At 41.3% G+C, this 144,179-nt stretch overlaps 2 protein-coding genes across 2 annotated transcripts; one reads left to right on the forward strand and one right to left on the reverse strand.

Moving 5' to 3' along the window:
• The first annotated feature begins 60,289 nt into the window (after positions 1–60,289).
• On the forward strand, positions 60,290–81,015 carry TTC14 (tetratricopeptide repeat domain 14). The gene is made up of 12 exons (XM_032225329.1): positions 60,290–60,517; positions 63,036–63,160; positions 64,821–65,020; positions 67,056–67,140; positions 67,240–67,369; positions 69,690–69,842; positions 70,691–70,762; positions 72,498–72,617; positions 72,711–72,833; positions 74,314–74,431; positions 77,418–77,527; positions 79,558–81,015. The coding sequence occupies exons 1-12, from the start codon at positions 60,372–60,374 to the stop codon at positions 80,489–80,491; spliced, it is 2,316 nt and encodes a 771-aa protein (XP_032081220.1). The 5' UTR covers positions 60,290–60,371; the 3' UTR covers positions 80,492–81,015.
• A 1,392-nt stretch (positions 81,016–82,407) lies between these two features.
• Positions 82,408–110,487, reverse strand: CCDC39 (coiled-coil domain containing 39). The gene is made up of 20 exons (XM_032225327.1): positions 110,315–110,487; positions 107,398–107,517; positions 106,104–106,250; positions 104,789–104,947; positions 103,235–103,327; positions 103,007–103,135; positions 102,568–102,759; positions 102,050–102,153; positions 100,087–100,219; positions 98,839–99,033; positions 97,355–97,519; positions 95,407–95,544; positions 94,883–95,091; positions 92,076–92,196; positions 91,370–91,529; positions 89,539–89,645; positions 87,218–87,358; positions 86,868–87,047; positions 85,416–85,489; positions 82,408–82,695 (listed from the first exon to the last, which is right to left on the reverse strand). Exons 1-20 carry the CDS (start codon positions 110,474–110,476, stop codon positions 82,551–82,553), a joined length of 2,874 nt encoding a protein of 957 aa, XP_032081218.1. The 5' UTR covers positions 110,477–110,487; the 3' UTR covers positions 82,408–82,550.
• Positions 110,488–144,179: the final 33,692 nt, after the last annotated feature.

Consider the following 144,179-nt stretch of genomic DNA (forward strand, 5'->3'; position numbering starts at 1 on the left):
GCCCTGAGTCCTTGGGAGAAGGGCAGCATATAAATCTAATAAACCAAACCAAACCAAACCTATCCTTGAAAAGTGAAATTTTTTGAGAGGCAGCATATTATATTTCTCTAAAGAAGAAACATGTTTTTAAGGACAGAAAGCAACCCTCAAATCTTTCTTAATAGCCCAACCTGGACCAGGCCAGCCTATCTACAAGACAAAAGACCTTCAGCTCCAGGGTGATAGGATTAAGACATGACCTTCTAGGACATAATAGGATTATCTACCAGCAGAGCTCACTACATTGCACAATCTTCTAAGGACATTGCATCAATCAGCACACTTCAACCAAACTTGGCTCGGAGAAACATGACCCCATGTGGCCCCATGGGAGTTTGACAACAGCCAATAGAACACATGTACTTGCACAGGAACAGGAAGTTCAAGTGCAAAGCCTCTACTACTACTACTCTAACGTTATTTCACTATTTAACATTGCTTTCTTTTCTTCCTCTACTGGTGACAATCCTTCCCCCTTCAAATAATTACTTATTTTATCCTTCACTATGTCTTCCTGTTTATAAAGATTCTCAAAATATTTTTGCGTGATTCTCTTTTTCCCTTCTTCATTATTTTGTAGACTCCCCAATTCATTGTATAACTGCTGTATTATCCTTTATTCTTTTTCTTTTTTCAATTTATAAGGTAACCATCTAGCTTATTTGTTTGTTTGCATGTTCGAAGAAGTATTGTTTGATAAATTTTAGATTTCTTGCAATGTCATCTTGTTCTAATATGTTTACTTTATGTTTAGCTAAAGTCAATGTTTCTTTAGTTTGTTTGTTCCCTGATTCTTTTTGGAGTTGGTTTTCTAATTTCCCAATTTCTTCCTTTAGTATATTATCCTGTTTCCATTTCTCTTTATTTTTCTTTGCCATGTATACTATTGTTATCCCTCTTATGCATGATTTCATTGTATCCCATAGGTTGGATAGTGAAGTATGGTTTTTTTATTATTTTCTTTTAAAAACAGTGTCAATTATTTTGTGATATATATTCCTTCTCCTTTAAAATCTGGGGATTTAATGTTCATTTTCTCATCTTTTTTCTTTGGCCTCTCCATGTTATTTCCAGGGGGTTATGGCTGCCCACCTGTTTGGGGAAATCTCTATCTTCTCTATCCCTTTGCCTACTTCCTTGTTCATCCATATCATGTCAATCCTCGACCATGATTTATAGGGAGGGGAAACCCCTCGCTCTCAACTCCATGTGGTCAGCTGCGCCAGAGAACCATGTGCTTGGTGGTTCTGCTTCATCATTAAATCATCTTTCCAATCAGCTCATGTTTCCAGTGTCTTCCTCCTGGCTTGGAACTGAACCAGATGGATATTTCTTCCAACATAAGGGATTAGCCTTAACCATTTCCTCTGACCTTTAAAACCTCAAAGCCTGTGCAATGGCATCTCCCAGAATGCGCAGTAACACTTACATATATATTCAGACTACTTAAAGTGTGTCTATCTTAAATCCAAGAACAGTTGGACAAGTATTTGTAAAAAAAAAAAAAAAAAAAAGGCAAAACAGCTTTCCGTAGTCATGGAAACAGACAAATTCGTACTACAAAAGAAGAATGGGTAAAAAGAACTGAAGATGGAGGAGATATTTCTCAGAATTCTGAAGGGAATCTTCCATTCCACTTGAATGCTGCACAATTTTTAGTGCTTCAAATAGGTAGCATCTTCTGTATACATTCCTATAATACTCTTGGAAGCTCCAGTTAGCTTCCAGTTAGCTACTACCGTAGCAATCAGCCAGAAAGCAATTGTAGTAAATTATCTCTAAACAGACAGACCTATTTCTATTATACTTTCCCGTGTTCTTCCTTGCCTATATAATAGCATCTTCTCTGGACCAGAACAATACCGGATCGTTCAGAGATTGGATTTCAACAAAAATATGTTCCTTTCAGTTCTCAAAATAGGGGGGAAACTCTTGTGAGCAAACAGCTGAAATGAAGATTTGGAAATAATTTACTCCCCCACCCCCCACCAATCCCAAGCCATTCTGATGAGCATGAAACTAATAAACCACCCAATTCTCAAAAGTCCTTCCTTGCTTGCATTTAGGGGTACATTTTGTTCCTTATGTTTTCTTACCCATATGTTGATATCAGTGATGGGATTAATTTTTTTTTACTACCGATTCTGTGGGTGTGGCTTGGTGGGCGTGGCAGAGGAAGGATACTGTAAAATCTCCATTCCCTCCCCACTCCAGGGGAAGGTTACTGCAAAATCCCCATTTCCTCCCAATCAGCTGGGACTCAGGAGGCAGAGAATAGATGGGGGTGGGGCCAGTCAGAGGTGGTGTTTACTGGTTCTCCAAACTACTCAAAATTTCTGCCACCTGTTCTCCAGAACTGGTCAGAACCTGCTGAATACCACCTCTGGTTGATATGTTGCATCCTCAAGTTCCCTAATCATCTTTGTTGCTCTTCTCTGCACTTTTTCTAGAGTCTCCACATCTTTTTTACATCATGGAGACCAAAACTGGATGCAATATTCCAAGTGTAGCCTTACCAGTGGCATAAACACTTCATCTGATCTTGATTCTATCCCTCTGTTTATGCAGCCTAGAACTTCGCTGGCTTTTTTGGCAGCTGCTGCACACTGTTGGCTCCTATTTAAATGATTGTCCACTAGGACTCCAAGATCCCTCTCACAGTTACTACTATTGAGCAAGGTACCACCTATACTGTCTCTCTGCATTTTGTTTTTCTTACCTAAATGTAGAAGCTTACTTTTTGCACCATTGAATTTCATTTTGTTAGATGTTCAAGTCTGTCAAGATCCTTCTGTATCTTAAGCCTATCTTCCTTGCTTGCCGCTGTTGATAAGTGAATTGTTGTAATTGCAGTAACATATTTCGAACATGGCTTCTCCATTGACTTTGCTTGGCAGAAGCTCCCAATAGCAGATCACATGACCCACCCACCCCCAAAACACTGCAACCGTCATAAATATGAACCAATTGCCAAGCATCTGAATTTTGATTGTGTGATCAAGGAAACGCTGCAATCATCGTAAGTCTGAAAAATGGTCATAAATCATTTTTTCAGTGCTGTTGTAATTTTGAACGGTCACTAAATGAACCGTTGTAAGTCAAGGACTGCCTGTAGTATATTTAAATTCTGCCCTCCAACTCACCTTGCCTGGGCTCTAACTCATGGGTCCCCAACCTCTGCTCCATGGACCGATCCCGGGCAGTTGCATGCCAGCAACTGGGCCACAACGACAAGCAATAGCAATAGCAATAGCAGTTAGACTTATATACCGCTTCATAGGGCTTTCAGCCCTCTCTAAGCGGTTTACAGAGTCAGCATATTGCCCCCAACAATCCGGGTCCTCATTTTACCCACCTCGGAAGGATGGAAGGCTGAGTCAACCTTGAGCCGGTGAGATTTGAACAGCCGAACTGCAGAACTGCAGTCAGCTGAAGTAGCCTGCAGTGCTGCATTTAACCACTGCGCCACCTCAGCTCAAAGCCTCATCTGCAGGATATAGACAGCATGCAAAATCACACCCCCTCCTGTCCATGGAAAAAAAAAAAACACCGTGGAACCCAACCCTGGTGCCCAAAAAGGTTGGGGGCCACTAACTTGTATGTCACTCAAGACGTTTGCATCATTCTAGCCCTTTGCCAGTTTTTCAGTTGCAATGGATGGCTGTGAAAGTTGGACCATAAGAAAGGCTGAGCGCCAAAGAATTGAAGTCTTTGAACTCTGGTGCTGGAGAAGACACCTGCGAGTCCCTTGGACTGCAAGGCCATCAAACCGGTCAGTCCTAGAGGAGATCAACCCTGACTGCTCTTTAGAAGGCCAAATCCTGAAGATGAAACTCAAATACTTTGGCCACCTAATGAGAAGCAAGGACTCCCTGGAGAAGAGCCTCATGCTGGGAATGATGGAGGGCAAAAGAAGAAGGGGACGACAGAGAATGAGGTGGCTGGATGGAGTCACCGAAGCAGTTGGCGTGAGCTTAAATGGAGTCCAGAGGATGGTAGAGGACAGGAAGGCCTGGAGGAATGTTGTCCATGGGATCGCAATGAGTCAGACACGACTTTGCAACTAACAACAATAAGCTCATTGCTTAACAACCCCCTAATTGTAGAATGGATTTTTTGTAAATTTTCTAAATTTCTTTTTCCTGCCCTTAACTCATGCTATTGTATTCTTCTCATGCACAATCCATACCTGGGACAGGAAGCCTTTCTTAGCTATTATTATTATTATCGAAAGTGGTTTTTTTCCATCTTGTCCTCGCCCAATTTTTGCAATGGGCAAACTAATGCCTCATTGAATAATTTAACTCAGAGCTCTCATTCAAAGTCCAAATGACCAGGCTCAAATTATCCTACTTTAGACACATTATCTAAAGACTCAGCTCTCTGGAGGAGGCTCTAATGAAGGGAAAAGTGGAAGGAAAGAGGAGAAGAGAGCAGCCAGCAGCAGAGGAGAAGGACTCAATTATGGTAGTGATGGATGCAGCATTACTTGAAAAACTAGGCAGGTTTGGAACAAATCTGCGAGGTTGCTAAGAGTTGACAATGATTTGATGGCCCGCAATCATGATCTGGTACACTTCGCTGATTACCTGAATGCTGATGTGGTCAGAAATTAAGGCGGGGGATTGTAAGGCAATTACAAAAGTAACAGCAAGCGGGGTAGACAATAACAAGCAACAGATGACATGAGTTCTTGAGTGCATTTTCTTATAAGGGAGAGCTCAGTCCAGACCAGAAAAAGCTCAGGAAGCACAGAATCCAAGTCATTCAAAAATAAAGGTAAAGTCCAATCATCTCTGACTCTAGGGCAGTGTTTCTCAACCTTGGCCACTTGAAGATGTCCGGACGTCAACTCCCAGAATTCCCCAGCCAGCGAAATGCTGGCTGGGGAATTCTGGGAGTTGACATCCGGACATCTTCAAGTGGCCAAGGTTGAGAAACACTGCTCTATGGGGTAGTGTTCGTCTCCATATCTTAGCCTAGAGCCGTGATGGAGGTTTTAGGTTTAAGTTTATTAGATTTATATGCCGCCCTTCTCCCAAGGACTCAGGGCGGCGTACAACATTAAAAGAAACACATAATACAAAAGTTTAAAAAATTAAATAGAATATCCCAAACCCAATTAAAATTGACAATGACATTTTATTTTTAAAAAATCGAATTAAAATTAACAGTGATCAATAATTTGTTTTGTTTTGTTCAGGCCAGGCTGGCTTGCTGGAAAAGCCAACTTTTTAGGGCGCATCGGAAGGACCGGAGGTCGGGGATTATACGAAGCTCCGGGGGCAGCTCATTCCAGAGGGAAGGCGCTCCCACAGAGAAGGCTCTCCCCCTGGGGGTCACTAGCCGACACTGTCTGGCCGATGGCACCCTGAGGAGGCCAACTTTGTGGGATCGCACTGGATGATGGGAGGGTACCAGTGGCAGTAGGTGGTCTCGCAGGTACCCTGGGCCTAAGCCATGGAGGGTTTTAAAGGTCATAATTAGTACCTTGAATCGGAGAACCTATGACATGCATGCCACAGGTGGCACACAGAGCCATATCTACCGGCATGCTGGCCAGCTGATTTTCGGCCATCCAGAGAGCCGGGGGAGGCCATTTTCACCCTCCCCAGGCTTAAGGAAAGCCTCCAGAGTCTGGAGAGGGCTGGCCCATTGGTCCCGATTCTTGCCCTCCCCAGGCTGCTGAGGCTTTTCTGGAGCTTGGAGAGGGCAAAAATGGCTTCCTCCACCCTCCTGGAGAAAATACCAAGCTCAGCTTGGAAGCGAGCAGTGCGGCGCACGTGGGAGAGGGTTGTGCGCATGCATGCAGGGGGGCCTTTGCATTATGGGTACCAGCACACACATGCACGCTTGCATTTTTGGCACCCAACAACAAAAAGGTTAGCCATCACTGGCCTAGAGAGCCAGCGTTGTCCGAAGACTCTTCTGTGGCCATGTGGCCGGCATGACTATCTGCCGAGGGACGTGAAATGCTGTTACCTTCTCATTGAAGTGATACCTATTTATCTACTCACATCTATAGGTTTTTGAACTGCTAGGTGGGCAGGATCTGGAGCCAGTAACGGGAGCTCACCCCGTCACGCGGCGCTCAGGTCTCAAACCGGGGCTGTCAACCTTTCAGCTCACAAGCTCAGCATCTTCCACCGCTGAGTCATCCCACCCCTTTCATTCAAAGGTGCTCTGCTTCCATGAATCACTCACATTTTATCGAGGACTGTGGGGATACTTGCCTGCTTCCTCATGTCCTCCCCTATCAAGTTCGAAATCAATCTTGAAAACGGTCAAAGGCATTTCCTGGAATGATCTTACAACCGTACAATAGAAAATAGGAAATTTCAGGAAGGACTGCAAAGGAGGCATTTCTGCCCCCAAGTCCTACAAAAGTGCATTTGTGGAGGGGGGGAATACAAGTCTGTGCTCTTAACTAGATTGATTAATGATGTATGTCTGATTATTTTAATAAAAGGCAGAACTTGAACCAAACTGAGTGGAAATCTGCTTTGCAAAAATGGGCAAGGAATCAGATTTACGTCAAGGTGTACAACCTGACCCATAGTCCTCTGAGAAGTTTGCACTTGAGGAATTGTGGGTGGGTTTTAAACTAAATACCATAATTTTCAGAGTAAAACATATTCCCCCCCCCCTAAAAGAGGGTGAAAATTTGTGTGCGTCTTATACACCAAATGTAGCCCAAAACATGAGGCAGGGAGGAGGCGATGGTCTGTGGCAATCCCTGCAGCCTGGAACAGCTGATTGGGGGTATTCTGGGAGGCCGATCCTCCCGCCAATCAGCTGCTCATGCTGAATCAGGCTGCAATAATGTGCTGAAGCTGATCCGGCTGTTTGCTGTAAGGATTTGTAGCAGCAATCACATTCAGAAAGCACACACACTGATTCAGCAGGATTCAATAGCTTTTCTTTATATATAATATAACACATTAAGTAAATATATAATACCAAAAGCAGGTTTTCCAACGTGGTAGTTCAGCAGGGAAGTTTCACTTTCAGTTTCAGTTTCAGACATCAGCACCACATGCAGCTTTAGTACGGAACAAGCCACGCCCTGGCTCCTTGCTGTCTCCTTCCTTGTTGCCCACACAGCAAATACTGTTTGTTTCTAAACAGTCTTCAACTCTCTCACACACTGAAAGGATGCTAGCCAGATGAATACCATGGATGCTGGTAGGCAGAGTATTTTTTTTAAATTTTCCTCCCCCCAAAACTAAGGTGTGTCTTATACTCCGGTGCGTCTTATAGTCTGAAAAATATGGTAGTTTCAGAAGCCCCAAAGTTGCCCTTTCCAAAAGGCAAGTAAGTGGACTTCCTTGGTTTATTTTTTTCCTTTGAAAATGTTCTCATTCAAGAAGCTTCTTCAGTTCAACCAAGAAAGCCTGGTTGCCTTTTGCAAAAAGCATCTTTGGGACAACCATGACCTGGATGATTGAGAATTTCCACAGACGGGTAGTTTAAGAACAAAACACAGTAATAAAGTAATGTAGTTCATTAATCACCATTCAAATAATTTCCCTATTTCCAACACTACCAGGGGTTATGCTTTCTTTAAATTATGCCACAAATTCTTCCAAGCTCACCTTATGGGAATGGGGAGATGGCTAAAAACAGAGGTCTCTGGGTCTTTATTCATTCTGTGAGGAGCAGTGATTGCCCATTTTTCTGGACTAAACCACTTAGAGAGAACCATCAACCCATAATCAGGAAAGCATTAATTTTGACATTTGACTGCATTCAAATATCCCCAAAAATGTCTTGGAGTCATTATAATAAGAGCTAATTCATTATATTCTGAATATGCTTCCAAGTGCTATTTTTGGAGAGAGAAAGCTAAACTACATGGACTTTTGTTCTGGCCTTGCTGAATTTAGGCAATTTGTCAGTTTCATGAATATATTAACTCATAGCTCATTAAACAATGTCTCATTAAATTAAAATCCATTAAATCAACCATATGACGGTATAAAATTTTCATGTTGTAGGCACCGAAATAAGACTTCACTCCTGAGAATGATGTTTATTTATTTATTGGGTTTATAAGCCTGCTTTTTGTCTGAGAGCATAAGTCAGCAAACCCATATCCAACTATCCTGATGGCCAACCTCAATGACCTTCACTATTCAAGTAAAACCTCTATTGGATCTTCCCAGTCCAAGAGCAATACTTCAGAGGTGGGTTTCTACTGGTTCGGACCAGTTCGGCTGAACTGGTAGTAACTTGGTGGCCTGGGTTGCTGGAACCAGCAATGACCCAGGTCTGCCACGCCCCTGAACCAGTTCTTCTATGGTGCCGGCATCTTGCTTTTTGGTTCTGCGCATGCGCAGAACAATTTTCAGTGGAAAAATTTGTGGGTTTCCCCCCCCCCCCATTTTTTAAGGTTTTGCACATGCACAGACTTTTTTATTTGCAAATGCGTATGCGCACAAAATGTTTTGAGGCACCGAACCAGCAGCAATGCCAGCAGCAACTCACCCCTGCAATACTTTAAACACAGCATTAGTCAACTAGCAATAGTAATAGTACTTAGACTTATGTACTACTTCACAGTGCTTTTACAGTGCTCTCTAAGCGGTTTACAGAGTCAGCGAATTCAGTGGTAGGATTCAAATAATTTAAGAACCGGTTCGTCCCGGGGTCAGGTTGGCTGTCATGGGAAGTGTGGCCCATCCCCCTCTTTCAGCTCCGCCGCATATGCGGACAAGCCTCCTGCAATGGCCAAACTGACTCTGGGTGAATTGGTTGTTAAATTCCCCCCCTATCAAAGTGGATCCTTGGCGCTGCGCTGCAATGGAGAAACAGACAACGGAGGGGCTGACATGAGGGAAGGAGGAGGAGCAGGGAGAAGAAAGAGGGAAAGCAGCTTTCTCCTTCTTTTGCACTGGCCACTCCATGCCCATTTCTCCACTGTAGCACAGTGACAGTGCCCAGGATTCACTTTTACAGCAGGATGGGTGAGTAATTTAACAACTGGTTCACTCAAACCAGTATCAACCAGCTAAATCCTACCACTGAGCATATTGCCCCTAACAATATGGCTTGTCATTTCGCCAACCTCAGAAGGATGGAAGGCTGAGTCAACCTTAAGTCGGTCAGGATCGAACTGTAATAAATAAATATGTATGTATGTATGTATGTATGTATGTATGTATGTATATAATGTTGCATTTGTGCTGATAAATAAATAAAGGGAGACTAGTATAGATCTATTTCAAGCTATTTAGCTCTCATCAGCTAGCCATACCCTTGCTGGGATTCGAACCCCAGTAGTAACCCCAGGCTAGCTGATGAGAGCTAAATAGCTTGAAATAGATCTATACTAGTCTCCCTTTATTTATTTATCAGCACAAATACAACAAGGCAACAGTAAAAATATTGGGTTTCTGTCTGGATGGTCTCTTGTGACGAGCCGATGGAGAGAGAATGGAAGCAGTGAACTTCCTCCCATATTTGGGCATACCGGGGGTTGTAATTCTAAATATATATATAAAATCTCCTATTGAAAGGACAAATGTCTGGCAGTTGTTTTATTAATAACTTGTTTCTCTTATGTGTTTTTTCCTCCTCAATGAGACTGGTCTATCAGGGCAACCTGGTCTACCCAATAATGGTACAGAGCATACTGCTTCCACTTTCACCTTTCAGGCCCAGTCCAGGAGCCTTCGCAGGCAGTCCCTTTTCGCGACAAACTCTTTTTGTGGTTGAATTTATATTTACCGACAAGGAAATAAGGGAGACTAGTACAGATCTATTTCAAGCTATTTCCCTCTCATCAGCTAGCCATACCCTTCTGGGATTCGAACTCAGATACAAATAATCAAATACAAAAAAAAACAAAAATCTCCATGGTGTAAAAAAGATGTTGAGACTCTAGAAAGATGCAGAGACGAGCAACAAAGATGATTAGGGGACTAGATCAAATAAAGAAAGCTAAAACAAATAAAGAATAGTTGCTGGAACTGGGTATGTCTAGTTTGATGAAAAGAAGTGTATTCCCGCGCACATTCCTTCTACCAAACCGGTAGTGAAGTAAAGAAGATAGGTGTCATTCCTGGAGCATAGGCTTTCCAAGCAGATGGAAGACCTGCAAGAGTACAAGGCCAGGTGCCAGCACCTGGAGATGGTCAGCCAGTTCCAGGCCACGATGCAGTCCCTTTCCCCTGGAGTGTGGTGGGAATGGAAACTTTTCAGTATCCTTCCCCTGCTATGCCCACCAAGCCACACCACGCCCACCAAACCATGCCCAGGCAACCAGTAGTAAAAAAAAAATGAATCCCACCACTGCTTGGTTTCTAAGCTGACACTTTTACATCTTACTTAAAATAAAAATATTAAAAAGGAAGATTAAAAAACTGTATTAAAGCAGACGTAAAGTGAGATTTGGACATTAAGTGTGAAACCTACTGGGTCAGGCTGGACAGCCTCTTAGAGCACCTTTACTTCTATATTAAAAGCCACATGGGGCTTTTAATATAGGGCTGCCCCTGGAAAGTGTTTGGAGACTACAATTAGTCCAGAATGCAGCCGCGCGAGCGATATTGGGTGTACCGCGATACACCCACGATACACCCACGTTACACTTATCCTCCGCGAGCTGCACTGGCTCCCTATCGGTCTCCGAACGCAATTCAAGGTGCTGGTTATTACCTTTAAAGCCCTACATGGCCTAGGGCCTGGATACCTGCAAGACCGCCTATTGCCGCATACCTCCCAATGGCCAATAAGATCGCACAGGGTGGGCCTTCTCCAGGTGCTGTCAGCCAGAAAATGTCGGCTGGCGGCCCCCCGGGGGAGGGCCTTCTCTGTAGCCGCTCCGACCCTATGGAATGAACTACCCCCAGAGATCCGGACCCTCCCCACTCTCATGGCCTTCCAAGAGGCTATCAAAACCTGGCTATTCCGGCAGGCCTGGGGCTGTTGACCTCATGGCTGAGGTCCAGCCCCGACCAGATTGGGTGCATGATGTGATTTTAATTTGTTTCCTCTGTTTTTTTAATTCTTTTTAAAATTTACTCTCTGTAAGCCGCCCGGAGTCCTTCGGGATTGGGCGGCCTATAAGTCTATTAAATACAAATACAAATACAAATACATAGACAGAGTTGGAACTTGCAATAGAAACAGGAAACTGTGCCTAACCACAAGATGTCCCTATGTCAAAAAGCCTATGTTGAAAGCCTATGTCAAAAGTCCAAGGTTCAATTAAAGTTCGCTAATGACATGTATTCCATAAACAAAAGGAGAAGTAAGACCCCATCTCCTTATAAGGCTTTCTCCTCAAGGTAACCACTAAGAAATGTGTTAAGTATTTCCGTGTTGCAATGCTTTTGAGAATGTATAAGAATGCGTGCTTCGATAATGAAGGTTGTTCAGAACTTGCAATGCTAGCCATGGGCTAGCTTTCTGAACCTGGCTGCCAAATAAACTTTTCCTGTATCCTGAGAAATCTAAAGCCTGTCATTTTCTGCAACAGTGTCAATTATACAAAGTAAGAAAAAGGAAGGAAAAAGAAAGAAATTGATGAGAACTCTCAAAGTTCAAGAAAGGAAAAAAGTAAAAAAAAAATGGAAAAGAAAAAAAGATACAAAGAATTTAATAATTCTAAATTCTTGGACCTCCAACATCTCTCAGTTCTCTTGGAATTTGATTGGACAATCTGATAGAAAATGACTTCCATTTTGAAGTGGTTTTAGCCTGAATGTGATATTGATATTACTTGGAACGGGGATTAGATTACTGCCCATAAATAGAGATACTGTTATACTTAATTATTTCAAGAAAAATAGTCTATAAATAATTTCAGAAAAAAATCTGTAAATATTTTGTTTGGGGGAACAGCAAACGAAAAGCTATTCATTCCCATTATCATGAAAGAGAAGATTATAACATTTGAAAAATAATAATTTTGGAGATTAGTATTTCTTCCTCCGATTAATTATCTTGAAGAAAATGAAAAAAACGGGTGCTGTGTAGCCTACTACATTATCTGTCAGAATATTTCATAATACATTCATTCGAAGTTAATGAATTGTATAAAAACAAGCTGCCCAGCTCTGCCTCTGTTTTAACCCATTCCACTGAAGCAAGATTTGAAGCTATCATAATAATTTCAGTATTCAAAGTTACATGAAAAGAAGGGAGATGGTATCGTTTTAGCAATGTAGCCAAGGTAACATTCTGAAATATCCCCCAGAGAAGGTTTTAAGGCTTCGCAACTTTCCATTTGTCAACTCTGTTAGCCGAGCTAATTGTGTGCTGCAACAAGGAAATTATTTTTCCCTCTGCCTTAGAATTATCATGTTTTAACTTTTCAAAAGAACTCTTCTCATTTTACTTTGAAATAATCCATCTGGTGCTGATAAGGAATGATTCAGGATATTAAAATAGGGCACCCAGAGCTGAGCTACAAAAATGCAGATGGCAGATGGCAAAAAAAAAAAACCTAGTTAAAGAGTATATTCAGTTAACTTTCTCTTATGCAGAGGAGAGAGAGCTTCAGGACTGCGAAGTAAACAGCGTAAGATTGTGCCCGTTTAGTAACAAAAATGGCTTATAATATTGTTATTACTATTGCATAGTCTACTGTAGGGGTAACATGCAGTGGTGGGTTCCGGCCAGCACTACTGCCGGTTCGTTTGTGTGCATGCTTGATGTGCACTGCGCACACGCCTGTGCAGTGCAATTAAAAATTTTCTGTGCATGCGCAGAACTGAAAAACAAGATGGTGGAGCCAATGGCGTTGACCGAGGAACCAGTTCGGGGATATGGCAGGCCTGGGTCACTGCTGGTTCCAGCGACCCAGGCCGCTAATCCATTACCAGTTCGGCCAAACCAGTCTGAACCATTAGGAACCCACCACTGATAGCATGGCAGCTATGTTTGAGACCCGAGCATCACACAATGAGAGGAGCTCATGTTACTTGCTCTCGCTCCTGCCAACCTAGCAGTTTGAAAGCATGCAAATCATCATCAATATCATCATCATCCTCTTTTAATGATTCCATAATCCCTTGCAGGGTAGAGTCTGGGCAACTGAATGGAACCACGTGCTTATTGGCCAGATGCCCTTCCTCTCGCCAATACGGATTTTTTTTTTTTCAGCAGATATATTCCCAGAGAGAGAAATATCTGACTCTACCTGGGATTGAACTCACAGCCTCCTGATTGTGAGGTGAGAGCTCCACTAGTAGGCCACCACACCTCTCTTTGAAAGCGTGCAAATGCAAGTAGATAAATAGGTACCACTGCAGTGGGAAGGTAATAGTGATGTCTGTGACATCATGCTGGCCACATCACTGCGGAAATGTCTTCAGACAGCATTGGCTCAATGGCCTTGAAACAAAGAGGAACACTGCATCCTGCAGTCAGCAACGACTAGTTGAGTAAAATCCGCAGGAAAATCCTTCACCTTTCCTTATAGTCTACTGTAGATTGGGCCAAGGGTCACATATATAATTTGATTTCATTTGGATAGTTCACCTTTTTAGCACTAGCATTCTTACATATATCTAGGGATGTACAATATATGCTTGTATTTTGCCCGAGGCACCAATGGAACATCAGATGCTCTTTAGAAATTGGTGCGCACTGGTAGAAATCCATTAATCAGACAGCCCAAAGAGCAATTAATAATAGTTGTTTTCGTTCTTTCATCTTGCCATCCCAATTAGATACTGCTTCATTTTACAAATTTCCATTTCACTTAATTAAATTTATTCTTGGCTCAGAACATTGCTGAGTAGCCTTTCCTCTCTAAAAATAGTCCTAGATCATATTCAGGGCAGTTTTCTCTTTGGCCAGAAGTTGAGGGTGATGAATTGTTTAATACTCTCGAATGAGACTTTAAGGTGTGTGTGTGTGTGTGTGTGTGTGTGTGTGTGTGTGTGCATGCGCATGTATGTGCGTGTGTCTGTCTGTCTGTCTGTATACAGACACACCTATCTACAGTACATACATGTACAAATACAAATAATACAAATACAAATACAAAAAGAAATACAAATACAAATACAGTACATAAAATGTATTTATTTATTTATAGGGGGAAATGTCCCAACCAAAAGTAATTTCTAATGCATTTTCCCCCTTACTAGAGTGAGCCCCCTTGTGGAGTACTGTGAAGCCGTTACCCTGGCAACTCCACTGTGCTGTACAGGAGAAGCCATTTTACAGACATACAGTAGAAGCCATTTGAAGGCACAACAGGCTGTATCTTAACAGAACACAGGGGTGTTAGGGTTATCTTACCCCCACAGTAATTGTTTCCAGAGAGTAAGTCATCTGTGTACCAAATTTGGTTGAAATTGCTTGAGGTGCTCCAGAGTTACCGTATATACTCGAGTATAAGCCGAGTTTTTCAGCCCACTTTTTGGGCTGAAAAAAGCCGGCTCGGCTTATACTCGAGTCTACAACTGGATCCGGCAGTGCTGTTGCCTGTTGGAGGAGGAGGGGATTCCTTCCTGCAAGACCCCGTCCAGAAAAATGCGGGGAGCGGCATTTGTGGGAACTCCAGCCGCTGCCCACCCGTGGGGAGAGAGGGAAGAGCCCCGAGCGAGCCGCCTCGGTTTGGCAACCAAACCCATCCAGCCTTTTACCTCCCGTCCCCCCGCCCGCCCGCTCGCAGCCCCCTCCCCGGGCTGGCGCCAACTCCTCCCCGTGCCCGGCCTCCAGCCGAGGCAAGTCGGTGTCTCTTTAAGCTAGAGAGAGGAGGGGAGGGAAGGCAGGGACCAGCCGGCTGACAATGGGCCGGAGCGGCTGAGTTGGAGCAAATTCCGCGGCGGAGGCGGCGTCCCAGCTCCAGCGGCTCCGAGGCGAGCGGCTTGGCTCTTCCGCTGGGCGCTCGGAGATGAAGGCGCGCTGGCGCTGAGTTGAGCGGCGAGCTTGCCGAGCGCGCGGCTCCGGGAAGCCCCCCTTCTCCTCCCTGCTGGAAGCCGAGCGAGCCCCGCCGCCCACGGACTCCCGCGGCCGCCCCAGGGCTCCGGGAGGCAGGACCCGGAGGCAGCCCAGCCCTGCCGCCGCCCCGCGCCCTCCACCCGCTGCACGAGAGGGGACCCCGCTTTCCCCTTGCCGGATGCGTCCCTGGCGGAGCTGAGCCATGCGGCGGAGGCTCCCGCTCTGGTTCCGGAGCTTGCTGTGCCTCTGGCCGGTCCTGGTGGGACCCGCGGCAGGTAAGAGGCGCCGTCGAGCGCCTCGTACAATGATTTATGTATGAGGTTTAAGTGACTGAGACACACTCCTGGCTACGCAGCAATGTTATTTCTGACTTAGTATACAATGAAATCCCCCAAATCCTCCCCATTCCAGGGGAAGGATACTATGAAATCCCCCAAATCCTCCCCACTCCAGGGGTAGGATACTATGAAATCCCCCAAATCCTCCCCACTCCAGGGGTAGGATACTATGAAATCCACATTCCCTCCCCACTACAGGGGTAGGATACTATGAAATCCCCCAAATCCTCCCCACTCCAGGGGAAGGATACTATGAAATCCACATTTCCTCCCCACTCCAGGGGAAGGATACTATGAAATCCCCCAAATCCTCCCCACTCCAGGGGTAGGATACTATGAAATCCCCCAAATCCTCCCCACTCCAGGGGTAGGATACTATGAAATCCCCCAAATCCTCCCCACTCCAGGGGAAGGATACTATGAAATCCCCCAAATCCTCCCCACTCCAGGGGAAGGATACTATGAAATCCCCCAAATCCTCCCCACTCCAGGGGAAGGATACTATGAAATCCCCCAAATCCTCCCCACTCCAGGGGTAGGATACTATGAAATCCCCCAAATCCTCCCCACTCCAGGGGAAGGATACTATGAAATCCCCCAAATCCTCCCCACTCCAGGGGTAGGATACTATGAAATCCCCCAAATCCTCCCCACTCCAGGGGAAGGATACTATGAAATCCCCCAAATCCTCCCCACTCCAGGGGTAGGATACTATGAAATCCCCCAAATCCTCCCCACTCCAGGGGTAGGATACTATGAAATCCCCCAAATCCTCCCCACTCCAGGGGAAGGATACTATGAAATCCCCCAAATCCTCCCCACTCCAGGGGAAGGATACTATGAAATCCACATTTCCTCCCCACTCCAGGGGAAGGATACTATGAAATCCCCCAAATCCTCCCCACTCCAGGGATAGGATACTATGAAAGCCACATTCCCTCCCCACTACAGGGGTAGGATACTGCAAAATCCCCAATTCCTCCCCACTCCAGGGGAAGGATACTATGAAAGCCACATTCCCTCCCCACTCCAGGGGAGGAAATAAATATTCAAAAACATTATTGGTATCTATTTTTATTTTTGAAATTTACCGGTAGCTGCTGCATTTCCCACCCTAGGCTTATACTCGAGTCAATAACTTTTCCAGCTTTTTGGGGTAAAATTAGGTGCCTCGGCTTATATTCGGGTCGGCTTATACTCGAGTATATACGGTATGCTGATACACACACAAAAACATATACACACACATAATAAAATATAATATAATAATATTATATGTATGTATGTATGTATGTATGTATGTATGTATGTATGTATGTATAAAATTCTTCTCCAGTGGTCTGTTTAATTTATTTCTCATTGTGTGGCATATGGTTGGTTATTTGTGGAACTATCTCTTGTTCCTTTGCTCATCCTACCAGGTTCCTTAGGGTCCCTTCTAGGAACCAATGTCATTTAATGGGACCCAGGAGATGAACCTTTTCTGTTGCTGCACTAGTCCTTTGAAGTTGAGACACTAGAAAGAGGGCAGAGAAGAGCAACAAAGATGATTAGGGGACAGGAGGCTAAAACATATGAAGAACGGTTGCAGGAACTGGGCATGGATAGTTCTAGTGAAAAGAAGGACTTGGGGTGACATGATAGCAGTGTTCTGATATCTATTGAGCTACCACAAAGAAAAGGGGGTCAATCTATTCTCAAAAAAAAAAACCAACACATGAAGGCAGAACAAGAAGCAAAGGATGGAAAGTAATCAAGGAGGGAATCAACCCAGAAATAAGGAGAAATTTCCTGTCAATTACAACAATTAATCAGCTTGCCTTCCGAAGTTGTGGGTGCTCCATCAGTGGAGATTTTTAAGAAGAGATTGGACAACATGTTTCTGTAATGGTATAGTTCTGTGGTGCACACGGAGCCATTCCTCTTCTGAGTTTCTGGAGTGCATGCACGAATGATGATCAGTTGGCCTTTCTGTGTGCAGCAGTGCCAGAAACTGGAAGATTTGGTCTTCTGCGTGCCAGCCAGCTGATTGTTGTGTGTGCATGCATTGTTCCTCCTGGGACTCTTTGATGAGAAAATGGAGAAAAAATTACAATACATAATACTACATATATTAACCACAAGCAGAACACAGAATTGGAAACAAACAGATACTCTCCCAGACCCAATTATAAGAAGGAAAATCTATGAATGTGCAGAAATGAATAGATTGTCTATGGAAATGAAGGAGTGGGAAGAAACTGAGTAGATGGTGTTCCTGACTTGACAGTAAATGTAAAACATAAGGTACAAATGGTAAAAGTATAATATATAGAGTGTATTTAAATAAGCATATAACTTAGGATAATGATATAGAGATAGGATTTTTTGTAAATAAGATTGTTACGAAAGATATAGATACCTGTTGTGACTCAGCAGAAGTTTGCTGTGAGTTGAGTCGGGATGCAGGATTAACAATGCAGCTGGGGCTCGTTAGTGTCGTCTTTTTGAGATAAAAGGATGGATGGTGCCACGCCCTGGTTGCAGAAGTCAACGTTCATCATTCATCGGTCGTGGTTTGTTTGTGAGAGACACTTGGAGAAGTGATTTGCTTTCTGTAACCCTGATTCAAGGAGACACTTGGAGAAGTGAATTGCTTTGTAAGAGTTTTGTTTTTGCATTCTGTTATCTTCTTGCCAGAGACTTTATTTATGTTTATTTTTGGGCTCGCACCCAGCGTGAGTCGAGGCTGATAAAGTTCTTTCCTTTTAAGTCTGTCCGCCTGTCGTCTTTGAACGAGCGGAGAAGTGGGGTCAGAACAGATACCGACATGGAAAATCTGTTATAAGTGTAAATTTGTGTTTTTTGTTTTGTCTTTTAAATGTTAAAAAAATCAATAAATACTATTTAAAAAGAGAGAGAGAGAGAGAGATTCCCTCTCTCTGTTACTATGGATGTTATGTTCAAATCCTGACATTCAATACCAGTTCTGTAACTCATGACATTTCTCTCACATCCCCATAGCATTTAAGGTGTCATCTACTGAGATGCAACATTCTAAATGCAGGGTTCAATCATGACACTTTTTCTTTTGTTATCTGGTTTTCAGACTCCTTAGTGTGGTGACAGAACACAATATCAACTAACCCATCAATTAGAAGCTTTTAAAGGACAAAGAACACGGTGATACATGAACATCTAGCCTGACCTTTTGCTATCCATTCCCTCCATTAGGACTATTGGTATAATTTCAAAATTAGATTGAAAGGCAAAGATTGTAAGAGCTCCGAACGAATAGTAATTAAAATAATAAGGCTCCATAACCAAGTTTTTTTTTCTCTTTTTCCTTGAATCTCTAATTGACACTAGATGAAATGTTAGCAGCCACCCCATCTGCTTCTTAATATTTCAATGACATGAACTGCATATAAAAAGCCAAAGATTTCTGTGTGGGTTCATAACAAAAGTAAAATTCTCCAAAATCTCAGATGAGCAATCTTTTTTTAAAAGAAGATATCAAAAAGCATTGAGCAAGCTTCAGAGATCCCCAAAGCTTTTTTTAATTCATTTGAATGTTATAAAACAAGGGGTAGACTGAAGGGAATAAAATAAAAAGAAATAAAGCAGAATCTGGATTTACGGTTCCCTAGGTTGGTATCCACGGGCAGCTGTGTGCCTAGAATGAATTCATTTGGAAATTGGAAATTGCTAAGTTTACTTAGCTTAGTTTTAGTTTTCCCCAATGGTGGGATTCAAAAAAATTTACTACTGGTTCTGTGGGTGTGGCTTGGTAGGCGTGGCGTCTTCTGTAAAGAAGAGGCCACATTCCTATAATACTCTTGGAAGCTCCAGTTAATTACTACCGGAGGAATCAGCCAGAAAGCAATTATAGTAAATTATCTCTAAACAGAAAGACCTACCAGATTTTTTAGAGTATAAGATGCACCGGTGTATAAGATGCACCAGGGTTTGGAAGAAGCAAATTTAAAAAAAGTAGGTAGGTAGGTAGAGGGATAGAGAGGGAGAGAAAGAGAGAGAAATATAGTAGGTAGGTAGGGAGAGAAAGAGAAAGTAGGTAGATAGATAGAGGGATGGATAGATAGGTAGATAGATAGATAGATAGATAGATAGATAGATAGATAGATAGATAGAAATACTGTAGGTAGGTAGGGAGAGAGAGAGAAAGTAGGTAGATAGATAGAGGGATAGATAGATAGATAGATAGATAGATAGATAGATAGATAGATAGATAGATAGATAGATAGATAGATAGAAATACTGTAGGTAGGTAGGGAGAGAGTAGGTAGGTAGGTAGTTTCCAGGTGTATTTATCCATGTGCTGGAGAAGGAAATTGCTGACAAACCTTAAGACTTTGTTTCTGCTGGCACAGCACTTGATCAATGTAATTCTCATCAGTTAAAGAGCTTTCCAAAAGGGGGAAAAAGGTTTTTGCATTCTGCAAACCTCCCAAAAATGGCCCATTTGTCACAAAAATGCCCCCCCCCTTTTTAAAGCATAAATAACCTTTTGGGGGCTTGCAGAGTGCTCCAGGAGGGAGGGAACCGAGCAAAAAAGGGCCCAATTTTCATGAAAACGGACCCGTTTTTGGTGAAAAAAAAATTGCATGCATAGCCTTGTGGAGGCTTATAGAATGCTGCTGGGCGCTAGGGGGCAAAAAACGGTCCATTTTTCACTCATTTCTGCCCTCCCCAGCCCCCAGGAGCTCTCTGAAAGCCTCCATAAGGGTATGCATGGCCATTTTGGTGTAGGGGTGGGGCTTCAGGAGGCAAAAAATGCTGTATTCAGTGCATAAGACGCACCCAGATTTTCAGCCTCTTTTTTAAAGAGAAAAGGTCTATCTTATACTCCAAAAAATATGGTACTTCTATTATCCTTTCCTGTGTTCTTCCTTGCCTATATAATAGCATATTTTCTGAGCCAGAACAACACCGGAGATTGGATTTCAACAAAAATGTGTTGCTTTCCATTCTCAAAACAGGGGGGCAAACTTTTGTGAGCAAACAGCAGAAATGAAGACTTGGAAATAATTTACTTCCCCCCCACCCCAAAGCCATTCTGATGAGCATGAAGCAAAGTAAACCACCCGATTCTCAAAAGTCCTTGCATGCATTTAGGGGTACATTTTGTTCCTTATGTTTTCTGACCCACATGTTGATATCAGTGATGGGATTAACATTTTTTTACTACCGATTCTGTGGGCGTGGCTTGGTGGGCGTGGCTTGGCTTGGTGGGCATGGCAGGGGAAAGATACTGCAAAATCCCCATTTCCTCCCGATCATCCGGGACTCCAGAGGCAGAGAATAGATGGGGGCAGGGCCAGTCAGAGGTGGTATTTACTGGTTCTCCAAAGTACTCAACATTTCTGCTACCGGTTCTCCAGAACTGATCAGAATCTGCTGAATACCACCTCTGGTTTTCCCCATTAGCCTTCATGCCATGAAGCAGCCTCTCTCTAGGTTTTTTTTTACCTGTTCCACTAGGTCCAACCAAATGGGTATGCTATACATCCTCTCTATAAAAGATCATCTAATGCAATATTTTTCCAACTTGGCAAATTTTAAGCGTGCTGGCTAGGGAATTCTGGGAGTTGAAGTGCACACATCTTAAAGCTGACACGTTTGAAAATCATTGATCTAATGGGAGCTAAGAAGCAAGCTCCCTCTGTTCCTGAGTTCCTGGCTATATAAATTGATTTAATAAATCAATCAAATGGAACGCGAGACAAAGCTCATATATTCAAAAAGGCCCCTGGAGCTTATTTTAGGTATAAATGAGGTGGTTACTTTTGTATGGTCTAAAAAGAAATGCATTGCCCAGAATGACACAGATGCACATAAAGTTCATAAACGCTATTCGTAAGACTAAATGCATCTCTAAAAAGAACTCAAATAGCTTTCTAACAGTTTTTAAGAAGGATTTGGCCATTGTAAAGTCTGGGCCGCTTTGGGTCACTTATAAGCAGTGGTGGGATTCAGCTGGTTCACACCAGTTCAAATGAACCAGTTGTTAAATTATAACACACATCCACTATCAAAGTGAATCTTGGGTGCTGCGTTGCACTGCACTGCAATGGAGAAATGGGCAATTGAGTAGCTGGCACGAGGAGAGGAGAAGGCCACTTTCCCTCTTTCTTCTTCCTGTTCCTCCTCCTTCCCTCGTGTTGGCTTCTCCATTGCCTGTTTTTCCATTGCAGCACAATGCCCAGTATCCACTTTGATAGTAGTGGTGGTGGGGTGGTAATTTAACAACCGGTTCACCCAAAGGTTGGCTATCACAGGAGGCTCATCCCACATGTGCGGCGGAGCTGGAAGATAGGGATGGGCCACACCAGAGGTGGGTTGCTACTGGTTCGCACCAGTTTGGGCGAACCAGTAGTGGAAATTAGGACTGGTTTGCCGAACCAGTAGGGATGGCAGGCTGGCCACGCCCCTGAACTGGTTCCCTGGTCACCTCTGCTGTTGCTGGCTTGTTTTTTACTCATTTTTTTCATGTTCTGCGTATGCGCAGAACAATTTACAGGCAATTGTGCATGTGCACACGAAGCGAACTGGTAGGAATGCCGGCCGCAAACCAACCCTGGGCCACACCTCACACGACAGCCAACCTGACCCTCGGCGACTTGGTTGTTAAATTATTTGAATCCCACCACTGCTTATAAATAAAGGAAGGGGAGTTTGGACTATAATCCTACTCCATGGAAGGAAAAATATCCACCCACAGATATCAATTTCAGATGCACAAAGAGCAGAGCGCGAGAGAGCAAAGGCTGCATTTTTTTGTTCTCACAACTTGCTTGGCTTCTTTCTACACAGGGCAGTTCAAAAGGTTCCTTTTTTTTTAACCCACCCAGCAAGGAAAGATCACAAGCTGAGGAAAGTGAAGGATGATCTGCCCCTCTACCAGCAGGAAAACTAGAAATCTCTTCCAATCTAGGATGCAAGACTTAGATCTCAGAGCAAGGATTGATGACTCTTGATGTCCAGCAACTTTGTACTTCAGGCAGAAAGAGAAGGAATATGAATGAAGAACAAGGAAGAGAAAGAGGAGAGGAAATAGGGGAGATAGGAATTTGTGGTAGGTCAACAGTTCCCCATCCCTGTTCAACATCTTGGACAAGTCACTAGGCCAGTGATGGCGAACCTTTTCGGACCAAGTGCCCAAACTGGAACGAGCTGCACTGGCTACCGATCAGTCTCCGGATATGCTTCAAGGTGCTAGTCGTAACTTATAAAGCCCTTCATGGTATTGGATCTGGGTACTTGAGAGACCGCCTGCTGCCAATTACCTCCCACAGACCCATTAGATCTCACAGGGTTGGCCTCCTCCGGGTTCCATCTACTAGCCAATGCCATCTGGCTACTACCCGGGGGAGGGCCTTCTCTGTGGCAGCTCCGGCCCTCTGGAATGAACTCCCCGCAGGGATTCGGACTCTCACCTCTCTCCAGGCCTTCCGAAAAGCCGTCAAAACCTGGCTTTGCCGGCAGGCCTGGGGGTGATGAGTTCCCTCCCCTCTCGACTTGTATGGTTGTGTGACTCTTGCTTATTTTAATTATCTGTATTTCGTTTTATGTTCTCCTTTTCCCCCTTTTGAATTGTTCGCCGCCCTGAGTCCTCCCGGAGAAGGGCGGCATACAAATAATAAAATTCAATTCAAATTCAATTCAATTCAACGTGTGCAGATGTGTGCATGTGTGCATGCTGGATCACCGGAAACCTGAAGACCAGCTGATCTTTGGGTTTTGCAAAGGCCAGCTGGTTTTTGCGGGCGCCGGAGCACTAGAAACACAATGACTAGCTGGTCTTTGGTTTTCTGGTGCTCCAGGGCACATGAAGACCAGCTGGCTGGCGTGCTTCGGAAACCAGAAGAGCAGCTGGTGATGGCTCATGTGCCCACAGAGAGGGCTCTGCATGCCACCTCTGGCACGCATGCCATAGGTTTGCCAACATGGCACTAGGCTGATGATAAAGAGGAATCTTAGTAGATTTATGAACCTGAGAGAAATTCAGGAAGCTCCCAATGGCATTTGCACAACACCTGTCCAACAACTTTAACACTGATTCCCAAAGCCAGATGGGGTCACTGAACCTCAGATATAAGAAGACAATTATAATTACACAGCTTCAGATATATGTCCTTTTTACGATCCTGTAATCCCTTAATTCGGAGTTGGGGCAACTGGATGAAGCTGAGCATTTACTGGCCAGATACCCTTCCTGATGCCTACACAGAGTTTGCAGCAGATATTTTCTCTTTGCGCCTTGATAGAGGAATATCTGCCGCTGTCTAGGATTGCATTCTCAACCTTCCGAGTGGGAGGTGAGCGCCTTCACCATTAGGCCACCACGCCACTCCTTGGAAGGTATATACAGTAAATGACCCCACAAAAAAGGTGCCAGGCTTTAAACTACAACACCAGCAATGGACAATCCTGAATAGGATTCGCACCTCACATGATCAGGACTCACTATTTTCCAAAGCACCTGAAGGCAGGAGAAAAAGCAATGGATGGAAACTAATCAAGGAGAGAAGCAACCTAGAATTAAGGAGAAACTTCCTGACAGTTAGAAAAATTAATCAGTGGAACAACTTGCCTCCAGAAGTTGTGAATGCCCCAACACTGGAAGTCTTTAAGAAGATGTTGGATAGCCATTTGTCTGAAATGGTATAGGGTTTCCTGCCTAAGCAGGGGGTTGGACTAGAAGACCTCCAAGGTGCCTTCCAATTCTGCTATTCTATTATTTGTGGCAACCCCTTCGATATTGAAACACTGCTATAATGTCAACCCTAGTGCCTCCAGAAGTTGTGAATGCTCCAACACTGGAGGTTTTTAAGAAGTTGTTGGATAACCATTTGTTTGAAATGGTATAGGATTTCCTGCCTAGGCAGGGGGTTGGACTAGGACACCTCCAAGATCCCTTCCAACTCAGTTATTCTGTTCTGCTCTGTTCTGTTCTGTTCTATTCTACTCTACTCTACTCTACTCTACTCTACTCTACTCATCAGAGATGACTATATTTTATAACTTTCTAGGTTCCCATTTTGCTCAATATGTCACATGAATTGTTCAGAATGTTAAAAAGTAGGATTTAGGCTTCCTTTTCCTTAAAAACAAACATTTTATCTTTATATAACACGTAAGTAAATACATAAGCTTTGAAAACGTACCAAGCCACTAAAGGATTAATGAAGGTAACCTTCCCCACCCCCTATGGACTCTTAAAACAGAGTATGCAAGCTGAAAGCTAGTTCAATTATACATGAAAGTAACTTTTTAAAAATGAAAATAAATTCTGCTGAATTATGAATGGCTCTGTCGGTTTGTTGTCAGATAAGAACTATCTGAACGAGGCAGCATTGGAAATGTTCTTCCAGGTGACTACAAATCAGAATAATTTTATATAGACTCTATTTCTCTATTTAAGGTAAGCACGAATCAACGCAAATTCAGAATGTTCTACTTTCTTGAAGTTAGATGGGAGATCTTTATGATAGATCTCCCTTAGCCCGTCGGCCAGCTGAACTCAATAAATTGCGCTTTTACAAATCTAACAGCTTTTACAAATCTAACAACCCATCAGTAACGGCATTTTGGTTGGGATATGACAATGCAGGTAGTCCAGAGGTGGTATTCAGCAGGCTATGACCAGTTCTGGAGAACCAGTAGTGGAAATTTTGAATAATTTGCAGAACCGGCAAATACCACCTCTGACTGGCCCCATCCCCATCTATTCTCTGCTTCCCAAGTGCACCAATTGCATCCCTACCTGAACCGGGAGGCCCTCAGAACAGTCACTCAAGCCCTTGTGACCTCAAGACTGGACTATTGTAACGCGCTCTACATAGGGCAGCCCTTGAAGAGCATTCAGAGACTTCAGCTTATCCAGAATGCAGCTGCGCAAGCGATTGTGGGCGCACCCCAATACACCCACGTTACACCTATCCTGCACTGGTTGCCTATTGGACTCCGGATGCACTTCAAGGTGCTAGTCATTACTTTTAAAGCCCTGCATGGTATCGGACCTGGGTACTTGAGAAACCGCCTCCTGCCAATTACCTCCCTGCGACCAATTAGATCACACAGATTAGGCCTCCTCCGGGTTCCATCAGCTAGCCAGTGTCAACTGTCGACCACCCGGGGGAGGGCCTTCTCTGTGGCTGCTCTGGCCCTTTGGAACGATCTCCCCGTGGAGATTCGGACCCTTACCACCCTTCAGGCTTTCCGTAAAGCCGTCAAGACCTGGCTGTTCCGGCAGGCCTGGGGCTGATGAGTTCCCAACCCCACTCGAATTGTTGTGGCTGTTGTGGTGTTTTAATCTGTTTTTGTATTTTGCTTTTTGTCTTGTTTGTCTTTTTTGTATTACCCCTATCCCCTTTAGTTTGTTAGACGCCCTGAGTCCCCCTGGGAATAGGGCGGCATACAAGTCGAATAAACTACAAACTACTACTATATTGAATGTCAACAAGCCGGGCATGATTTGCGATGTGATTACAGGCTTCAGAATCAAACTACATGAACAAAACAAGAACAGTGATTGGGGGTAGAATAAACTCTACATTAACATCAGGCAGGATCAAATGGGGTTACTTTTATATGGCTGGTAGGTTGCGGGTGAGAACAAGCATGGATCAGGTCTTTTGTATTTTTCTTGATCTACACTCTATTTTTGGAGAAAGGTCTAAGGTTAAAGTCTAATTTCAGGTCCAGTTTCTGTTCTGATCGAGGCTTCCCAAGAGCATGAAGCAAACTCCTTGTCCCAACAAAAACCCCTTTTATTAATTCACTGTGAATTCTGCTCACTCACATCCAGCAAAGTCTTTCAAGGGAGGATTTACAGTCACAGACTTTCTCTGGCTTGGACACCTGCCAGGCCAATACTGCAAAACTTGGCAAGGAGTCTCGGAGAATCACGAACCAATTAAGCGAACTAATTGTCTCCTGCAAACTCCACTCCCCTTTTGCTCCTCTTTTATTTTCTCTGTGAGTGGCCATTCATCATCCACCTGTAGCTTTACTCCCTGTTCTTTAGCTGTTCCCTTCATCTGGCAACTCTGTGCATGCGCACACTGGGAACAGGCTTCAGCTGTTCATCTGCCTCACTGATGTCTGACTCCAAAGGCAGCTGATAACTGGCATACGGCTCTGGCCCCCTCTCTGCCTCCAACACAGAGCCTGCATCAGAGCCTTCCCCAGACTCCAGAACTGGCCCATGTTCCTCCCCAACCTCCTCACTGTCTGAATCCTTTCTGAATCTGCTGATCGTTGGCAAGCCACAACAGTTTCAAGGGATCGGTTATGTACAATCCATCTGTTTAGAGAGACTCAGCTAATTACTATTTGATTAATTTGGCTTGTGTTGAACCAAAGGAAACTGACAAAGCGCCTGTAAATGTCTAATTGAAAGATGTAATAGTTGTGGTTACCAAGATGCAAGCAGTTGCAAAGTCATTCCTTCGGCAAGCTTTTCTAGAATCAAAAGATCACTTTAATTCTCCTCTTCTCCCAAATAACATTGTGTCTTGGGCAGATCCTGATACGTATCAGATTACCCGTTTCAGTCCAGATTTAATTTAAGGTTCGGCACTGATCCAGCTGGGCAGGACTAGGCAATGGTTTAATTTTCTAAAAACTAGCAAGCAGTGAAGCCAAGCAATATCTCCTAATGTCATCTATTTCCAAGATTTGTACTTCAGCCAGTATTGGCTCGGATTCAGTCTTAGTGAGTAGAAACAATGGAGTTTTTGTAGGGAAGTCGATTTGCCCAAGACAAGGCTAAGTTGTGTTGGGACCAAAGATCAGTTCGGTGCTAAGAGTGGATAGCAAGCCCCATCAGTTTGTCTTGTTTATCAGAAGACAAACGAGTGGGCCTTATTACTTACTAGCTGATAACCTGGCGCTGCCCAGCTATTTATTTATTTATCCCAACCTTCCTTCCATGAATGTCACCACCATTTCTAATGTTGGATTTTCCCCCTTACCAGAGGGAGCCCCCTTGTGGAGTACCAAGAATCAGCTACCATGGCAATTCCACAGTGCTGTACAGTAGAACCAATTCCATTGTATTTAAGTACAATGACAATAAAGATTATATTTATGCTTATAGAAGCCATTTTAAGGCAGTAGGGTGGAAGCCGTTTAAGGCACAATAGGCTGTATCTTAACAGAACACACACACACCCCGAGGGATGTTAGGGGTGTCTTACTCCCACAGTATTTGTTTCCAAATCTGTGTACCAAGTTTGATTGAAATTGCTCGAGGCGTTCAAGAGTTTTTGCTGGAAAACACAGACACACAGACACACACACACACACATTGTTATTGTTATTATCCATCTCACCTTCTCTACCTACTCTCTCCCTAGTTGGGACTGTATTCATTAGGGTATCTCTTTTGTCAATAGACCGCCATTGTTTGAAAACCCTATTAATACATGGCTCAACCTAATGGAAGGGTCAAACGTGTCATCAGACTCAAGTCCCTTTGCTCTCACAACAGATCCATCTTAAATTCCATTGACTCTTACCTACCACCAATTTGCTTTGACTGTTAGTAGTTCAGGTTCTTGTGGAGAGTTTAAGCTTGCAATAAATCTTAACATTTGTTTGAACTGCCTGGATTTCCCAATTTCTCATGCTTGATGGGTTTCAAATGCATGGATCTAGCTTCATAGTGTGCCCCCCTGATGGATATTCTTAGTTAGGAGATCACTCTTCTGGTTCTCCTCAATTTCTGAGCAGCTTTTAATACTACCGAGGGCTGTTCTAATCATATCTATAGGAACAGAGCTACAGTGGCGCAGTAGTTAGAATGCAGTATTGCAGGCTGACTCTGCCCACTGCCAGGAGTTTGTTCCTGACCGACTCAAAGTTGACTCAGTTTTCCATCCTTTCAAAATGAGGCCCAGGATTGTTGGGGGCAATATGCTGACTCTGTAAAGCACTTAGAGAGGACTGTAAAGCAATATGAAGCTGAATATAAGTCTAAATGCTAAGTGCTATTGTTATTCATTTCAGAAGAAATTAGCACCACATGTGTATTAAAGAAGATGAGTGAAGGGTAGCCATAGATTTGGAGAAAATGTCATTAGTACAGTGCTGAAACCTGGATTTACTTCTCAGTGTTGTCTGAAGGATGCATTGTGTTAAATAATTCCCAGTTTTCAGAAGCTAATGCCTCAATTATTTAATGTTTTTTGTTTACTTTTTACAGTTGTATTAGTTCAAGAAACAAATATATATATATATACAACTCTGTGTTTGCTTTGATGATAAAGCAGTAATTTAGAGATGTGTTTCAAAGAATAAATAACTATGTAAACAAATAATATAAACACTACAAAGGAAATCCTTTGGAGATAGAAACAGCAAAAGCCTTAAATGTATTTAGGAGTGCTGGCAGAAGTAGCAAAGCACAGCTGGCAGAATCTGGATCTCTTTCCCCAAGGAAATTGACTTTATGTGAGCATAAGACAAATCTGGTTTTAAAACACAGATCTAGTCTTTAAAAGACTACTAAACCGATATTTAAAAAAACTAGGTCTAGAACTCTTTGAAGAGTGCTAAACCAGTAGTGAAATTCAATTTTTTTTTACTACCAATTCTGTGGCCATGGCTTTGTGGGTGTGGCTGGGGAAGGATACTGCAAAATCCCTATTCCCACCCCACTCTGGGGCCATCCAGAGATGGTATGTGCCGGTTCTCTGAACTACTCAAAATTTCTACTACCGGTTCTCCATAACTTGTCAGAACCTGCTGAATTTCACCCGTGATAAATCCATCTTTATACAGAACCCACATAAGTACTTCAAACTATGCAAATTGTTATAAACATATACCTCTGCAGGGATCAGGGTTCCAGCCTCTTTTATATAGGTCAAACAATACTAAGAAACGCAATTGGACAATGTGATCTAGCCAAATAGGGGAAGGGAGAATCTATATTTTAACTATGTGGGTTTGCGCTAGAAATAGCTAGATCTGGTTTAATATCAAGGTTCAGACTGACGAACCCAAGCAAAGCAGATACAACACAGATGATCCAATCTCTTATGCAAAACTTTATTGAGTACATCATTTTGGTACGTATGAAAGCAAAACCAGATCTAGCTATTTCCCACCCAAATCCACATAGTTAAAGTATAGATTCTCCCTCCCCCAAGTCACATTGTCCAATTGTGTTTCTTAATATTGTTCTGAGAAAGACTTTTTGGCTCTGGAAAACACCTGATGAAATGTCCTTGGTTCCCATGGTTGCTGAAAGTGTACATTCTATTCTCCCTCCCCTCCTCGGATAGTTGGCAAGCTGAGAATCGAAAATGGCTGAAACAGCAAAAGCAAAATTCGATGCTTGACTAAATGACCATGGACTGGAAAAATGTCTAATAGGAACTGAGTAGATCCCAGCTCTCCCCTTCATGGATTACTGCCTTGTCATGATGAAAGGGCTTGCATAGCTCAATGAAGCCATGAGTTATGCTTTACAGGGCCACCCAAGACAAACAGATCATAGCAGAGAGCTCTGTCAAAATGTGATCCACTGGAGAAAGAAACGGCAACCCACTCCAGTATCTTTCCCATGAAAACCCCATGGACAGTACCAAAAGGCGAAAAGATTTGACACCAGAAGATGAGCCCCTCAGGTCGGAAGGTGTCCAATATGCTTTTGATGTTTGATGTTGATGTTTAATGAATTTATAGGCCGCCCAATCCCGAAGAACTCCGGGCAGCTTACAACAATACATTTAAAAAATAGAAAAGTTAAAAACACAGAAACATAGATTAAAAAAAAAAGCCACAACATACACCCAGTCTAATCGGGGTTGGAACTCAGTCATGAGTTCAACAGCCCGGGGCCTGCTGGAATAGCCAGGTCTTAATAGCCTTTCGGAAGGCCATGAGAGTGAGTAGGGTCTGGATCTCTGGGGGCAGTTTATTCCAGAGGGTCAGAGCGGCTACAGAGAAGGCCCTCCCCTCGGGTGGTTGCCAGCCGACTTTGTCTGGCTGACGGCACCCAGAGAAGGCCTACCCTGTGTGATCTTATCGGTCGTTGGGAGATATGTGGCAGAAGACGGTCTCACAGATATCCGGGTCTTAGGCCATGTAGGGCTTTAAAGGTAATGACCAGCACCTTAAATTGCGCTCGGACACCAATAGGAAGCCAGTGCAGCTCGCAGAGGATAGGTGTGATGTGGGTGTACCTTGGTAGACCCAATATCATTTGCGCGGCTGCATTCTGGACTAGTTGTAGTCTCCGAACACTTTTCAGGGGCAGCCCCATGTAGAGCGCGTTACAGTAGTCAAGCCTTGAGGTAACAAGGGTGTGAGTGACCGTGTGAAGTGCCTCCCGATCCAGATAGGGCCGCAACTGGTGTACCAGGCGAACCTGGGCGAAGGCCCTCCTGGTCACAGCCGACAGGTGATGTTCTAACATCAGCTGTGGATCCAGGAGGACTCCCAAGTTGTGGGCCCTCTCGAGGGGAGTAGATTTTCACCCCCCCAGGGATGCTACTGGGGAAGAGCAGAGGGTTAGTACTAATAGTGCCAGAAAAAGTGAAGTGACTGGGCCAAAGCCGAAAGGACACTCAGCTGTGGATGTATCTGATGGTGAAAGAAAAGTCCGATGCTATAAAGAGCTATACTCCATAGGAACCTGGAATGTACAATCCATGAATCAAGGCCAACTGAACGTGGTCAAACAAGAGATGACAAGACTGAACATCGACATCTTAGGAATCAGTGAACTAAAATGAACAGGAATGGGTGAATTTAATTCAGATGACCATCAGGTATACTACTGCGGGAAAGACTCCCTCAGAAGAACTGGAGTAGCCTTATACAATAATACAAGAGCAGAGTTGGACTAGAAGACCTCCAAGGTCTTCTAGTCCAACCCCCTGCCTAGGCAGAAAACCCTATACTGTTTCAGACAAATGGCTATCCAACATCTTCTTAAAGACTTCCAGTGTTGAGGCATTCACAACTTCTGGAGGCAAGCTGTTCCACTGATTAGTTGTTCTGTCAGGAAATTTCTCCTCAGTTCTAAGTTGCTTCTCTCCTTGATTCGATTCCACCTTCATAGTCAATAAAAGAGAAGGAAAAGCAATACTAGGATACAACCCCCAAAATGACAGAATGATCTCTGTTCGAATCCAAGGCAAACCATTCAACATCATAGTAGTCCAAATCTCTGCCCCAATCGCTCTTAATGCCTTGTTAAGTGCACTGTCAATGAAGTATTCTATATTTGATCCATGGTCGAAACGGAGGAGGAGGAGGAGGAGGAGGAGGAGGAGGAGGAGGAGGAGGAGGAGGAGGAGGAGGAGGAGGAGAAGAAGAAGAAGAAGAAGAAGAAGAAGAAGAAGAAGAAGAAGAAGAAGAAGAAGAAGAAGAAGAAGAAGAAGAAGAAGAAGAAGGGAGAAACACTACTTTAAAATCAGAGAAGTTAAAGATTGCTTGAAAACGTCTGCACTGTGAGCTGGGGTTGAGATAAGGACAGCTTCTTGAAGATATGGCTTTTTTTTTTAAGCAGAGTTAGGGACATTTACAGGTCAGCTCAGATTCAAAATAAGTACTGGGCTTCGAGGTTTTGAATTCTAGAATTCTTTGAGCCAAATCCCTTTTTTTAAAAAAATTCAGACAAACGTCAGCCTACATTTTATCGATTCCTTTAGAAATAGGGTTGAATATCTTTGCAATTTCCTTTCTGAAGATCCTGAAGAATGTTTTTTTTTTCTCCCAAGGACTTCACATGAAGTAATTAAGAAGCAAGACTCATACTGTGAAGAGGATATGGAGGGAACACATACAAAATTGATTGCTGCTGCTTTCAACCCTTTAACGTTGTCAACAAGATACTGAGTTAAAAACAGAAACAGGCACAAATATAAATGCGAGTCTTGGAACCAAATTTACCCAGCTAGACCCACAAGAATCACAGCTTCAGTTAAAGCAATAAAGTCATTTTAAAAAGTCTTGAGAAAAGAAGGATTAGAAGAAAGGTGGAAGCAGTGTTCCAATATTTGAGGGGCAACCACGAAGAAGAGGGGGTCAACCCAGAGGTGGGCTTCACATAATTTAACAACCAGTCTGCCTAGTACAGAGCTAAAAATGTGAGCGTGCATGCATACACATGCTTCATCGCACATGCTGCGTCCGTGCTTGCACATGGCTTCAAACACACAGTGATTTCCTACATGCAGCTTCCAGCACAACTTCTCAGGCAGATATGGTTGGTTGATACCTATTATTATTATTATGTGGTTAACCTTTGGTGAGATTCACATCCTTTGGGGCTGGTTGGTAGCTCAACAGCTCGAGTCCTAACCAAGGACTTAGGAACTGTTAAGGTAACGTCGGAGGATATAAGCTGTTCCAAGTAGGGTGGTTTTTTTGTAGAATCAGAATGTTCAAGTCTGATAAATTTAAATTTTCCAAATAGCGAGGCAGCCCTTTGGATATCGCTCCAAGGGCTCCAATTACAACCGGGACAACAAACGATTTCTTTTTCCACAGTCGCACAACTTCAATTTGCAAGTTCCGGTACTTTGTGATTTTTTTCTTGCTGTTTATCTTCAATTCGGGCAGCAGCAGTTATTGCAATGTCAATGAACCATACTTTTTTCTTTTCAACTATTGCTATGTCAGGTGTGTTGTGGGCCAAGTGCCTGTCAGTCTGAATTCTGAAGCCCCACAAGATCTCGACTTTCTCATTCTCTAAAACCTTCTCAACCTGATGTTCCCAGTGGTTTTTGCTGTACTCAAACCCAAACTTTTGGCACAATTTCCAGTGAATGATCTTAGCAACACGGTCATGGCATTGTAGGTAATCAGTTTGTGAAAATTTGCTGCACCCACTGACTGTCTCATCTTTCTCATTACAGAGGGAACATTTGCTGTTGGTGGTAACATGTTGAATTTTTGCCTTCATGCAGTTTGTGCCTAAGGCTTGTTCTTGAGCTGCCAAAATAAAGCCTTCTGTTTCTTTTTTCAGTGCTCCTGATCTTAACCAGTTCCAAGTTAGCTTTTGGTCAGCTTTGCCTTCAATACTTTTCAAGTATTGGCTATGCATAGCTTTGTTTTTCCAATTTTCAGCTTGCTTCTTAATTACTTCTTTCTTATATTCAGCTTTTGACGTTGTTGTTGTTGTTGTTGTTATTTCATTAAATATGAAACTCAGTGAACTGAACATTCAAAAATACATCACAAATACTATTGACTGGTACTAATGGTTGATACGGGTTGCTGTCAGCGTCCTAGGTATCAACCAAGTAGCTTCTTAAGATGTACAATGTTCCAAGCACAATTTTTTTTTTGCAGTTTTGCTGGTGTTATTGCAGGAAGCTGCAATTTCTTCATATATTTTATAAAATTCTTGGACATGGTACCAAGAACAATGAGTATCACTGGTTTTTTTTAAATAATTATTATTCATTAAACATGAAACTCAATCAACTGAACATTCAAAAATGCATCGCAAATACTATTGACTGGTGATTATTATACAATTGTATCACAGCGGCAGGTTGTTTCGCCGGATTTGGCATTGGTTACTAGTCGGGCCCCACCCAGGGGCCTAGGACGTCGTAACGTATTTTCGTAATATGCGTGCAGATCCAAGCAGTGCGGCTTTTTGCATTTGACTGATGGTGATTTTGTCAATTTTTCACTGTTTTAAATGTAATTCCAGTGCTTTTGGAATAGCACCCAGTGTGCCAATTACCACTGGAATTACCACTGCTGGTTTGTGCCATAGTCCTTGTATTTCGATTTTTAAGTCCTGGTATTTTGCGATTTTTTTCATGTTCCTTCTCGGCGACCCTGCTATCACCTGGTATTGCGATGTCTATGATTGTGACCTTATTTTTCTCAACCAGTGTGATGTCTGGTGTATTATGCACCAGTATTTTGTCCGTTTGTATATGGAAATCCCACAAGATCTTGACCATCTGATTTTCGGTGACTTTTTCAGGCTGATGTTCCCACCAGTTTGTTGCTGTTTTAATATTATAATTTTTGCACAAATTCCAATGGATCATTTGTGCTAATGAATTGTGCCGCAATTTATAATCAGTCTGCATGATTTTTTTACAGCAGCTGAGTATGTGATCAACAGTTTCATCAGCTTCTTTGCAAAGTCTGCATTTGGCATCATCAGAGGATTTTTCGATTTTGGCCTTAATGGCATTTGTGTGGATAGCTTGTTGTTGTGCAGCCAGGATTAGTGGTTCTGTTTCTTTAATGTACCTGTTGCTAACCATAACCATTATTATTATTATTAGTAGTAGTAGTAGTAGTAGTAGTAGTAGTAGTAGTAGTATTTGATTAATCTTTGGTGAGATTCACAGCCTTTGGGGCTGTTTGATAGCTGAACAGCTCGAGTCCTAACGAAGGACCTAGGAACTGTTAAGGTAACATTGGAGAATATAAGTTGTTCCAACTAGGGTGGTTTTTTGTAGAGTCAGAATGTTCAAGTCTGATAAATTTAGAATTTCCAAACAGTGAGGTAGCCCTTTAGGTATTGCTATTATCTGCTGTTTTTCAAGTACACCAAGCACTTCTGCACTGGAGAAAAATTTCTTGTGCATCTAACTACACTTGGCCAAATAAATAAAGTATAAGAATAGTTCTCAGAAAGATCAAGAGAGGAAGTGGGAAGCGCATTGAGGCTTGCAAGATTCTTCTACTAAAAGTTTATAATAAAAGCAATATCAGTCTGCATGACTTTGGTTCCAGGACTGGTCTACCTTGAAGGACTGACATCAGTCATTTGTGCCTTGATTGAGAACTCCGGATTGATTTGTTCTATGATTTATGATCCTAAATTATCTTTAAAAAAACTATTGCAGATTGAGAACAATATGTCAAAAAAAAAAAAAAAAAGAACGTAAGTAAGAAAGAAAGCAATCACAGTGCACCAATGGATAATTAACATTTGTGTAATAATTAAATATTGAGATTTAATTATTTTGTGACTGTGCTTTGGAAGGATTATTAATAAAAACATTTAATAATTAATCTCTAGAGCTTTTCTATACATAGCCTCTGTAGAAAGAGATTGTTGACCATCCAAGTATAAAATTATTGACTCTTTAATCTCCCACAATTCCCAAACAACATGAGCATGGTGGGGTGACCTTTTGAGAGCTATATGCGACAAAATTTCATTTTAATGTATGCCAATTAGTGTATATTCAAAGTGTCAATAAAGTTAGTCTAAGTCTAAAGGGGACTCCAGTTTAACAGAGCTGAATGTAGGGAAAGGAATGGTAGAACTTGGAGGTGGGATTAAAAGAGAGATTAGCCTAGAATTTCTAGGTAGCCACAAGTGAACTAAATCCTATCTCCCTAGAATTCCATTGACCCTTAACTCCTAACCCTAATATTTCTCAGCACAGGCATGAATAACAACAAATCAGTTTAACTGGACCTTCATGTATGGACCTGATCTTTCATGGCTATGTTCTGACCTAGGTTTCCCCAAAAAGCATGAACCAGAGTCCTGGTCCCAACCAAACCCCTTTTATTAAATGAATGTAAATTCCTTTCATTCACATTCAGCAAAGGCCTGGCAAACAGTCTTTCAAAGGAGTAATTATGACTAAAGACCTTATCCATCTTGGAAAGCTGCCATGTAAATATTTAATAAACAAACACAGTGTGTGCAAGGAAAGACTTGGCACAGAGTCTCTGAGATTCATGGACAGATCTTCACACTCCTGAAAAGAATCTAATGACTGAATGAATAAATTGTTTCCTGAAAAAGCCCACTCCCCTTTCGCTCCTCTTTTATTTCCTATGGGAGGGACCAATCACCTTCCACCTGTGACTTTACTGCCAAGTCGACCCTCATTTCTGAGCTGTTCTTTTCTTCTGGCAGCTCTGCACATGCGCACACTGGGAACAGGCTCTAGCTGCTCCTCTGCCTCTGTCAGGCATGTCTCACTCAAAATCCAAAAAAGAATAACCCCAACTCCATTTGATTAGAGAAAAGGAACTTTTGGTGGACATGAAATGAAAACAGCTAAAGCGAAGCAAGATCTGAAGCAAAAAAGCACGAACTTGTACATATCAAACGTTTACTCAAAGCCCTCCCCCAGTTATCCCAACCCAATGTCCAATCTCCAGCTCCCAAAGGTGTCATGTGGGGTACATCTTCGAACGGCCTCATTCAGTTGGTATGCAGAGGCAGTTGACCTTGACCAAACCCAAACACGAGCCATCAGCAATGCACAGAAGATGGTGAGAACAAAACTCCCTTTGCGATATCTCCTTCAACACCTATTCCCTCCCCCCACCAAATACCATAAGCTCCCACCCTCCCTGTTTCGATGGCAGCCAATAGCAAGCATGCAAAGTAGAGGCTGACAGCCTCACTGCTGTCTAGATCCGTAGATACCTGATCACTGCCAGATGGCCTCGGCCCCGTCTCTGCCTCTGACACAGAGCCCATGTCCCCAGCCTTGAGGACTGGCCCATGTTCCTCCCCAACCTCCTCACTCTGCGACTCGGCTGTCAACTCTGCTGGTGGGCCACAACAACCTGACATCTCATTGCTAAAAGTTGTTTGGGGTAGTCTTGAAATCATTGCTAAGACAAGGTAAAACATGAACCACATTAACTTCTCCCACAGAAAAATATTGTAACATAATAGACCCCTTTGTTAAGTCAAGAGATAGGTTAAGGGAAAATGAAAGGAGATATGAAAGACCAGTACATCTTTCAAATTCTCCATAGCAGCCCCATGTATTTAATGCTTTGTGCATCTGCGCAAGCATTATAAGGGGAGAGTAAATACCATTCTGCTAGGCCATATGGCAGCCTGCTCCCCTACCCCCAACTGGTAACTTACCAGATGTTCTGGGACTACAATGCCCAGAATTACCTAAGTGTACTGCTTGACATTTTTTTTAAAAAAAAGAAGAAGAAGAAAAAGAAGTAGAAATTCTCTACAAGATCAAATAAAATGGCACGCTTTGAAAGAGAGAGGAACCGGGTGGCTTTCTGGTGAATTCCACCATGATTTTTCATGGTGGAATTCTGGTGAATTTTTAATTATTTATTTGTTTGTTAGAATTATATTCCACCATTTCTTTAGGAACTAAAGGGAATTTATGGGGAATGACACCTTTCAGAATATCTCTTCAGAAAAATGAAAGAAGGGGAGGGAGATTGGGGGTGAAGGAAAGATGAGGTGAGGGAGAGAGAGTCAGAAAGAGGGAGAGAGGGAAGGAAGGAGAGAGACAAAGAGAGGTCCCAAACTCTTGTTGTTGTTGTTGTTGTGGTGGTGGTGGTTGTGGTTGTTGTTGTTGTTATGATGATGATGATGTATATTACTAAAGTTTTCATTTCTGTAACCTTTCACTGGGCAAAATGGCACAACAAAAGGCCACAACTTTTGAACCAAGGTACTTCAAATGGGCTAACTTACACAATACACCCAAAATCGGAGACCCATGATTCCCAAGGAATTAAACTTTTATAAAACATGTTAGGATATAAAAGGGACACAGTGGCTCAATGGCTAAGACGCTGAGCTTGTCAATCATAAAGATCGGCAGTTCGGGGGTTTGAATCCCTAGCACCGCGTAACAGAGTGAGCTCCCGTTACTTGTCCCAGCTTCTGCCAACCTAGCAGTTTGAAAGAACGTAAAAATGAAAGTAGAAAAATAGGAACACCTTTGGTGGGAAGGTAACAGCGTTCTGTGCCCCTTCGGCGTTTAGTCATGCCGGCCACATAACCAAAGAGACGTCTTCAGACAGTGCTGATTCTTTGGCTTTGAAATGGAGATGAGCACTGCCCCCTAGAGTCAGGAACAATTAGCACATATGTGCGAGGGGAACCTTTACCTTTACTTAGTTCTTAAAAGTTATCATACAGCAGTTTGTGACATAGTACAAACTATCATAAAACACTTGATGTTTGCCTGTGCTATATATAGTTCAACAAGGATTGTTTTCAAGGCAGATACGTCTCTGAACGTGTCCCGTTTTCCAATGAAATTGTAAGTTCTGCCATTGTTCAAGGTATTGAGGATATACTCCAGAGGTGGGTTCCTACCAGTTCGCACCTATTCGGTAGAACCGGTTCATCAAATCTACCGAACCGATTAGAAGAGGTTCCACCAGTGGACCTGGAAAGCAGGCCACACCTACAGAAGAGGTTCCAAAATTTTTTGAAACCCACCACTGGTCGTTGGATATGATTATTCTACACTATCATGCTCATATTTATAAAACTCAGTGCCTCTGTGAAAGGTAAGGATGACTACTGCGTTTGTGGCGCAATCAGAACATTGCGTGTGTTGAAGTTGTTTTAACGCAAACCAAAGATGCCTTTTAAAAAACAAGTTTACCTCACATTCTTATGCATGCCAGTGCTGGGTGTGAGGTAATTTAAGGTGGTTCTGACAAGTGTTGTCGGCATCTTCACATCCGGTCACATGGGCGGCAAGCCACTCCCATCCCGTCACATGGGCAGCAAGTCACTCCCACAAAGGAGGCCACACCCACAGAGTAGGTTCCAACAATTTTTGAAACCCACCACTGATATACTCTGAAACAATCACCCAATGGGTCATGGGTTGTCTAATTGTTCATTATTATTGAGTTCCTGATCCTGGGTTTCATTGCTCCTAGTTCAATACCCTAAATCAGGATGGGGAACCATGCCCTTTTTATGACTTGTGGACTTCAACTCCCAGAATTCCTGAGCCACCCATCTATGGGGTAGTGCATGGGTGTCAAACTCAAGGACTTGGGCCCAGATCCAGCCTGCGAGGTAGTTAGATCAGGCCCGTGGGGCTGCCCTGGAAACAGCAAAGGACTGGTCCGTGGTGCTTCTGCCAGCAAAAACGGGCTTCTGAGCTCCATTTTCATTGGCAGAGGGTTGCAGGAGGCCGTGGCAGCTGAAAACGGAGCTTGGGAGCCCATTTTCGCTGGCAGAGCACTTGGGCCACCACAGTAGAGGTGGTGGTATTTAGGAGAACTGGTAGATACTACCTCGAACTGGCCTCCCAAGTCCCAGCTGATCAGGAGGAAATGGGGATTTTGCAGTAACCTTCCCCTGGAGTGGGGAGGGAATGGAGATTTTACAGTATCCTTCCCTGCCACGCCCACCAAGGCATGCCCACCAAGCCACGCCCACAGAACCAGTAGTAAAAAAAATAAATCCCACCACTGCACCATAGGCGTCCCTGACATGAGTGATGTCAAGCTGGCCATGCCCCCCCCCTCTCCCAAGGTCAAACACAACCCTGATGCAGCCCTCAATGAAATCGAGTTTGACACCCCTGGTGTAGTGCTTAGGGCCGTGGTGGGGAACCATGGCCCTTTTATGACTTGTGGACTTCAACTCCCAGAATTCCTGAGCCAGTACTGGATGGCTGGCTCAGGAATTCTGGGAGTTGAAGTCCACAAGTCATAAAAGGGATATGGGCTCCCCATTACACCATAGATAGTTAGCAGATGATTTCCATACAGTAGAAGCACCCCCAAGGGGTCCACATAAAATAATTATCCTCCCCACATAAAGAGAGAGCCTTGTAACTCCAGACTAAATCTTACATTTGGGGATTAGCAGAACTGGCGCCATAGTTGTGTTTAGGGAAGATGAATCTGTTTGAATAAAATATAGCCCAACATGATGCAAGATGGAAAATACATGTTTAGTACTCCCAATTTATTAATATTTAGTAATACAGAAATTACTCCGCTTTCAGCTGCAAGTTTCTGAATAATGAGCAATAGTACCATTTCATTCCTCTAAATAATCTCCATTGAAATTGGAATTAGTGGAATTACTAGGAGCAGGCATTACTATACACCCATACAAGTTGTTCTCGACTTATGACCGCAGTTGCTAAGCAAGATAGCTGTTAAGTGAATTTTGCCCCATTTTACGACTTTACGCCACAGTTGTTAAGTGAATCACTGCAGTTGTTAAGTTAGTCACATGGTTGTTAAGTGAATCTGGCTTCCTCATTGATTTTGCTTGTCAGGTGGCAAGAGGTGTTCACATGACCCCCTGCATCTGTCATAAATATGAGTCCAAAATTCATCTGAATTTTGATCACATGACCACAAGGATTCTGCGATGGTCGGAAGTGAAAAACGGCCATAAGTCACTTTTTTCAGACTGTTGTAACTTAAACAGTCACTAAATGAACTGTTGTAAGTTGTATTTGTTGCACTTGTATTTTGTTTTCGTTAGTTTTCAATCCACCGGGGTAAATTTTCTGTAGAAATCGTAAGTCTGCCTGTATCTTCATTTCTATATATCTCTTCATTATGGTCTGAAAAGTAGGAATCAGCCTTTGCCAAGACTGGAGAAGATGTCAGGCTGTTCTTACGGACTTTTTGCTGAAGCAAGAAAAAAAAATGAGCTTGTGATTTATGGGTTTGATGATTTTAAAAGGTAGATTATGCTAAGAAGGAAATCATGCTGAATTGGATAAATTAACTTCTTGGATTAGAGAAAAGACACCACAGCTACATTTATTGGTAAACTGGAAATCTCTTATGGACTTTTTGTATAAAAATTAGAGGGGAAAAAATGAACGTGGTTTATGGTTTTGATGATTAGACAGGACAGACCATAGAAAGAAGACTGTCATGAGATCAATTGTATCATGATGTAACTTTATAGAGAGAAGTTAAAATATAACTGTACTTATAACTCCTGTGAAGAATACTGAAAGCCACTTCTTTGCATCTTTCTTTTAAAAAAAAAATCCATTAAAATCAAATTAGAAAAAAATAAAAGAAGGAACTTATGTTGTAAACTTAGAAGGTGGTAAAATATTAATATGCTGGTAACTGATGTTAAAAAGATTAGAAACTGCTCCTTTATAACCTGCTCTCTCTTTTCTCCCTTTTCTCCGTTTCTTACTTGGTACTTTTTTTAACTTACTTTTTTTGCTTTCCTTTTTTTTCAAAATCATTGAATAATTTTTATTATTATCTTATAAGTACCAAATATAAGTACTTTATAAGTAACACAAGGTGGTGAACATGTGTAATATTCCTCCCTCCTCCTATTTACCCCTGTTTGAGAAAGAGGCTGGAAAGAGGTTGGAAAGAGGCTCCTTTCCAACTCTCCTGTTCTGTTATTCATTGCTTGTGAATCCCACTGCTGACATCAGTTTTTTTGTGAAATCAAAATGTAGGACTCAAAACAAATAATCAACATGTTTAATAAAAACTCACTGCAGCTTTTATTAAACATGTGTACTGGTGCAACTCTCTCCAAAAAATATTGACAGACCCTTCACCTCACAAAGGAATTCACTAATATTTCTACAACTCAAAAAAGTAATGCCTAGACAACAGATAATGTAAGCATACATATTCATGGGTAATGGATCTGAGGCAGTGGTGGGTTTCAAAATGTTTTAGAACCTCTTCGGTAGGTGTGGTCTGCTTTGTGGGAGTGGCTTGACAGCCATGTGACCAGGTGGGAGTGGCTTGACAGCCATGTGACTGAGTGGGCGTGGCCAACTTGTAAAATGTGGTGAAACTCACTTAACAACGCTCTTGCTTAGCAACCAAAATGTTGGCTCAGAAACTCTGGCATTTGAAGCACGCAAGTCTTAAAGCTGTCAGGTTACAAGACCCTTGCACCCCTAACCCTTTAGAAAAAAAACCCAGGGGTGTTCAAACTTGACAGCTTTAAGACTTGTGGACTTCAACTCCCAGAATTCCTCCTCTAGTCATGTTGGCTCAGAAACTCTGGCACTGAAGTGTGCAAGTCTTAAAGCTGTCAAGTTACAAGACCCTTGCACCCCCAACCCTTTAGAAAAAAATAACCCAAGGACGTTCAAACTTGACAGCTTTAAGACTTGTGGACTTCAACTCCCAGAATTCCTCCACTCGCTCTTCATCTTGATGATGTGCAGACAGGCGGTGGGGGGAGGGAGCTAGAACCGGTTCTAAACGGCACTGTAGATTTGTGGAACCTCTTCTATAGAAGAGGTTACAACTGGCAGGAACCCACCCCTGATCTGAGGTTACTTCCTGCACCAGCTTACTTTCAAGAAAACATAGAGGAGGAATAAGGCAATAAACCAATGATGGCTAACCTTTTTCTAAAGGCGTACCAAAATTGTGTTTGAGCGTGCTATCACGGGCGTGCATGCCCCACCCGCTTTCACATGTGTCTGTGACACCCCCCCCCCAATGCATGTATGCACGAGATCCACACACACAGAGGGACATTTTTGCCCTCCCCAGGTTCCGGAGGCTTTCCTGAAGCCTGGGGAGAGTGCAAACAGCCTCCCCTGCCCCCTCCCAGAGGCTCTCCGGAAGGTGGAAACGGATCATTTCCGAACTTCCGGCTGGCCCATTGGGCCTGTTTTTCACCCTCTCCAGACTCCAGAGGCTTTCCTAAAGTCTGGGGAGGGCAAAAAACAAGCCCAACAGGCCAATCGGAAGTTTGGAAACAATCCATTTCCACCTTCCAGAGGGCCTCTGGGTGGCTGGGGGAGGGTGTTCAAGAAAGCCTCCGGAGTCCGGGGAGGCAAAAAACAGGCCCAACTGGCCAAGCGGAAGTTCTGGAGAGGAAGGGCAAAAATCAGCCCTCCAGAAGGCCAAAAATCAGCTGGCATGCGTGCCTGAGCTTGGGGCTGCTATGCCACCAAATATGGTTCCGCATGCCACCTGTGGCACGTGTGCCATAGGTTCACCATCATGGCAATAAACCAAAAGGAGAAAGAAAGAAATCAATAAAGCAAGAGAGAATGGCATCTCCCATAAATCAAAGGGAGGGGACAGTTAGGAATGCCAGATGCTAAAAGGAAAATATTGCCGGTTGGTGCTTTAGAATAAATTCATGGGAATTGTTTTAAGAAGATAACAGGCTGTTGTTCAAATCCCAAATTCCTTATAGCTCTATACATCAACTTGATTTAGCTGATTCCGTTTATCTAAGGACTGATTGTCCCACAACCCATCCCTAGCGGTAAATATGAAAGAGGTGAGACCCTTCTCTCTCTCATCAGTTGCCTCTGGGAACCGCCTTAAACCATGAGACTTTCTTCTCCGTCACAGAGAAAACGGAGTTGATTTATTCTCCAAATCACCTGAGGGCAGGACAAGAAGTCGCAGGTGGGAGATCATTAAACAGAGATCCTGCCTAGAACTAAAGATGAATTTCCTGACAGTGAGAACAATTAATCAGTGGAACAGCTTACCTCTTGAAAGTGTGAGTGCTCCACAAAAACCTTCTTGCGATTTTCAAGAAGGGGTTGGACAGTCATTTCTCCAGACTGGTTGTTAACCTGTGGCTTGCGGCAGTGGTGAAATCCTCCGGTTTAACAACCGGTTCGGTGATCATGTTGTTTTGCGCATGCTCCACGCATGTGCACGGTTTTAGCCAAACTTACCTTCCATGTTACTTCTGGGGAGTAACACAGCTGAGGAGCAGCAATCAGCTCTGCAGCGCGAATCAACTGAGAGGAGATAGCTAAGTAAAGCACAGGGGCAGGTGGACAGGGCAACCTGATTGTTAGAGCTACCGGTTCACCCAAACCGGTCCCAACCGGCTGAACCCCACCCCTGGTCTGCGGACTCCTGGGTGTCCACAATGTCATCATAGGGAAGTCCACGAAAGCTTGAAAAAAATTATGATTTAAAGCTTGAGTTAAGTCTTGGGAGTCCGTGGCCTTAGTTGATGGACTCTAGAGGTATTTAAAGATACTTAAACTCTGCTAAACAACTAATTCCCACAACACTGTCAAACTATTTAGTAAGGCTGTATTACTATTATTCTTCTTTACTTTCCTGTTATCTGTCTCCTTTTCTACTTATGACTTAACTTTGTTGCTTGTAATCTGTAGCAGCTCCGGCCCTTTGGAATGAACTCCCCGCGGAGATCCGGACCCCCACCTCTCTCCAGGCCTTCCGGAAAGCCATCAAAACCTGGCTGTGCCGGCAGGCCTGGGGTTGATGAGTTCCCCTCCCCTCTTGACTGGTACGGCTGTGTGATTTTTGTGTATTTTAATTATGTGTACTGTTGTTTATGTTCCCTTTCCCCTTTGAGTTGTTCGCTGCCCTGAGTCCCCCCTGGAGAAGGGCGGCATACAAATAAACCAAATACTAATACTAATTTAGTTTCCTAGTATGATTTATGTTGATTGCTTATTTAGAATCCTATGACTATTACTGTGTTGTATCTTATGATTTATGATGAATTTCTATGATGACTATAATCATGATTTATCGCTTGTTGCTTCTATGTACACTGAGAGCTTATGCACTGAAGACAAATTCCTTGTGTGTCCAATCACATAAAGAATTCTGTTCTATTCTAAAGGGGGTCCCTGGTGAAGAACAGGTTGAGAACCATTAGTACAGAGTCTCTTGCTTGAGCAGGGGGTTGGACCAGAAGACCTCCAAGGTCCCTTCCAGCCCTACTACTCCTCTATATGCTAGATTCTTTTGTAAGTAAGGACATCTGCAATTCAAAGATCACTCCTGACTACTATAAGGTAAGGTTCCCCTCGCACATATGTGCTAGTCGTTCCCAACTCTAGGGAGGTGGTGCTCATCTCCGTTTCAAAGCCGAAGAGCCAGCACTGTCCAAAGATGTCACCGTGGTCATGTGGCCAGCATGATAAATAGCCGAAAGCGCACAGAACGCCATTACCTTCCCACCAAAGGTGGTTCCTATTTTTCTACTTGCACTTTTACATGCTTTCGAACTGCTAGGTTGGCAGAAGCTGGGACAAGTAACGGGAGCTCACTTCATTACGCAGTGCTAGGGATTCAAACTGCCGAACTGCCGACCTTTCTGATCGATAAGCTCAGCGTCTTAGCCACTGAGCCCCCTCCTCCCTTCTAACTACTTTGTACCTAGGCAATTATTTTCTTTCTAATGTTATCTAATCTAGTGCCCATCACCATATTTTTTTAAAATATAAAAACAGTAACGATTAGCAGATCGGCAGTATTGCAGTGGTAAAGAAAGATCTTAAAGAAACAAGAAAATGACTTCCAGGTTCTGATGGGACTTTATTTTTTTTTCTAGCTTGGAGGGGGGAGTTGTAGTTTTGCCTGTTGCAACGTACATTTATTTTTACCTTGGAGGCTTGCCGTATCATTGGCATTAATCACCATGATGTGTCATGCTGCTAAAGTGGGCAACCGCATGGTGCATGGATGGGGGAAATGTGAATTGTTTAGCTTGCATATTTTTCTCGCTACAGAAAGACACAATGGACTCCAAATGAGCAGAAAGTGCCTGCGGATTTAAATGACTGCATGTTTGCTCCAATCTCAAAGAAGAATAGATAGAACATTAAGCAGGAAGAAAAACGTCCTTGCTTTTTGCCTTGGCAACCCCTAGCAATTTCCTTTTCTTAGTTTCATTGGCCCATGCATTTTTAAAAATTGCATTGCGGTACAGGGAGACGGGGTGTGGGTGTGGGAGGATAAGCCTGATGCAAATTGCAAGGGGAAAAAGTGTGCTTTTTCAGACATCGTTTTGATCTCACTGTATTTAATGCTCTGTGTTTTTCTTCCTGTTTTATGTAGGAAGCAGATGTTCTGGAGCAGCTGCTGAAGAGCCCAAATAATGTTGGGGCCGACCAGCTGCAGACCTCTGCCACTGCTGGAGTAACAGGGTTAAGAGCAGATGTCAAACTGCAAGAGAAATGTACGGATATTTGCGATGTCTGCTTGCTGCAAAGTTTCCTTGCGCCATTAAAATTGTCCTTGCATAACAACTGCCTGTTTTTCTTTGAAAGTCTCTGGTTTTTTTCATTGCATCAAAAACTTTGATCAGGCCCCTTTGAAACAATGATGGAGAAAACCATATCCTAGCTTCCCCTTCTTTGAGGAAAAGCTCCTGCAAGGGGCAGGGGACTTGATTTAGGGGGTAAATGAACAGGGCTGTGTTGTGGGCCCCCAGGGGCCAATGGAGCTGTTAGCAAATTCGAACAGTGAGGTGGTTGGGGAGGAACATGGGCCAGTCCTGGAGTCTGGGGAAGGCTCTGATGAGGGCTCTGTGTTGGAGGCAGAGTGGGGGCCAGAGTCATATGCCAGTTATCAGCTGCCTTCAGAGTCAGACAACAGTGAGGCAGATGAACAGCTGGAGCCTGTTCCCAGTGTGCGCGTGTTCAGAGTTGCCAGACAAAGGGAACAGCTAAAGAACAGGGGTAGACTTGGGAGTAAGGCCACAGGTGGACAGTGAATGGCCCCTCCCAGAGGAAATAAAAGAGGAGTGAAAGGGGAGTGGAGTTTGCAGGAGACAATTAGTTCGCTTAATTGGTTGGTGACTCTCCAAGACTCCTTGCCAAGTTTTGCAGATATCGGCCTGTCAGCTCTTCAAGCCAGATAAGGTCTGTAACTGTAAATCCTCCCTTGAAAGATTTTGCTGGAGGTGAATGAGCAGAATTCACAGCAAATTAATAAAAGGGGTTTTTTTCGGGACAAGGAGTTTGCTTCATGCTCTCAGGAAGCCTCGGTCAGAACAGGCTGTATACAAAAGATGTGTACGCAGATCATTTTTCCATGGATTATTTTGGTGACATCAAGTCCCTTATGTGATACTTAAACAGCAATTAGAGCTATTTGCATTAACAGCGCTGCTGGAGAGAATGACAGAAGATAATGTGAATTCTGCCTGATATGTTATACAGATATGTCTTTAAACCCGATCACTTTAGTTTCTTCTTGGACTTGCTGCCTAAATGGTGCAATTCCCCCAGCACCACCACTAATACTGCTCATTTTCACAAAGGAGAGAAGTAGCTAAAACGATCCCAACCCTGCTCTTTTGCTTATTTTGGTAGGGAAGTCAACCTTCCCTTTCAAATTTATTTTTTGTTTTGAAGCCTGCAAGACCTTTGCGTCTTAGATAAAGCTTTGATCAACACATTCCTTCAAACCACAACATACTGCCAGATTGCACAGTTCGACCTGATGCTTGAAGGGACTTCAGCAACAGTGCTAAAATACAAGCAAACGTTCCTTTCTGGCTTCAAATCTTCATACGATAGTCCTCAACAACAATTGAGCCCAAAATTGTCATTGCTAAGCAAGACAATTGTTAAGGGAGTTTGTCAGGGTAATGACGATTTAATAGCTGACCAGCTTCTGTAAGGCTGTAAACCAAGATGATGACATGAGGGTTACTGCCACTTTAAGGAACTGTATATATAAGGGAGGCCATGCAAGGGCATCTCTCTCTCCTTGTGTTATCTGTCCTTGTGTATCTCTTTCATGTATCTCCATGTAGAGTAGAAGATTGATTGCCTGGTATTTGCCTAACATGTATATGTATGTATATATAGGTCCCGTATATAAAGTACTGTTTGAAAGACAAAACCTCTGTGTACTGTATTTTTGCTCCTGGGTTGTCTCAAAATAGTAGTGACACTGTGCTCACTCTGACAGTTTTTTCCCACTCCACAATCTTTCTTGCCATGGTTGTTAAGTGAATCGCTGCACTTGTGAAGTTAGTAACACAGTTGCTAAGTGAATCTGGCTTCCCCATTGACTTTGCTTGTCAGAAGGTTGAAAAAAATGTGACTCCAGGACACTACAACTGCCATAAATACGTAAGTTGCCAAGCATTCAAATTTTGATCATGTGACCACGGGGATGTGAAAGTGTGAAAAATGGTCATAAGTCACTTGCTGTTGCAACTTTGAACAGTCACTAAATGAATGGTTTTAGGTCCAGGTGTCAGCCCTGAAGCTGGCATAACTGAGGCCATTTTGAGGGATAAGGAGGGGAGGAATGGAGATAGTTGGGATGTTGTAGTCAAAACAAAATACTTTCTCTTGGGAACCAAGGACATTCCTGCAGATGTTTGAAAGAAGGGGACTGGAGTCACCTTGCAACTGGACAGTATCCTGATTGGACCATGTGACTGATGGTTTTGAGAAAGTGACAAACTTTTACTTTTAATTAGGTGAAAACCGTGGGAAGAATCAGAGTCGGCTTTCACCAGCCTGGGCCAATATGGCATATCCAATAAACCTTTTCTTTGAGGAAATTGCCTGCCTCAGAATTTTGTTTGGTATGGGTATATTACTTGGAACCCTGATATTAAACAGACTCATCTAAACTTTACACTTCAATCGGAGACTCTATCCACAGTCCTAAGCCCCGGACACTTACCTGGTCTACCCAGGGAGCAGAAAGGGAAGATGGACACCAGGACTATTTATCATACCTATTGGGTGCTGAAAAGAAGTTATTTTTATGTACTGTATTTTTCGGACTATTTTTCGGACTATAAGACGCACCAGAGTATAAGACACACCATGATTTTGAAGGCGTAAATTTTAAAAAAAATTTTTTTTTGCACTCTGCAGGCTTCCCAAACCCTTTGCACGCCTTGGTTTTTGCAAAAAAAAAAGGGGGGCAAACAGAGCTTTGGGAGTGCTTCTGAGGGCTGGGGTGGGGCAAAAACAAGCAAAAAATGGCCTATTTTTCACAAAAACAGGCCCTTTTTTGCAAAAAAAAGGGGGGGCATGTAGAGGCTTTGGGAGGCTTCTAGAGTGCTCCTGGGGGCTGGGGAGGCAAAAATGGCCCAGCCTTCCCCAGCCCTGAGGAGCACTCTACAAGCCTCCCAAACCCTCTGCATGTCCATTTTTGCAAAGGGGGCAGGGTTTCAGTAGCCACAAATGCTGTGTTCAGTGAATTTCACTAGATTTTCACCCTCTTTTTTGAGGGAAAAAGGTGCATATTATACTCCGAAAAATACGGTATGTCTCTATGATTTGCTTCCTTCTCTGGACACTTAAGAGATCCTCTCAGTCTCTTCTCCTTTCTGCATCCCTTGATGCCATAATTCCAGGATCATTTTACCTGCTGACTGACTTAACTACGAATACCTTTCAACCCCTTAGTGCAGTGTTTCTCAACCTTGGCCACTTGAAGATGTCTGGACTTCAACTCCCAGAATTCCCCAGCCAGCATTCGCTGGCTGGGGAATTCTGGGAGTTGAAGTCCAGACATCTTCAAGTGGCCAAGGTTGAGAAACACTGCCTTAGTGAGTATGGCCATGTCAAAATGACACCTGGCTATCAGAAATTCATCGCATTCAAGGAAAAACAGCAAGGAATTGCGAATTTTCTGAGAAGTTTCATTCTTGGACCTACTACTACTGACAGTCTTGTACTTACAACAACAATGGAGTCCAAAATTTCCATTTGCGGAGTAAAACAATTGTTAAGGGAGTTTTGACCCCATTTTATAACCTTTCTGGTCACAGTCGTTGAGTGAATCCCTGCGGTTGTTAAGTTAGCCAGATGGTTGTTAAGTGAATCTGGCTTCCCCATTGATTTGGTTCCCAAGGGGGAATCACATGACACACACCCCCCAAGACATTGCAACCGTCGTAAATAAGTGCCAATTGCCAAGCATCTGAATTTCAATCACGTAACCATGGGGATGCTGCAAGTGTGAAAAAACGGTCGTAAGTCACTTTTTTCATTGCTATGTAATTTTGAACGATCACTAAACAGATGGTTATAAATTGAGGACTACCTGCGTTGAGTCCCTAAAAACTACACATTTTCGCAAAAGGTAAGAAAAGCTTTACTCTCATCTAACCAGCATCAATAAGCACCACCAAAATGGAAAAAAAATAACTCTATAGCACCACCTTTTGGCCCTTATAAGCTTTGAGTCCTGGGTCTTCTTTTGAGGAGAGGAGAGATAATTAAAGCAACAAACTTCTGCCCTTAGGATTTAAGAATAAGTTTTATGAAGAATAACATTTTCTATATTAAGAATATGGAAAAGGGAGGGTTGGGCAGTCAAACCCTCAGTTAGAGTGGGAAGGAACAAGGGATTTAATACTGTACTGAATACTACTGACACAGAAGTGGGTTCCTACCAGTTCGCACCTATTCGGTAGAACCGGTTCGTCAAATCTACCGAACCGGTTAGAAGAGGTTCCACCAGTGGACCCAGAAAGCAGGCCACACCTACAGAAGAGGTTCCAAAATTTTTTGAAACCCACCACTGGTCCTTGGATATGATTATTCTACACTATCAAGCTCCTATTTATAAAACTCAGTGCCTCTGTGAAAGATAAGGATGACTACTGCGTTTGTGGTGCAATCAGAACATTGTGGGTGTTGAAGTGTCGTCGGCTTCTTCATATCCGGTCACATGGGTGGCAAGCCACTCCCATCTGGTCACATGGGTGGCAAGCCACTCCCACAAAGGAGGCCACACCCACAGAGTAGGTTCGAACAATTTTTGAAACCCACCAAATACAACCAACTTCTCAAGAATCATCCCCCTGTTGGATGCCATGGGAAAATGAGATTAAGAAAGGACTAGAATTCTGTGTTCATTCCTCTTTCATTTTTAATTGTTAGAATTGTAGTCAGTATCAGTTATTCCCCTTGCCTTGGAAGTGACAGTACAAGTAACAGTCGCTACAACAAACATTATCATTTGCTTGCTTTATTTTGTAGAAAATAAGCGGAACTGGTTTCATATGAATCAGGGGTGGGTTCCTGTCAGTTCTAACCTCTTCTATAGAAGAGGTTCCACAAATCTACAGTGCCATTTAGAACCAGTTCCAGCTCCCTCTCCCCCCGCACATCCGCACATCATCAAGATGAAGAGCGAGAGGAGGAATTCTGGGAGTTGAAGTCCACAAGTCTTAAAGCTGTCAAGTTTGAACATCCCTGGGGGAGGGGTTCTAAAGGGTGAGGGGTGGAAGGGTCTTGTAACTTGACAGCTTTAAGATTTGTGTGCTTCAAATGCCAGTTTCTGAGCCAACATTTTGGTTGCTAAGCAAGAGCGTTATTGAGTTTCACCACATTTTACAAGTTGGCCACACCCATCCAGTCACATGGTTGGCAAGCCACACCCACCCAGTCACGTGGCTGGCAAGCCACTCCCACAAAGCAGGCCACACCTACAGAAGAGGTTCTAAAAATTTTGAAACCCACCACTGATATGAATACTATTCAGCCCTTGGTGCTCTCTGAGCTTGGTTGTTTTCTTGAAGACATTTCATTACCCAAACTATCCAGTGAAATGACTGCAAAAACAAACAAACAAAAACCAGCCAAGCTCAGAGAGCACCAATGTCAACCTTGAGCTTCAAATATTCTCTTTTATTGGTACAATTCATCCCACTGGCTTCAATGACATTTACATCCTGGTAGAACTGACTGTTTGCAGCTATGTCTCTTAAAAGTTAGGATGAGGTTGCTGTTTTTATGGGAACATGTAATTGTCACAATCCAGATCAGTGTTGGCAAACCTTTTCAGCAATGAGTGCCGAAACGGGAGTGTGCTTGCGCACACAGGGGAGCATTGGAAACCGGAAAAACAGTTGGAAAGGATCTTTCAGGTCTTCTAGTCCAACCCGGCTCAAGAAGGAGATCCTATACCAGAGGTAGGTTCCTACCAGTTCTCACCTATTCGGTAGAACCGGTTCGTCAAATCTACCGAACCGGTTAGAAGAGGTTCCACCAGTGGACCCGGAAAGCAGGCCACACCTACAGAAGAGGTTCCAAAAAATTTTGAAACCCACCACTGGTCCTTGGATATGATTATTCTACACTCTCATGCTCATATTTATAAAACTCAGTGCCTCTGTGAAAGGTAAGGATGACTACTGCGTTTGTGGTGCAACAGAACATTGCGTGTGTTGAAGTTGTTTTAACGCAAACCAAAGATGCCTTTTAAAAAACAAGTTTACATCATATTCTTATGCATGCCAGTGCTCTGTGTGAGGTAATTTAAGGTGGTTCTGACAAGTGTCATCGGCATCTTCATATCTGGTCACATGGGCGGCAAGCCACTCCCATCAGGTCACATGGGTGGCAAGCCACTCCCACAAAGGAGGCCACACCCACAGAGTAGGTTCGAACAATTTTTGAAAACTACCACTGCCCTATACCCATGATAGCGAACCTATGGCACGTGTGCCGGAAGTGGCACGCAGACCCATCTCTCCAGGCATGCCAGCCATCGCCTATTGCTCTTCCGGGTTCCAGCGCACACATGCATGCCCGGCCAGCTGGTCTTTGTGTGTGTGAGAGAGTGCTGGAAACTGGAAAAGCAGCTCCCTGGGGCGCATGTGCACACCGGGAAACTGAGCTTCTTGTTTCCAGTGTGCACAGGCGCACCAGGGAGCTGCTCTTCTGGTTTCCAGTGCATGTGAGCGCCAGAACCCAGAAGAGCAACAGGCAATGGCTAGCATGCCCAGAGAGATGGCTCTGCATTCCACTTCCAGCACACAAGCCATAGGTTTGCCATCATGGGTCTAGATTATATTTTTTTGGTCAAAATTTCCTTCCATGCAATTCTTCCTGTGTCTCTATACATGACCCGACAAAAGGGCGAACGACAAAACCACGCCGACTAAATCGCGTCGCTAAAACCGCGACGTCATCAACGCGGCGACAACAATGCGGCAACAACAGCGCGGAGACAGAAGGGCGATTTCAGTCGACAGAGGGGTGATTTAAGTTAAGGTAAGGGTTAGGGTTAGGGTTAGGGTTAGGGTTAGGTTTAGTGTTAGGTTTAGGGTTAGGTTTAGCATTAGGTTTAGCGTTACGTTTAGGGTTAGGTTTAGGGGTAGGGGTAGGGGTAGGGTTAGCGTTACGTTTAGGGTTAAGTTTAGGTTTAGGGTTAGGTTTAGTTTTACAGCACGCTTCTGTCGCCGCGCTGTTGTCGGCACGATTCAGCGCTCATTCGTCGGAGCGCTTTAGAACACGCGGTTTTGTCACCGCGGTTTAGTCAGATGCGGTTTTGTCGTTCGCCCTTTTGTCGGTGAACCGTCTCTATATACTGTGATTGCCAGCTGAAAGTAACTAGCTCTCCAGGTATTTTAATGTAAACTGCAATAGGATTTAAGGCAAATAAGAAAGGGGGATGCTAATGACTTTGGGGTGATGCGTGAACATCTGCTTCATTAAATGTTCAGAGGGCACTTTGTTTTAATTGTTCTTTAGGGACTCGTGGCAATGCCTGCTGCACAAATTGGGACATTGATTAAAACAACAAAGAGCCAGAGGGAAGCTAATTATTTGAGGGTGAGTGAATCTCCTAAGCAACATAGTACTCTATAAATACCTAAATATCTCAGTATATCAAAGGTACAAAGGTGGGCAGCATATGGCCCTTCTGATATTGTTGAATTTCAGATCACATTAGATTTAGAGAGCATAACCAACGGCAAGGGATGGTGGTTTTGTAAATCATCAACATTTGGAGAACCAGACTGTCCATTTCTGCCAAACAAATCTGCAGGGGATTGAAAAATAAGATGACAGAAATGGACTGTCCAGAAATGGACAGTCAGAGCAATTCCATAAATATTCAGATTTAAATATCACGGTATTATAAACAGCATAGAAGAGTCTTACTTGGTAACTGTTCTGACCTAGGCTTCCCAAGAGCATGAAGCAAACTCCTTGTCCCAACAAAAAAAATCCTTTTATTAATTTACTGTGAATTCTGCTCATTCGCCTCCAGCAAAGCCTTTCAAGGGAGGATTTACGGTCACAGACCTTATCTGGCTTGGAGAGCTGACAGGCCGATATCTGCAAAACTTGGTAAGGAGTCTTGGAGAGTCACAGACCAATTAAGCAAACTAACTGTCTCCTGCAAACTCCACTCCCCTTTTGCTTCTCTTTTATTTTCTCTAGGAGGGGCCATTCATCCTCCACCTGTGACCTTACTCCCAAGTTGACCCCTGTACTTTAGCTGTTCCCTTCATCTGGCAACGCTGTGCATGCACACACTGGGAACAGGTTCCAGCTGTCCGCCTGCCTCACTGATGTCTGACTCTGAAGGCAGCTGATAATTGGCATACAGCTCTGGCCCCCACTCTGCCTCTGACACAGAGCCATCATCAGAGCCTTCCCCAGACTCCAGGATTGGCCCATGTTCCTCCCCAACCTCCTGACTATCTGAATCTGCTGCCAGCTCTGCTGGCAGGTTACAACAATAAGAGCATTTGTTCATTTTATACAGTATATGTCCCTTGAGATTCTCAGTCATCCAGGTCATAGTTGTCCCAAAGGTGTTTTTTTCAACAGGCAACTGGACTTTCTGGTTTTTCTTGTTTCATTTCTCATCTAAGCAGCTTCTTCTGCTCTGACTGGATGGTGGGGAATGGAAGGATTCATATTCCTTGCAGACAGCTGGTCATTTGTATTCTTTTAATAAGTCGTTAAGGTCACCTGAAGGTTTATCTGTGTCAATACAGTATCCTAGTTCCTACTGCAGCCAACTACACGTATTCAAGAATCGTATGAAGCCAACAGATCTTAAATGGTATTATAAAATGTGAGCAGAATGGCAATGAATATCAGCTGCTGAGTACTGTACTGTACACGATAGAGTTTCTTGTGAGATTTCATGGATTATATTAGTCACATAAAAACATATAATTGGATCTATTCATGACTAAATAAAAGCAGGCACAGTGGCCTAGCAGTTAAGATGCTGGGCTTGTCAAGCAGTTTGAGACCCAAGCACCATATAACAGGGTGAGCTCCTGTTCTTGCCCCAGCTCCCGCCAACCTAGCAGTTGGAAAGCATTCAAATGCAAGTAGATAAATAGATACCATTTCCCTTGGTAGGTAACAATGTCCCATGTGCCTCGGCATATAATCATGCTGGTCACATGACCACAGAAGTGTCCCCGGACAATGCTGGCTCCCTCGGCTAGGAACCGGAGATCATCACCGCACCCTAGAGTCAGACACATCTGGACAGAGGAAACCTTTATGTTCATGAGGGAATCCATCTGAACAGAAAATGTGTTCTTGTAGAAAAAGCAGCAGTTTTAATGCTCTTCCCCACTTCCTGCCAGGTTAGTTCTTCTTAATCAGGACTGCTGCTTTCAAACTAGATGAGAATTTTTGAATACTTGGGAGTGTTCCCTCTGTCGTGCATTAAATCAAATTATAGGTAACGTTCACTGATTTTGTAAAATGTCCAACTATGTTTGATTAAATAACATCTTCCGTAGAACCATTTAATCTGAGGAAACACTAAACTAATGGAAAATTGTGAGGTACAGAAGAAATGAACGAGATGGGCAGAAAGAGACGGCCTCCTTCTTTATTACCTTCCATCAAACTGTCTTCTGCAGCAAACACATACTGTAAACATTTTTTATCGCCGCCTCCAAGACTAGAATTTTTAGGACAATTCTGAATCTAGTAGCTTTTTTAGTATGTCTGCATTTTCCGCCTCAGAGGCATTTCGTTGTCCACTGTCGGAAACAAAAAGCAAAGGCTGGATCGGGGAAGACTATTCTTGGCGATCCCAAATCACCTCCTTCAGTGATGCCCTGGCAACACCAACCTGCCCTTGGCTTCCAATTAAAAATGAACCTTCAGTCCCCAGGTGCACGAAGGTGGAGCTCTCCGCAGTAATTACAAGCATATTTATTTGGGATTAAGCCACTGAATTCTGAGCAGCCGTATATGAAGTTGCACTCTGTGCAAGAGGAAAGGTGATGAGCTTTGTCCCAAATTCCATGTTCTGGAGAATATAGGACAGCCATTTATTCTTTGAGATCCTGTCTTCTGAGGTAATGTGTTAGAGCTTGCCCAAATAATATTGGGGTATTTTTTTCCCTTTTACATTATTCCATGCAGTTAAGAAAGCATAAGCATTTATAGGATTAGAAAAGAGGGATGTGTTTATTTTGTGTATGACAAAAATGTTAAAAAGCACATCACAATTATGTTCACAATGAGCAAACACAAAACTCTTTATCTACAAATTCAAAGGTAGACTATTTATACCAAGGGCATCAAACTCAAGGCCTGCAGGCCAGATGTGGCCTGCGAGGTACTTAGATCTGGCCTGCAGGGATGCCGTGGAAACAGTGAGGGTCTGGCTTGTAATGCCTCCGCCAATGAAAATGGAGTTCAGGAGGGGCACCTCCATTTTCGCTGGCAGAGCACTCGGGCAATCACAGGCACTCACGACACAAGTGACATCGAGCTGGTCACACCCACCTTGGCCACACCCACCTAGCCCCCAAGGTCAAATGCAAACCTGATGTGACCCTCAATAAAATCGAGTTTAACTCAGGTATTACCCAGGTATTTATTTATAGGGGGGAAATGTCCAGACCAAACATAATTTCTAATGTCGGATTTTCCCCCTTACCAGAGGAAGCCCCCTTGTGGAGTACTGTGAAGCCATTACCATGGCAATTCCACTGCACTGTACAGTAGAATCCATTTTACAGCAGTACAATAGAAGCTGTTTTAAAGCACAACAGGCTGTATCTTAACAGAACACACACCCTGAGGGGTTGTAAATACCCTCACAGTCATTTTTATCAGAGAGTAAGTCATCTGTGTACCAATTTTAGTTCAAATTGCTTGAGACGTTCCAGAGTTATGCTGGAACATACACACAGACACACAGCTGTTTTCATATATATATAAGATATACGATGAAGTTGATACAGCAAGTCTCTATATACTCGAAAGTTACTATTCAACAATATGTCATACTGTCTGCTTTGGAGCACCACAGCTGCATTCCGAAGAGGAGGGCTTTCCTTATTTATGGAGGAAGTTGGCGCAGTCACCATTTGTGCCATAATCACACATTGAGGTTTGACCAGGTCTTATAGGGTAGATTGAATCCTTGTGGTTCAGCTGCAAAGCAGGGGATGTTGTGACGCTCTGAAAGAGCAATAGAGGGCCGTTCGGCTATCCAGGCCTGAAGCAGACTGAAGTTGTTATCCAGCAAGTTTCTGGCTATCCTAACAGATGGGATGTCTGGATGCAAATTAAGCTGAACAAAAGATTCCATCATCTTTTTAAAATCAGAATTCATGAGGGTATTGTTTATCTTATTTCATTGCCCACGACAGGGAAATCATAGTCTGTTTCTGAATTGCCCCCCCCCCCCAAAAAAATCTAATGGGACATCTCTCATTTCTGCTCTCATACACTGTAGACAAGATCTACTTCTTCCAGCCAAGAGGGGAATTCGATTTTGCCTGAAAGAACTCTTTTTCTGCTGTGTTTTGTAACATTTATTTTAATATAGTTAACTTGCCACAATAAATAGAATTGCAATTTTTGCCCTGAAATACCACTCATCATTTATCTTTGAGTCAGCCAATTTTAAATTGTGATTCCAAAGATACTCCCTTGAATTTTGTAAGCACAGTATCAAATTGCCCTCAAACAGATGGAGGGCATTTTTGAGAAGGTTTTTTTGGGCATTAGCTGGTCAGAATTTTAATCAGAATGATCTTATTTCACCCTCTAGTGGAAAATCACTACATTACAAAGATTTAGAAACACCTGAATGTTATTGGCGTCAATCTACACTTTGCCCTTATTGTATTTTTCAGAAGGAAAATTTGAAAAAATTAACAAATGATTAATATTTTAAAATCTGGGAGCCCCAATTTATATGGGCCAATATCCGAGCTGTGACTTGTAGTACTGAGAGTTCCTTCGACGGGAAGAAATTTGGTGCTTCAAATGAATTACAAAATGGTCATAGAGGTGGGTTTTAAAAGAAGAGCAGTTATGGGGTTTTTGCTTTTTCTCTGTGTCCTTTTTGAAGCTTCTACTTCTGCATATATGCAGAATTTTTTTTTGCTTTTTGGCTAAAAGGGTAATGTAGTGCCAGGAATTTCTCTGATTAGAAGGGGGGGGGGGAGAGAAATGGTACAAATACCCAATAGGCAAGAAACAACACACAATTTTTCAAACGATTTCCGCTCGAGGTCACTAGGTCTTGGCATGTCTCTCATAATAATGTTGCAAATATTAAGAGATACTCCTACATCCACAATTATGTGACACCAGGTAAACAACTGTAATTGCTTAAGTCCTTCTACTTTGCATGCCACATAGATGCAACTTCACTATAAGGTTGGGAACTCCATATTGAAATCCAGAATACTTCCACGGGTCAGTGCTGATAAGATAAAAGCACTTGGTCTTGCATTCTGCAGAAGAGAAGCTTCTATAGGATGAAAGAAATGTCCTTCTGGGTTCGGCTCCAAGTGGGGAAAAAGACACTGGAGACATGGAGGCTGCTTGGAAAGATGGTTTATTGGTGGTGGACAGGACCACATGGCTTGAGCCCTGAACAGAAAAGGTGATCACATGCTTCAATGTTGGTGGAGAAAAGAGAAGGACTGAGATGCTGAGTCCCTGGTTTTATGCCCTCTCTGGCCTTTGATCTTGAATTCTGATTGGTTGTCAGACTCCCATGGGCCCATGCAGGGGCAACTCTCTAGGCTGCGTTTTGAATCCAGGTTTGGTTGAGTTCTCAGATGCCATGTGGTGAGTTGGGTAAAGTGCCAATATTATCACGCTTTAATCCCACCCCCTGGAGCTGAAGGGGAGAACTCTTTATTATGTAAAGGGACTAGCTTGGCCTTCTTAATGGCCCATTGACACAGTGGGGATGGGCAGGAAGCTACAGGCAGCTATCTTGTCTTTTAAAACATGTTTCTTTCTTTTCACATCCAGAGAAATATTCTGCCTTTTCAATATTTCCTAGGGTATTTCATTTTTCTGGGAGAGGGCTGAGTGATAACTTCCTACATATACTTGTTATAATCAGGTTGACACATGCATGATTGTATCTTTGCATGCGCTATGGAGATATGTTCTGGATCCTGCTGGCTAGGCAAAAGAAATGGTTGCTGTACCACTTATTTTACATAATACAGAATAACATAGTTGGAAGGGACTTGGAGGTCTCCTGCTATACCAGTGGGTCTCAACCTTCCTAATGCCGTGACCCTTTAATACAGTTCCTCATGTTGTGGTGACCCCCAACCATAAGATTATTTTATGTTTTCCGTATTATTATTTTTTGAAAATATGTTTTCCAATGGTCTTAGGCGACCCCTGTGAAAGGGTTGTTTGACCCCCAAAGGGGTCCCGACCCACAGGTTGAGAACCACTGCCCTATACCATTTCACACAAATGGCTGTCCAGTCTCTTCTTGAAAGCCTCCGGTGTTGGGAGTATCCATAACTTCTGGAGCCATCCCACTGGTTAATTGTTCTCTTAGGAAATTTCTCCTAAGTTCTAGGCTGCTTTTCTCCTTGGTTAGTTTCCACCATTTCTTGTCTTGCTTCTGATGCTTTGGAAAATAGGCTGACCGAAGCCCCTCAAATATTGGAACACTACTGTCACACACACATTTCTCTAGACTATCCATACCCAATTCCTGCAACCATCCTTCATATCTTTTCGTTTCCAGGCTGATGTATTTATAGAGATTTTTGCCTCATCCTGTATGTCATTGTCTTCTGTTATGCCACAACATGTTAAATCCTCTGCTCCAAACATCATGTTATTTCTTTCTAAGCTTTCACTTTTAAGGCTGTCGGGGAATATGACTTTGCAGGAATTCTTCTTGGAACTGATTGTGTTTATTCCCAAATAATCTCCAGTCTTGCTCAGTTCCTGGCAACTTCAGGGCATATCTGTTGTTTCGTTGACTCAGCACCTTCCTTAACCTTCTCAGAATCAGCCAAAGGCAGGCAAGGTTTTGGACATATTATGTATTAATACAGAATATAAATATTCCCAGCCATTACTTGCCACAGCAGAAGCGATCCATTTGGAGTTTCCATAATCGTGCCACAAGGCTCAAGTCACAAGCGAGCTCAGCACCTTGTGCAAACGCATCTCCTCACAATCAGGAAATCGTGAGTTCGATCCTAGGTAGAGGCAGATGTAGGTGTTCGGCCAGGGGATTGGATTAGATGGCCTGCAAGGTCCCTTCCAACTCTGTTAATCTGCCACTCCTAAGAGGTTATTTGCACCACCTTCGGCAGCTTGAAAAATGTGCGGACTTCAATTCCCAGAATTCCCCGGGCTGCATGAAAAAAGCACAAGAAACGCCCATCCCCCAAGCTCCCTCCCCACCCCAGGCTTCGTCCGCCCATTCTTAGTCCGCTCCGCTCCGCCTCCTTTGGATAGTCCGATAAGGCGCATGCGTCAACCCTTGCTCGAGGCACACGGGAGAGATGAAAAAAGGGAAACGCTGCGAAAGCTTTTAACTTCCGGGTCAAGGACGCCCGTCTGCGTGAGGGGGAGGAGCCGCCGCCGCCGCCGCCGCTCAGGGTGCAGCGGGTGGGCGGTAGTCTGACAGATGGAGCGGGACTTGCTTCGCCAGGCACTGGGCTTCCACGGGCCGCCGCTGCTCTCCCTGCTCCACGCCGAACAGCAGGACAATCCCGACTTCGGCGGCCTGCTCCCCCCGGGCGGGGCCGGCCTGGAATCGCTGTCGTCAGCTAGGTGAGGCAAAGTCTGCGGCCCCGCCCTCTCCGTGTGGAAGGAGGAGGCGGGGCTTCGCCGGAGGGGCGTGTCCTTTAGAGCGTGGGCGAGGCCTGCTTAAGAGACGAGTCAGTTCTGCTCTTTGCGGCGGGTTTGTGTGTGGCAATTGTCGTTCTTCTCAGCCTTGGAGCCCGAGGGTGCCTCTGACCATATGCAGAGTGTAACGTCTGTTGGCAGCTGTGCCTCGCCTTTTATGGACGGGCAGGACTGGCAAGTGACTCTTCTTCCCAGGTAACATCTCCTTATTATCCCAAAGGTGCTTTTATCTCCCCAACCCCTTTTTTTTCCCAGGAAGCAACTGGACTTTCTTGTTTTTTTTCCTTTTGAAGACGTTTCTCTTCTCGTCCAAGAAGCTTCTTCAGCCCTGCAGAACAGTGGGGAATGGCAGGATTTATATTCTTTGCAGATAGTTGGTCGCTTGCATCGTTTTGGAGGGTCATTGAGGCCATTTGGAGGTTAGTCTGTGTCCTCAATGCTTCATCAACCCTCTAAGACAGGGGCCGGAAACTTTTTGGACCTCGGGGACTACTAAATTCATAATTTTAAATCCTGCGCTAATATGAATTTTTCTTAAAGATAAATCATATTTAGTGCAAAATAAAAAAATGTATGTTTTTCTGAGGACCACCAAAATTTTCTCGCGGGCCACCGGTTGATGACCACTGCTCTAAGAACTGGTCCAAGGACGAAACCTCCCAAGGGCTTCAAGGACCCTCTAAAAGGATGCAAATGACCAGCTGTCTGCAAGGAGTACGAATCCTTCCATTCCCCACCACCCAGTCAGAGCTGAAGAAGCTTCTTGGATGAGAAGCAAAACATCTTAAAAAGGAAAACACAAGAAAGTCCAGTTGCCTCCTGGAAAAAAGCCCCTTTGGGACAGCCCTGACCTGAATGACTGAGAATCTCTACAGACTTTTAGCTGTACAATTTGGGATGAACAACCTTTGAACGGTGTGGGAGTAGGAATGGATTTCCAGAGGAAAAATAGCAGAGTACAGGAACCAGGAGCCACTTACTCAGGTGACACCCAAGGACACAGATAAACCTCCAAGTTCTTCAATGATCCTCTAAAAAGGAGCAAATGACCAGTTGTTTGCAAGGAGTAAAAATCCTCCCCTCCCCCACCACCTTGTCAGAGCTGAAAAAGCTTGGAGGAGAAGGAAGCGTCTTCAAAAGAAAAAAACAAGGAAGTTCAATTACTTCCTGAAAAAAAAAAGAATAAAAGCACCTTTGGGATAACAATGACCTGGATGACTGAAAATCTCTACAGACATCCCATTGTTATGTGTTTTTAAGCTTGCTCCACCGAACCTGCTTTCAAACAATCTGCTGAGAACTGGCAATGCTTTCCATTTTTCCCCTTTGCTTCATTTCTTAATTGTAGCGATGTCATGGCTAAAATCCAGGACCCTGAATATATGTTAGGGTCCTGGATAAGTCAAGAGTCCTCGACTTATGACTGCAATTGAGCCCAGAATTTCTGTCCTTAAATGAGTTTTGTCCCACTTTACGACCTTTCTTGCCACCATTATGAAATGATTCACTGCAAGGGGTTAAGTTGGTCACACGGTCATTAAGTGAATCTGGCTTCCACTGTTAACTTTGCCGGAAGGTTGCAAAGTGGGATCGCGTGACTCCAGCGCATTGCAACCGTCATAAATATGAGCCAGTTGCCAAGCGTTCTGAATTTTGATCGTGTGACCATGGGGATGCTACAATGGTCATGAGTGTGAAAAATGTCAGTCACTTTTTTCCTCTGCCGTTGTAACTTCAGACAGTCACTAAGCAAACGGTTACAAGTCAAGGATTACTTGTAATAAATTCCTTACTTTTTTTTTCTGGAAATGTACCACTGAAAACGGCATAATCGTCTCTCCTTATTCATTGAGATGATTTGGTTTGTAATATTGCAAATTAAATTCTTAATTTTCTCTGGAGATGCCATAGTTAAAAGCCAGGATTCTCTATGTATGTAAAAATATACATAAAATTTCCTATTTTTCCCCTCTAGATATTTACCACTTGAAACAAAATATGATTGCCTCTCCTTCTTGAGATGGGTGGCTTTGTAAAACACCTTAAATGTTAGTAGATATTCATTGTCTAAACCATATTAAGAAATTTGATTAAAACTAATTCTAAATATAGACGGTAAGTATTGCAATGTACAGATCTAGGTTTTATGGTGCCAAACAAAAGCATATGTTTTGTGAAATTCTGAATGCCTGACTAGGGGTTCTTATGCAGATAGCTGGATATGACAGTGTATTTTGAGGGCAAAAATGCTTCAGAGCAAAATAAGTTGATTTATAATTATGAAGAAACAACTATTTCTTATCTACAAGAAGCAGCATAACAATAATTTTCAATAGGCTATACTTGGTTTAATGGTTATGTTTTGGTTATCAAATAAATTACCAGGTCCTTGTTCAAGAAACCATGTTTTTAATGGATGTTAATCTGTTTTCTTCTGTTTCAGAAAAGAAAGAGGGATTGAAAATATTGAGATTCAACAATTCATTTCAAAAAAAGCTGATCTTCTTTTTTCTCAATCTTGGAAAACAAACGTGACAATAGTAAAAGATGGAAATGAAGAGAATGAAAGTAAGGGAATGACGTTGTATGATGGCTGGACGTATTTATAAATGTGCATCTTAGAATCAGTGCTTGGAATTAGAGATGTAAAGCTTTAAAAAAATAAACGTTGGAGCATTTCATTAGACAGCTAAAAAAGAAAACACCCAGAGGATGCTTGCTTTTAATTTTGATTTTTAATCAAAAAATTAGTGACCCACTTTTTTAAGAAGAAAAATTTAAAAATTGCTCTGTATAGTATGCACCCGTGTACATATTATATGGATATGTGAATTTAAAGAAAAATATAAACAGTTTTAGCTTCATATTCAATGTTGGGTGTAATTTAAATCAAATCACAACAAAATTGTTAGCTATGACTAATAAATGATTACCAGGTTTGATAAATGTTTTTATTATAATATTTTTTAAAATCTTAAAAATGTTGGGTTTCTTTTTCGTTGAGAACAACTTCTAAAACTTTTGAGTATCACTGATTCAATAAAAAATATCAATGTTTGAATGATTTGCAGAAAATGACAGTTTACAGGAAATGAATCAATTGAATTGATATATATATACACCTTAGGAAGTATAGATAGTAGACCGATAGAATTCCGTACAAAATCGTGGTTTTGTAATATACAAGCTCTTTATAATGGTTTTGGCTATTTTTTTTATATATACAGGTATTCCTTGTTTAGCGACTACAATTGGGACTGGCAATTTGGTTCCTAACAAAGCAGTCACTAAGTGAAATGACAACTATGCTTAAGAGCTTCACCTTTCTTTTGCTTTACAAACCTGCTAAGTTCGTAAATGCGAAGAATGGTTGTAAAGTAACTTTTTCATCACTCTCATAAATTCAAATGGTTGCTAAATGAGGACTATCTGTACATCTGTCTACCTTCCCTACTACCTGCCTGCCTATCATTGTAAATTATTCAATTCCCCTTTGGAATTGAATGGCGTATAATTTGCATAAATAAATAAGTTAGTGGATGATTTCCCCCACCAATTTCTTCAAATTAGAAAAAAAAAATTTTTTTCAAGTATAACTTTTGCCTGTTTATTTGGGTATTAGCCCCCGGTCATTGTTATGTATACTAACTTTGCTTGTAACTTCTCCAGTGCCACTTATAAGGAATACAGTTTAGATTCTGCGATAGGAGTGGAATATTTTTAGATTGAAAAGTATTTTGTGCTTTGAAAATAGAATTGTTCATCTTTGAGATATTGTCAGTTCCACTGTGTTCTTATCGAGTAATTAGAATAATTTTTAAAAAAGGAAAGGTAAGAATTTGGCTAGATTAACTCAGAAGTCTATCTGCTTCCATAGGGAGTTGGTAGATTAGAGATGTAAAGCTTTAAAAAGATAAACGTCTTTATGAAAGTCAGAAGCAGATCTATTTCAGCAATATGTATTATTTGTTAGATGTGTATTTGTCCTCCCCAGCAGATTTTCAAGATGATTGGGTAATACTCTTTCAATGTTTTTATGTAATGATACATTTCGTAGTTTCAAAGCATGCCTGTTCAAAAGTGAACCCATTTAATTCCATAGGATTGGATTCCAATGGGATTGCAAGCAATTTGCGTGCATGACTTTTACCATTTAAACTATTTGGCAATCCCTGCAGTGTTTCGGTATTTAAAACTTGTTGTTTTTTTTAATTTGAATCTACCAAAGATTGTTATGCTATTATCCCACCATTGGAGCAGTTTATGGAAATCCCCAGCGCAGAGAGGCGAGAGCTCTTTTTCCGGGATATTGAACGTGGCGACATAGTAATTGGAAGGATTAGTTCTATTCGCGAATTTGGCTTCTTCATGGTGCTGTTCTGCCTGCGAAGTGGCGTTGTGCGAGAGATAGCAGATTTAGAAATCACGGTAAGTCAGAGATGTTGTGTTCTAACCCATCTCCCCAAACATGAGAAACCCTCTGAAGGGAACTCAAAGTTTCCTTCATTAGGAGCACCAGCAGCCCTGGATAAAAGTTTCTCTATCACCGCAGGCTAACAAGAGCGTTCGGCCGAGAGATGAATAGTTGTCTGCCACATCTATTCATCTCTGCCCCCTGCCTTTTATCCCCAGAGCTAGGTTAGGGCTTCACTAGCAGCGGTGGCTCTTCCATCCCAAGGACCGGCCCATGGATTTCCACTGCTCTCCTCTCCTCTGTCTTCTGCGCATCCACATGTCAGGCACTGGACCCAGCTGTTCTTTCTCTTCCTAATCTGCTGCTTCTGTTGACTCTCGATCTGAGGGCTGACAGACGGCCCAGGTCCACCTCTGTCTCTCTCTCTCTGCCAGGTCTATTCCCTCTTCCCCCTTGGAGCTCTCAGGTTGCCTTTATGCTGACCCTGACTCCCACACCACCACCTCCTCTGATTCAACTGTTAGAGGGTCCAGCGGCCGACAGGCCACAACACATTAATATGAAAGGAGATGTCGCTTTCTGAAGGGTTTCTCTTTTGGCCTCATGCAGCTGAATTGGCTGAGTTGATCCAAGGAAATTAAGGAAGCTCTTGATTCAGAATCAGCTTTATCAGCAAAAATGACCTTTCTTATACTCAAGGATTACATTACAGTTGCGAAAGTCTTGAATCCAACTGTGAACTTTGGTTGCATTTCTGATCAAGTGGGACTCAGACAGTAATCCATATGGGACGCAACCAGGGCATGAGTAACTGAGAATAGGAGCTTCCTGATCAGGAAAGGGTGCAATTATTGAACTCAAAATTGCACAAAATATACATTAGACTTAATATAAAACATACAACTAGACCCAAAGATAGACCCCCCGCCCCTCTGCTAAATAGCTAACTTTCATACCACTATCTTATGCCTAAATATAATATAGTATAATAAAATATAATAATATAATATAATATAACCCATGAAGTAGGGTTGTATTGTTATTATCCTTCTCATCTTCTATTGGTATCTTATGATTTATCACTTGTTTGTATCTTATGATTTATGATTGTATCATACAATTTATGATCTATGAGTTATCACTTTGTTTGTACACTGAGAGTTCATGCACAAATTCCTTGCATATCCAATCACACATGGCCAATAAAGAATATATTCCTATACATTAGACTTGGTAAGAATAAATCAGCTGAACTGCCTGTTGATTTAGTCCTTATCAGACTGGATTTGCATTAACATTGTTGCCTGCCCTATGTAGAATAGTATAGGAGTTTTATATGGAACTAGCTGGATACTCATGCTTCGCGACAAAACTATGTGATCGGGATATGTAGGAGAAATTTGGTTCACAACCAGTTGGCTCTGGTGATCAGTGATTGAAACACATGAGGGAATATTGCTCCTACCTTGAGTCCAGAAGCAGTTCCATAGGTGGAAGGCGTAGACATTTTGGTGAGATACCGAAGTTTAATACTGTAAGGAGCCCCAGGCCGTTCTTGAGTGAAGGAGTGGAACTTCTGCCAGTTTGAACTGAGGTAACGGAATGTGAGGGAACTGGCAGTTGGAACAGAGTTCTTTTCAGGCGGGGAGGGGGAGTAGAACTCCGTAGCATCAGAGCGTGTTAATTACTGTATAAGAAATACTAATGGTCATTTCCGAAAATCCTTTCTTAGTGAGCACCTAGAAGTCAAGAGGAACATACCTGCCAAATTTCAAGTTTGTAGGCTTTACGGTTCTGGAGATTTCATGATGAGTGAGTGGTACTTGGCTTTTATATAGAGAGATTTAAATGGTGATTATTATACAGGATAGGAATGACATTCTCCCAAGTTATCCACTCAAACTTTGGAATTAAAAATCCAGCTTTTAAAACTATAGAAGGTAAATTACCCTTGTATAGATGTCCTGCAAATCTTCAGTTATTTCTTTGTGAAATGGGACTGAATACGTCTACCCCTAATTATTTGGAATTACATGTTTTCTATTTTAGGCGCTTTGTCCATTAAGAGATGTGCCTTCGCAAAGCAGCCATGGGGATCCCTTATCATATTATCAAAATGGTGACCTTATCCAAGGCAAGTGTACATCATCACTTTTAGATTTGGCCCTAAGTATATTTTGCGTTGTTTTCTGCTGTTTTAAGTCTGATCTTTTTTTCCTCTTGTTTTTAATAGCTGCAATCAAGGATATTGATCGCTACCATGAAAAGCTCAGTGTATCGTTGCACAAGTCTGCTTTATCTCCCAGTTTAGCAAATACCAAATTAGGAGTCATCAGCTCTGAAGATTTGCCTGTGCATTACAGGTAGGAATATAGGTATACACAATGACTCAATGGCTAAGACCCTGAGCTTGTCGATCAGAACTGTCGGCAATTCAACAGTTCGAATCCCTAGCGTTGCATAATGGAGTGAGCTCCCGTTACTTGTCCCAGCTTCTGCCAACCTAGCAGTTCAAAAGCATGTAAAAATGCAAGTAGAAAAATAGGGGCCACCTTTGGTGGGAAGGTAACAGCATTCTGTATGCCTTCAGTGTTTAGTTATGCCGGCCACATGACCACGGAGACGTCTTCGGACAGCGTTGGCTCTTCAGTTTAGAAACGGAGATGAGCGCCCCCCCCTAGAGTCAGGAACAACTATCACATAGTGCGAGGGGAACTTTTACCTTTATATTTGTTTGTATGATTTAAAGAAACCCTTCCACTTCCTTCACCTATGGCCACAATTGAATCCCAAATTTCTGTTGCCGTCATAAACATGAACCAATCGCCAAGCATCCGAATTTTGGTCACATCACCATGGAGATGCTGCTATAGTCATAAGTGTGAAAAATGGTCATAAGTCCCTTTTTCAGTGCCATTGTAACTTTGAACAGTCACAAAAATGAACTTAAAACTTTATAGTTGAAAACAGAAAATACAGTACTTTAATTGACAATATGAGATGCAATTTCTCTCCCTCTGTGTGTGTCTCTCTCTCCCTCCCTCTCCCCACCCCCATATGGGATTATCTGAGACGTTGATAATGATTATTTTGTAGTACTATTAAAGAAGTATTTATGTGTTTTTGTCATGGTTCCGAGTAATGCTCCCAATTAGTTTAAGACTCTGAGGCTGTTGCTTTTTCAAAGATCTTGTTTATTGGGTACATTGTATCAGCACGTTCAAAAGTCAAGGCAACTCTGATTCTTCTTTCTCTTTTAGTTCTTTCGTGAGCCTATCCATCTCTGCACATTCCAATTTTTTTTTATTACGTTTTCTTCTCTTGGTGTATAATTATTTTTCCAGTTTTGAACGAGTGTGTAATTCTTGCTGCCGTGATTATATGTAGAATTAAGTATCTAATATTTTTTTCATAATTTCCTTTTATAATTCCTAACAAAAATAATTCAGATTTTAGTGCAATTTGATGTTTATTAATCTCTTCTAGCCCATCTTTCATTTTTTCCCAATACTTTTTCGCAGATGTGCACATCCACCACATATGGTAGTAGGTTCCATGTTGTTGGTTGCATTTCAAACAGATAGGTGAACACTCCGGGAACATTTTCGCAATTCTCCCTTGTGGAAGGTGCCATCTGTAGAACATCTTGTACATGTTTTCTCTATATGTCGTTGCCATCGTTAATTTGTAATATTTTTCCCATTTTTTTCCCATTCTGCCAATTCTATACTATACCCAAAATTTATCGCCCATTTTATCATCGTTTCTTTCACATTTTCTTCTTCCATTTTGAATTTTAATAAATAGTGATATATTTTTTAATCAATTTTTGTTCGATTCCCTGTAGAATTGTATCCAGCTCTTGCGGCTCCTTATAGAACCCCTCCCTTTCCCTGTCTTTTTTATACCCAAGTCAAGGCAACTCTGAATAATTCCCATACTTTGGCATAATTAAAAGATAGATAATGGGCACCACCACCTTGTGTCCCAGATCATGTTAGCCAACCAAGCAGGTGATGAGCCTTTTAGTACTTCCCTCTTGCCATTGCTAGGATATGCTGGGTCAGCTTCAGCGCTCACCCGCCTTATCAGTGTTACATCTGGCACTTTGAAAGGAAACATCCTACATTCCATAGATTTCCCTCCCCCTAAGCATCGCAACTGAGAAACGAACCAAGGAGCTTTTTATGGTTTCAGTTGGAGTCGTTTTCGATTGTTGACAATTTTCATATGATAAATGGAGCCGAGGTGGTGCAGTGGTTAGGGTGCAGTACTGCAGGCCACTTCAGCTGACTGTTATCTGCAGTTCAGCGGTTCAAATCTCACCGGCTCAAGGTTGTCTCAGCCTTCCATCCTTCCGAGGTGGGTGAAATGAGGACCCAGACTGTGGGGGCGATATGCTGACTCTGTAAACCGCTTAGAGAGGGCTGAAAGCCCTATGAAGCGGTATATAAGTCTAACTGCTATTGCTATTGCTAAATGTTTGGTATGTGGAGGAACATTGCAGAATTTCCTGAAGGGGGTCAGTGAGCAGAAGAGTTTGGGACCTCCACGATCTTAAGAGGGGTGAACTTTATTACAAATCTTTTCGTGGTGTTTCTTCTTACGTTGGTAATGCAAGATGGAACAGAGATAATATTGTTTTTAGCTCGGTTCACAATTGTCTTTTTGTTTGCTTTTCAGGAGGAGTATCGACGTAGCCAGTAGTTTGGAAACGTATGAAAAAGTTTTGCATAATTCTCTGGGCTTTGCCAATCCTGCTGTAGTGGAGTTCCTAGGAAGCAAATTAGGACTAGATGAATCCAGCCCTCCCTCTTTAATGAGAGGACTACAAAGGTATATAACAGCATCTCAACCGAAAAGTAATTCCTTCAATGATGAGTTGGTTAAAAATGACATTTCCATCATTTGCAAAAAAAAAAAAAAAACCATATCAGTGTTAATGACTTTAACTATACGACAAGACAAAGCAGATTTTCATACCACCTAAAGTTTGAGCATAATCTAATCAGGTGGAAATGCCAAATGTAAGGGAAATTTGGCTGATAAGCTAACGTTCCTGATTATAGAGTTAGACAACTCCGTAGAACAGTGGCTTGTGTGGTTAGGACAGTTAAAGAAGCATTAATGTATTGTCGTATAGTAAATGTTTGGAGTGGTGTGGTGGCCTAGAGGTGGAGCTCTCACCTCACAATCTGGAGACTGTGAGTTCGATCCTAGGTAGAGGCAACTATTTGTCTCTCTGGGCACAATGAGACTATCTCTGCTGAACAAAACTCTGCATTGGTGACAGGAAGGGCACCTCGTCTGTAAATACTCAGCTCCCTTCAGTTGCCCAGACTCCACCCAGCAAGGGATTATGGGGCCATTAAAAGAAGAAGGTGATATAATAAATGTTTGGGGAATCAAGGAACGTTGTGAAGTTTCCTGAGTGGATCGATGAGCAGAGGTTGGAGATTAGCTAAGTGCTGCTCCCATCCTTCTCTCTGGCTTCTGAAAGAAGCCCCCAACTGGGCATCCGCCCAGCAACCAGCTAATCCTTTCAAGCCAGAAGTGTCTGGGTTGGTGTGTCTTGACACAAATGTGATGCGATGCAAGACAACTCTAGTAGATTCGTTATTTATTTGGACAGGCTATATAAATAGACTGGTCGATTAAACATTTTGGTTCTTTTTTTTCCCCAGCAAAAATTTCAATGAAGAGGATTTTGCTGTTGCGTTGAGGAAAAGACAATCTGCTTCGTGGGCCTTAAAATGGTACACACCACTTTGTTTTCATTAAAGGATAGTTCTAGAAGTCAGAAAAGAATCATTTTCTTTTTTTTTCTTTGTCTTTTGTTTTGTTTTGGGTTTTTTTTTTGAAGTTTTTTATTTTCATACAAGTAACCACACATATACCATTACATCTTAACCAGCACTATTTTGAGTTATCCAATATTATATCAGTTTCTCTTACCATCAATCCACAGCAACTATCATTTGCTCTTCTCCTTTCCATACACCACATTATACCCATCCACTTGCCCCCTCTCTCCTTCTCCCTACCTGCTTTCTTCTCTCTGACATCCCTCTCTTCTCTACTTCCCCTTCCTCTCTCCTTCTCCTCTTTCCACTCCTTCTCTCTCTCTTACTTCTCCTCTCCCTTCTATTTCCCTCTCTCCTATCCCCTCTTTTCTTCCTCTCTGAGCAAACTCCATTTAATATTGATGGTGTTAATAATTACATTTCAATAAACATCTTTCATATTAATAATTTTAACATACATCCTCCTTTTAAAGGTATACATATATAGCAATTCCATTGTTATCCCCCCCACCCCAAAAAGCTTATTTTGGGGGCAAAGTGTGGGCAGGGTTCAGGTTTCCAGCTATCCTCATAATAATATTACATAGTTATTCATCAGTGGTGGGTTACGACCGATACGCCCTGGTATGGGTGTACCGGTGCCTGCCGGGAACACCAGGTACCGTTCCGGTACAGTGCTCCGGAGGTCCCGCCTGCGCGCCTGACCTGTATTTGAGCTGTTCGGGGCTTGCGTGCACGGACTGTACGGTGCCTGTGTGACGCTCCGCCGAGCAGCTGGAGCATCACGGAGGCGTGGCAGGCGGTAAGTATCCATGCGTGCGCTGCGCACGTTCATGTGGTGGCCCCCCGGCCCCATTGCACTGTACCGGTTGCACTGGAATCCGGAACCCACCACTGTTATACATCATTACATGCCCCAAATCAATTCTTATAGTCTCAGTTATTTTTTCTCATTAAGAGTATATTTGAACTTGAAAAAGAACCATTTTCTTCCAGGCCAATAAACTCTCTGAATTTTGGAAGCGGATAATACTTTTTGTCATTCAGCCATATTAAAGGTTTATGTGATGCTAAGGGTGGTGTTACAGGTAGTCCTTGACTTACAGTCATTCGTTTAGCGACGATGGCACTGGAAAAAAGTGACCTGTGACTGTTTTTCTCACAAACATTGCAAGCATCCCTGTGGCCACTTGGTCAAAATTAGGATTCTTAGCAGCTGACTCATTTATGATGACTACAATGCCTAGTTGGGGATCACCTTTTGCAACCTTCTGACGAGCAAAGTCAACGGGGAAGCCAGATTCACTTAACAACTGTGGCAAGAAAGGTTGCAAAAATGGGGCCAAACTCACTTAACTGTCTTGTTTAGCAATGGAAATTTTGGGCTCAATTGTGGTCTTAAGTCAAAGACTACCTGTACTTTATTAGCAGTAACGTATTGTTCAGTCTTCCGACTGCAGGCTAAGGATAAACAATACGTTTTAATTCCTCAAAAGATCCTTCTTATGTCTTACTGAATTTGGGGTTTAGAATAGTTTTGGGAGGAGGAGAAACTGCAAGTCTGATAGAGAAAAGCAGTAGTGAAATCAAGGATTGGCATTTGTTTTTATGCCGTGGTTAACTCGCGTTCTTCATAGAGGTATTCGTTGCTTTATTGAAATCTTAATTCAACTAATTTTATTTTTAGTGTAAAACTTGGTGTTGATTATTTTAAAGAGGGCCGCCATGTTGATGCCATGAATGAATACAACAAGGCATTGGAAATAGATGCCCAAAATGTTGAAGCCTTAGTAGCCCGTGGAGCACTGTAAGTATTTGCTTTGTGTCTGCAACCCAATAATGTCACCGAGCGTGTGAAAAATAAATATACTTACAGGGTTTTTTTTTCTTTTTCTTCTAGCTATGCAACAAAGGGAAGCTTGAATAAAGCAATTGAGGATTTTCAAATTGCTTTAGAGCAGTGCCCCACACACAGAAACGCTAGAAAATACCTTTGTCAAACGCTTGTTGAACGAGGAGGCCAGTAAGTGTTGCCTTGTGTTTCTTTATAGGTTCCCCAACCTGTGCATTTTACGTTTCTTTCCCTCGTCTATATTTTTATGCCTGGTTAAAGATAAAGAACAACTTTGGTAGACCTGTGCGTGTGGTTAATTCAACAGCACAGCTTGATGTGAAATCATCTGTTCACCTCCCCACTTATATCTGCTTGCTCTGTTTACCACCATCTGTTTTAGGCTTCAAAATAAAAGCAGCTTTCTGATTAGCAAGCCAGTTAAGCGTGGGCTGGTTTGCATGGCAATGAAGTGGATAATAGAGGTGGCTGAAAACTTGTGCTCATCGGTGTTTCCCTATCAAAATTTCATTAAGTGAATGCCAAAAGAGCCTGGATTCTGATGTTGTGGCCCGCAAGTGGGTAGTGAAGCTGGCAGCAGATTTGGACAGTGGGGAGGTTGGGGAGGAACATGGGCCATGGGTCAAAGTCTGGGGAAAGCTCTGATGAGGGCTCTGTTGGAGGGAGAGAGGGGGGCAGAGCCATATGCCAGCTACTAGCTGCCTTCAGAGTCAGACATCAGTGAGGCAGATGAACAGCTGGAGCCTGTTTCCAGTGTGCGCATGTGCAGAGCTGCCAGACAAATGGAATAGCTAAAGAAAGGGGTCGACTTGGGAGTAAGGTGGATGATGAATGGCCCTCCCAGAGGAAATAAAAGGAGCGAAAGGGGAGTGGATTTTGCAGGAGACAATTAGTTTGCTTAATTGGTTTGTGACTCTCCGAGACTCCTTGCCAAATTTTGCAGATATCAGCTTGTCAGCTCTCCAAGCCAGATAAGGACTGTGACTGTAAATCCTCCCTTGAAAGACTTTGCTGGATGTGAATGAGCCGAATTCACTGTCAATTAATAAAAGAGGTTTTTGTTGAGACAAGGAGTTTGCTTCATGCTCTTGGGCAGCCTAGGTCAGAACTGTACCTTCTAATGATCACTGGATTGCTGAAAGTCAGGGGCCACCTGTATTTGTGTTCATCAACTACTATTCCAAATTCATTTTCACAAGCAATATTACCAAATGAGTGTAAAGGTATCTCAGCTGTCAGTAACTCGCCAGGAAAAAGATTTGGGGTTAAGAAGGTAGATAAGAGAATAAAGATCTGTTCGGCATCCGTGAAGCATCCACATTCCATTCAGGTAAATCATTTCATTAAGAAAGGAACTTAAACAATGCTTAGCAATGGAAAGCCTGGTCCCAATTGTGGTCATAAGCCGAGGACTAGCTGAACAGCTGTTGTTTTTTTTAAGGGAGTTTGCAAATTTAAAACAGAACAGCCACAAGCCTTCCGCATTACAGGAGTAGATCCGTCCTATTCCATTTTGTCCATGTCAAGGTCTGAATTGTGTCCTAAGTCCCCAACCGAAGAGAGGTTGAGTCAGGTTAAGAGAAGAGCGTTCTTAAAAATGTATTAAGCATAAAGCACTTCAGGTTCATGCGTGCTTAAAATCATTTGTCAGGTTGGAAGAGGAAGATAAATTGTTGAACGCCGAGAGTTACTACAAGAAGGCTTTAAACATAGATGAAAGCTTTCAAGAAGCTGAAGAGGCCTTGTTGAAGCTTCGTCAACAGATACAGGTGATTCTTTACTTTCTGTTAGTTGACTAAAGTAAATAGCCAATGTCAGACTCAAGAAGCAAATTATGCGTTGGTCTTTTTTTTTCCCGCTCTGCCAAAGCTAGCACATATGGCCATGGTTAGAGACACCTGATGGGGAACAGGCAAGTGGAATACACATAGGCTAGATTAAAATAGAAAATTTTTAGAAAATGAAAAAATCAGATTATTTTAATTTAAATTGGATATTTTTTTAATTTTTATCAAATCTATTTTAATAAAATGCTTTTATTAGATAGTTTTCTATTTAAGATACATTAATAATGGGATCTTGGAGTCCTCGTGAACAACCATTTAAATAGGAGCCAGCAATGTGCAGCAGCTGTCAAAAAAGCCAACACAGTTCTAGGCTGCATAAACAGGGGGGGGGGGGGGGGGGGGAGAATCAAGATCACGTGAAGTGTTAATACCACTTTATAAGGCCTTGTTAGGGCCACACTTGGAATACTGCATTCAGTTTTGGTCGCCACAATGTAGAAAAGATGTGGAGACTCTAGAAAAAGTGCAGAGAAGAGCAACAAAGATGATTAAGGGACTGGAGACTAAAACATATGAGGAAAGGTTGCAGGAACTGGGTATGTCTAGTTTTAATTTAAAGAAGGACTAGGGGTGACGATAGCAGTGTTCCAATAGCTCAGGGGTTGCCACAAAGAAGAGGGAGTCAAACTATTCTCCAAAGCACTTGAGGGCAGAACAAAAAACAATGGGTGGAAACTAAACAAGGAGAGAAGCAACTTAGAACTGAGGAGAAATTTCCTGACAGTTAGAAAAATTAATCAGGGGAACAGAAGTTGCCTCCAGAATGCTCTAACACTGGAAGTCTTTAAGAAGATGCTGGATAGCCATTTGTCTGAAATGGTGTAGGGTTTCCTGCCTAGGCAGGGGGTTGGACTAGAAGACCTCCAAGGTCCCTTCCAACTCTGCTATTGTATTGTATTATATAATTTGGTTTATTCAGCATGAAATGGAGCTTACCGTGTTTCCCTGAAAATAAGACAGGGTCTTGTTATTTTTAAGGTGCAGGAAGCAGCGAGCGTGGTCACCTCATGGCTGCTGCTGTGTTGCAATATTTTCGGGGAGGGCTTATTTTAGCACATGCACTCAAAAGCCCGAATGGGCTTATTATCCAGGGAGGTCTTATTTTTAGGGAAACAGGGTAGTTATGAAGCATGAGGCTGCATATTCTGAATATTTACATTTTTGGTAAACTCATTCAATGAATCCAAGCTCTGCGAGCTAAATAGGAAACTTTCATTTTCTTTGCAAATAATAATATTAAAGATTCTAACTACCAGCAAGAATGAGTCCCTACATTTAAAGAGCACCTGTCATCTCAGATCCATCATGGCAGCACCTGTTAGCAGGCATCCACTCACCTGCTGCCCGCCACATCCCTCACCTTGTTGTGTCACTGCCGCATCACCAGCTGTCCCCTTAAAGTGAATGGGACTGTTGGCGAGTCAACAGCGGGTCAGAGGATGAGCCGCTGCAGGACAGAGATGACAGCTGCTCTTTACAAATTATTATTTAAATCGAGTTGATTTAAATCAAGCGTTTTTACTAGTGATTTAAATCAACTTGATTTAAATCAAATCCACCCTGAATACATAACACGGAAGCATTTTAATCATGGCCATAATACCATGGTATCTCGTTTCCAAGTGCTTATTTTCGGGGGTAAAAAGAAAATAAGACCCTGTCTTATTTTCTTTTTACCCTTGAAATAAGCACTTGGCCTTATTTTTGGGGAGGTCTTATTATTTTTGAGGTGCAGGAGGCAGTGAGCGTGGTCACCTCATGGCTGCTGCTGTGTTACAAGGGCTTATTTTTGGGGGAGGGCTTATTTTAGCGCATGCGCTCAAAAATCCCAATTGGGCTTATTATCTGGGGAGGTCTTATTTTCAGGAAACGGTATGGTTTATAAAGATTTGTGACCTACGCAATTAATCTTTGGCACACCTTCAAAATTTATTAACCAGAATTTTGTAGGTCAGAGTTTCTTTTTCTTTTTTTAATTATTATAATTTCTATTGGGAAGAGGCCGAGGGTCACTCTGCATGGGCCTGTCCGCAACGTTTTATTTTTCTGTGAGGTCAAGAGAGGTACACGTGAGAAGTGCAAGAGATTGATGTCTTTTTATCCATAAACTTTCCCATTTAATGTGACAGCGAAAAGTAACGGGTGAATGGAAGTGTTTGGATTTTTTTTATTTAAAAAAGGAATAAAAGGCCCACTTTTGCTCTGCTTTCCTTGGTGGGGGTCCGCTAGTTAGAACGCCCTTCTGAACACGCACGTACAAAGCCTTGGCGGGGTGTTCTCCTGTAATACTGATGATACCTTTCTCTCCAATGCATTTTCCTCCGAACTGCAACTGTTGCTGCTGTGTCTGGCCTCTGTGGTGCTGCTCGTCACCAACAACCCTGTGGAATATGATTCCGCGTGTAAACTGTGCATCAAACTGGGCTGTGATACCGTTGCCAAATGGTTTGTATTCATACATGGCCCTTTTCAATTCTGTTTTGATGGGAATCACATTTTACGTATCAATTCAATAATGGCACATTCCTTATTAATTTCTGTTCGGTTGATTATTCTTTGTGACCAACTATTTTGCTGGTTGCCGTATTAACCTTCCATTCATACTTCCCGGATTGCTAATGTTGGGTTATGGGACACCAAATAACCTGTACTTTTTTTTTTTCTTCTCCTTGCCTTTTAAAATTTGGGCTACAAACTACAACATGAACCGTAATACTATGGTCATTCATACCTATCGCTTAACCATCCTTCGTAATTATTTTTTTTTTCCTTTAATATTTCTTTCTCTTTTTTTATATACACATGGTTCCTTTGGAATCTCTGTCAATTTTGTATGTTGCGGGTTGGGATGGGACTCATTTGTTACAACTTGTTAACACCATATTTTTGATGTTGGGATTTAAAAAAGAAATCTCTGGAAATTAGAGAGAAACAAGCTGCAAAAGAAGAGAGGCAGAAAGAAAAGAAAGTAGAAACAAGTGCAGAAAAACTGCGTAAACTCTTAAAAGAAGAAAAAAGGTAACCTGTTTTAATCTATCTAGTGTCTCGTACCTATCTGTGTCCATACAGCTTTTCTTACATAAGCTAGAGAGCAATCTGATGCTGTAAGTATAACAATTCACTGTTAATGCTGTTTTTTTGTTTTGTAATGTGATTTATTTTCCTCAAATGTTTTTTTTTTAAATTTATAAAGAAGGTTCTGCAAGCAATTTAATTTACAATGACAGAGTAGTTCTAAAGCAGTGTTTTTCAAACTTGGCAACATTTAAGACATGTGGATTTCAACTCAGATATAATATCAGAATTAATTTCTTCTCTTTCTGTATTATACGCATGAGAGTATAATTACTTGCACTGAAGAGCAGAATGGGACAATTTGCTGCAGCCAACTCACCATGGCCAACTCAACTGTGGACAACTCACTGCAGGACAATTTAACAATTCTACTTCATACTTTCAAATAAATAAAAAAGTATTTTAATTTTTGCCATTCACATCTCATTCTTTCCCTACCTTTGCATCCGTTCTTTAATTATTCTATTCCACCATTTATTTGATATTAGTGTAACTCTTGTCCCGCGGCAAGTTGTCCTGTGGCGAGTTGGCCGTGGAAAGTTGGCCATGGCAAATTCTCATAGACCTCTGAAGAGCCATGGTAGCACAGTGGCTAGAATGCAGTACTGCAGGCTACTTCTGCTGACTGCCGGCGGCCAGCAGTTCAATCCCAACCAGCTCAAGGTTGATTCAGCCTTCCAACCTTCCAAGTTCGGTAAAATGAGGACTCAAGATTGTTGGGGGGTGATATGCTGACCCTGTAAACCGCTTACAGAGGGCTGTAAAGCACTGTGAAGCAGTATATAGCAATAGCACTTAGACTTATATACCACTTTACAGAGTCAGCATATCACCCCCAACAATCTGAATCCTCATATTACCTATCTCGGAAGGATGGAAGGATGAGTTAACCTTGAGCTGATTAGGATTGAACTGCTGGCAGTCAGCAGAAGTAGCCTGCAGTACTGCATTCTAACCACTGTGCCATGATGACTCTTATAAGTTGTTATTGTTATTGTACTGAAGTTTTAGGCTATCATGAAAATTGTTGGGTTGCACACTGGCTAATGTACAGATAACATCCATACTAGGCATGTCTAGTATGTACATATGTATGTATATGCAACATTACAGTGTGGTTCTGGTCTCCGATAGGAAATGTTGATTTTACATTAGATTCTGGGTAGCAGTAAAAATATGAAATCTGTGGTATCCTTGGTGCTCTCTGAGCTTGGTTATTTAATTGCAGATGTTTCATTACCTGACTAGATAGCATCTTTAGTACTGGTGAGTTTGTGGTTTGCTCCCTATTTATATATAGTAGCTTGCCTTGCCATTGTTGAAGGTGTGGTTTCTTCTTTGCTGTTCGTTAATTAGGATATTGTGTTCTGCTTGTCTGCTGTTAATCCTTGCTTATCTAGGTATTGGCTGCTGGAAGGAATCTGTTCTCGCTTTTTTTTTTGTTTTACTCTTAGTTTTTGTGTTTTGAATGATGTCTAAATATGGTTTATTTCTATATGTATGTTGATAATTGATTTGTCTGAATGCTAAACTTCCAGAATTCAATAGCACTTTTGAATTAAGCTTGGTCTAGAATGCTCACAGTAGCAGGGCAAGCAATTGTCTATAAACAGGGAGCAAACCCCACACTCAATAGCACTGATGATGTTACCTAGTGGGATACTGAAACGTCTGCAAGCGAGCCCAGAGTGCACCAAGGACTTCACAGTTCAACCCTGAGCTATGTGTATTCTCTTCTACATGAAGTCTAGCGGTAGCAGTTGAGTTTTCAGGTATGCCTGCCTGAAAACTTTTAAAACTAACCTGTATACTCATTTAGTTGAGAGAAACCCAGAATTTTGCCCTTCTAGTCAAACTATCCTCGTATTTTTCCTATTGATACCCAAACTTTTGTTAGCTCAGCAGCTGAAGCTTTCACACATCCCCGTTGTGAAATTTAACCGCAGTGCCTCATGATTAATTAAAACTTTTAGGTTGAAGAAGAAAAGAAAAAAGTCAACTTCCTCTTCCTCCTGTGATTCTTCATCAGATGAGTCTTCTTCCTCTTCCTCCTCCTCCTCCTCCTCTTCCTCCTCCTCTTCTGATAACGAAAAGCATAAGAAAAGGAGTCGGAACCGGTCTGAATCCTCCTGCAGCTCTAAAAAACACACCTCTAGGATGTTTTCCCACCCGAGCAGGAAAGAGGACAGCTATTCTCCTCCTGCCAATACCTCTGCTTCTTTCCTTAACCAAAAACACGAAGTGGAAAAATTGTTAGAGAGGCAAGACAGGCTAGCCAATCCAAAACCCGAGGTAAGAGACAGAGAAGGGGATTGCACATTTTTAAAGATGTATGCCGAAGATGACCTCTGTGGAGGTAAGTTTGAAGATTCTAGGGATTCTCGCCATCACTCCAAGACTTGGGCAAATAGTAGCAAGATTGAAAGGCAGAGTAGATCAGACCGAGCTTCGTCCAATAGGAGGGATAGCACAGGCTCCTACTACAGACAATCTGATGACCGAAATAAGGCAAGTGATTCAGGAAGGCTGGAAAAAGAACTGGGCAGGAGGGAGGGCTATCACAAGTTCAGCCCAAGCCACGCCAAGTACTCCACTTCCCCCACGGGGTCGGATTACTCGTCCAAATCTGCCGAACATTACAAGCAGTATACCAGCCGATGGATGAATGAACCTAGTAGGTACAATGCGGATGGTAGAGCTGAGGCGACCCGGGGTAAACGTGAGAAAGAATCCAAGAACAGGGAAAGGGAAGCTCCAAGGGTCAAAGGAGGAGATGAGGAAGCTATGCTGAACGGTAAAGAACCATTAGGCAGTGGTGCTAAAAAACAGCTGCCTCAGAACTTACTCAATATATTTAATCAGATTGCTGAATTTGAAAGAGAAAAAGGAAGCAAGCTGAAAAATTAGTGAGTTGAAACATTAAAGTCAGGTGCGGGAAAGCATCTGCTTTTAATCACTTGGCAAGTCTGTACGCTTTCAAGTTTTTTTTTTTTTATTTAAATTTGTTTGTTAGGTATTGATTTAAACTGGGGGTTGTCCAACCTTGGCAAGTTTTAAGACTTGTGGGCTCCCAGAATTCCTCAGCCAGCATAACTGCCTGGGGAATTCTGGGAGTTGAAGTCCACAAATCTCAGTGGTGGTTGATAAATATGCAAGAGTTGTATTTTTTTTTCCAATTGAATTTCTTATGCTGTTAGGGTATTAAGGTACGGTGGCACGCCTGGCTGAACAACGTTTAAGGCTGCCACCTGTGCTACCTGGCATCAAAATTGCACTTTAAAACATTTCCCCCCCACAAGGTGCAGATGACTGTTACTTTGTACTGTTAATAATATAACCATGTATTGATAAAATAAATTAATTGAAAATATTTTAATGTGTATCATCAATGTATATAGTCTGTATTACTATTAAATTTTTTTCAAAAAATATTACTGCTTCCCAAATTTTAATTCAGAACTTGCAAAAATAAGGGGACGTGGTAATGGCAGTTATGCCCGGGGTAAGCCTCTGCTAACGCTAAAGGCCAAAGGGTGTGTGTGTGTGTGTGTGTGTGTGTGTGTGTGTGTGGTTTCTTCCTATACATCTCATGTTTTCCTAACTATTCACTGATAGAACAAAAGAGACAAGGAGTCAAGTTGGCTTGGGTATGAAGAACCTCTCAAATGCCATGTGGAGTTACTAAGGAGGACAGTTGGAAGATTTTGGATAATAAGCAATACTGGAGGATTGGCTGAGAGAGGGAATACAGTAGGGTGACCCAGATATATTCAACACATAAATGCTACAGGGAACTGATCTGCCTAGATATGAAGCTTGAGCATGGCTTTAAATGACTGTGCTCTGCAATAGGCCCAGCAACTTTTAGTAAGTGTTAATAGTAATTTAATTCATTGTGCTTTTAGAACAGAGCTATCAAACTTCTGGCCCATGGGCCAGATGCATCATGCACTGGCCACGTCCACACACTATTTGGCAAAGGGGGGGGGAATACGTCACATGACATCTCCATGACAATGTGAATTTGACATGCCTGTTTTAGAAGTGCCATTTTGGAGCAAAGCAGATGGTGTTTTAAGGAATTCGTGGCATAGAAAGCAACAGCAGCAGATCCTTACCTCACCCATCAGGTCATTGGGTAGTTAACCAGTAAACAAGACAGTTTTTAAAGTATTCCTGTAGGAAAAGTGGGAATTCATAGGAATGACTTTTGAGTTTAAAAGAAAGTGCATTGTTAGCAATTTGTAGCTCCCAAGACAGAGGAAAAAGAAGGTACGATACTGGAATTTAACAAAGGCAGCATAAGATGATGAAACAATTGTTATGAAATTTTGAGTTGGCCAATTCCCAAGTGACTCTAGGCGGCTTATACAGGTGGTCCTTGACTTATAGCAGTTCATCAGGTGACCATTCAAAGTTACAACGGTACTGAAAAAATATTTCAGTTGCCTCCTGAAAAAGCGCCTTTGGGATAATCAGAATATATTTCCTTGATTTATTCTTCCCTTCATAAGATAAAATGCACATTGAGACGGTGCTTATTGGCTCTTGGATAAAACTGACAGAGACTAGTGGCCCTTTAGATGATCCTGGAGAAGTCCTAGCAGCTGTTCTCTTAAGTCATGTTTTCTAGGAATTATGGGAGTTCAGCAATACCTGAAATTTAGAGGTACTCCAAGTTCCAATGGGAGGACTGAAAAAGTGATAAAATACACATTTCTAAATACAATAAATTCTGGAGTGGTGAAATGTGACTTTCTACAAAAATTGTTACCTTTTTGTTGTGGTTAAGGCTTAGATTTTGTTATAAAAATAAAACTGAGTTCGTCCTAAAACATTTATTCAAACTGAGAATAATTCATTCACTATCACATAAATTAATTTTAGTTTTGTAGTCAAACATGCTGTAGCGTAGCAGGTAACTCTGAATTCTTAAAAACTTTGAATGCAACGGGGGGGAAAACCCCTAATATGGGCTTTTGCTATGAGAAGATATGGAGCTACTGTGGCTTGAAGGACGAGAAGTTGGACCTGGAAGTTCAGGACTGGACTCCAAAGTCAGAGAGACAACTCTGGCACGTGGTTGACTGGAAGATGAGCTCTTAAAGGACCTAGAAAATATGGAAGCAACTATATTACTCAAAAACCATACAAATGAAATACAAAATAAAACAGTTTATGGTTCTTATCACCATAAGAAGTGCCTTGTTATCATATTAATGATAAGCTATATTAAATTCCCTCAGTTGCCAATGAAACCCACTTTGGCCCAAACTGTCCCCACCTTTACAAAATGTAAGGGAATGTTTCTGAACTTGACATCGGGGTCTATAAGGATAGTCACATAAAACCTGTTAACAAGTCTTATTACATTGTTTTCAACATATTTAGACTTCAATCTCTATGGTAGATCCTGGATTGTATCTCCTCCCCACCCACCCCCACCCCGCAAATTTTTAAAGATGAGATTGTTTGTGTTCCTTCGCTTTTCTAAGGTACACTTTATCTGTTCTTGGAGATTTAAACTCATTTACAATAGGTAGACAGAAACATGATCAGGAAGTAGCTATTTCAAGTTTCAATCTTTCCCCCTCAAACTCTTCACGATTATCTGGCCTATTTTGATGAGGCTCCTGTTTGACCCTGTGTGGTTTCAGAAGGTTTTCCAGAAGTCCTGGCATGCATTTTGGCCAAAACCCTCATGGCTGCTAGGAATGAACAGGAGATACGAGTGCTGAATTGAATTGGACCTGCGTGGACCCTTTATACATGTGGATCTTGTAGAATGCCAGGGTTTATTGAGCAGCTCAGAGATGAAACAACATGAGAAGTCCAGAGCACCACTGGAGGAAGACAGACTGAAGCAGATAGCATACAAGGAAGAGCCTGTATTGGGACTAACTTTGGCGCTAAGGGTGGAAAAGCATAAAGGTAAAGGTTCCCCTTGCACATATGTGCTAGTCGTTCCTGACTCTAAGGGGCTGTGCTCATCTCCGTTTCAAAGCCGAAGAGCCAGTACTGTCTGAAGATGTCTCTGTGGTCATGTGGCCGGCATGACTAAACCCCGAAGGTGCACGGAAACACCAAAGGTGGTCCCTATTTTTCTACCTGCATTTTTACGTGCTTTCGAACTGTTGGGTTGGCAGAATCTGGGAACAGTAATGGGAGCTCACTCCGTTACCCAGCAAGAGGTAAGAGGTTGAATTTGAGATCCCTTCAGTGTCTCGGAGCATGTGTCTTTTCTCTCTCCTCCTTTAATAGCACAGGGTGAAGTATTATCAGTAGACTGATGACGCCCAACTTTGACTCAATACTCAATATCTGACCGAGTGGCTGACAGTTTGGGGCCACCCAGGATCTGATAATTGTGGTTTCTTTGATTTTCGACAGGTCCGCTATTCCCCAGACTAAGCTTGTGTGCAAAAAAAATTTTGGGGGGGAGGCTGGGGGGGAGACAGCAATTGCTGGGGGAGGAGACTTTTGCACAGATTCATCTTGTATACTAACCATAACCTTTTTCCTGCACAAACAAACAAATGCTACAGTTTTACGTGTGTCCTTTTTGTCTTCAGATTTTCACTCAACTTTTTTGCAATTACATTGGCTTCTTCTGTCTTCCATTTTTTTTTCTCAATGGAATTGTTTACAGGTGATCTTCAACTTACAGCTCAAATATCCACTGCTATGCAAGGCAGTTATTGAGGATTGTCCCATTTTATGACCATTTTTGCCATGATTGTTAAGCGAATCACTGCAGTTGTTAAATGACTCGTGTGGTCACTAACCAAATCTAGCTTCCTCTCATTGACTTTGCTTGTTGGAAGACGGCTGGGAAGGTTACAAATGGTGATCACAGGACACTGGGACCCTGCAACTGCCCTAAATACATGACAGTATATCAGTCTTGGTGCTTTTGCAATAAATACATGCAAGTTGCCAAGCGGCCAAATTTTGATAACATCACCATTGGGTTGTTGCAAGTGTCATAAATATGAAAACTGGTCATCAGTTACTTTTTTCGGTGTCGTTGTAACTTCACTAAACAAATGGCTGTACGTTGAGGACTACCTGTACAGTGGAAAGGAGCCCTTGTCAGAATATTCATGAACTGCCAGACATGGCAACAAGGTCAGCCAATGAATAGGCATAGCAACAAAGTCAGCCAATGAGGGCTGTTTAGAAACTGAAACAGTACTTGCTGGAGACAGCTAGGCGCCTGGGTGTGGCTTAGTCCAACTGTTCTGTATTAAGCTCTGATCTCTGAAACAGAAACTTAACTTGTCTGTCTGCTGCACTGAAACTACTTACAATCTCCTCTCTACCACGTTGGAAGAACCACTTGTTGGTATTGTATATTTACTCGTGTACTACATTGTATATAAAGAGAAGTTCATGAATCCTGCTGAATCAGTTACCCGTGTGTGCTTTCTGGATTTGATTTCTGCAGCAAACTCTGACAACCCTCATGCCCTCTGAGCTCATTTATTTCTACTACTCAGTCTTATTGGGCTTCTGAAACCGGAATACTTGTAATGTTGAATGTAAATCCTTCTCCCTTTCTTCCCTTATTAGGAAATTGTAACTTACAACTGCTATATTATAATGATGGGAATGATCTCAGCAGGTATCTATACATATAAATGGCATTTGCTTTATTTGCAGCATTTACTGGCCAGTTTAGAATTTGCATTCTAGGGTTAACTCTCGATTGATGAACTCATCCCTGTATTTCCCTGTGGAACAAACAAGTCACGGGCAAGCCCTTTATAACCAATCCCCCGTCTCTAAGCACCTGTGTGGCTACGTTATTTGACTAAGAGGTGTCACTCACACGTTGGAAGACGAGCTGGGAGCAGTTCGAGAACTGAGGCGAGAACCGGAAACTGAAGGAAGTTGTAATGAAGCCTACCAACAAATAAACAAAGGTTTGATGAAGTCTGCTATAAATCTCTAGAAATAAAAACGCTGCCTTTATTTTACCGTGCTAATTAAAAAGGCTGCATAGCTTAGCAAAATAAGTATAAGTATAATCTTTATTGTCATTGTACTTAAATACAATGAAATTGGTTATAAATACTGAGTTATTCGAACTTCTGTACTACTCTTACCTTCATTTCTAACGACTCTACTAAATTTTGCTTCATCTTTACTATGCTATTTTAAATGAATAAGGTTTCAAATTGATTTGTCACCAGCCAGAATTGGGGGCATATCAGATATTGATGATAAGGCCAAGCTGCAATTATTGTAAAACGGAATCTCTTTTATTTCATAAATCAGCATTTCCCAATCTGATGGCCTATAAATATGTTGCGATTAAAAGTCCAAATTTTCCAGCCAGCACGAGGAGCCATGATGGCACAGTGGTTAGAATACAATACAGGTAGTCCTCAAGTTACGAATGTAATGGAGCTTGCCCATTCCATTCTTAACTTGAGGATTCGTGGGAATGAATCTCATACCTTGAAAGGGATCACTCCATTCACCCACGCATTTGCTAATCGAATGTGATGCTTGTTAAGTGCACACGAGGTATTTCAGGGTGGTGAAGGTCATGGGGGATAAGGGGCTAGTGATGGAATAGGCTACCTGCCTAAGACCACCCAAGGCCTCCCCTACCTACTGAAATATATGCTCCCCACAATTGCTTCCTCTGCCACGCGGTGTCATTTACCCTATAAAGATCTAGCAAGCAGTCTCCTCTCCAGCCTCTCAACCGCATGCACCCCTCCGATTCTCCAGGCCTCCACAGGCCTCGCCCAGCACATTGCCGGCTGAAATGGAGCTTTTGAGGGGCAGATCCGCCCCTCAGAAGCTTCATTTTGGCCGGCAACATGCAGGATGAATGTTGCAGAGCCACTGCGGTTGTTCATAAGGAGGAACAACTACTGTGGTGCTGCAAGATTTGTACTTTTGGGACTTGTTCGTAAACTCAAGGGGGTGCTTATCACGTAACTTTGAACGCTCGTAACCCGAGAAGTACCTTTATTGCAAGCTAACTCACTGCTCACTGCCAAGAGTTCCATTCTCAACCTTCCATCTTTCTCATGTCAATAAAATGAGGAGTCAGATTGTTAGGACAATATGCTGATTTTGTAAACCGCTTAAGAGAGGTGTAAAGCACTATGAAGCGGTATATAAGTTTAAGTGCTATTACTATGATGAACACATTAGAGATGCTTATTAAAAATGATCCAGTGTGATATTCAGACACTGTTACTAAGGGACCAGCATATGCATTTTTACATTAAATTAAGATTGATTGAAACAACTAAAGTGATACCTGTTCAAAGTATTTTTGGAAGACTTTATGTAATTCTGGATGTGCTTCTGAAATATCAAGCAACATTTTATCTACGTATTTGCTGAAGTCCTTCAGTGTCCGAAGTTCAATGTCTTTTTCTTCTGGAGTTTGTAATTGAGTGTCCTGTTGTGTTCGGATTTCTCGGGTTAATCGGGAAACCTTTTTAAACATGCAAAAAAATATTTAAAGGAGAATATTCAATGTTAAAATACCAGTTAACCTTTATATTAACATGTTTTATTTTAGCTAACAACTGATCATATTTACCCTAACTAGGATTTTACTGAGTTCTAAATTAAACTGAATATATTAGGGTAGTTTAAACTAACCTGTTTTGTGACTCTTTCTAATCTGGGCTTCTGATCATCTATTTCTCTGATTAATTTCAAAACACTTGCATGTTTATCTTTCATTTTTTCCTGGAGAAGGACCTCTTTTTTCCCAAGATTGTCAAGATTATTTTGCATAGTCTAGAAAAACAAATGTACATATAAGTTTAGAAACTTCTTTGAAACTATCCAATCAATAATCACTATAACACAAAATAAATATGAATAAACACAATAGCTTTAGTATGCATTACCTCCTCTCTCTAGAAGATATAACCCAGAAACAAATAATAAAAACAACCACCTGCTATTTTTATTATTTGTAAGTGAAACTAAAAAAAAATGCTTTCTTCATATATCAACTTTGAAAAGTTACTTTTGATGGACTATGTCCATACAATTAGTCTCAACTTATAACAGTTCATTTAGTGACCGTTTGAAGTTACCGAAGACTTGGACTTGGACTTAATCTTCGTAAATGTCAACGTCCATAAGGCAGTGACCGTTGCATTGTGAAGGCCAGGGGCAGGACGTCACGGATTACAGCATGCCATTGATTCCGATTTAGGGCGGCTTGTTGGGCATCGGTTATTGAGAAATGGAGTGGTTGAAGATCGTGAGCCACTTGGGATATCCACGTTTTCTTTGGGGCATTTCGTGCGATTTTCCACCCATCCGGTTGCAGCAAGTTAATCGATCGGTAAGGTAATCGGCTATTGTCCATACGGCAAACGTGTCCAAACCATCTAAGTCGTTGTCTTCTTAGGTAAAGTTCGATTGTAGTTTGGTTTTTACACAGCTGCAATACCGTTTCGTTTTTCCATCGGTCCCGTAGAGTTATGTGCAGAATGTTGCGCAGGCATCTTAGCTGGAATCGTTCTAATAGGTTCAGGTCGCTTTTAAGTAAAGTCCACGATTCCGAGCCGTACAGTAAGATTGTGCGGATGGAAGCATTAAATATCCTCATCTTGGTCGCAATCGTCACGTCATTTTGGCTCCACAGGCACTTCCTTAAAGAGGCGAATGCGGCTGTAGCATTGCAATGCGGCTTTTGATGTCATTTGTAGCCACTACACGTTGGCTGTCAATGATCGACCCCAAATATTTAAACATGCCTACTCTTTCGATAGGGTTGCCTTCGAGGTGCAGTTGAGCTGATTGAGTGCCCGTGAAAATGAATTACCGAAGCACTGAAAAAAGTGACACGATCGTTTTTCACAGGTACAGCCATTGCAACATCCCCATGGTCACATGATCAAAATTCAGGTGCTTGGCAACTGACTCATGACAGTGGCAGTGTCCCCTCTTGTGACCTTCTAACAAGAAAAGTCAATAGGGAAGTCGGGTTCAATGAACAACCATGTTACTAACTTGTTACTAACTCCAGGCAGAAGAACAACATCATGGCTTCAAAACCTAAGGGATTGTTTTGGACAAAACTCAGCAGCACTTTTTTAGGCAGCGGTTGACAAAAATAGGACTGCCAACATGATTGCCAATGCCCAATGTCAGCAATGGCACAAGAAGTAGTAGTTACTAACTTAACAACTGCAGTGATTCACTTAACCACTGTGGCAAGAAAGGTCATAAAATGGGGGTAAAACTCACTTAACAACTGTCTCACTTAGCAAAAGAAATTTTGGGCTCTATTGTGGGTGTAAAATCAAGGACTACTTATATCTATTTAGGAATAAAAATGAATAAAATGCACACAAGTAACAGTATTTAGGCAGTTCTGGTGTGAGAGAAATATATCATCTTTACACATTTGAGATGGCAGTTTACTGTCATATTTCCATAACAACCCATTCCCATGGCATGAGCTGTGGTGCCACAGTGGTTAAGTCAGTACTGCAGGCTACTTGCTGACTGCTGTCTGCCTGCAATTTGGCAGTTCGAACCTCACCAGGCGCAAGGTTAACTCAGCCTTCCGTCCTTCCGAGGTGGGTAAAATGAGGACCCAGACTGTTGGGGGCAAGAGGCTGACTCTGTAAACTGCTTAGAGAGGGCTGTAAAAGCACTATGAAGTGGCATATAAGTGCTGTTGCTATTCCTGCAATTACTACTACTAAACATCCACCTAAAATATGCAACCTGCACGTGGATTTTGGGCTTAAATGTACCAGGCATGATGCAGATTTAAAAACCACGGATAGGAATGTTGAAAAACAGCCCTTTTGTGACACAAGTCCAGCACTTTCATGTTTGTGTGACATTATAACATACAAAGGTTTATGAGAATGTAGACAGACATGAATAGAGTGTTCTAAGGAAAAATAAATCTGGATCTGAAGAAAAGGGTCTTCCAGCCACCTCTTTACCTGAATATCCTCTTGAAGCTCCTTGATCTGCCTTCGCTTATATCGATATTTCTCGTCAGAAGCTCTCTTTTCTTCTTCCAGTTTTGTTTTCTCTTTATACTCATCACCTGTGAAGTATTACTGTATATTGAAGACACTATGTGGAGGCTACTTAGGTCTACTTTCTAATATAATGAACTGGATACAGTTAGCCTGCAATAACATTTCCAATATGGAATATGTTACACAAACGTGGATGATATATAATGCAATGAATTCAACGTCAATGGGTTTTTGAAGACATTTGAGCCACTACTTCATTTAGTTAGCTCAATATTGTTTAGATAAACTTTCAATTTAAAACAAAACCATTTTCTTTTTTTATGCTTGCGTTCTTTCCATATATTAATTATAATGATACATAATCATAGAGCCAGCAGAGGGAGCAAAAGCTAAAAGAAAATAGCTTTCCAGAACTACACTATTCTGAAGTTGTACTGTAGTATCGGGGCACTTTGAATAGAGAAGATTTGGTCTTTTAAATCATCTTTAAATACTTTCTGTCTTGTTCTAAGTGAAGAATTCGCTGTCCTTTGCTGTAAAATTTTTTTTATTTTGGCAATACATCATAATATGAAAATTTGCTACTCAACTCAAAAGAAAAAGATGGCCAAAAGCTATTTGTATTTCAGTTCCCAGCTACCATGTTTTTTTTTCCAAGTCTCCTCCTTAATAGGAATTTCATGGGCCATATTAAGTTAAATATTTTTGAAACCTTTACAATCAGCTTCTCCGTTCTCTTCAGTTGGTTTAACAACTGCGGACAGGCAGGGACTACAGAGAGTGATTAATTCGGCACAAGAAACCATTGGTTGCCCCCTAACATGACTGGAAGACATCGCCAGGTCTCACTGTTTCAGCAGAGTAAGGAAGATACTTGGGGATGATTCACACCCTGGTCAGTGTCTTTTCTCACTTTTACCATCGGGGAGAAGGCACCTAAGTATAGCCAGCCAGACAAACAGATTTAAGAACAGCTTCTACCCATGGGCTGTCAGACTCCTAAACACAATCACTCCATGTATATATGGAAACATGTGACATAGTTCTTTTCTCTGTTTTTCTTAATTATTAGTATAAGGACTATTTTCCAAATTATTCATGTTGTCTTGTATTTTCGTTATGGATTGCAGGGATGTGACACTCAAGGCCAGGAGGCCAAATCCAGCCCGGGGGGTGCTTAGATCTGACCCACGGGGCCATCCTGGAAACAGTGAAGGACCAGCCCATGGAGCCCCTGCCAGCGAAAATGGAGCTCAGGAGAGGCACAGGCGTCCATCCCGAGCTCTGTTTTCACTGGCAGAGAGTTGCAGGAGAAAACTGAGCTCATGAGGGACGCAGACAGCCCTCCCTAACTCTCGTTTTCACTGACAGAGGGTTGCAGAAGACCGTCGCAGGTGAAAACGGAGGTTGGGAGCCCGTTTTTGCTGGCAGAGCGCTTGGGTCACCACAGGCCCCCCTGACATGAGTGAGGTTGAGCTGGCCACGGCCACCCCAGCCCCCAAAGGTCAAACACAACCGTGATGCAACCTCAATGAAATTGAATCTGACACCCCTGCTCTAGGGAGATAAGCTATGCTTTTAAGAATGACTTGCCCAAAGCTAGCTACCAAGTCAGGAATCCCAGAATGCCCTTGGCTATCTCCTCCACCAAAACTGGCACTGTATCACAATAGTACTATCTAATCTGGATCTTTTCTAATCCCCAATAACTACTATATTTGCATGTACCATACTCCTTCTCATCCTTCTTTGCTCTTATGCCTTGCACATAAAGCCATAATGTACTTACTTTTCTCTACAACTTGCTTGAATGAGTTCCTGTACTGACTGTTACAGTTATTAAGTACATGCAGAGTATTTTCTAGGGCTATACATTCTTTCTCAGCTTTTTGGATCTTTGCATCCAAGGCATCTCCTTCACGCTGAAGGTCTTCCTTCTCCTGGGCAGCCTTGAAATAACGTAACCATGTAAATTAAAAAGAAAAGCTGAAGTTACTCTGTGAGTAAATGCTTGCATTCTAAGTCTGTAGTGACAACTTCAATGACAGCATCCAATCTCCTTATCTTCTGTTGGCCTCTTTTTCAAGTACCTTCATTTTCCAAGCATTATTTCTCTTTGCTCCACCTTGTAGATCAGGGGTCTTCAACCTTGGCAACTTTAAGACTTCAACTCCCAGAATTCCTCAGCCAGCAGTTGAAATGCACAAGTCTTAAAATTGCCAAGGTTGGAGACCCCTGTTCTAGATAGTCAGTCATATTTTACAATCATATTTTTATAACTGGGATAAACCATGGAGTCCCTCCTACTAACTTTTGTTGTCAGAAAGATAATTCTTCACTTTAATTTTACCCCAACATGTCAGTAAGTAGGATCTCTTTATTTCATGGTTATAGTCAGCATCCCAATAATTACAAAAAATTTATAAAATTTTTATAATTTCTAAAAACACCAAGGTTTATCAATCTATCATATCAAATCTAAATAAGAAGTTTACCTTTATAACATAATAAGCCTGACTTTGCTCTTCTCCTTCTGGAGGCATCATGACAATGGTAACAATTTCATATCTGCTCTTCAGTTTCTCAATTTTACTCAGTCGCTCGTGAAATTCTGAACTAATTGAAGGAGAAATTGAAAAATAAGTCAACTGGGATGTTTGACGGAAAAAAACAGTGTTTTACCTTTTTTATGAACTTACAAACTGCGTCAGCTGAGACTAAACAGTTCTCAATGCCTCTCAAACATGAAATGATTTTCCATTAAAAACTAGGCCTATTTGTCCCCTTTTCCTTTTTGTAAAAGAGAGACAGAACACGGTTAGCAGTGAAGCATGTAACTAAAATCTTTTCAATCAAATCTTTTAAAATCTTTGTAGTGAGCCTTCTTTTCATTTGATCTCATGTCCTTAAATTCTGGCTAAAACATGGAAGCCTATAAAACATGGAAGCCTATAAAACAAATTAGAGAACGGTAACTGAGAACACATAATAGTCCTTAATGTTGTTAGAGGAAATCATCATTGAATGTTATTGGAGGAAATCATCAAAATATTATTTGATAGTTCAACAGGACCAACATGTAACATGGAGGGACAAGACATAATATATATGCTGCCTTTTCACAAAACTGTGAGACCCAAATTTTATAAAAAGGAATTCCCAGGAAGACAGTTTTGGCTTCCAATATGACAGTTGATGAAGTCTAAAGCAGAGTGAATGATACAGCAATAATTAAGGTGCACTCCTAGTTCTCCCTATTATTTCAAGGAAGAAACAAATGGTATTACATGGCAGATCCCTGCATCATGGGGAGTAACTATCTAGTGAATCTTACCCAAATATTTAAAGGTTGGCATTTCAGTCCTACAGCTGCAAAAGCTGCCCCCTGCTGATTATATCTTAATATTGCCACTGCTAGAAGAGAATGAGCAACAGCAGGAAACAACCTCAAATCAAATTATATGCAAGTGCCAATTAGTAACGTAATTATCAACGGAAAAACACAGAGTCTGCCCCTTTGGCGAAAGGGTAGGCTCCAGTCATACTAAATCACTCTAATTTCCTATTGCGTGGGTTGTGGATGGAGAAGGAGGGTGGAGAAAAGGCTGCCAGATCAGCTGGCTGAGTTGTTCATTTCCCGGTTGGGTTTAACCACCCGCTGCACACAGAGCCTTCTTTCTTGTTATTTAAAGTTGAAGAAAATGGGGCTTTTTAGACCCTAACTTGTGACTGGTAATTTACTGTCAAGTGTTTTAGATTCTTTTTTGTTATACGTTTAAGAGAATTCTGCAGGAGAGAATTTTGAGAGTTAAGCATCTGCTTCTGCCATGCCAGTAGTCCTTGACTTACAACAGTTAATTTAGTTCAAACCCCAGTCGAAGTTACAACGGTACTGAAAAAAGTGACTCACGGCCTTTTCCCACACTTTTGTTGCAGCATCCCCATGGTCACTTATGATTGACATTCAGAACCAGCTTGACCCCTGGTTCATATTTACGGCGATGGCCGTGTCCCCGGAGTCATGTGGCCATCTTTTGCGACCTTCTGACAAGCAAAGTCAATGGGGAAGCCAGATTCACTTCATGATCGTGCTACCAACTTAATAACTGCAGGGATTCATCTTTTCTATCCTGCTCTATGGAGTGGAGAGTTGGTCTCTGACAGGAAACCACTTGAAGAAACTAGAAGCATTTCAAATGTGGATTTACAGACGGCTGTTACGTATAAGCTGGGTTGACAAAAATCATAAATGAGGTGGCGAAAGCCAAGGGAAATCATCAAAGCCATTAAAAAGTGAAAGTTAGAATATTTTGGACATGAGATGCAACAGCCAGAAAAATACAGCATCCTTCACTTAATCCTCCAAGGAAAGATTGAAGGCAATCGAGGTCCAGGCAGAAGAAGAACATCATGGCTTCAAAATCTAAAGGATTGGTTTGGACAAAACTTTTTCATGCAGCTGTTGACAAAAATAGGATTGCCAACATGATTGCCAACGTCCAATGACTGATACAGCACAAGAAGAAGAAGAAGTGATTCACTTAACAACTGTAGCAAGAAAAAATGTAAAATGGGACTAACTTAACAAATTTCTCACTTGGCAACATAAATATTGGGCTCAAATGTGGTTGTTAAGTAAAGGACTACCTGCATTTCAATGTAAGGGAAAATAAATCTGAGGGACCACAAGAATGTTTTATAAAAGGATGAATAAATGCAATTTCAAAAAAGTTTGTAGATGAAGAGCAAGCAAATCCTAGGTTAAGCCCATTCTCAACTAAGCCTTCAGTGGCAGACCTTTGACCAAATAGTAGCTGAGTTCAACATTTCATACTAACCTAGAAAGTATTCCATTTAGCTTTCTCTTTTACCCAACTTCCATGCTTTGGACTTAGCGTGTTATTTTAATCAGACTTCTAGGGCCTATTCACTAAATTGCAGCAAGAAACTACAGCTTAGCTGATATGACACCCCTGAGAAATTAAGTGAGAGATCTTGTAACTTCTTTGAGGAAAACGTGGCATCATTAATGCAGTGAGAATATAAAATGTACCATCGGTTGTTCAGAATTATATGAATACTTGTGTTCACTCAACTATCGATAGGACTGAGTATTTTCTAACCATTAAGACAGGGACAAGTTGTTCTTCGGTGCAGTTTAAGAGGCTGTTGAAATGTTAGTTATTAGGAGATGCTCAAAGGCAGAATACATGACCTGGGCAATTCTTACAGAGTCTCTGAACACTAGATAACTCTCTTGAAAGCAGGCACTGCTTCTCCACTGCTTCGTGGAGTGATTTACCTCAGAGTCTGACGCTCTTGCTCAATGAGTCGTGTCTGCGTCTCAATCATTTCCTTATGAACTTTGATATCAGCCGTTCTCTCCTCCATTGCTGTTTTTAACTGCTGCTTCTGTTTCTCCAGGCAGAGCACTTTCTCTGCCTTGTTGTACAGCAAATCTCTTACCCGTTTTAGTTCCAGCTTTAAGAGGTTGTCTTCAATCATCAGATCCTTCCATTGAGAGAACAGAAAGAACATAGGCATTGTGAGTCCAGATGCAAGTCACAGCCTTCGGGTGATGACAGCATAACACACATGTTGTCATTTGCTCTACCCGACTCCCCCACAGATGCCCGGGCTTATAAAAATAGAACTTTTGTTTTGAAACCATCGAAAAGGATAAATGGCCACAAGTGCGACGCAGAAATATACAAATTAGTCTGACAGCACAAGACAAAACACTCATTTCAGACAGCGAAGTTGATATGTATTAAGCACTTTTTTCCAAAACACTTATACTTAGCATTTGAAAAATAATAATCACACCTGCTTTTCTGCTCTGGCTTTTTTTAATAACTTGTCCGATTTATCTGTGAAAAGGTTTATCTCATCCAGTCTAGTATTCAAACCAACCATTTCTTCTCCAGTTTTATCGATGGCCAATTTGCTAAAATGGATTTCACTCTAGAAAGAAACAAATACAAAACCTCCTGTTAGTTTAAATCAAGAGTGTGTTAAACAAAAGTCATCCATGTTAAGAGGCATGGTTTCCAATATCTCATCCTACTGTTTTTGTGTTAGGTTATACTAGACAATACGTGACCCACTGTGTCATCATTTGAGAGATCATTCTTTAACTAATGTTGGAATATTGGAATATTCCTTCCCTCCCATCCTTCTTTCTTCCTCCACTTTCTTCCTTCTTTTTCCCTTCTTTCATTCCTTCCTTCTCTTTTTGTCATTCTTCCTTTCCTTCCTCCAGCCCTATTCCTTCCAACCTCCCTTTCTCCTTCCGTTCCTTCCTTGCACTCTTCTCTCCCTCCCACCTTCTCCTTTTCCTTCACTCCCTTCCTCCCTCTCTCCCTTCTTGTTCCTTCCTCTCTGCCATTTCCTTTTCCTTTCCCTTCTTATTCCTTTCTCTTTGCCATTTCCTTTCCCTTCTCTTCCCCTCTCCTCTCCTTCCCATCCCCTCCCAGCAAGTAGGAAGTGGCAGCTGCTTGAGGTGGGAGGATGAGCGAGGGAATGCATGTCATGGTGAGATCTCAGAAGGATCTGTGGAAGATGCTCCATTTCTCCACTGACTTTCTCCCTATAAACCTTCCACAAGCAAAGGAAGATGACAAGAAAGATCAACAATCATATCAATTCCTTCTGGGTTCCTCATCAGTTTCTGAGAAGCTGTCAAGAAATAATGAAAATCGAGATCATGTGACCAGTTGATTGCAGCCACATGGCAATGGCAATACACAGCAGCAGTTAGGAGCATGGAAATAGCAATAGCACTTAGATTAATATACCACTTCACAGTGTTTTACAGCCCTTTCTAAGAGGTTTACAAAGTCAGCATATTGCCCCCAACAATCTGGGTCCTCATTGTACCCATCTCAGAAGGATGGAAGACTGAGTTAACCTTGAGCCAGTCAGGATCAAACTGCTGGCAGCCAGCAGTTAGCATAAGTAGCCTGCAGTACTGCATTCTAGCCACTGCGCCACTACAACTCAATGGCAATAAACATTTCCAAATTTCATACCCTTGAGAATAATGGAGTGCCAGCATTTTGTAAGTTAGCCCTTTTATTGACCTTTTATTTCCTAATGCTGCAGTTAGCATAAGTAGCCTGCAGTACTGCATTCTAGCCACTGCGCCACTACAACTCAATGGCAATAAACATTTCCAAATTTCATACCCTTGAGAATAATGGAGTGCCAGCATTTTGTAAGTTAGCCCTTTTATTGACCTTTTATTTCCTAATGCTGCAGTTAGCATAAGTGGCCTGCAGTACTGCATTCTAGCCACTGCGCCACAACTCAATGGCAATAAACATTTCCAAATTTCATACCCTTGAGAATAATGGAGTGCCAGCATTTTGTAAGTTAGCCCTTTTATTGACCTTTTATTTCCTAATGCTGCAGTTAGCATAAGTAGCCTGCAGTACTGCATTCTAGCCACTGCGCCACTACAACTCAATGGCAATAAACATTTCCAAATTTCATACCCTTGAGAATAATGGAGTGCCAGCATTTTGTAAGTTAGCCCTTTTATTGACCTTTTATTTCCTAATGCTGCAGTTTTTCACCCCATTGAAAGTTACAAACTATCAAACAGATATACAAGAGTTTTATTAGAATGTGGATTTGTTTTCATTCCGAACAGTTTAGTGGCATTTGCGGCATTTTCAGGGAAAACAGGACTAATGTAGATGATGAACAATTCTTTTAAGTATTACTGCAATGCCACAAAGCATCTTCTCATGGGGGAAAAAAATCATATTACCTGAAGTTTCTTCTCCTCTGCTTGTAAAGTATTGAATGCCTGTTTCTTTTCATCCATTCTCTTTATTAGGTTAGCAAGTTTGCCTTCTAAAATTTGCCTCTCATCTGTGTTAAGTTCCCCCTTCAAACGTGATAGCCGTCTGTCCACTTGCTGTATGTAAAAATCCTATTCAAAGATTTCAAGCAAGAAATTAGCAGAAAGGCTGGCAAAATCCCTGGTGATTAATCTTCTAAAAATATAATGAAGCACTCCTCAATAGGGAGGCTTCTACATGAGTAGGTAGTCCTTGGGTTACGATGGCAATTGAGACTGGAATTGCTGTTGCTAGGTGATGACCAGGGCAATTCTGTCAGACTTGGTTGCCATTATTAAGCAAGGATTATGAAGGTCATTAAGCGAAGACTTCATGTGAGTGCAACTTCCAACTTCCTGCAAGCCGGTCAGAAGTTGCAGTCACATGAAGTCTTGCTTTATGACCTGCATAATCTTCACTAAACAATGGCAACTGGGACTGCTGGAAGTGCCATTCTAAGCAACGTGGTCACGTGACAGGCAGGGAACTTTGGAAATTGCCATCATGTGACCACAAGACATAATAAAGCAGCAGAAAATCCTAAAACTGTCATAAGTCCCACCCATTTAGTGTCGTGGCAAGTTTGAGCAGTTGAGAAATGAGTGGTCGTAATCCAAGGATCGCCCGTGATTTCAAAGTGGTATACATGATTTATACATAAACTAATAGCAAGATTTGGATACATTCCTTCAAAAATAATTTGAAGCAGTCAAGGTAAATTTTTGTAAGAACAGAAAAGATGAATATATCCAATTCTTATTTGTTATGATAATTATACGTGTAACTTCTCTGCAGGAGAAGTGATTACAAAAAGCTGGTTTGTGGATTGCACAACCCAATTTAAAACATATTGATTTGAAATTAATTGTAATTCCATTCCATGCAAATTGTTTCCTTTCCTACTGATACTGATTAAACTTTATTTCAGGTAAATAGAATTTTATGACTGAAACAGTAGAATAATAAATTTATTATTTCACAGTTCAACATACAACTTTAGGTTTATTTTACAGACATGAATATAAAAGATGCACAATTTATTCCACAGAGGATACACATAAATAAGGGACTGATTAAATAATCTCTCCTCCAGAATATCCTGCTGGTGCCATTTGCCACAGAGAAAAGGTTTATAATTAGAGAAGGAAAGGTCACCATGATGACCTTATCTAAACTTTTTTTTATCCTGCTTCCTAATCTTTCTTGTATCCCTTTTGGCATGATCTCCTTGGATTCTATCAGTTCTAAACCAGTTGGATTAATTAGGAAAACAAAAACTGAAAGGCTTAATGGATTTAAAAGCTCTGTTGGGTTTTCCCCCCCACTAATGCATATTGTTTGTGATTTACTGCGATCTTGCTATGAGATTAAATGAAATTCATATATCTGCAGGTATACACATAAACCTTACCTGGTTATACATAAGTTCTTGCTGGTTAAGGGCTTGTATATCCAGCCGCCGTAATCGGTTCTGCAGGTTTTTTTTCAGGCCACGGCGTCCTTCAATTAAAGATGTGATGCTCTTTTCATTATCCATAAGTGTTTGCAGCTCCTTTGTTTTCTTGAAATGTGCCTCTCTCAGTTGTAACGCCTGTGCCTCTTTCTCCTGATGTTATTAGAATTACAATACATCAATGCATATAAATATTGTATACATTTTTTTTCTAAATTTGGGGTTGTAAAGATTGAGTCAGACTTGAATCGAACAAAAGTTTTGCTTAGGCTATTTCACTATCTTGGCCAAATTCTATGGCCCTTTTAGAATATGGAGCTGTTCTGCTCTATTATCCCTAATCCTCTTTCACTGTTATTTTTCTTTCTCTTCTATTTCAGATGAGCCACATCCCTTTAGGCTAACTCTTCCTACTTTCTGGCTGCTTCATTTTCTTGAAGGGCTACAATGCAAGCCAAACATCAAATCTACCTAATTTGCAAACCACATATGCCTTAAGAAAATAAACAAATCCAGGTAGTCCTTGACTTACGACCACAATTGAGCTCGGTGAGCCATTTGTTAAGTGAATTTTGCCCCATTTTATTACCTTTCTTGCTACATTTCTTAAGTCAATCATTTCGGTTATTAATTTAGTAACAGGATTGTTAAGTGATTCTGGCTTCTCCATTGACTTTGCTTGTTAGAAGGTTGCAAAAGGTGTTCACGCAACTTCGTGACACTGCAACTGTCATAACTATGAACCAGTTGCCCAATGCCTGAATTTTGATCATGTGATCATGGGGATGGCTACAATGGCCATAAGTGTGGGAAATGGTCATATGTAACTTTTTAAAAGTGTGTTGTAATTTTGAACATTCACTAAACAAACTGTTGTTAGTCAAGGATTACCTATAGATAGCTAATGGACATTAAATAAATTGTGCATGTCTGCAGGTGAAGGATTAAAGCACATTCTACATTGTAAAGTACCACTTAGAGTAATTGAATTCCTATAAAAATATTGTTAGAACATCCTACATGTCACGTGATAGTAATAACAGATAGCAAAACCTATTAGCTTCATCTGTCTACACAGCCTGCAATATCTGGAGCTTCTGATTTCCCCACCTTGGCCAAATCAACTGAAAACTATTATTTAAATAATATTTTGCAGACGTAAAAAAAAAAAACAGACTGCAGGAATCTTTGAAAGAGTGTTTTTACCTTCAAATTTTTTTCTTTCTCTTTTAGTACTTCTTCCATTTTGCATGCTTTTTCTTCTTCACTTAATGCTTGGAATGTAACAAATTTCAATTTATTTGCAAGAGTTTCATTCTGGTCCTTAAGCATGTTTAGCCTAAATGAAAATTGTATTACATATAAATGTGTTGAGTACTGTACAGAAATTAAAATTATTCATATAATTGTTAAAAATCATGTATCACTGAAAACTGTCCTGTTTATTAGGTGCAAGACAGTGGCTATTTTAAAAATAATTTTTAATGACAAAGCGATATTAAAATGTACCATTCCATTTTATAATGCACTAAAAAGTTTTTATTAAAAGAAATGTAATGGAAATCTGCTTGTGCCTGCAAGCCATATTAATATTGACTTGGGAAGGTGAATTAGATAATATTATTAATTTCAATTTATTACCACCTCTCCATTCCCAAGCTAGCTAATATTTAAGATTGTCAAAATATTCATGACTGGGAGAGACATGGGAACAAGGTCAGCCAATGAATAGGCATAGCAACTAAGTCAGCCAATGGGAGCTTAAACAGATCTGAGTCTGTGCAAAGAATTGAAACAGAAACTTAAGCAGTCTGCTGCTCTGATAAGTAAACAAGCAGTCTATCTGGGCTTGCTTGCTGAAATGAAACTAACAGCTTGTGTTTGCCTGTAACTCTCCTGCCTTGTCTTTACTTGGAAGAACCACCTGTTGGTATTGTACATTTATTCATCTATTCTTATGTATAGAAAGAAGTTAATGAATACAGCTGAATCGGTTATCTGTGTGTGCTTCTGGATTTGAATTTATGCAACAAACTCTGACAAAGATAGCTAATAAAAAAGTCCAATGATCTGAAAAGAGATAGCATCTACCGGTAGTTAAAATCAGCAGACAAAGTTACATCAAACCAACTCAAAGGCCTCTCTGCTCTGTGAGAGTGAGATTTTATGTTATGTGGTTTACCCATAGTATGCTGAATCTTGAAGCAGACATTTTGCCTTGCACAAAGGGCTACTAATATTATAATTTTTATTAACAAATTAATAAATCTGGTTCTCCTTTTTAATGGAAAAAAGTCGAGATGAAATATGGAAAGAAAACAGAAATTTATGCCAGAAGATATTGTCTAATGCTAGTAAAATTCTGTGAATGAAATAGGGTAAACGGCCAATCAAAACTCATCTGAAGCCATCCTAATTGGATATGTATCTATCTCTTAGATTTCTATTTAGTTCAAATACTGGCTAGATTTGTACACTACCTTTCATTAAAAAAAGGAGTCCTTGCAGATTTTACTCCACTAATCATTGCCAACTACCGGGGGTGGGTGGGGGTGTATGCTCATCTTGTTTCAAGACTATTGAGCCAGTGATGTCCGAAGGCATTCCCACGCCTTGAAGTTATGGAGTGCTGTTATCTACCCATAAATAAGTGATACTTATTTATCTAGTCACATTTGCATGGTTTTAAAATAGGTTGGCAAGAGTTGGGGCAAGGACAAGAGCTCACCCCATTGTGTGGTGTTCTGGACTCAAACCTGGGGTGTCGGCTTTCCAGCTAACATCTTAACTGCTGAACTACATGCCTCTCAACTTTTAACTAAGCCAGTTAAAATGAAATGGTGCATGTATATACCGTAGTATAACAGGCTAAATTTAGTCGGATTTAGCTTATTGTGCTATGTAAATCCAACTTGTTAAATATTTTATGGTTAAATATACTGTGTTAAGGCCAAAATGGACTAACAAGTCAAATTAAATGTGTTATGTGACTGTAGCTGTTAAGTTATCTCTTAAATTTAAGAAGGTTCAAGCACATAGCCAGATAGTTAGCTTTGTAAATTAGGAACCAAATGAAATTTCTCATTTAGTAGATGGCAACCAACCTACCTAATGAAGCATTGTTCAATATTTGTTTCAGGATTTTTTAAAGTATTTAATTAATACATACCTTAAATTTTTTTCCTGGATTTCTTTCTTAAGGTTGGCTACATGGGTTCTCATTGATTCTAATTCAGAAGCTGTCCCATCCACAGTAGCTTTCAGTGTATCCAACTAAACAATTAAAGAAGTGAAGTTATAAGGAACATTTGTGTTGTTCATACAGAACAATGCTGTTTGTCCTTTTGGGGAAATTTATATTTTATTTTTTAAAATATTTTAATAATTTTGCAGTTTAATAATTGGATGTTTGAAAAAAAATAATATTTTGGGAACATAAACATTTTCTTTAATTTTACCATGCATCCATGTCTTTAGCGCATTGTCATCCAACACTTTTGTGTGAATGCGAAATAAGCAAACAATCCTTACATTAATTTTATTCAAATTCTATTCTTATTCCTATTCTAAGAGGTTCCGTTTCTCACACTGTAATCAGAATTAGTACTAACAAAATGTTTACACATAGAGTCTGACCTAAGAGATAATAAAGACTGTTATTCATATATCAATTTATGCTTAAATTACCTCATTTTGAAGTGCATCTCTATTATTTTCCTCTGTCTGGTATTCTAATCTCAGTTTGGCAGCTTGTCGATCAGCAATGGAAATTCTCTTCTCATACTCTGCGTTGTTCCCGCTCTCATTCGCCAAAAATTGGACTTTGTCTTTAAGCACACTTTCCTTTGCACGGATTGCTCTTCTTGCCTGTGCTAAAAGCTATCGACAGAACATGAAAGAATGAATAGGCAATAAACCAAATAACTTCAAACATTCTAAATAAAGTTAGAAAAGCAGCCCTGTCTTTTTTCTGGTGCTCTCACCAAATGTGCACTATAGAATAAATTGTGTCACAAAAGAAAGCAGTTATCAAAAATTATATACATATGCATAAACCAATAGGAAGGCTCATTAGGTCAGATGATATTCCATAATCCATTAACACAATCCAAGGGGAAAAAATTACCAAGGCACAGCTATCTATTTCTTGATCCCGTTTCTGCATCTGTTCTATAGTGTTTTCCCACTGTCGGATAAGGTCTTGTCTTTCTTGGTGAACTCGTCGGAAGTCGTCGGCTGTTTTGTCCAATTCAATCTGAAAGAGAATGGTATCAGTTAGCAAAATATTTTACTTATAAGCAACCCTTAAAATGTTGCATTAACATTAATTTTCTAAATTTGTTTGTGAACAAACCTGAGCAGCTAAAGTTTCTGTAAGTTCATTGTCAAGAATCCTGCGTTTATTATTAGAATTAACTGTCAGCATTTCGATTTGTAGACTCAGTTTCTGAAAATAAAGAATAATCAATCTTATTCTTTTAAATAGTAACTCCAAAAACAAAATATAGCTAGGAACCATTAAGCATTACCAACTGTTATATTGCCCAAAAGAAGGCCATTATGGAATCCTATGGGTTCAAGAAATCTCAAAGAAACAGTGACACAGACTCTTTACAAAATAGTAAATAAGACATTTAAAACAAAAATGGCACAGATAACTAGCCCAGAGGGGGGGGGGGGGACCAAGTGAAAAGAAAAGAGGGATTCAGTTATGCTTGCTTTCAAAAAAAAATTCCAGGGCTCTTCCAAATACCAGTAGGGTGAGGGTGGTTCAAATCTAAGGGGTTACCTCTAGAGCAGGAGTACCCAACTAGGGATGTGAGTCAATATTCCAAGGGGTGCGAAAACTTGGGTTTTGAAGTTTCAAAATTATAGTGTATATGCATAATTATATGCATATAATTATTTGCTTTTGTAAGGGATGCGAGAATATATCAAGCGTTCTAGGGGTGTAGGGTATAGAAAAGGTTGGGGACCCCTGCTCTAGAGAGAGGTACTGCTAGAGAGAAGTGCTGCTTATAGGGTCATGTGTGATGGCAATGTTTAATTGAAGGAACCTGGAACATGCCAACCATGCCAGACTGAATCAGGCAGCAAATACTATGGGAAACAGGTGGTTCCTCAAGTAACCAGGCCCTATGCCATGGCAACTATTTTAGTTCCTTATTTGAACTTTATTAGATATTGTTTTAAATAGAGAGCTCTGAGGGAAATGAAACAATTCCAACCAATTGACTCAACACTTATGTTTTATATTATTACATATATTACAACACTTACATACATTACAACCCTTACTGTTTTATATTATGTATGGTAAAAGTATTTCCAACAGTTATTTTGCTTCATTTCATATTGTCTGAATCATCTGTTGCAACAGTAGGCAATTTCTAATTTACACATATTATGTCTGCAAAAACTATGGCTTCTGAAGCTATCAATATATTAGTCTGTACTTCCCACCAACCTTGCAATTAGATGAGAATTAAGAAATGAACTGCAAATTCCGTGCTGTTCTAGTCCCATACTGCCAGCTATATATTTGGAAGGTGAAAACTAAATTGTTGTTTGTTTCTGATAATTGCAGTAGGAAATCACGGATCTGGAGACAGGTTATCGGTGGGTGCCTTGTTGAGCCTTGTTGCTTTGATATTGTTTCTGCTGAAAATAGTGATCCTGGGCTGAATCACCTTAATACTGGGAGAGGAATTCTGCTTAGGATCCTTGGTTCCCATAATGGAAATTATCTATAACCATGGGAGAACCCTTACAGTTTCCCTTTATCTCCCAGTTCATTTAAGATATCCACACATCTCCCATACCTGTTGCTATTATACAATAGATTCTCCATCAAAATAAAATTAGAATGGCATATTTTATAACTTGATGTGAAATATAAAGTACATACTCGTAATTTTCCATCATCTTGCTGTGCATATTTCTGGATTGTAAGTGCATCATTGTCTTTATGAGCAGACTCTTCCAACCAAGCTTCTAAAGCTTGCTGGTCCCAGTTCATTTGACACCTTAAGTCTTCCAATTTCTGACTCAGCTTAAAAACATTATTCTAATATTGATGGGGAAAAGAAAAGAATGTATAAGGTGAAGGGAATATTCATACTGTTATTAAATCAATAAACCTGTTATTATACTCTTACAAATTTATGTGTGATATCTGGTAAAAAAAACCTGCAGCTTACATAATGGCAGAATTAAATGTGTATCTTACAGTTCTCTATTTGTCACCAAGTAATTTAAAAACTTGGTTAACTTAGTCTGAACACAGCCACATTTACATGTTATATAAATAATTAATTTTTGTTTATTAAATATAAATATGTGTGAATAATTTATTTTTCAGTATTTAACTGTGATGTTAAACAAAAAGGTATATATAACAACTTAAAGTACTTAAAATGCAACACATTCTACCTGGAAACACTGGAACTCCAGAATGATTTGTTCTTCCGGGTTTCCTGAACTTGCCATTCCAGTAGTGATCAAGACATTATTCCAAAATCACACACTACAATTCACATGATCTGGAATATTCCAAAGTTTTCTAGAATTTTTAGAACTCCCAACCTTATTTTATACTTCTCAAATGAAGGATTAAATACTGATATAAAGAAGGATTTCTATAGATTAAGGTAATCAGATATACCGGTAATTGAGGTCATTTTCCTGAGGAAAACCTTAGAATTGGGAAAGCAATAAGAAAAAAAAATACTTAAATCCAGCTTCCCCAGACTGGAACCTTGTAGACATGTTAAGACTCCAAACCCCATGATTCTCTACAGTAGGTGTGGATATGTAGTTCACTCAAGAGGCATCCTGTTGGGTAAGAATTTGAATCCTGCCTTTGCCTAAAGATTCTTTGATTCAATTATTTTTCTTTCCTGTAAGCTACAATTCCATGACCTAAAATATATTTTGCACTAGCTTCCAAATTCAATTCCTGGCATCTCCAATTAAAAAAGAACAGATAACATATGGACAATTAAAATAAGACTGCTAGACCAAGATAAAATTATGAGTCAGTTTTCCATCTTCTATTGAACCAGAGGTACATCCTGAAATGACTGCTCCAAAAACCACTAATAAATGCACTGTTATTTTGTTTTCTTTACAGTAATGCATGTGACGAGTAAGAGTTGGCGGGGGGGGGGGGGAGTCTTTGACAAGGTATTTTTCAGATGCACAATGAAATATTTGAAACATACTTCCTGACTATTTTTCTTCTCTCTTAATGAAACCAAATCATTTTCCAGCTTTTGAATCTCAGTCTTCAGGCGGCCCACTTCTCTCTCTGCAATAGCTTTAAAATGTTGCTCAGTTTCTATTTCATTCTGCCTGGCTCTGAAAAGACCCTTAAAAAACAAGGTTATTCATTACTTCACCAGTTTAGTGAGCAATTATTTGTAAACCACTTTTAAAGTTTCATTCTCTTGTTTAGGTATTAGACATTTTAAAAAGGATGTAAAATTTAAAACAAAATACCCAAGGAATGTTGTCGTATAATTGTAATAAGCCCCTTAATTGGTATTTATATAAACATATGCATCTTCTATAAGAAGAGATCAGCACCAACTCTCTCAGATCAGTTTTCAATTCTTGGAACACAAAAAATTGAGATGTAATTTTCCATCCATTGTTGTAGCTTTCTCTAGCCCAGAATGGAAGAAAAATAGGATTAATTATATTCATGTAAGTTTACAGCCAAGAAGCAAGATTCAAATGAACATTTTAATGATTTTAATGGATTTAAGAATTAGCAGGTAATTTATGTGTTCTTTCCATCTGCATATAGAAATGAAATTTTCTAATTGGCATAGTTTTAATATTTTAAATGATTTTCTATTCATCTTATTGCGATCTGTAAGCTGCCCAGTCACCTTATAGAAAGTTGGGCAGCATATACATTTAATAAATAAAAAAACATATTGCCATATGCCAATGAATGTTGCCATGAAGCAACATTCATTTCCTATACAAATTCACACAGGCATTATCTATCTAGAACTAACACAAATTTAAAGTCCTTTTTGTTTTATGGGCTATCATCTTATAAATATTTAAAATTTAATTATACATATACAAAAATATATACTCTGTTCATAACTTTACTGTTAAATAATATGAAGCAGAAATGAATCTATAGATTTTATAAATACAAATAAGGAATATTTCCAGTATTTAAATATAAATGCAAAATAAAGACCTAACAAGTGCCTTTATAAAGAGGAAGAAATATAACTCCTATTGATTTGGGATAGTGAAGTTCCATTTTAAAAGGGTTAAGTTGTGCAATGCAATAAACTTACTGAAATTAAACAGATCTATGTCTAGTCATTATTTGGGTGAGAAATTGATTCAGACTTTTATGTATGTTTCCAAATTCCAGGACAGAAAGTTGGATCAATAATACTTATGGCAAAAATCATAGGCTTACAATAGAATAAATGCATATAAAATTATGCTGTACAGTATAGGTGATCAAAGTCTATAATCACTTACTTGTGTCAAACCAAACTCCTGTTTGACATTTTTCAAGTGTGAGGACATTGCTGTAATACGGTCTTCATAGTCTGACAACTGATTTTGCAAATTTGCCTTTTCGTTTTGCAACTTTTGCAACTGTAAAACAAAGATCAAAATATTTAATGTTACAAATTATCAGAAAATAGAAACACACAAACAGGACTATGGTGGACTGGAAATATTCTTGTTTTGCAAAGATAAACCTCTGCAGGGATTAATTGGAAGAAAATTAATATTTTTCCCGTACTTTTTGATTTTTTTTTAAACAAAATTCTCAACCAAATTCAAACAATTCAAATAGGTTAACAACATTGATAAAAACATATTCCTACATTGTGTAAAAATGTAATATAAAATGTTAAAATGTACAGTAAAACTAACAGTAAAAATTTAAAAAAGCACAACAGAACTAACAGATAATTAAAAGGTTTGAGGAAAATATATTTTCAACTCCACTGTGGGACAATAAAGACAGCATCAAGTGTATCTCCATTAGAATGATGTTACTAAGTCAAAGGGCTGCCACTTTAAAAACCTCCTACTGGAAAATCTCAATCTGTACCCTAAGCAATAATTTTATTTAGATACACTCCTCATGGTATAAGTCATCCCATTTTATTGGGCTATATATAACATGTAGATATACACCCCTAAATAGTCCAAGAATATACCCTCGGAAAAGGTACCTGGGATGATCTCACCGCAATCACACCAGAAACAGTTAAATTGTTAGCTTCCTTAGATACTGAATTATAACATCTATCTCATTGCAATTCTATGGTTCCATATTATGGTGATTTTTAATGGTTTTATCTTCATTTAATGATGGATTCAGTGACCAGGCATCACAGGATTCATTCCAAAATGCCTCTCTCCCTTCAGAGGGTTTATTCTTTTTATACAGTTTTACAAGCAAAGCAATGAGCATATAGCAACAGCATTGTAATTTGCTTATTTTCCTGGTCAACCTCTAAGAACATCCCACCCAGCATAAAATCTCACATCACTCAATAGTTCCTGGTAGTGCCTGGTTCTACTAATTAGGTGAGCTCATAGACAGTTGAGGTAATCAGTTACTAAGATATGGCAGTGTGCTGCGCATGCCTGTATGTAACCTTTGTAGAACCTCTACAATTTAATATATCTCATTATATTATATTATATTATATTATATTATATTATATTATATTATATTATATTATATTATATTATATTATATTATATTATATTATATATTATTATATTATATATTATATTATATTATATTATATTATATTATATATTATATTATATTATATTATATTATATTATATTATATTATATTATATTATATTAATTATATTATATTACATTACATTACATTACATTATATTATATATTATATATTATATTATATTATATTATATTATATTATATTATTATTATATTATATTATATTATAATTATATTATATTATTACATTATATTATATATTATTATATTATATTCACACATGCACACTTTATTTAAACCAAATATGTGTATCAGTGACCTCTGTATATGCCATACCCTAAATAAATAAAAATATACCCAGACATGTATACATCATGGAGACATACACAGACATATTAAACAAAATGGACCATGTTCTAAATCAGTACACTGAGTCCAAATTGTGTTGATGTCAAACCAGAGGAAAGTCGAGTTTGCCCCTGAGTCTGGATTAGTGAACGGGAAAGTGAGGGAGCCTTCCGCCACCAGTCCTATCAAGATGGGGCAGAAACTGGGCAAGTGCATACAATGAATACATTGAATGTTAATATTATATAACCAACGATGTCAAATCACAGCCACTGTGACTCTTTTAAACTGACCTTAGCCTTCCTATGCATGAAGTTCTTCCCCAAGAACCTTGAGGATCATCATGTACCTGGGTAGTACATGTGCACATCAGCGCGGCCTTTTGTAATTCACCAATGGAAATTTTTTCTCAATGTGCAGTTTATCATTAATGCACGGGCAAACAATCGATACAAACTCAAGGTAAACCACTCCAAACTCGATTGCAGAAAATACGACTTCAGCAACAGAGTGGTCAACGCCTGGAATGCTCTACCTGACTACAGGTTATTACAGACTCCACACCCACATAGCTTCAACCTTAGTCTACCATCGACCTCAACCCATTCCTCCGTAAGGGGGCGTGCGTAAGCGCACCAGCTTGCCTACCAACCCTGTCCTACTGTCCCCATTTATTTGTACTCATTTTTTTTCCTTCATGTCCATGTTTATACTTATACCTGTTATCTTGTACATGTTTGACAGACTAAAACCAAATACAAATGTTGATTACAAATGCATGTGCCACCCAACTCGGGTTCTTCTGCCCAGGTGATGATGATAATGATTAGAGCTGGTTGGAAGGAGAGAGGACCCCAGAGGACCTAACAAGAAGGGGGAAAGCAAAGCAGGGGCGATCAGGGTATCTTTTCCATGGATATCCTGAGTGACAGGGAAGAAATGCCAGCTGCAGCATTCACTCAGGCAAATGTGTTCGGGCAAATTCACAGCCAAGCAACTTCCCTGGAGATACACAAAAGGCAGATAATAATACCCTCGTTCTCGGGCAGAAATATAAATGAAGGCGGCGGACTTTGCCTCATCGCCTTAGTCCAGTGTTTCTCAACCTTGGCCACTTTTCAATTCTGGGAGTTGAAGTCCGGACATCTTCAAGTGGCCAAGGTTGAGAAACACTGCCTTAGTCATCTTGAGACGAGCCAGGCTGTTTGGGGGGGGGGGGGGGGGGGGCGGTGTTGTTGGTCTTCTTTTTGTCGTCTTCTGCAGCCTCCATTGCCGGACCCTGCAAGGAAATAAAGCGTGCCTTGAACCCCCTGCCCCCCCCCCGGTCCCTTGCCTCTTCCTCCAGCCACTTGTTTTCTTCGTTAGCCACGGGAATGGCGAACCCATCTTCCCAGTCGATTTCGGCCAGCACCAAAGCGGCCGAACCGATGATGGGGGTCCCGGTCCCGCTCCCTCCGCCGCCGCCGCCATCCCTTCCGCGGCCTTCATTGCTCATGGTGCCCCTGCTTCAAGTTGGCCGCGGCGGCCGCCTCGCCGCCGTTGGTTGCCTTAGCAACAGCCGGGATGCGTTGCCTCGGCAACCCCCGCGCGCGGAGCTTCGAGTTCCGGTCCTTCCCACCCCACCCCACCCCAATCCCACCCGGTTGGCTCGCGCGCTTCCCTCCCTCCTCCCTTTTCAAGGCTCTTCGCTGGTTGCAGCCGCTGTCACTCAGCGATGGGGTTGTCGAGGTTGATGGGAATTGTAGTGCTCGGGCTCGACGGGTGGCAGCTCCTGGTCGGTTTTGTCTGAGCTAGAGGCGACAGGGCTGTAGGTTAAGGGAAATCCAGATATGAGACCACCAGGAAATCCCAGGGAATTACCAAAAAAAACAAAAAACCCCTACTCTAAAGAAGACAATGAGCAACCAGTTATATGGGGCTTCAAAAGTAATTTGGAAAAGAATCTAGTGTAGAATAGAATAGAATAGAATAGAATAGAATAGAATAGAATAGAATAGAATAGAATAGAATAGAATTCTTTATTGGCCAAGTGTGATTGGACACACAAGGAATTTGTCTTTCGTGCATATGCTCTCAGTCTACATAAGGAGAATAAAATACATCCATCAAGAATAAAAAGATAAAACACTTAGTGATAGTCAAGGTTACTAATAAGCGATCAAATTGTACTGGGAAACAAATAAAAACAATATAAATTGAAACATACAAGCAACCTGGTTATAGTCATAAGTGGGGAGAGATCGATACTAGGAAGGAAGAGAATAATAATATATAAACATTCAACATAAACATTCAAACATAATAATAATAATACCGTATATACTCGAGTATAAGCCGAGTTTTTCAGCCCACTTTTTGGGCTGAAAAAAGCCGGCTCGGCTTATACTCGAGTCTACAACTGGATCCGGCAGTGCTGTTGCCTGTTGGAGGAGGAGGGGATTCCTTCCTGCGAGACCCCGTCCAGAAAAATGCGGGGAGCGGCATTTGTGGGAACTCCGGCCGCTGCCCACCCGTGGGGAGAGAGGGAAGAGCCCCGAGCGAGCCGCCTCGGTTTGGCAACCAAACCCATCCAGCCTTTTACCTCCCGTCCCCCCGCCCGCCCGCTCGCAGCCCCCTCCCCGGGCTGGCGCCAACTCCTCCCCGTGCCCGGCCTCCAGCCGAGGCAAGTCGGTGTCTCTTTAAGCTAGAGAGAGGAGAGGAGGGGAGGGAAGGCAGGGACCAGCCGGCTGACAATGGGCCGGAGCGGCTGAGTTGGAGCAAATTCCGCGGCGGAGGCGGCGTCCCAGCTCCAGCGGCTCCGAGGCGAGCGGCTTGGCCCTTCCGCTGGGCGCTCGGAGATGAAGGCGCGCTGGCGCTGAGTTGAGCGGCGAGCTTGCCGAGCGCGCGGCTCCGGGAAGCCCCCCTTCTCCTCCCTGCTGGAAGCCGAGCGAGCCCCGCCGCCCACGGACTCCCGCGGCCGCCCCAGGGCTCCGGGAGGCAGGACCCGGAGGCAGCCCAGCCCTGCCGCCGCCCCGCGCCCTCCACCCGCTGCGCGAGAGGGGACCCCGCTTTCCCCTTGCCGGATGCGTCCCTGGCGGAGCTGAGCCATGCGGCGGAGGCTCCCGCTCTGGTTCCGGAGCTTGCTGTGCCTCTGGCCGGTCCTGGTGGGACCCGCGGCAGGTAAGAGGCGCCGTCGAGCGCCTCGTACAATGATTTATGTATGAGGTTTAAGTGACTGAGACACACTCCTGGCTACGCAGCAATGTTATTTCTGACTTAGTATACTATGAAATCCCCCAAATCCTCCCCACTCCAGGGGAAGGATACTATGAAATCCCCCAAATCCTCCCCACTCCAGGGGAAGGATACTATGAAATCCCCCAAATCCTCCCCACTCCAGGGGTAGGATACTATGAAATCCCCCAAATCCTCCCCACTCCAGGGGAAGGATACTATGAAATCCCCCAAATCCTCCCCACTCCAGGGGTAGGATACTATGAAATCCCCCAAATCCTCCCCACTCCAGGGGTAGGATACTATGAAATCCCCAAATCCTCCCCACTCCAGGGGAAGGATACTATGAAATCCCCCAAATCCTCCCCACTCCAGGGGAAGGATACTATGAAATCCCCAAATCCTCCCCACTCCAGGGGAAGGATACTATGAAATCCCCCAAATCCTCCCCACTCCAGGGGTAGGATACTATGAAATCCCCCAAATCCTCCCCACTCCAGGGGAAGGATACTATGAAATCCCCCAAATCCTCCCCACTCCAGGGGTAGGATACTATGAAATCCCCCAAATCCTCCCCACTCCAGGGGTAGGATACTATGAAATCCCCCAAATCCTCCCCACTCCAGGGGAAGGATACTATGAAATCCCCCAAATCCTCCCCACTCCAGGGGAAGGATACTATGAAATCCCCCAAATCCTCCCCACTCCAGGGTAGGATACTATGAAATCCCCCAAATCCTCCCCACTCCAGGGGTAGGATACTATGAAATCCCCCAAATCCTCCCCACTCCAGGGGTAGGATACTATGAAATCCCCCAAATCCTCCCCACTCCAGGGGTAGGATACTATGAAATCCCCCAAATCCTCCCCACTCCAGGGGTAGGATACTATGAAATCCCCCAAATCCTCCCCACTCCAGGGGTAGGATACTATGAAATCCCCCAAATCCTCCCCACTCCAGGGGAAGGATACTATGAAATCCCCCAAATCCTCCCCACTCCAGGGGAAGGATACTATGAAATCCACATTTCCTCCCCACTCCAGGGGAAGGATACTATGAAATCCCCCAAATCCTCCCCACTCCAGGGATAGGATACTATGAAAGCCACATTCCCTCCCCACTACAGGGGTAGGATACTGCAAAATCCCCAATTCCTCCCCACTCCAGGGGAAGGATACTATGAAAGCCACATTCCCTCCCCACTCCAGGGGAGGAAATAAATATTCAAAAACATTATTGGTATCTATTTTTATTTTTGAAATTTACCGGTAGCTGCTGCATTTCCCACCCTAGGCTTATACTCGAGTCAATAACTTTTCCAGCTTTTTGGGGTAAAATTAGGTGCCTCGGCTTATATTCGGGTCGGCTTATACTCGAGTATATACGGTAATACATTCTTGGTAAATTGACAGGTTGTGGGAATTAGTTGTTAAGCAGAGTGATGGCATTGGGGGACGGGGGGGGGGGGGGCTCTCCTTGTGTCTAGTTGTTCTGGTGTGCAGTGCCCCATAGTGTCGTTTTGAGAGTAGAAGTTGAAACAATTTATGTCCAGGATGTGAAGGGTAATATCTGAACAACTTGGCACTGGATTTTGGAAACAACCTCTGAATCTTAGATCTTCCCAAGCTGGCCACTCAATGTTGCCGTAGCAGGAATTCGGATTTTACAAAAACTTTTCCAAAGAGTTTTATCAGTTAATGTCTTTGAGAGAAGACCTTTTGCGTAAATCATACAACCACATGCATTCTTTTTCAACAATCTTATATTTTAACCAAGTTTTCTTTTCCTCTTTTTAAACAAAATTAGGTAAGATTGTAACTCAATAACAAAATAACAGAACAAACTAATATGCAAACGTAAAACACTTTCTTCAAAATGCAGAAGAAGAGCTGGGTTAATCTGTGATTACAAAAAAAAAAAAACAACCCAAAATAAATAAAGAGCACCATAATACCCTAGAGCATTTTTACTTTACGTTGATGTTGTGATGAAAAATCTCCCAGAATGGCTTACATGCGAGGAACAAAAACAAACCCTTCCACCACAAGTTTACAACTAAATAATAATCTGAAAAGGATAGAAGGAAGAGAAAAAAGGAAATGCAGGCATTAAAAGCTATTCTGGCTGGGATGGTGGGAATTGTAGTTCAAGAAATCTGGAGGTCATTGTATATTCCTCCTCTTCCTCCTCTCCCAATTTTGATTTTTGATTCTCTGCACTAGCCAAGTTTTCAGGCGTGACCCGACAATAGGGCAAACGACAAAACCGCGCCCGACTAAACCGCGTCGCTGACATCATCAATGCGGCGACAACAGTCAGTGCAGAGAAAGAAGGGTGCTTTAGATAGCACGTCAAAAGAAAGACGATTTAATTTAAGGTAAGGGTTAGGTTTAGGGTTAAGTTAAGGGTTAGGGTTAGGGTTAGGGTTAGGGTTAGGGTTAGGGTTAGGTTAAGGGTTAGGTTTAGGGTTAGGTTTAGGGTTAGGTTTAGGGTTAGGTTAAGGGTTAGGTTTAGGGTTAGGTTTAGGGTTAGGTTTAGGGTTAGGTTTAGGATTACGGTTAGGGTTAGGTTTAGGATTAGGGTTAGGTTTAGGGTTAGGTTTAGGGTTAGGGGTTAAGTTTAGGTTTAGGGTTTACAGCGTGCTTCTGTCTCCGCGCTGTTGTCGCCCTGTTGATGACGTCAGCGACGCGGTTTAGTCGGGCACGGTTTTGTCCTTCGCCCTTTTGTCGGTGAACCGTTTTCAGGACCTTCCAGAATACTATCAGGTTGGGATCCATTTGGATCTCAGAGGGGTCATCATTCCAAAGGCAGGTGCCACTACAGTAAAAGCATAATTCATGACTATCAATAGATGAATAACACTGTTTCATCAATGGGATATGGAGTGTACCCACTCTATCAGATCAACTGGACAGATACCATATCTTTGATACTTTATGGTATTTTATATTATATTTTTATGATCAGATTTCCAAGTTGGGCTCTTAAACGTTTAACAGCTGCATGAGATGCAGCAATTCAGTGCATAAAAGGAAAGCTTCCAGTTTGTTGCTTGATTTATTTATTTATACCTGTTTATTATTTACAAATAACTGAAGGTGGTGAACATATCCGACGCACCTTCCTCCTCCTATTTTTTCCAGAACAACAAGTGTTTAGGTGAGTTGGCCTGAAAGAGAATGACTGGTCCAAAGATACCCAACTGACTTTCATGGTTAAGATAGAATTTAAACTCGTCTCCTGCTTTTTAACAGAATAAGAGAGCTCAAAGGGACCTTTGATATCTTCTAGTCCAACCTCCTGTTCAGGCAGGAAACCCTATATCATTTCAGACAAATGATTGTCTGATCTCTTCTTAAAAACCTCCAGTGTTGGAGTACACACAGCTTCTTGAGGCAACTTATTCATCTGATTAATTGTTCTAACTGTCAGGAAATTTCTGCTTAGTTCTAGGTTGCTTCTCTCCTTGATTAGTTTCCACCCATTGCTTCTTGTCCTGCCTTTGGGTGCTTTGGAAAATAGGCTGACCCTCTTTTCTTTTTTTCAGCCCCTTAGACATCAAAACACTGCTATCATGTCTCCTTCTTTTCATTAAACTAGCCATGCCCAGTTCCTGCAACAATTCTTCATACATTTTAGCCACCAGTCCCCTAATTACCTTTGTTGCTCGTCTCTGCACACTTTCCAGAGTCTCTGGTTTGGTGCCTTAACCACTAGACCAAATTGGTTCATTGGATGTCAAACATGGCACTCAGAGAATGCAAATGGTAAAGAGCAGAAATTAACGAATGAAATGAAATGAATTATATATATATAACACTAACACTAAATACAAATATATATAATATACATACATACACATACACATACACATACACATACACATACACATACACATACACATACACATACACATACACATACATATACATATATGTTGTGGCCCAGCAGGAGCTGTTGGAGCTGCCACCAGACTCCGACAGTGAGGGGCCCTATGAGTCGGCCCTGGAGGATGTGGAGGACCCTGGACAGGATTCCAACTCCGAGCAGGGCGCAGAGAGACTGGTTGGCCACCAGGTGGCGCCTGAGCCTTGGATCAGTGGGGAGGAGACAAGGGAGAGTGATCCAGAAACCAACAGTGAGTTGTTCCAGGATGCACACCGTCGGGCATCAAGAATAATTACAGGAGGTAATTACGCTCAGCTGATGGCCATTAGGCTCCTCTCCAGACTATAAAAAAGACTGCTTGTGCCACGCCCTTCTTGCAGAAGTCAACGCTTTGACTAAAGAGAAACTAACTTGGCAGGCTGGATTGCTGCCAGAGTTTGTCTGAATTGCTGCCAAGGTCCTTATCTGTTTGTTTATTTGGCTTTCAGCCACCGAGAGTCTGGTCTTGCTATTAAAGGACATTCTCATTAAGCATGTCTCGGTTTCGTTACTGGATGGAGGAGGGGGTCAGAACACATATACATACATATACATGCATGCATGCATACATACATACATACATACATACATACATAGCCGGAAATAGTTGTTGGATAAAAGAAGAGGAAATGGCATTACATATAATGTGCTTCTACTCACTGTGTTACAATTTAAGGAGAGTTGGATATGTCAGGAGAAACATAAAAATCAGTTAAATGCAATGGAAATTGCATTTTTAAGTAACGCGTTGTAAAACAAGAAGAGATATGTCAAGAATAATTACAGGTAGTCATTGACTTACAATCACAACTGAGCCCAAAATTTCTGTTGCTAAATGAGACAGATATAGAGTGAGTTTTGCCCTATTTTACAACTTCCTTGCCAGAGTTTTAAATGAATCACTGCAGTTCTTAAATTAGTAATAAGCCTGATAATTGAATCTGGCTTCCACATTGACTTTTCTTGTCTGAAGATCGCAAAAAGTGATCATATGCATTTGGGACATCGCAAATGTCATAATTTTGAATCAGTTGCCAAGCATCACAAGACCAAAAAGATCAGAAGTGGTATTCAGCAGGGTCTGACAGATTCTGGTGAACTGGTAGTGGAAAATTTTGAGTTGTTTGGAGAATCAGCAAATACCATCCCTGACTGGCCCCACCTGCCTCCTGAGTCCCAGCTGATCGGCTGGGTCTTTTGTTGCCCTGCACAGGAGAATGGAGCTGGAAAGCAGGTTAGTGGGGTGGGGAGGGAATGGGGATTTTATAGTAAAATCGGGGTTTTTGTAGTATCCTTCCCCCAGGAGTGGGGAGAGAACGGGGATTTTGCAGTATCCTTCCCCTACCATGCCCACCAAGCCACACCCACCAAGACATGCCAAGCCCATCAAGCCACGTCCACAGAATTGGTAGTAAAAAAATTGAATCCCACCACTGAAAAGAATGCCACAATCGTCATAAGTACTGATGAAAGAAATGTCCTTCTGGGTTTGGCTCCAAGTGGGGAAAAAGACACTGGAGACATGGAGGCTGCTTGGAAAGATGGTTTATTGTTGGACAGGACCACATGGCTTGAGTCCTGAACAGAAAAGGTGATCACATGCTTCAATGTTGGTGGAGAAGAAGAGAAGGGTCGAGGGAAGGGCTTGCTAGGCTTTTTATAACCTGTTCAGTCCCACCTCTCTGTTTCCTGTTCCTGTGTAAGAAATGTATTCTGATTGGTTGTCAGACTCCCATGGGGCCATGCAGGGGCAACTCTCTGGGCTGTGTTTTGAATCCAGGTTTGGTTGAGTTTTCAGATGCCATGTGGTCAGTTGGGGCCAATATTATCATGCTTTCCTGTAGCTGAAGTGGAAAAGTCTTTATTGGACTAGCTTGGCCTTCTTAATGGCCCATTAACAAGGTAGGGATGGGCAGGAAGCTACAGGAAGCTATTCTGTCTTTTAAAACATGTTTCTTTCTTTTCACATCGAGAGAAATATTCTGCCTTTTCAATATTTCCTACGATATTTCATTTTTCTGGGAGAGAGCTGGGTGATAACTTCCTACAGTACAAAAAACGATCATAAGTCACATCTTTCAGTGCTGTCGTAACTTCAAGCAGTCACTAAATGAATTGTTGTAAGTCATGGACTACCTTTAGGTGAGGAAGGAACATAGATTGCATACCAATGTGAGTGACCTATATGAAAGATGGAGTTTGAGATAGTTGGCCACACGTTCCACCTTGACATGTGAAGAACTAATAATATTCCTCGGAATCTTAATATTCACTTAATATAAAAATGCCACTATTCCAGTAGATGGTGCTGCATGTCTGCATATTTTTAATTCCGATTCTTTCGCATTGAGTGATATGATATGAAAAACATAACATTCAAATGTGTTCGTGGTATAAATATGAAAACAAAAGATATTTTTTTGCACAATGGTACTGTGAGCGCTATTGAATTAGTGTCCCAATGCAGATATCACTATGGGACAGAGCAGATATACTAGACTTCAGCTTCCAAAATTGGGAGTGTTGGTTAAATATTTGGCACTTGACACTTCCAAAGTATGCCAGGAAGAAGAAGGCTTTTGGGGGGGCTGAGAGCTGTAGAGCGAATGAGACCCCCCATCATATAAGAGCACATTTTTTTAATTCATAGGATTTTGCTGTTTTTTTTCCCACCATACTCATCTACAGAAAGTGTTTCTATTGCAGTTTTCATCTGTTTCCACCCCACTCAAAATGTCAGCTTCAAGAGAGATGGTAAAAACTAGTACTTCCCTAGTCAATAAAATATTTTTAAATTCTTGATCTCATTTCCAAGATAGTTTAGAACCTGTCATCCTAGCAAGTACGTACAAGTGATACTTAAATATTGTTTGACTTCTTCTTAGTCAAGTGTCAATAATCCTTGGATTTTTTTTTTAAGGTTTCACATCCTCTGTTTTCTGCTATCACTACGGCCTTAACATTGTGATCCGAAGAATGTTGAATTTCACACAATGTTGAGAACTAATTACCCTAGAGGGTTATTGATATATTGTACCGTGATCTTGAGTTCTGTGATTAAGGCAAACTGCTATAGAATCAAAATTCCATTTTTAACAGAGGCATCGGCTTGTAAACATACTTGAAAACTCAAAATACTGTTGTGTAGCTACAGCAATACTTATCCAACTTTTTTGTTTAAAAAAAAAATACTGAACAAATCTTTTAGGGCCTGATTTTTTTTTTTTTTGTTATTATTATTTGTTTTTACTCTAGGAAAACCTTATTTCTAAGAAATGGAAAGGAGAGAAAACGTGCTCTACATTTTACAGTACAGTTGTGATATCTTATTGCAACATTGTGTTTTAAACAGCCTACTTCAACCAGGAAGTTAAGTTGGAAAGCATTCTGAGAAAAAGCTATTAAGATAATAAAGCGTACAAAAAGTAAGAATGGGGAGAAACATTGAGACTTTTGTTAAAGATTAAATGGAAAAATGTGTCGACAGCTGAAATTCAACAACATCAAAAAGAAAGGAAACAACTACCGCTATCACTGAATGAGAACAAAACAAGAAGCAGTATTGTACTGTAGATGAGAAAAGGATTCTGGCTAAACAGGAAAATATTTATATCTACAAAAGTAGAGATGCTTGCATAAGAAAATTGTAAGAACTCTTTTTAAAAAAAAATGATGCCTCATATCAACAAAATATCCTTAATATGCATTTTTACAACACTCCAGATTTCTCAGTGTTATTATTTTATTTATTTTTTCCAAAATATTTTTTTTGGGGGGGAAACAATCTTACCAAATACAATACAAATGTAAATAGTCACTAGATATTTGGTTCAGCATGCAACAGAATGTAAGAACAAGAAAGCAATTTAAACGATCAGAATGCATGAATGGAATGAAACACCATCTTAAAAGCACGGTTATGAAGATTATGAAGCATGTTTTAATGGTAGCTGATTGGAAAGCAAACATTGAGAGAAAGAGGAAATATAAGCAATTGCTTTGTAATTATGCCACTTTTAAGAGTCAGTTAAATAATTTGGCTGTAATAGCTCTGATTCCATAAGGTGTTTGAGGTTATGAACGGGTGCAGTTCAGCACACAGAACATATTTAAACAGGAAGAATTTGTTTCTATCAAATGTTAGAGTACTGGACAACTCTGTTTAGTATTTTGATTCTATAAAAACAGAGAATCAAAATCACTTGAAGCATTAGCTTCGCTTTCTAAATACTTAGTAAGACCACACATGGAATCCGGCATCCAGTTTTGGTCACCACACTACAAAAAAGATGTTGAGACTTTGGGAAAAGTGCAGAGAAGAGCCTTGAGATTGAAACATATGAAGTCGGTTCACAGGTGGGTTCCTACCAGTTCGCATCTATTCGATAGAACCGGTTCATCAAATCTACCAAACCGGTTAGAAGAGGTTCCACCAGTGGACCCGGAAAGCAGGCCACACCTACAGAAGAGGTTCCAAATTTTTTTGAAACCCACCGCTGGTCCTTGGATATGATTATTCTACACTATCATGCTCATATTTATAAAACTCAGTGCCTCTGTGAAAGGTAAGGATGACTACTGCGTTTGTGGTGCAATCAGAACATTACGTGTGTTGAAGTTGTTTTAACACAAACCAAAGATGCCTTTTAAAAAACAAGTTTACATCATATTCTTATGCATGCCAGTGCTGTGTGTGAAGTAATTTAAGGTGGTTCTTGACAAGTGTCGTCGGCATCTTCATATCCGGTCACATGGGTGGCAAGCCACTCCCATCTGGTCACATGGGTGGCAAGCCACTCCCACAAAGGAGGCCACACCCACAGAGTAGGTTTGAACAATTTTTGAAACCCACCACTGAGTCGGTTGCAGGAATTGGATATGGCCGGTCTAGAGAAAAGAAGGACTGGGGGAACAGGATAGCAATATTCCAGGATTTGAGGGGCTGCCACAAAGAAAAAGGGCTCAACTCACTTTCCAAATCACCAGCGGGCAAGACAAGAAACAATGGATGGAAACTAATCAAGGAGAGAAGCAATTAAGGAGAAACTTCCTAATAGTGAGGACAATCAACTAGTGGAACAGCTTAACTTCAGAATTTGTGGGTGTTTCATCACTGGAGGTTTTTAAGAGAAGAAAGACTGGACAGCCACCTGTCTGAAATGGTATAGGGTCTCTTGCTTGAGCACGGGTTAGACTAGAAGTCCTCCAAGGTCCTTTCCAGCTGATTGATTGAGTGATTGATTGATAGAATTGCTTATGCCAACTGAAGTGGGGTCTTCAGAGAAATTCATTTCTAGATCTAAGTTGAACCAGGAGCATTTTACTTTCAAAACATGTACTTTATTAGTGCTTGGTTTATGAGTGACAACCAGCACCTTGAATTGTACCTTAAAGCTGACCAGTAATCAGCACCAATTGTAGAACAGAAATTTTACATGGGCAAAATGAGGTACAGCCATAGATTCATGCTGAGCTGCATCCTGGATCTGTGGTAACTTCTGAGTAATCTTCAAAGGTGGACTCATAGAAATTAGTAGTCCAAATTTTTTTGGAGGGGGCGGGGTGACTGTGAGAAGGGCCTCTCAATCCAGGAAAGGACACAATCAGTGCATAAATCAAATAGGTGCAACCTACTTGTAGAATCAATATTGTGTGCGATATGGAATTATGGCTTGACAATTTAGGAAGAAGATGTAATATAAATATAGTGATTTCGGCAAGCTGCTTTCCCTTTTTAAGGACAATCTCTCAATTTCCAGCTGAAAAAGAGGAACCTGAAGCAGCTGGCCGTTCAATAAAATAAATTTCAAATCGCCAAATTTGTTTGTGCAAAATTCACTTTAGGTTTGGGGAAGGGGGAAAAAAAGCATCTCCGTGTATGAAGACAACTAATTTGGTTTAGGTTTATGTTTGTAACAATCTACATTTCTAGGGGGAAATCTGTTCAGGGGATGGAATAAACCTTGCTCATTCTGTTGTCAGGCCGAGGTAACCATACAAGCAATGATTTGCACCATAATTTTAGATGTAAGCCTGGAACTTGATAGCAAAAGCAATGCAGTCCATAGATGGCTTCGTCGTTACAATAGATAATAATAATAATAATAATAATAATAATAATAACAACAACAACAACAACAACAACAACTGGGATCTTTTGCTTTGTTTTTATTTAAGCACCCATTCTGTACAAATGCGTTTCGGTTTTGAGTTAACAACATTCAAACTGGTATAATCTGCCTTCAATTCTTGTCCTACTTCTGTGTTCTTATAATGTGTTTTACCGATCTCGCAGCAGCACCCGGCGTGGGGCCGTGGATCTGTATTCATCTGTGACTCACAGGCTTGCTTGGGGTCCAATTTTCCTAGCAGTTCTGTGGGAGAAAGCATGAAAAGCTCCCGTCTCATGCCGCGCGCAAGACAAAAATCTGTATTCATTACTACTCTAAAAGATTAGTTGCCCTTTGGAGATGCTCATCCATTAAGGCCATGCATCTGTGTTCAACTTAGTCACCTCTGGCTTCCTGTGCTTTCTTATGTTTTCTTTCTTTTTTAAAGAAATGTATTATTATCAAGGATATTGGTCAGTTGAAAAAGGACTGAAGAGCTGGTTAAGCACACAACAGCCAGTAGCAGATACCTCAATCTCGGTCTCCCACTCCCCAACTAAATACCTTGTTAAAATTCTTCTTTTCGGTTGAAATGGAACCAGAAAATTGTAAAAGATTTTAGAACTGGCAGGGGAAACGTCGATGCTTAAGGAGCCAAATTCATACTACTGAGGAATGCCTCTTCCAAAAATGAAGGTGGAGTGAGAAAAGCTGAATTTGGAAGGAAGGGATGGAAGGAAGGAAGAGAAAGATGGAAGAGAGGAGGAAGGGAAGGATCAGAAAGGAAGGAGGGAGGGAAGGGGGAGGGAGGGAAGGAAGGAAGGAAGGAAGGAAGGAAGGGGGATGGAAGGATGGAAGAGAGGAGGGAGGGAAGGGAGGGAGGGAGGGAGGGAGGGGAGGAGGGAGGAGGAAAGGAGAGGAAAGGAAGGATGGAAGGAAGGAAGGAAAGGAGGAAGGAAGGAAGGAAGGAAGGAAGGAAGGAAGGAAGAGAGGCAAGTCTTGTAAATTTCAAAGACAGGAGCATGACACATGGTTACATATGGTTGATAACATTACGACTAGATTTTAGGGATCACATTTAGAATTCTGACTATAGACTTCAGGGCCACATGAATGTGCTATTGTGTACCAAGTAATAACTAATATATGATGAATTTCAAGAGGTCAAATGTTGGCTTGACAGTGGCCAAATCCTGATTCTTTTTAACTTCCAGAGGATGTTTGTTAACAGGATGCTCCTAGACATTCTAAAGGCTCTGAGTGGAATTCTGGGAACATATTTTAAAAATGATTCAAACAATCTCTGCCATTTTAAGAGATGGGTGATGAAGATAATCTGGGAACAAAAATGAAATCCCATGGTAATTGATGGAACTATGAATATTTGGTCTATGAAAACGACCAAATATTATAAACTGAATACAGTGTTTGGTCTTATGCAAGCAGATGATATTACTTAGAAAGTTGCAGTATTTGGATTATTTAAATCAGAAACTGGACTATTATTCATTACAGATATTCCAGATGTCTGGATTCCTGCAATTAGCTGGCAGCTGGATTCAATGACACAAATGTCTCCTTCTAACTGATTTTATGAGAATAGAATAGCATAGAGTAGTGTAGCGTAGCGTAGAATAGAATAGAATAGAATAGAAAACACAACAGAACGGAACAGAATAGAATAGAATTCATTATTGGCAAAGTGTGTTTGGACAACAAGGAATTTATCTCTGGTGTATAAGTTCTCAGTGTATATACAAGCAACAAGTGTTAAATCACAATCATAATCATAAAATACAATCATCATAAATCATAAGATACAACCCTCAGTAATATTCATAAGATACTAAACAAGCAATCAACATAAATCACAAGATACAAACAGCAAAGTTATAGTTGTAAGAAGCTAAGGAAATAGATAATAGGAAAACTGAGAAGGTAATAGTAATACAGCCCTACTAAGTAGTTGGACAGTATAGTGGGAATTAATTGTTTAGCAGAGTGATGGCATGGGGGAAATCCATCCTTGTGTCTAGTTGTTTTGGTGTGCAATGCCCTATAGAATCCTCTTGAGGGAAGAGGTTGAAATAGTTTATGTGACGGGTCTGCACCGTAGCTATTTTCACAGCCCTCTTTCTGGCTCCTGCCATATATAGGTGCTCAATGGAAGGCAGGCTGGTTGCAATTATTTTTTCTGCAGTCCGAACTATCCATTGAAGTCCATGTCTGTCTTGATTGGTTGCAGTGGCAAACCAGACAGTTATAGAGGTGGAAATGACAGACTCAATAACGTTTTTGTAGAATTGTATCAGCAGTTCCTTGGGCAATAGCAATAGCAATAGCAGTTAGACTTATATACCGCTTCATAGGGCTTTTAGCCCTCTCTAAGCGGTTTACAGAGTCAGCATATTGCCCCCAACAACAATCCGGGTCCTCATTTCCTGAGCCTGAGTTTTCTGAATTGGTGTAGGAAGAAAATTCTTTGTTGTGCTCTTTTAATGGCGTCTTTAATGTTAGGTGATTATTTTAAGTCCGAAGATATTTTGGAACTTAGAAATTTGAAGAAATTCTCTACTGTTGATATTATGTTGTCTAATAATGTAAGTGGTAGTAGAATAGACGGGCCTCTCCTAAAATCTACTATCATCTCTCTAGTTTTGAGTGTGTTCAGTTCAAGATTGTTCCAGCCGCACTTCAGATCCAATTGTCCAACTTCCAATCTGAATGCAGATTCATCACCATCTCGAATGCGCTGTTTTTAGAAGCCTATGGAAGTATAATTTTGCCTAATAATCTTTCAAATCTGGAGCTTTTGTTTCTCTCTTATCAGAGTTCCCAGATAGACAGTGTAATACTGGTTTATCAATGACAATTTACTTTGCTAGGTAATGGGACCTAAAAAGATAGCAAAATCCAATCAGATTCTGTCCATTTTCATAGTATAGCGAGTCCTGTTGGGTAGAATAAAAGCAAAATGGTAAATCTGAGACAATCATGTGGACACATCTGTAGGATTTTAATAAAAATCTAGTAAGCTGGTCAATTGATTGAAGGGTACTCACACAATTGTTTGTATAGAGAAACCTATTATTATTTGAGAGGCTTACAGCAGTGGTGGGTTCTGGATCCCATCGCAACCGGTACGCTGTGACAGGGCCGAGCTTCCACCAAGTGCATGCGTACTGCGCACGCATGCATATCCACCCCCGCGATGCTACAGCTGCTTGGTGGAGCATTGCGCAGGTGCCATCACTCCATGCGCATGCACAAATGGCCCGGTTGGGTCAAATACAGGTAAAGATGGTGGATGGGTGGGTGGGCCCTCTGGAGCACCATACTAGAACGGTACCTGGTGCTCCCAAAAGGGACCGGTATGCCCGTATACAGCCAGAATAGATGCAAAACATAAATGTTGTCAATTATTAAGTAAATAAATGTTTTAAAAAAGAAAACAAATCTGATAATATGGAACAAGAAATATACATATGAAGGTTAAAAATGTTGTATCAAAGATATTCCTTTTCTTATGTTAAATTCACTGTAAGTTCATCTACTTAAACACATCATAAAGCAGAACATACTGTGCATATGCAACTAATATTCTATCTATCTATCTATCTATCTATCTATCTATCTCTATCTCTATCTATCTATCTATCTATCTATCTATCTATCTATCTATCTATCTCTATATCATCTATCAATCATCTATCTATCTGTCTATCAAATATTATCTGTTTGTCTTCATCTATTGTCTGTCTCTCCTTCTCTCTCTCTCTTTCTTTCTCTCTCTCTCTTTCTCCCCCCGCCGCCTCATCTTGCTGATATTTCCTTCTCTGCAGTAAAGCCGATACCTTGAGCCAAGGTGGCGCAGTGGTTAAATGCAGCACTGCAGGCTACTGCTAGATCAGCAGGTCAGCGGTTCAAATCTCACCGGCTCAGGGTTGACTCAGCCTTCCATCCTTCCGAGGTGGGTAAAATGAGGACCCAGATTGTTGGGGGCAATATGCTGACTCTCTGTAAACCGCTTAGAGAGGCCTGAAAGGCCTATGAAGCGGTATATAAGTCTACTGCTATTGCTATTGCTATTGTACATCAAAATCCTAGTCTGGGAGGTGAGAAGAACAACACAATGAATGATCAAACTAGGGAAGTGAGCTTTCCAACAGGAAAAAAAGGAATAAAAAGTATTTTCCATATACTGGATAATCTGTTTTCTTATGCAAATCAAATTGGAAGGTTATTTTTGGTACATTCTGCTGGAGGTGTGTTGTTTCTCAATTTTTCTTCAACAGTAGCTTTATGGTTAAAACTACAGCAAGTCACGAAAACATGAACTCTTCCTAAATGAGAATGTTTCCTCTTGATGGCAGTATCCACGGTCATTGGAAGATTATCCCTAACTCTTTTGAAGAGAGGAATACGCTCCCTGTTTTAAGCTGTTTTGTGACATTTGCGGAGGGTATGGATGTACGTGCCAGATCATGAAAAATGAGACATCGTTTTGCCCTTATTGTGAATGCTGTGCGCAGGGGGGGGGGGATTGTCAGAGGCCACTAATGACATGGAGATTTAGCGTGACCATAGTTTAGATGGGTGACTCTGCAGCTCAACCCTACCAGAAATTTTGGGAGGCCTATTCTGTTTTCTAGGGACGCAGTAGCTAAGTGGCTAAGACGCTGAGCTTGTCGATCAGAAAGGTTGGCAGTTTATCAGTTCGAATCCCTAGCACTGTGTAATGAAGTGAGTTATTTGTTCCAGCTTCTGCCAACCTAACAGTTCAAAAGCATGTAAAAATGCAAGTAGAAAATAGGAACCAGACATTCTATTCTACCTCCCCACCTGAAAGGAACTCCGTTCCAACTGCCCATTGCTTTATATGGGCATGGCCAGTGTGTGACTCATCCAGCCTGCGGGCTGGGAATTTAGACATTCTACTCCCTCTCCCTACCTGAAAAGAATTCTGTTCCAACTGCCAGTTGCCTTATATTAACACACTGTAGCTAAGGAATTTCACATTCTACATTAATTTTCAAGCTTTAAGCATCAATGTATCACACCTGATTGTAACTACTCATTAATTATCAAGCCCAATCACATAGTTTCGTAACGAAGCATGGGTATTCAGCTAGTAATTGGATATGTCTAGTTTAATGGAGGGGGGAGAGTAGATGTTTCATGATAGCAGTGTTCCAATATCTCAGATGCTGCCACAAAGAAGAGGGAGTCAACCTATTCTCCAAAGCATCTGAAGGCAAGACAAGAAGTAATAGGTGGAAACTAATCAAGGAGAGAAGCAACTTAAAACTAAGGAGAAATTTCCTGATAGTGAGAACAATAAGCCAGTGGAATGACTTGCCTCCAGAAATTGTGGGTGCTTCAACATCAGAGGTTTTTAAGAAGAGAATTATATAGGGTTTCCTAGTTGAGCAGGGGGTTGGACTAGAACAGTGTTTTTCAACCTTTTTTGTGCAAAGGCACACTTTTTTCATGAAAAAAATCACGAGGCACACCACCATTAGAAAATGTTAAAAAAATTTAACTCTGTGCCTATATTGACTATATATAAAGTCTTTTTCCCACAGCACACCTTACACTATGTCACGGCACACTAGTGTGCCGCGGCACAGTGGTTGAAAAACACTGGACTAGAAGATCTCCCAAGGTTCCCTCCAACTCTGTTATCCTGTTATTCTGTTTCTGCAGGACTTGATTGCTTCAATGCATTTTGCAAAGTGCGCCTTGCAAAAGCTTTAGTGCGGTCTGGATCTTCCCTTCTTTCTTTAATTAGCTTGCTAGTAGATTCCCAGGAGTTCACTTTGGTGTGATGATTAAGGCATCAGGCTAGAAATTGGGAATTTCAGAATTCTGGTCCTGTCTTAAGTATGAAGACAGCCTGTCCCTCTCTCAGCCCTAGGAAAGAGGCAATTGCAAACCACTTCCAAAAAATTTTGCCAAGGAAACTTCAGGAATTTTTTCCAGGGGGTTGCCAGGTGTCAAATTTGAAAAAAAAATACAGAAAAGTGGATTCTGTAGTGAAATAAGACCTTGATCGGTGAAAAGAGGCAATATGAGGAATATAACCAGAAAAAGAATTCTATAAATAAGTTTTCCAATGATAATGTATACATGATTTACAGGAACTCCTACTCTTAATGACTGCAATTGGACTGGCAATGCTATTGCTAAGCACGCAGTCAAGTGAAACAATTAGTGACTGTGCCAGACTTACGATGTCAGCTCTGCTGTGGTCATTAAGTGAATCCACCACAGGTGGGTTCCTACCAGTTCGCACCTATTCGGTAGAACCGGTTCGTCAAATCTACCGAACCGGTTAGAAGAGGTTCCACCAGTGGACCCGGAAAGCAGGCCACACCTACAGAAGAGGTTCCAAAATTTTTTGAAACCCACCCCTGGTCCTTGGATATGATTATTCTACACTATCATGCTCCTATTTATAAAACTCAGTGCCTCTGTGAAAGGTAAGGATGACTACTGCGTTTGTGGTGCAATCAGAACATTGCGTGTGTTGAAGTTGTTTTAACGCAAACCAAAGATGCCTTTTAAAAAACAAGTGTGTGTGAGGTAATTTAAGGTGGTTCTGACAAGTGTCGTCGGCATCTTCATATCCGGTCACATGGGCAGCAAGCCACTCCCATCCGGTCACATGGGTGGCAAGCCACTCCCACAAAGGAGGCCACACCCACAGAGCAGGTTCGAACAATTTTTGAAACCCACCACTAGAATCCACCCACATTCGTTAAACGTGACATCATATGACCAGTTTTGAAAACCATGGTGAAATTTTCCCCCTCCAGGTGAATGCCGCTTTTTACAAATTCAAACAAAGGTGTTTTTATTTGTTTATTTTTTTATATCCTGCTTTTATTATTTTACAAATATCTCAAGGTGGTGAACATATCCAGCACACCTTCCTCCTCCTATTTTTTAACCTTGTGAGGTGAGTTTGGGCTGAGGGAGTTCATAACCTCCTGCTTTCTGGGTGGGGGGCCTTAACCCCTGGGCCAAACTGGCCTTGAAAAATACATGTTTGAGAAACACTACAGCTACAAAAATACAGACCTGAGGGACATTTCATACAAATTAAATGATATTGTAGCACCATTTGGGGTTATTTTTTAAAAAAAGGAAAAGAAAAGAAAACAAACTCTTATGCTAAACAAGCAATGTGAGGTAATTTTTTAAAAAAAATATACATTAGTGATGCATTGTTCTTAACTAATTTTTATGGATTGAAAAAAATTCTGCTTTATTTTTACCACTGAATATTGCTGTTATCACTTAGGTTGACCTGCTCTTGGCTTTGAACTATAAATTGCTTAGAAAATGTTATTTAGAAGAGAAATTACTGTAGAAAATTACTTATTCTTACTTTTGTTTGTAATTAGGCTGAAAATTAATTATATTTTCCTGCAGTTATTTTCCTTGGTGCTGCGTTTGTAACATTTTCCTTTGTGCCAAATTCTTTCAGAGGTCACGTTGTACCACCACCAAATATTTCTGGAGCAGTGTGTAACTTCAAGTTGTGCATCTCTTTCTTAAGACAATGTCGGTGTTTTTGTAGTACTAGCAGTCCCCCAAATTCACAGGTATGAAGGACTAGTGTGAATTTTGAAAGGGAAAGCCCAGTTCTTAGAAAATTAAACTGATGTTGCAGATCACACTACTTTAGCTAAAAGATTGTGTTTGTCTTTTAATATTCTACCGCCTGCCAAACGGAAGATAGAAGTAATGAGTTTGAATCAAATATACAGATTGAGCCGTGGTGGGGAGTATAAGAACCTTCCTGGAATAACAGCAGGTTCAAATTGTCTCTCGCTCTTTTCCTGGATGTTGAGAGTAAAGACATTATAAAATAAATAATGCTCCAAGCAACTTTAAAAGGGAGCAATTGGAAAAGCTAATGGGATTGCCACTGTTTCTCAAATCCATCGTGTGAAAGCTTGATCCGAAAGAGAGCAAAATAATATCATTAACAGAAATTAAAGTTAAAGTCACCATGAACTATGGACTTGAAAGACCTTAAAAAAAAAGAGGGGGGAAAAAGCACATTGTCTGTTGCAAAGCCAAACTGTCAGACAGCCACAGACCAGCCAAAAGCTGTACCACTTGCCTGAAATGTACAGTACTTCAAAATCCAATTAACCGTTTCAAGGAGAAAGTCCTCATCCCCCCCCCCTTTTCATCAGGAAGGGAAAATTGTAATCATATATTCTGATGAAAGTTAAGTTGTTTTTGATCTGATAATTGTCAGATGCATTTATCTTAATTTGTAAGATTCCTAATGCTAAACCTCCAAACTGCAGAGATATAACAGAAGTGCTGGGAAATGAGGTACAGAAAAAGGAAAAGGGGGGAGGGGGAATGGCTGGAATTCAAATTAACCAATAAATATATTTTAATATATATCAGTAGAGCTCTGGAGGATTCCATTAATGTTGAAAAATAGAAAGGATTTAGGTTAATTTGGTAAGAAGGCAGGTCAGGATGTTTACAACAGTGGCCCAGAATTGTATAGAGATGCAAAATTTTTCAAGAGAGCAGATTTTTTTAAAAAAAAAAAAAAAACCGCTGACTCTAGCTGTCACAGCCTTGCCTTGGTTAAATCCAGTAGAGAGATATGCGGACTTTCTAATTTGCTTTCCCTCTATTTTAATAATAGCTGTGCATAAGTAATTTATGAAAGGCCAACCAGGCAGTGGGCAACAGAAAATTAAACTCATTTTATCAGAAAGCAGGTGGATTTCTATATATCATTAGCATGCATTGAATTCTCACAATGTTATTGCTCATACTGATGGAATGTAACCAAATAATATATGAGGTTTTTGCTTATGCACAAGTGAAATTTTTAGATAAAAGTGCCAGGCCCAATGGCAATTTTCTGCAAACGAAAACTAATTCTGGGAAGCTTCTTATTACTGGGAAGACTCATTTAGCTTGCATTAGAGACTGACATAAGTGACTTTCGGATTTTGCTAACAGATTAGATGAGATGGGACCACAAGCTGTAATGTCATTGGAGAATGTTGCAACCGCCAGAGTTTTGTGGCACTTAAGGAAACCGTCCCAAGTAAATTGTTTCCCATTTTTGACATGCTTTGAATGATTCTTCTCTGCTCTAATGAGAAAAAATGATTAAAAAAATAAAAATCGTTTCCCCATCTCTAGCTTTTTCTCCATCTCCCCTAACTTTCAAAAAAAACATATACAAGTTGAAGCTTTCAAGTATTCTCTTTTTTTATTCTTATTATTATTATTATTATTGCACATTCTGGTATCTGGGTTGTATTTTATCTCAACCATTACGCAGAAAACAACATTAGCCAAACGGTGTTTCTTAAGCAATTAAAGTTGGTCTGTACCTTTGGGCCGGGCATAGAAAAACTAAATGTCTCTGCTGAGAATGAAAATACCATAACAAAGTATGGTAAGTATATTAGAATTGATTGTTCATGGAATCCTGAAACTTGGTGCTTCCCCTGACTGATGGATGGATCATCTCTTCTAAAACTCTGTGTGTGTGTGTGTGTGTGTGTGTGTGTGTGTGTGTGTGTGTGTGTGTTGTGTTGCATTTCCTGCCTGGAAGGCTCCTAGAGTGCAGCTGAAAGGCAAAAGGGAAGTAGTATGCTCCCTCCCATATTTGGCATTCCAGGTGCTCTGTGTGTGTGTGTGTGTGTGTGTGTGTGTGTGTGTGTGTTCGTTCCAGCATAACTCTGGAACACCTCAAGCAACTTACACTCTGAAAACAAATACTGTGGGGGTAAGACACCCATAACACCCCTTGGGGTGTGTGTTCTGTTAACATACAGCCTGTTGTGCCTTAAAATGGATTCTACTGTGCAGCGCAGTGGAGGTGCCATGGTAATGGCTTCACAGACCTCCACAAGGGGGCTCCCTCTGGTAAGGGGGAAAATTTAACATTGGAAATTGCGGCGACGTTCATGGAAGGAAGGTTGGGATAAATAAATACCTGGGCAGCGCCAGGTTATCAGCTAGTTATCAATAAACAAACAAATGAAGAAATACATTTGTTAGATAAGAAAACTTTAAATTATGCCGGTTTCAAAGTTCATCATGTTAAGCCAATGAAAATGAAGAGGTTTCTTCTAACTCATTGAAAGGATTTCCAACGGTTCCCTCCCAGCTTCAATTTCCTGTTACAGCTGAGTAAATCCCAATCAACACATCCTACTGAAGTTATATTTGAAGAACATGAAACAGAAGGAAAGAATATGACAATAATTCATTTCTAGGAGGGTAACAGAAGAATAGGGTTCCTTGATGGGACTTCATGATGTCCTACTAAGGTCTTTTTGCTGCATAGAAGTAGAGTTGATGGTGGATGAAGTACAGCAGGAAATCTTCAACTTCATCTCATTGTTAGGATCAAGGGGTCATCAAGATGAAATGCATCTTTAATACTCCAAACTTTCTTAATTGCTATAGTTTCTCTGAAATCTAGACCAGAACATTCAAATGACGGATTCCTTGGTGCTTTCTGAGCATGGTTGTCTACTTGCAGACATTTCATTACTCATCATCAACCTCAGGTAAACATCTTCTGAAGCTGGCTAAACATCTGCAAGAAAACAACCAAGCTAAGAGAGTATCAAGGACTACATAGTTCAACCCTGAGCTACAAATATTCTCTTCTTTATTGTTGTTGTTGTTAGTTGTGAAGTCATGGCCGAACCATGACTTCACAACTAACAACAATAACCATTAAGTCCATTAAGACCTGGCTTTTCCGGCAGGCCTGGGGCTGTTGACCTCTTGAATGAAGTACAGCCCCACTAAGGCTGAGTGCATGTTGTATCTTTTTAACTTGCCTTGTCTTTCTATTTTTAAATTTTTTAGTATTCTTTTAAATTGTTTTTATGTAAGCCGCCCGGAGTCCTTCGGGATTGGGCGGCATATAAATTTATTAAACATTCAAACATTCAACATTCAAACCATCGCAACCCCATGGACAATGTTCCTCCAGGCCTTCCTGTCCTCTACCATCCTCTGGAATCCATTTAAGCTCACACCGACTGCTTCAGTGACTCCATCCAGCCATGTCATTCTGTGTCGTCCCTTTCTTCTTTTGCCCTCCATCTTTCCCAGCATTAGGCTCTTCTCCAGTGAGTCCTTCCTTCTCATTAGATGGCCAAAGTATTTGAGTTTCATCTTCAGGATCTGGCCTTCTAAAGAGAAGTCAGGGTTGATCTCCTCTGGGACTGACCAGTTGGATCTCTTTGCAGTCCAAGGGACTTACAGGAGTCTTCTCCAGCACCATAGTTCAAAGGCCTCAATTCTTTGGCACTCAGCCTTTCTTATGCTCCTACTTTCACAGCCACTGGGAAAAGCAGTTTTCTCTGCTTTCTATAACTTATTCCTTCCCTGGGAAGATAGGAGTTGAATTTATATGTCATCTACTCAGAGCACCTTCCATGATCAGCAGATCCTGGGCCTGAAAGGCATATAACATAAATTGCCTATAATAGCGATGGCGAATCTTTTTTGGCTCGTGTGCCATAAGAGGGGGGAACACAGGGGGGCTGTGCATGGGCGTGCTGCACCCATAATGCAACATGTGACCCCCCCCCCCAGTGCGCATGCATGCATGAGAGGCGCTCCCCCCATTTTTGCCTGCTTTTTTCGCCCTCTCCAGGCTCCAGAGGCTTTATAGGAGCCTGGGGAGGGTGAAAAAAGCCTCCCCAGCCCCCCACCAGAGCCCCCCCCCGGAGGCTTCAGAGACCTTCAGGAGTTCACTGGTTAATTGTCCTCACTGTTAGGAAATTTCTCCTCCATTCCAGGTTGCTTCTCTCCTTGATTAGTTTCTATCCATTGTTTCTTGTCTTGCCTTCTGGTGCTTTGGAAAATAGGATGACCCCCCTCTTCTTTGTGGCAGCCCCCCCCAAAAAACCTGAAATACTTCTATCATGTTACACCTAGTTCTTCTTTTTTCAATGGAAAAATAATGCAAATTCAATAGTTCAGAGTTGAACTGTTAAGTTTTTGCGGGTTTGGGGGGCTTGGTTGTTTCCCTGCAGATATTTCATCACAAATAACATAGTTACCTAACATAATGAGTGAGCTGCAGAGTCAGATTTGCTGCTTACTTTATTCTGCCATGCACTGATGATATTAGTTAGTTTGGTAATGAAGCATCTGCAGCAGTGGTGAGATTCAAAAAATTTTTACTACAAGTTCTGTGGGCATAGCTTGGAGGGCGTGGCGTGGCTTGGTGGGTGTGGCTTGGCTTGGTGGGCGTGGCAGGGGAAGGATACTGTAAAATCCCCATTCCCTCCCCACCCCAATAAGCTGCTTTCCAGCTCCATTCTCCTGTGCAAGGCAACAAAAGAAGACCAGCCAATCAGCTGGGACTTGGGAGGCAGCGAATAGAAGGGGTGGGGCCAGCCAGAGGTGGTATTTGCCGGTTTTCTGATCTACTCAAAATTTCTTCTACCAGTTCAATAGAACTGGTCAGAACTGGCTGAATACCACCTCTGATCTTCAAGAAAAATACCCTCAGAAAACCCTCAAATGAAATCCATTGATTCCAGTGGACTTGATACTTAGCTTGATTAGATCTGATTCTACCAACTCATTAAAAGCATTGTGTTTTTTATTGTATCAATTGTGGGGTTTTTTTTCTCTTGAATGACTAGAAGTTTTTAACAGTGTTTCGCTGATTGGATTCCCCCCCACTCAGTTCTCATATGGGCAGCTTTCCTTGTTGTAATATAGTTGCAGAGACACGCTGAATCACACAGGAGAAAACAAACTCCTAGAATGCCATAACATCCTGATAGTGCATAACATAACATTCTGATATGTGCCCTACCATTGACGTCCAGGATTTAACCATATATAGACTGAGCAGTAGATTAGAAATTGTACTTTTACAGGTTGTTTTTAACCACATGCTATTGCTCCTCCTGCCTTTGTCCTATCTCAATAAAAGGGGCTCTCAGACCCCCAATCTGGGTCGTCGCTCCATCCCGAGAAAAGTTGTGTCCTGTCTTTTCTCAACATTGGCCTCATGGACGACCCACGGGAACGTTACATTTCCTGATTTTTCATTTGTAAATTTTGATTTTAATTTGACGATGATGCTATCTGTTCAATCATATCCAGTTCCCAGTGATTTGATGGCCCATCTCTGTCCATATTTTCCAATCTTCTATGGCTTCATTCAGTTGTTAAATGCTTTGGCTGGTTGATTTGATGGTGTCTAGTCAGCGTGCCTTTTTCTTTCTTTTTGGCAGCCTAGTTTCCTTTTATCACCAATTATTTTGAGTGTAGCTGCCTTTTCCAATGAATTCCATTGCATGAGAGGATCAAAATAAGTTCATCTTCAATCTTTCTGATGACCCTGATACTTCCTTGATTTTACTCCATTGCAAACTCATCCTCATGCCAAAGGCATCATTACTTTTGTAGTTGTGGTCATCAAAAATTCTTCTGAGACACAGTTCTAGTCATCAAACGCCATCAGGAATATAATACACTGATCTAGAAGGGAGCTTAGCTATTATACAGATGACTAGTTTTGTTGTGGCCCACCAGCGGCCAGCGGAGCTGGCAGCAGATTCGGAGAGTGAGGAGGTTGGGGAGGAAGATGGGCCTGTCCTGGAGTCTGGGGAAGGCTCTGATGAGGGCTCTGTGTAGGAGGCAGAGAGGGGGCCAGAGCTGTATGCCAGTTATTAGCTGCCTTCAGAGTCAGACATCAGTGAGGCGGACGAACAGCTGGAGCCTGTTCCCAGTGTGCGCATGCACAGAGTTGCCAGAAGAAGGGAACAGCTAAAGAACAGGGGTTGACTTGGGAGTAAGGCCACAGGTGGACGATGAATGGCCCCCTCCCAGAGGAAATAAAAGAGGAGGAAAAGGGGAGTGGAGTTTGCAGGAGACAATTAGTTCGCTTAATTGTTCGTGACTCTCTGAGACTCCTTGCCAAGTTTTGCAGATATCGGCCTGGCAGCTCTCCAAGCCAGATAAGGTCTGTGATTGTAAATCCTCCCTTGAAAGACTTTGCTGGATGTGAATGAGCAGAATTCACAGTAAATTAATAAAAGGGGTTTTTGTCGGATCAATGAGTTTGCTTCATGTTCTTGGGAAGCCTCGGTCAGAACAAGTTGATGCTTATTAATATATGGAGGTGACGTGTGTACGGGCGTACTGGTTTTTCACTTTGAATGCAATTACCAGTAACATATTGTCACATACACACATCTTATTTCTAAGCATTGTTAGAGACCCCACACACCCTCTTTTTGATCTGTTTCTGTTGCTCCCCACTGGGAGGAAGTTTTGAAGTATTTCTGGCAGGACTAGTAGATTCTGGAACAACTTTGTTCCCTATGCCATCCGTCTGGTAAACTCGCGAGATTCTTTTTTCTAGGCATGTCCATGTATACATCCAAACTAGACTGTGTTGTTTCTCTGTGTCATATAATATATGTGGATATAGGCATACTTTTATCTTTATTTATTTGTTCTGTCATGTTTATGTAGTTTATGTTGGAGGTGATGACCCTTTGAAATCTGTACGCAACAAAATTTCATTTTAATGTATGCCTATTAGTGTACTTTAAAGTTACAATAAAGTTATTCTAAGTCTAAGTAAGAAGTTTTGAGCAGTTTGTGGCTCTGCTGAAAAGGAAGACATTTTAGAGATTGATCCACTCCCTGTGATATAGAGTTTGTATAAAGACTAATAAATTGTTTGTTTGAACATACAAAAAAATTGTAGGCCTGAAAGGGACCTCGGGCTCTCTTTGGGGGGGGGGAGTGGGGGGGGAAGAGAGAGTATCATGTGTGGTACCTCCCCCCCCTATTTATTTCTAAAGATATCTGTGGAACATCTGTAGGTCTAATAGACATTCTTAGAAAATTAAAAGTGTGTTGAATCTCAGTATTTTATTTCTAGGTTCAGCTAGGAAGGAAGGAAGGAAGGAAGGAAGGAAGGAAGGAAGGAAGGAAGGAAGGAAGGAAGGAAGGAAGTTTGGACAGGTAGTGGTTAAAAACAGGCGGGGCCAAATCAGGGCAGTCTACAGAAGGTCTCCAAAAAAGTCAAAATGTTGCAATTAAAGCTTCACTCCTTCATTACTCTCCCTTATTACTATTATAGAGGAAGTGGTGGGTTCTGGATTTCTCCAGCATCCTCCACATGAATGCGTACAGCAAGCATATGTGTCTTACCCTCCAGCGACACCGCTGTGAGCCTCCGCGACGCTCCAGCTGCTTGGCGGAGTGTTGCGCATGCAATGTATGTGCCGTGCGCGGAAGCGCCGAATAGTTTAAAGACAGGTAAGGAATGCAGACGAGCCCTCTGGAGCACTGTACCAGAACAGTATCTGGTGCTCCGGGCAGGCACTGGTACGCCCGTACTGGGGCGTACCACCTGCAACCCACCATTGTATAGAGGGCTCCGTTTTTCTCCATGCATGAATAGTTGACAAACACAAGGATATCACACAAGAAGAAGAAATATTGTTTTTAAATTCCACTGTTCAAGAGGAATGCCATCTTTGCAACTCTTTTGAACTTCCTATATCCACAATGACTGACATGGAACAGGTGCCCAGACACAAAACTCTCATTTACCTAAGAAAAATGGGAGATACCATGTTTCCTCTAAAAATAAAACAGGGTCTTATTTTCTTTTGACCCCCCCCCCCAAAAATAAGCTGTTGGCCTTATTTTTGGGAAGTTATTATTATTTTTGAGGTACAGGAAGCGGCAAGCATGGTCACCTCATGGCTGCTGCTGTGTTGCAATATTTTTGGGGAGGGCTTATTTTGGGGGGAGGGCTTATTTTAGCACATGCACTCAAAAGCCCAATTGGGCTTATTATCCAGGGAGGTTTTATTTTCAGGAAAACAGGGTAATAATAGCCCTTAGACTTACATATCGCTTCATATATAATAAATACATGCCAGTTATGAACTGACCGAATTTTGTTCATGTGATGATAGGAATCAGCAACAGTCATAAGAGTGAAAAGTCACTCAGTCATAAGTCACTTTTTTCAGTGCTGTTTTAACTTGGAACGGTCACTAACTGAATGCCTGTAAGTCAAAGACTCCCTGTGCTTAAACTTGCAGAACATCTAAATATCTAATTACATATTAAACTAGTCTATTGGGCTTCCCCCCCCCCCAAAAAAAACCCCACAGCCTAAATTTCAACAGCAGGAGGAGATGAAGACCTGACAGTGATGGAGCCAGTTTGCAAAGTCCCTTCTTCCCTTATTGGGAAGAAATGAAACCTCTCTGCTTTTGTTTGTTGGTTTCCTTTCTGTTGTTAAAATTTAAAAAAAAATAAAATGGAGAGGAGGAGAAATTTATTAATGTTGTCATTCTGGAAAGCCATAATAGCTGTGATATTCAGCACTGGGCAAAACGCAGATGTATCAAATATACGTGAAGCTCAGCTGTAAGTAGATTATAAACATTTAATGTAGAATGTTATCATAATATTCAGTGCACCAAATTGCAGGCTTCTGTCACCCACTTTCAAGCTTCTGAAGATCATAGTTAATTCTGCTGCTTTATGGTAATGCTTGGGCACTATCACACCCAGCATCAGAAACCACTAACAAGCTTAGTATAAGCCTGGAATGAAATGGCTTGAGGTTTAAATTTCTGTAATGATTATAAACTAGAAGGAATAAAATCCCACTTCAGATTCCCCTCCCCGAGAGGCATCTCACAATTTGTTATTTTTTTCTCCCCCACCACCACCCTTTTCCTGTTTTTATATAGCTATGGGATAGGTGAGAAGAGACATCTGGAGTCAGAACTGTATTTTATTTGAACCCCCCCCCCCCAAAATAATCTTTTGTCTGGCAATTGTGCTATACGATTCCAAAGCATAACTGCTTAGTTTAGGAGATGAGATTAGTTGAGGGAGTATTAAAATAATATGGATAAAAAAACATTTTAAAGTTAAACATTAAAGTTAAGGTTTTTAAACTTTTTTTTTCTTAAAAAAAAGACATGCTCTTTGGTTTTAAGTGAATTCGGCTTCCCCATTGACTTTGCTTGTCAGAAGGTTACAAAAGGTGACCACATCATCAGCATCATCTTTTAATGACCCCATAATCCCTTGCAGGATGGAGTCTGGACAACTGAATGGAGCCAGCAGACTGTTTTAATGGCTGGATGATCTTCCCTGTCGCCAATGCGGAGTTCTGTTCAGCAGATATATTCTCAGTGTGCCCGTAGAGAGAAATATCTGCCTCTACCTGTCAGGCCTGCAATTATATCCCTTTTAGAATTTTGGCCTGCCACACTTTCTCTTATTTCATTATGCTTTTTCATTAGTGTAGTAGTTAGGAGGGGGGAATAGAAAGGAGTAGGCTTGTGGAATGTGTTGTTGTCATTCTTTTCTAGACGACCAAGGTCATCTTTTGTCTCCGCACTTTTACACCTGACCGGAAGCAGCTGGGTGGAGATGACAGCATGGAAGAAGCAGATTGGACCATGTGATGGATTTGTGGGTGTGGGGACAAGATCATGAACTTTTAATTGGGTGGAATTCCAGGAAGCTCTTTAGAATTGGGATTACACAGATGTGCTAAGATGTCTGATTTATTAAATTGGAACTTTAAGGATCATTTTACCTTGGATTCTGATTTAATTCTACATGATACTTGGAACACTGACATTACCTAGGATTGAACTCTCAGTCTCCTGATTGTGGTGATCACATGATCCCAGGATACTGCAAACCATCATAAATACATGCCAGTGACATGTAATTAATAGAAAATTAATAAAATTTATAAATAAAATAAAATAATAAATACATGCCAGTTATGAACTGACCGAATTTTGTTCATGTGATGATAGGAATCCAGCAACAGTCATAAGAGTGAAAAGTCACTCAGTCATAAGTCGCTTTTTTCAGTGCTGTTTTAACTTGGAACGGTCACTAACTGAATGCCTGTAAGTCAAAGACTCCCTGTGCTTAAACTTGCAGAACATCTAAATTTTCAGCTACCCAAGTAGTGTTGTCGGTGTACTGTAGTTTTTGAGATTTCTGTCCTTAGTTTTAAAAGCATGTGAATCATTTTCCAACATCAAGTTCCTTCGATATATATTCTCTTATATAGGTTGAATATGTAAGGGGAGAGCATGCAGTCTTGTCTTACTCCTTTGCCAATCTGGATGTCAGGGTTCCAAAAAACATCCCCAATGAAATAAAACTCCAAGGCTTGAGTTCCCTCAAAGTTCCACTTTATTAGAGATGTCATGTTGACACATCTGGGAAAGCCCGAATCTGAAAGCTTCCAGGTTTCCCCACCCAGTTGAAAGTTCAAGATCATGTCCCAACACCCACAAGTCCATCACATGGTCCAATCTTCCACTGCCATGAAGACAGATTCCTCCCATCTAGTTCCAGCCAGGTGCAGAGATAAAGATGACCTTGACTTTCTAAGAAGAATGTTATTATGGCTACATATCACCCAACTTCATACAATCCCCCCACCCATTTTCCCACAGTAGAAAATGTGGCAGGCCTGAAGCCCAAAAAGAAAAGATGGTTTGCAGGCCTGACACGGGATCCAAGTTGCTTCACCATGCTTCACTTGGATTCCTGACCTATGCATAGGTCAGTGGCTCTCAACCTGTGGTACACGAACTCCTGGGGGAACCACAATGTCATCACAAGGGGTCCACAAAGGCTTGAAGCAATACTGTGATTTAAAGGATTTAATGATGACTTAAATCTTGAGTTAAGTCTTGGGTGGGTGGGGGTCTGTGGCCATGGTTCATGGCCACAAAGGATATTTAAAGTGGGTCCATGGTGAAAGAACCACTGGTGTAGGTTTTACATAAGGACAATGAGAAGCCCTGGGATTTCCATTTTTCTAAGGACGTTCTACAGCTTGACATAACAGAGCCGTGGTGGCGCAGTGGATAGAATGCAGTACTGCAGGCTACTTCTGCTAACTGCCGGCTGCCTGCAATTTGGCAGTTCGAATCTCACCAGGTTAACTCAGCTTTCCATCCTTCGGAGGTAGGTAAAATGAGGACCCAGATTGTTGGGGGCAGTATGCTGAATCTGTTAAACCGCTTAGAGAGCGCTGTAAAGCACGGTGAAGCAGTATATAAGTCTAAGTGCTATTGTTATTGCTATAAATGACACAAACAAAGGCATTTGCATAATCAATGAAGCCATATTCATTTATTTTTTGTGTTCGTTGACTATTTCAATGATCCTGCTTGTATCAGCAGTAATCTATAGTGTTTATCAAAGCCAGTTTGAACATCTACCATCTCTTTTTACCATGGGGGATTGTAATCCCCATTGGATGATCCTGAGCGTTATTTTGCTAGCATCTGAAAGTTATATAGTGCTATAATTTGTATACTTGTTAAAGTCTCCTTTTTTTGTATTGTTAGGTAGACTGACCACTTTCAATTTAATTGGCCACTGTGTCAGAGTTACCGGCATAACTAAAATCTTCACAGCTTCTTCTTCAGATGCTTGGATTTGTTTTGATATCTGTAGATATTCCATCAATTTTTGTAGCCTTCCTTGTATCTAACCTTGGAAACCACCAAACTTCTGATCTAACTTCACCTTTTTATATTAGATACTCTTTTAAATAATGGATATCTTCTAAGGCATTGTTTCTCAATTTTGTCAACTTTAAGGTGTATGGACTTCAACTCCTAGAATTCCCCAGCCAGCTGGGGAATTCTGGGAGTTGAAGTCCGCATATCTTAAAGTTGACAAGATTGAGAAACAATGCTTTAGAGCATAACCATTATTTAAAAGAGTATCTAATATAAGGTCTATAAGGTACCTTGTTCTAAGCTACCTTGGTTGTTGATATTTCTACTCCACGGGATTTCATTATACTTCTTCCATCTTTCCAAAGGTACTTTTTCAAGAGGCAACTGGACTTTCTTGTTCTTTCGTTGAATACATTTCACTTCTCATCCAAGAAGCTTCTTCAGCTCTTTGGGACAACCATGACCTGGATGTCTTAGAATCTCCACAGATATTCTTCCATTTTTGTTTGATTTTTTAAAAAAATGTCATTATCTCTCCACTGGTGTCTTTTAGGATACCAGTTTAAGGGCAGAATCTTCTTCTAAATCTAGAGATATTTTGGAAGACTTTTCTTGCTTTTCTGTGTCATTTTTTTTAATCTTCAAGTGTCTTTACAGATGTCCTTGTAATGGTGTTTCTTGTCTTTTCTAACGGCTGTCTGAAATTCTTCATTAAATTCTCCCCTGAGATATTTAGCTTTGGCTTTTCTTTTCTTTTCTTCTTTTTTTTCTTTTTCGTTTTGGCAATTTGCACTCTTTGTTCTGACATCCAGTTTTACTTTTTTTCTATTTCTTGGCCTTTGGAAGTTTCTTTTCACTTTCATCTTTGACAACTTCTCTGATTTTTATTCCAGAATTTCAGTACAGATTATGTAAGCTTAAAAATTCACCTCAGAACCTATTAGGGGAGACAGGCACCATAAAATGGCTGTTTTACACTTTACCAATGAAGAAAATGTAGATTTGCATTAGGAAGCGTGAAAAAGAACATTTATGAATCTGTGTCCTAATTAAAATGGTCCCAATTCACGGAGGTAGTATTCAGCAGGTTCTGACCAGTTCTAGAGAACCAGTACTGGAAATTTTGAGTAGTTCAGAGAACCACCTCTGACTGGCCCCGCCCCCATCTATTCTCTACCTTCCGGGTCCTAGCTGATCGGTAGGAAATGGGGATTTTGCAGTAACCTTTCCCAGGAGTGGGGAGGGAATGGAGATTTTACAGTATCCTTCCCTTTCCATGCCCACCAAGCCACGCCCACCAAGCCATGATATGCCCACCAAGCCACGCCCACAGAACCAGTAGTAAAAAAATTGAATCCCACCACTGCTAGAATGGTATTTCTTGTGGCACAGATCAGCAGGCTAATATGGGCATTTTCCAGAGTTTAACGTCCTGTGGTTCAAAATCCAGAGGTGGATTGGGGGATGACTATTTGCAAGACTTACATCTGTAAAAAAAACCTCTAAGTTTGAAATAATTGTGTATATTAGGGTTACATGTTTGTTTAAAAACATATACTTTTGAAAAAAAAGGTACAACAGATAAATACATACTTCAGATGTGCATCTGGGCTATTTATGTAAGAGCAACATACAGTATCTTACAGAAATATGCAACAAAAGCTATGAACAATAATAGACTAAATTCTTTCTTAATCAGTGACAAAAAAATCAGTGAAATGGAAGCTGTGAAAACATGTCCCACCAATAGAGCTGGATTTGTGCTAATACATTTATTTCCTAGTTTCTGACAACCTGGACGTGTTAGTGTGAGTTTACAGAGGCAACTTTATAAATAATCATTTATTTATTTATTTATTTATTTATTTTTATTATTAAAATTTATATGCCACCCAATCCCGAAGGACTCCGGGCGGCTTACAAAAGAAAACAGAAACAAAAGGAAAAGGAAAATAAGAAAGGATAGTTTAAAATTCACAAAACACATGCATTCGTTCTAATCGGAGCTGGACCTCAGCAATGAGGTCAACAGCCCCAGACCTGCCAGAACAGCCAGGTTTTAACATCTTTTCTGAATTATAAATTAAATGCTGTGTCTTTGAGGGAGAGTCAGTTACCAGATGACCTGAATCCTCTTCATACTGCTGCTGTAATACTAACAATTGATTGACAGTTGTGACCAATGGTGGTATTCAGCCGGTTTGGATCGGTTTGGGAGAACTGGTAGTGGCGATCTGCGGGTGGATGCACCCTCCCTCCTACCCCAGCTCTATGCCGTCCTATTTAGTCAAGTTTTCTAAGATGCACGCATGCATGTATGAGCAAAGCACATGTGCAAAAGGCATGCACACTCACAAAGCAAGCGTGTGCATGTGTGTCTGCTCACAACTTCAGTGCGCCGCAAACCAA

The sequence above is a fragment of the Thamnophis elegans genome, chromosome 10 (assembly GCF_009769535.1).
Source record: "Thamnophis elegans isolate rThaEle1 chromosome 10, rThaEle1.pri, whole genome shotgun sequence".
Lineage (NCBI taxonomy): Eukaryota > Metazoa > Chordata > Lepidosauria > Squamata > Colubridae > Thamnophis > Thamnophis elegans.

Coding starts and splice junctions, on each gene's coding strand:
- TTC14 (XM_032225329.1), top strand. CDS start 60,372: ATGGAGCGGGACTTGCTTCGCCAGGCACTGGGCTTCCACGGGCCGCCG. Junction 60,518..63,035: donor GAATCGCTGTCGTCAGCTAG/GTGAGGCAAAGT, acceptor CTTCTGTTTCAG/AAAAGAAAGAGGGATTGAAA. Junction 63,161..64,820: donor TGGAAATGAAGAGAATGAAA/GTAAGGGAATGA, acceptor AATCTACCAAAG/ATTGTTATGCTATTATCCCA.
- CCDC39 (XM_032225327.1), bottom strand. CDS start 110,476: ATGAGCAATGAAGGCCGCGGAAGGGATGGCGGCGGCGGCGGAGGGAGC. Junction 100,220..102,049: donor ATCCAGGAAAAAAATTTAAG/GTATGTATTAAT, acceptor ATTTTCATTTAG/GCTAAACATGCTTAAGGACC. Junction 87,359..89,538: donor AGCTTCAAGAGGATATTCAG/GTAAAGAGGTGG, acceptor TTGTTTTTCTAG/ACTATGCAAAATAATCTTGA.